Here is a 142,922-nt window from a genome sequence, read left to right as displayed (position 1 = left end):
CTACTTCTTGTGTTGATCATAACATCAGCATATATTGTGTTGTCAGGTAGATCTGCTGTGTTTCATAAGAACAAAATGTCAACCAATCAGACACATTTTATACAGGATATCAACAAACATACCCAGGAATTAATGAGGGGTCTCACTCTTTTTCTAATTTCTAGCAAATCCCCCCAAAAATCTGATCAGCTGAAGAATAATTTTAGAACCACCTGAAATGTCACTTTAAGTATAGCTGAGGGCCCTAAGCTGTACATACCTATGTTACTTCGTCCCCTGCAATACCACACCGCCACAGCTACAGTGAGGATCAGCACCACAGTGCCTCCTACTGATATTCCGATGTAGATGGTATACCATGTCAGTCCTGTCACATATTGTACAACACACATGATTAGACAATACAATATGATAAAGACTAAATGGCTCTATATCATATACATCCAATGTAATCACATGCATTACATATTATATTTGACAACATCAGCGTATAAGCACACTGAAAAGTGTATGGAAGGGAAGGGATTATTATGATATCTAGGTACCTGGGGTGGTTGTGTCATTACTACACTTTGCCATCTCAAAAGCAGTTTTCCAACTGACTAGGTTGGAGGCGTTGCACTTTACACTGATGTCTCTCTCTGCTGGTGAGAGAGAGAAGTGAATCTGCTGGGCGTCCCCGTAGATCTCATTGTCTCTCTCCCAGGTGTAGGTAATGTTGGGGTAGGAGGACACGTTGCACACCAGCCGTACCGTACAGGAGTGGTTGGCCAATAGCTTGATGTCTGTGTGGATCACCACCTTGGATATAGACTCTGACCAACCAGGAGAGAGATAGAGACTCATAATCAGTCTTCTAAATGAACCCTACCATAGCCATACCACCAGGAGATAGACGACAGGATAAAACTTTAAAATGTGATGGATTTTTAACAAAGCACGGTGAGTAAGGTCAGTATAAAACCACAAAATCTGTGTTATAGTTAAAAGATCATAAATAAGAATTATATCAAAATTGGATGCAATAATGGTATTAAAAGCCTACCGTGGACCTTCAGAGTGATGGTCTTACTGCCAATCTGACCTTTGTCCTCTTCACCTGTAAGTAGAAAATCACCTGAGTCTTGTAGTGTCAGTTCTCTGACTGTTAAACTGTAGTTTTCGGCGTTCATCTTTAGTCTCCCCTCAAACTGGGATGCAGGTGAATATACAACCTCTGAATTGAATTCTGCAATATCCTTTCCCATAAACTTCCACACCAAGGATTTTATATGTTCTGTCTCTAAGCCTGCCAGCAGCTCCACGGAGTCCCCCACTCTCTTGTTGATGATCAGAGGAACACCCACAACTGAAACACACAAATACACACGTTATTCTGACATCAATCAATGGTTGCACACTATATTACAATGATCTTATTACTGTGTAATTATTCATGTAGTACAATGTAGCAAGTGTTGTAATTACTCATTGTTACACTCTAATACTTGTTACAGTGTGCCTACATGAATAATTACACAATAATATCCTGCAATGCAACGTCCTACCGAATCAATAATAGATAATAATGGATTAGATTTATATAGGCCATTTCCAGGTTTCATTTATACTGTACATGATACTTTGCATATTTTCACTTGATATATTTACGTATCTGAGTGCTTGGGTCCTATTTTACTTCATTAAAGTGAACTCCTCCCCCAAATTCAGTAGAACAGGATGAAATTACAGGAAAAGAGAAGTGGGGGGTGGATCTGATAACCCCTCCTCAGCACACAAGTACAACTCCCACTGTGTTAAATGTTTAATAATTCACCTGAAATGTGTCCTATACAACGCTGGAGGCATTATAAATACATGTCAGTCTGAAGTTATGAAATATAAACCCTTACACGAAAAAACATCTGTCATGAATTAAGGCAAAATAAAGTTACAACTCAATGAGGTGGGATATTTAGGGCATAACTTATAACTTAACTTTAGGGCATAAGCAGTTATCCTAGTCTGGCAATGTCTCATATTATGTAATAGAAACAATCATTTGATACAGTCCCATATCGCTTTAATTTTAATGAATGGCAGCCATTAGGTACAGGGTCTTAAGATCTGTTGCGATCTAGAAGCACTTGTTAGGTTCTTAGACACGGGAGAAGCTTAAACAAGTTGAATTCTTCCCAAAGGGTCAACACAGCTGTAGTCAGACAAAGACATGTTCCCACCATCACAAGTACATATGCTCCATCACAAGTATATATACTCCATCACAAGTATATATACTCCATCACAAGTATATATACTCCATCACAAGTATATATACTCCATCACAAGTATATATACTCCATCACAAGTATATATACTCCATCACAAGTATATATACTCCATCACAAGTATATATACTCCACAAGTATATATATAGTCCTCCTTCTCTCCAATCCTTACATCTTATGGTTCGACAGGAAAAGGGTAATAGGATAATAAACCATTATTTCTCCCTTCAGGGGATCTGACCTGACCTCAACCCCTCCTTCACCTAATGCACAGATGTCCATCCCCTTCCCCTATAGCAATCATGTGACCTCCTCCTGTCCACCCAACACATTCCAAAGCCATCTGTCCTTCTACAGAGACCCATTACCTTCTGACATAAAACGCAGTCTCTTTCACTACTCTATACACTATGCGTGTCTTTCGTATCTCAATTTTCAAAGTTTACCCCGAAACCAACACAATGCAACCACACCATTGGCACTCATTCAAAACTGCAGAATCACTTGTCAGGAAAATAACCTCACACTCAATGTCAACAAAACTAAGGAGATGATTGTGGACTTCAGGAAACAGCAGAGGGAGCACCCCCCCTATCCACATCGATGGGACAGTAGTGGAGAGGGTAGTAAATTTTAAGTTCCTCGGCGTACACATCACAGACAAACTGAATTGGTCCACCCACACAGACAGCGTTGTGAAGAAGGCGCAGCAGTGCCTCTTCAACCTCAGGAGGCTGAAGAAATTCGGCTTGTCACCAAAAGCACTCACAAACTTCTACAGATGCACAATCGAGAGCATCCTGTCGGGCTGTATCACCGCCTGGTATGGCAACTGCTCCGCCCACAACCGTAAGGCTCTCCAGGGGGTAGTGAGGTCTGCACAACGCATCACTGGGGGCAACCTACCTGCCCTCCAGGACACCTACACCACCCGATGTCACAGGAAGGCCATAAAGATCATCAAGGACAACAACCACCCGAGCCACTGCCTGTTCACTCCGCTATCATCCAGAAGGCGAGGTCAGTACAGGTGCATCAAAGCAGGGACCGAGAGACTGAAAAACTGCTTCTATCTCAAGGCCATCAGACTGTTAAACAGCCACCACTAACATTGAGTGGCTGCTGCCAACACACTGACTCAAATCCAGCCACTTTAATAATGGGAATTGATGGAAACTGATGTAAAATATATCACTAGCCACTTTAAACAATGCTACTTAATATAATGTTTGCATACCCTACATTACTCATCTCATATGTATATATATATGTATATATTGTACTCTATATCATCTACTGCATCTTTATGTAATACATGTATCACTAGCCACTTTAAACTATGCCACTTTGTTTACATACCCTACATTACTCATCTCATATGTATATACTGTACTCGATACCATCTACTGCATCTTGCCTATGCCGTTCGGTACCATCACTCATTCATATACCTTTATGTACATATTCTTTATCCCTTTACACTTGTGTGTATAAGGTAGTAGTTTTGGAATTGTTAGGTTAGATTACTCGTTGGTTATTACTGCATTGTCGGAACTAGAAGCACACGCATTTCGCTACACTCACATTAACATCTGCTGACCATGTGTATGTGACAAATAAATTTGATTTGATTTGATCGTGATATGTTCCTGAATATTGGTATTATGTAGGTGTTATCAAACAGTAATAAAGCAAAATATTCGAAATTAATTCTACAGTCAATACACACCGTTGCAAAGACCAACAAGGTAGTTAGAGAAATCTAATGGTTTTACTAACTTCATAATTCAAGAAAGCACATGAAATAGATATACAAAGCATGAACAGGATAAATCTTTTTTTTTTTACAGAACTTACCATAGTGGAGGTTGGAGAGTAGGAGAAGCAGTATTCCCTGTTTGGAGAAGGAGGAGAAGGGACCACCAGACATCTCTTTAAGGCTTTGACTGTTTCCTCTGGCTGTATGTACTTATCTATCACTGTCACTGGTAGCTAGCGGTTGACTAACCGATACACACAGAGAAGGAATAGTAGTGAAGAGAAAGAGCAGAGACGTCCTTTTGATGACGGCTGCTGTTCTATAAAATGATGATTGTATGTTAGCTGAAAAGGAAGTCACATTCTCTAGTTGCTCTCTGAAAATACCCCTTCACTCAGCTTGAGAGTTAGACGATGAGACGTGGGTGTGTTTGGGGTCTGTCACTGTGTTGATCAGTCTGATGGTGGTGGTTTTGGAGCATGTGTTTCCTAGCTGCTGCTGGTTGTGTGGTTAATGGTCGTGGTCCTGGTGTTTCACAGATACCGGTAACTTGTTACTTTATGAGCAAACCACTCAAAGTTGCAGAGAAAGATAGGGGGCTCGGGGGAAGAGAGAGAGAGTGAGACAGAGACAGAGAGAGAAAGAGAGAAAATGATATAGAAATAGATACAGAGAAAGAGAGAGAGAGAGAGAGAGAGAGAACAAAAGAGAACGAAAGAGAGAGAATGGGGGGGTTAGAGAGAGTGAGTGAGAGAGAGCAAAAATATCAAAGCAGTTTGTGTGCATTTTCATCTAGGCTTCGTATGTCTGCAGACGTGTTTGCATGACTTCTTCTGCATGCTCATAGGTCAGGGTGACTGGGGGACATGAAACACCTGCCAACTTTTTCTGAAGGTACTGGGTCCCAGGTTACTGACAAAGGCCCCCCTTCTATGTTTCAGGCAACATCTTGTGGTGATGTCACTTCCTGTGACTTGTGGTCTCCGTGGCGACCTGTTTTATTTTATCAGGAGCAGTGACAATGACCTGGCTGCCGGCTGTCTGTCTGATCACATACACATAAACACATAGACACAGGAACCCCCTAACTGGAACAGTGATCTTCCAGACCATGCAGGGACACTGGAAATAGCAGTCAGAGTCATACACCACTAATGTCATCATTCTTCGGGACATGTCTGTAGGATGAGGAGGCAATATGGGAGAACAGGTAGTCATTCATACGTAGGTTACTAGCTCCTCAGTACTCCTGCAGAGTAAATGACATCATAAAACTGAGAAGAATTGTTCTCTTCAGACACAATCTTCCCCAAAAAGTAATTCTGAAAATCTCAATGTGTCTTCAGCTGATGGGGTACGGCATTTGAACTTTGCTCATGGGGTATTTATGTTATATTCGTCAGGATTCAATGGGTAGATGTAATTAAGTCCAAAAATCGATGTAGAAATAGCAGATTGTCCCTTTAATTAACTCACACATTGTGGAGCATAAGATCTCTACTAGGCTGAAAGGAGTTTTGACCAAATTAGGTTGTATGGAAAAGTTGATGACGATGACAATATCCATTTACTGTAAGAAAGCACTCATACCATCTGGTGGATAAAAAAATTGCTTATTAAAAAAGCACAACGCAAAGATATTGTAAAAGTACAGGCCATTAGAAGAAAACGTGAATAATACATGTTGGAAATTCATATTCAAATATGTTAGTCTATCATCTGAATTACAGATATAATAAATCAAAGACAGTAGGTTTTAATAAAGTTACACAAAAAAAAACATAACAATGCAATACACAATACATGTAAGGCGTGCGTACTGGTGGCAGAGAAGTCAGGCGAAGGAGAGCAAAAACTGTGTTTACAATGGCACAGTTTCAAAATAAAAACCACCGGAAACAGAACAATATATCAATGGGTACAAAACCCGTCGCACACCAGAATAACGTGCACAAGCACTTACAATAAACAATTCCGGACAAGGACATGGGGGGAACAGAGAGTTAAATACACAACATGTAATGATGGAATTGAAACCAGGTGTGTGGGAAGACAATATAAGACAAATGGAAAATTAAAAGTGGATCGATGATGGCTAGAAGACCGGCGACGCCGACCGCCGAACGTCGCCCGAACTAGGAGAGAAACCAACTTCGGCGGAATTCGTGACAATACAAAGCAGACACAATTACTGTAGCTGCAGATAAGATCCATCTTCATTACACCTTATAATAAAAAAATCTGTTACAGTGAAACACAATTAAACCATGCTTAAGTATAATATACAGTGGGGCAAAAAAGTATTTAGTCAGCCACCAATTGTGCAAGTTCTCCCACTTAAAAAGATGAGAAAGGCCTTTAATTTTTATCATAGGTACACTTCAACTATGACAGACAAAATGATAAAGAAAATCCAGAAAATCACATTGTAGGATTTTTAATGAATTTATTTGCAAATTATGGTAGAAAATAAGTATTTGGTCACCTACAAACAAGCAAGATTTCTGGCTCTCACAGACCTGTAACTTCTTCTTTAAGAGGCTCCTCTGTCCTCCACTCGTTACCTGTATTAATGGCACCTGTTTGAACTTGTTATCAGTATAAAAGACAACTGTCCACAACCTCAAACAGTCACACTCCAAACTCCACTATGGCCAAGACCAAAGAGCTGTCAAACTGTCACATGTCACTGTCATATGTCGAATACATTAATACATTTTAAAAAATGATTTACCTCTAAACATATCTAAGTGGTTTGTTGTAGAGTTTGAGACACTGTGTGACGAAACAAGGTAAACATCTGGGGTTTGTTATCGACCCCTTCAGTTCAGGCCTGTAACTACACCACATTCTTATGGATCACAATATAGAAACTAATATGGTGATTGGTCCATAGCAACAACATAACCTCTCAGTCTACTGGGTTTGCCCTCTTATTCCTTCCTCTCTCTATGTCATCATATTAGTTCAAACATGGACCACTTCTGTATGGGTTCATATCAATAGAAGTCAAATCTGGATGTGGTTTACAGAAGACTGACATCAATATTTTCCAAGCAATACAATGATGATAGATGCAACAGTGTAGCGGCTCAGGTTGGGCTGAAATCTCTGCCCAGCCTCCCTCATACTCAATCCATGGTTGAGCACATGGTCAACCAATGTGGCCCTGATCTCATCTGAGACAACTGTCCTTCCTCGTTTTCTCTCACTATTCTGTCTCTTTCTATTGCAATCCCATAAAAACAGACTTACATGACATGGTTAATTGTAGAGCATTACTTGTCTGGGTGTGTTTTAAGCCATTTATTTTCTGAAGACCTTCACAGGTATATAGACCATTCATTGCAGGACTGATTCTGTACTCAGGCTCTGTTTTGGAGTAGACTGACTTCCCACTGTTATAAAAATAATACTGAATCTCTTCTCCCCCCTGTATGTCACATCTGAGAGTGACAGTCTCTCCACTAAATATCTGGGGCCTGTTGGGTTGGAGGGTCAGAACAGCCACAGGTCTCTCTGCACAAACAAATATTATCACATTAGGTAACCTAGTGGTTAGAGTGTTGGGCCAGAAACTGGGAGGTTTCTGGATCGAATCCCATAGCTGAAAAAGTACAAATATGTCACTCTGAGCATTTAACCCAATGTTCAGAGCTGAGAAATTAATTTGGGGTTCGTCTTGTCCTTATCAACTGACACTGGTACTGACCAGCCTGATCAGAGAGAGAGAGAGAGAGATGGTGGTGGTTTTACTGGTCTGCCTGGAAAGCCATTCTTTATGTATTAACCAGGGGTACGTCCAGTCTGTGTAGTTTGATATGACACACTGCAGCTTGACTGTGTCTCCTGAGTAGTGACTATCTTCACAGAGGCTGTAGGCAGAGCTGTGGAAACAGTTCAATGAAGACAAATGCAGTTAGTGCACCAATCAGTTAAAAGTATGATCTTAGTACCATGCACCATATTTCTTCAATTATTACATGAAATGAGATTGAATTAATGGAGGAATCTGAACAGCAATGGTAGGCAGACCTTGAAATAGCCTTCTTAAAATGGGGCCCAATGTCAAGTTATTATGGGCATGGAGGCATTGATGTGAGTGAGAGATAAGATGATATACCTATCACCGTCAGTCTGACAGCATCACTCCACTAGGATGCTTCTTCTGATCAATATGTTTACCCAGACAACTGTAGTCACCATTGTCTGAAATCTTAATCCCACTGATTTCATATTCATGCTCCCTACTGAGGAAGTCTACATCATCCTTGCTCCATGTGTATTTCCAGTCAGTGACTTCTCCCCTCTGTATGTTACATCTGAGAGTGACAGACTCTCCACTGAATATCTGGGAGGATTTGGGTTGTATGGTCAGAACACCCATTGCCTGTCCTGCACAAAATAAAACCAGCAATTGCTTAATTCGGGATCGGTGGCCCTTCCACGGGACGGTTGAGCTAATGTAGGCTAATGCAATTAGCATGAGGATGTAAGTAACAAGAATATTTCCCAGGACATAGACATACAGTAGGGAGAACAAATATTTGATACACTGCCGATTTTGCAGGTTTTCCTACTTACAAAGCATGTAGAGGTCTGTAATTTTTATCATAGGTACACTTCAACTGTGAGAGACGGAATCTAAAACAAAATCCATAAAATCACATGGTATGATTTTTAAGTCATTAATTTGCATTTTATTGCATGACATAAGTATTTGATCACCTACCAACCAGTAAGAATTCCGTCTCTCACAGACCTGTTAGTTTTTCTTTAAGAGGCCCTCCTCTTCTCCACTCATTACCTGTATAAAAGACACCTGTCCACACACTCAATATAACAGACTCCAACCTCTCCACAATGGCCAAGGCCAGAGAGCTGCGTAAGGACATCAGGGATAAAATTGTAGACCTGCACAAGGCTGGGATGGGCTACAGGACAATAGGAAAGCAGCTTGGTGAGAAGGCAACAACTGTTGGCACAATTATTAGAAAATGGAAGAAGTTCAAGACGACGGTCAATCACCCTCGGTCTGGGGCTCCATGCAAGATCTCACCTCGTGGGGCATCAATGATCATGAGAATTCCATGCTATTTCTTGAGGAGAGTGCACAATTTTGAACATGAAAAGTTATTAATAAACAAATTAGGCACATTTAGGTTGACTTGATACAACATTTTGAACAGAAATGCAATGGTTAATTGGATCAGTCTAAAACTTTGCACATACACTGCTGACATCTAGTGGCCACAATCTAAATTGCACCTGAGCTGTAATAATACATTATGGCCTTTCTCTTGTGTTACAATAATGATAGTACAAAAAAATACAAAGTAACAGTTGTATTTTTCTTTGTATGATCTTTTACCAGATCTATTGTGTTATATTCTCCTACATTCCTTTCACATTTCCCACAAACTTCAAATTGTTTCCTTTCAAATGGTACCAAGGATAATCATATCCTTGCTTCAGGGCCTGAGATACAGGCAGTTAGATTTGGTTATGTCATTTTAGGTGAAATTTTGGGGGAAAGGGGCGGATCCTTAAGAAAAAAAGGGGCGGATCCTTTTGAGTCACTCAAAACACAAAACATGTCTATCCTAAAGCAGCTTTAAAAATGACAAATAAAACATTTGATGAAGCATTAAGAGATGGAGGCTTGATCAAGTGTACAAATATATATAATATCTACCACCATCGTCTTCAGAGTGTCCAGAGTAGATGTGTGTACTCAGCACTACAAAAAAGAAATTCACATTGCACCAATATAAACTTGAAATAAATAACAACATGCCATATTCATGTTACTGTTATTAGTCACATGCGCCAAATACAATTTGTGTAGACCTTACAGTGAAATGCTTACTTACGAGCCACTAACCGACAGTGCAGTTTCAAAAAACATGGATAAGAATAAGATATAAAAGTAACAAGCAGCAGTAAAAAATAACAATCTATACAGGGGGGTGCTGGTACAGAGTCTAGGGTGGGTGGAGTCATCCAACCACTGAGTTAGCCTCAATCTTTAGTTCCTGAGTGATGACCTGGTTTTAAATGCACACCACCACACTAACCAGGTCTGCATGGCATCGACTAAACAAGCTCAGGTTTTCACAGAGATGCAACATCAATGTAGAGTGGTCACATTCTTACTTCATATCTCCACCATATTTGCTGCAATTTCCTTTGAGTGCCATTTACTAAGCTTTTGCACTGTTTTCTCAATACGGGCACACCAAAAACACCAAAAACAAAGCTAAAGCATGAAACTGACTTCATTTCCATTAATGTCTTATTCGTTATTCTCTTAAAGGCTTTTTAAATGAGGTAATTAGTCTTCATACACAAACACATGTTGAAATCATGAATCCATTTTTATCAACAATTTACCTCTAAAAATAACTAGGTGGTTTGTTCTAGAGTGTAGAGTGTGAGACACATGTACAACATGTGTGAAGAAACCAACATGGGGAGAGACAGGTTACAGGGGAAATCAGTTAAAAGCATAACTATTATTGTGTTTACTAAGGAAAACATCAGGGATTTCTTATCACTCGCTTCAGGACTGTATCTACTCCACATTCTTGTGGATCACAATATAGAAACTAATATGGTCACTGGTCACATAGCAACAACATAACACCTCAGTCTACTGGGTCTGCATCTTTGGTCCGACAGACGATTACATCAAACCCAGAATGCATTGTGTGTCAACAAACACGGCTCCACATATAGCTGGAATTAGCTTAGCTCATCATGATCAATACAACTTTCAAAAAAGTAATAATATGCGCCCATTACAATCTATGCAAGAATCGGGATGTATGATTTATCCCCGGGACTTGAAAACATGTTAATAAAATAGTAAATGTATTTTAAAAATTACTACACAAAACACTTCCTGATAGTGATTTATTGATACAAGTAGCACGTGCCGGCAGTCAATCACGTAACCTCTTACTCCCACTCTGGGCCAACCACTGTCGGTTAGGGGCTCGTAAGTAAAGGCCTTTTGGTTTTCAACCAGCAGATTGAGTTGTGAGACTCCGCTCGAGAGCTCATCCCTCCCCGCAACTGGGAGGGGTCAATAGGTCACATAGCAACAACTTAAACCCTCAGTCTACAGGATCTGCCCTCTTATTCCTTCCTCTCTCAATGTTATCATATTAGTACTGACATGGGCCACATCTCTATGGGTTCGTATCAGTCAACTTAGAATGTGGTTTACAGAAGACTGAGAGCACTATGGTGCATAGAGATGTTGTTAGAAAGTGTTGTTTTACACAATAAGAAGTGTTTAGGAATGTTCAAGATGTAAAAGCATTGTTTCAACTCAGCAATACAGACCGTAAAAAGGAATATGTCCTTGAATTAAATTACATTTTTAAGAAATACAATGATGTGGGGATTCATCACTTTCTATTTGACATATGAGAATTAATACAGTATAGAAAGTACAACAGACACCCCATATACAGTACCAGTCAAAGGTTTGGACATGTCACGTTCTGACCTTTATTTCCGTTGTTTTGTATTTATTTAGTATGGTCAGGGCGTGAGTTGAGTGGGCAGTCTATGTTTGTTTTTCTATGTTTTGGGGCATTTCTATGTTTTCGGCCTAGTATGGTTCTCAATCAGAGGCAGGTGTCATTAGTTGTCTCTGATTGAGAATCATACTTAGGTAGCCTGGGTTGCACTGTTTGTTTGTGGGTGATTGTCTATGTTGATGGCTTGTTTCAGCACAGTCCACATGATTAGCTTCACGGTTGTTATTTTGTTTACTGGTTTTGTATAGTGTTCAGTGTTCACTACTTTCTTTATTAAAGATTGACCATGGACACTTACCACGCCGCGTATTGGTCCTCAGATCCATCTCACCTCTCCTCTTCAGATGAAGAGGAGGACGGCCGTGACAGGACACATCTACTCATTCCAGGTTTTTTTGTTTTTTTAAACTATTTTCTACATAGAATAATAGTGAAGACACCTGTACTATGAAAAAACACATATGGAATCATGTAGTAACCAAAAAAGTGTTACAAAAAATCTAAATATATTTTATATTTTAGATGCTTCAAAGTAGCCACTCTTTGCCTTGATGACAGCTTTGCACAATCTTGGCATTCTCTCAACAAGCTTCATAAGGAATGCTTTTCCAACATTCTTGAAGGAGTTCCAACACATGCTGAGCACTTGTTGGCAGCTTTTCCTTCACTCTGCGGTTCAACTCATCCCAAACCATCTCAACTGGGTTGAGGTCGGATGATTGTGGAGGCAAGTACATCTGAAGCAGCACTCCATCACTATCCTTCTTGGTCAAGTAGCCCTTACACGGCCTGGAGGTGTGACTTGGGTTATTGTCCCACTAAGAACAAACCAGATGGGATGGCGTATCGCTGCAGAATGCTGTGGTAGCCGTGCTGGTCAAGTGTGCCTTGAAATCTAAATAAATCACTGACAGCGTCACCAGCAAATCAACCCCACACCATCACACCTCCTCCTCCATGCTTCACGGTGGGGACCACATATGCAGAGATCATCCATTCACCTACTTTGTGTCTCATAAAAGACACGGCTGTTGGACCAAAAATCTGAAGTTTGGACTCATCGGACTAAAGGACAGATTTCCACTGGTCTAATGTCCATTGCTCGTGTTTCTTGGCCCAAGCAAGTCTCTTCTTCGTATCGGTGTTCTTTAGTAGAGGTTTCTTTGCAGCAATTTGACCATGAAGGCCTAATTCACTTTGATTCTTCTGAACAGTTGATGTTGAGATGTGTTTGTTACTTGAACTCTGTGAAGCATTTATTTGCAGCAGAGGTAACTTCCTTTCCTGTGGCGGTCCTCACAAGAAGCAGTTTCATCATAGAGCTTGTTGGCTTTTGCGACTGCAATTAAAGAAACTTTTAAAGTTCTTGAAATTTTCTGGATTGACTGACCTTCATGTCTTAACCTCTCTTGAGTAGGGGGCATTATTTTCAAGTCCGGATGAAAAGCGTGCCCAAAGTAAACTGACTGTTACTCAGGCCCAGAATCTAGGATATACATATAATTGGTAGATTCGGATAGAAAACACTGAAGTTTCTAAAACTGTTAAAATAATGTCTGTGAGTATAACAGAACTGATATGGCAGGCGAAACCCTGTGGACAAACCATCCCCCAAAAAATAGATTCAGCCTACCACTATTTTCAATGGCTGTCACTTTTATTATAATGTGAAGTCCTCCCAGATTGCAGTTCCTAGGGCTTCCACTAGATGTCAACAGTCTTTAGAAAGAGTTTCAGGCTTGTTTTTGGAAAAATGAGCCAGAAATGGTAGTTTTTCTAGGTGGCCCATTTTGGCTGTAGTGTTTCCAAGCGCTTGAATGAGAGCGCGTTCTGTGGTATTTTTCTCCGGTAAAGACAATAACAATTCTCCGTCTTAAATTGTATTGTTTATTTACATATTAGGGTATCTAAGGTTTGATTATAAACGCTGTTTGACTTGTTTGGAAAAGTTTATTAGTAACGTTTGGGATTCATTGTGTATGCATTTTGATGGAGGGAAACTGGGTGGATTATTGACTGAAGTGCGCAAGATAAACTGAGTTTTTATGGATATAAAGAATGACATTATAAAACAAAAGGACCATTTGCGATGTAACTGGGACATTTTGGAGTGCCAACAGAAGAAGATCATCAACGGTAAGGCATGTATTATAGCGCTATTTCTGACTTTCGTGTCGCACCTGCCTGGTTGAAATATGTTTTTCATGGTTTTGAATGTGGGGCGCTGTCCTCAGATAATCGCATGGTGTGCTTTTGCCGTAAAGCCTTTTAAAAATATGACACAGCGGCTGGATTAACAAGAAGTTAAGCTTTAATTTGATGTATTACACTTGTGATTTTATGAAAGTAAAACATTTATAATTCTGTAGTGAATTTCACGCTCTGCAATTTCACCGGATGTTGGCCAGGTGGGACGCTACCGTCCCACCTGCCCATAAGAAGTTAAAGTATTGATGAACTGTCTTTTCTCTTTGCTTATTTGAGTTGTTCTTCCCATAATATGGACTTGGTCTTTTACCAAATAGGGCTATTTTCTGTATACCACCCCTACCTTGTCACAACACAACAGATTGGCTCAAACACATTAAGAAGGAAAGTAATTCTACAAGGACTTTTAACAATGCTCACCTGTTACTTGAAATGCATTCCAAGTGACTACTTCATGAAGCTGGTTGAGAGAATGCCAAGAGTGTGCAATGCTTTCATCTCAAATATAAAATATATTTAGATTTGTTTAACACATTTTGGGTTACTACATGATTCCATATGTGTTTTTTCATAGTTTTGAAGGCTTAACTGTTATTCAACATTGTAGAAAATAGCAAAAGTAAAGAACCCTTGAATGAGTAGGTGTGTCCTAACTTTTGACTGGTGCTGCATATAAAACATAGCAAAATCAGGTTTTTACCGTACAAGAGTGGTTGGCCAATAGTTTGATATCTGTCTGGATCGCCACCGTGGATATAGGCTCTGACCAACCAGGAGAGAGACTGATTATGAGTCTCTGTCTTCTAAATGAACCCTACCGTAGCCATACCACCAGGAGAAAGACGACATGAAAATGGGATGGATATTTAACAACGCTTGGTGAGTAATGTCAGTATGAAACCACAAAACCTGTGTTATAGTTTAAAGATCATCAGCCATGGTTATGGATATAAATAAGAATTATATCAAAATAGGATGCAAAAATGGGGATAACAGCCTACCGTGGACCTTCAGAGTGATGGTCTTACTGCCAATCTGACCTTTGTCCCCTTCACCTGTCATAGTTTAGATCCCCTGAATTGTGTCAGTTCTCTGACTGTTAAACTGAAGTGTGGTGTTCATATTTAGTCTCCCCTCAAACTGGGATCCAGGTGAATATACAACTTCTGAGTTGAATTCTGCAATATCATTTCACACATTATAATTTTTTAATAATTCTGACATCAATCGATGGTTGCACACTATATTACAATGATCTTATTACTGTATAATTATTCATGTAGTACAATGTAGCAAGTGTTGTAATTACTTATTGTTACACTCTAATACTTGTTACAGTGTGCCTACATGAAAAATTACACAATAATAAACTGTAATGCAAAGTCCTATCTATTCAATAATAGATTATAATACATTGGATTTATATAGCGCATTTCCAGGTTTCATTTATGCTGTTTGTGGCACTTTGCATATTTTCACTTTATATATTTATGTATCTGAGTGTGTGGGTCCTTTTTAACTTCATTAAAGTCCACTCCTCCCCCACATTCAGTAGAACAGGATGAGATGACAGGAAAAGAGAAGTGGGGGTGGATCGATAACCCCTCCTCAGCTCACAAGTACAAATACCAATGTGTTTAATGTGTAATTATTCACCAGAAATGCATCATATACTGCATGGGCAACATTATAATTACATATCAGTCTGAAGTAATGTTTTATAAACCCTTACAACAACAAAAAAGTCAATGTATTAAGAAAGAAATACTGTTAGAGTTCATTGAAGTATTAAAGACATAACTGCAGTTATCCTAGTCTGGCAATGTATCATATTATGTAATAGAAACAATAATTTTAATGAATGACAGCCATTAGGCACAGGGTTTTAAGATCTGTTGCCTTCTAGAAGCACTGCAACAGCTGCTGACACAACCACACCATCGACACTCATTCATAACTGCAGAATACACACATAATGATATGTTCCTGAATAAAGGTATTATGTAGTTGTTCAAACAGTAGTAAAGCAAATGTTTTGAGTTATCCAACCAATCACTGATGACTAGGCATCCTACAGTCAACACACACCATGCAAATGCCAACAATGAAGTTAGAGAAAGCTCCTTACTTTCCTTACTTCATCATGCAAGTAAGCTCATGCAGTAGATCCTGTTTGGGGATGATTCTACCCTCTTGGTTTCACATTAGAATAAGGAGACAGTTGAAAAGACCCTAAGCAGCCAACTGACTAAAGTCAGTAAGTGGTTATCCATTTAGGCAAGACAGAATGTATTCTGTTTGGTTCCAAACACAAAGTGAACAACTCTTCCAACTTCTCGGTCAAGTTTAATGGTGTAGTGGTGAATTAAACATGCTCTGTTACATACAGTGCCTTGCGAAAGTATTCGGCCCCCTTGAACTTTGCGACCTTTTGCCACATTTCAGGCTTCAAACATAAAGATATAAAACTGTATTTTTTTGTGAAGAATCAACAACAAGTGGGACACAATCCTGAAGTGGAACGACATTTATTGGATATTTCAAACTTTTTTAACAAATCAAAAACTGCAAAATTATTCAGCCCCTTTACTTTCAGTGCAGCAAACTCTCTCCAGAAGTTCAGTGAGGATCTCTGAATGATCCAATGTTGACCTAAATGACTAATGATGATGATAAATACAATCCACCTGTGTGTAATCAAGTCTCCGTATAAATGCACCTGCACTGTGATAGTCTCAGAGGTCCGTTTAAAAGCGCAGAGAGCATCATGAAGAACAAGGAACACACCAGGCAGGTCCGAGATACTGTTGTGAAGAAGTTTAAAGCTGGATTTGGATACAAAAAGATTTCCCAAGCTTTAAACATCCCAAGGAGCACTGTGCAAGCGATAATATTGAAATGGAAGGAGTATCAGACCACTGCAAATCTACCAAGACCTGGCCGTCCCTCTAAACTTTCAGCTCATACAAGGAGAAGACTGATCAGAGATGCAGCCAAGAGGCCCATGATCACTCTGGATGAACTGCAGAGATCTACAGCTGAGGTGGGAGACTCTGTCCATAGGACAACAATCAGTCGTATATTGCACAAATCTGGCCTTTATGGAAGAGTGGCAAGAAGAAAGACATTTCTTAAAGATATCCATAAAAAGTGTTGTTTAAAGTTTGCCACAAGCCACCTGGGAGACACACCAAACATGTGGAAGAAGGTGCTCTGGTCAGATGAAACAGAAATTGAACTTTTTGGCAACAATGCAAAACGTTATGTTTGGCGTAAAAGCAACACAGCTGAACACACCATCCCCACTGTCAAACATGGTGGTGGCAGCATCATGGTTTGGGCCTGCTTTTCTTCAGCAGGGACAGGGAAGATGGTTAAAATTGATGGGAAGATGGATGGAGCCAAATACAGGACCATTCTGGAAGAGAACCTGATGGAGTCTGCAAAAGACCTGAGACTGGGACGGAGATTTGTCTTCCAACAAGACAATGATCCAAAACATAAAGCAAAATCTACAATGGAATGGTTCAAAAATAAACATATCCAGGTGTTAGAATGGCCAAGTCAAAGTCCAGACCTGAATCCAATCGAGAATCTGTGGAAAGAACTGAAAACTGCTGTTCACAAATGCTCTCCATCCAACCTCACTGAGCTCGAGCTGTTTTGCAAGGAGGAATGGGAAAAAATGTCAGTCTCTCGATGTGCAAAACTGATAGAGACATACCCCAAGCGATTTACAGCTGTAATCGCAGCAAAAGGTGGCGCTACAAAGTATTAACTTAAGGGGGCTGAATAATTTTGCACGCCCAATTTTTCAGTTTTTGATTTGTTAAAAAAGTTTGAAATCTCCAATAAATGTCGTTCCACTTCATGATTGTGTCCCACTTGTTGTTGATTCTTCACAAAAAAATACAGTTTTATATCTTTATGTTTGAAGCCTGAAATGTGGCAAAAGGTCGCAAAGTTCAAGGGGGCCGAATACTTTCGCAAGGCACTGTACATTGGGGTGTGAACTGGACCAAGACATGACATGCAAACTTTAGGCTCTGAAGGCCATTGGGAATGTTCACTCCAGGACCAAGATCCTGGCAAGGGTAGCCAAGTTCCTGGATAGAGACTGAGGACCCAGGCAACATCTCTGATACAGGTCCACTATGACTATGCTTGTATCTCATGGTTCAGTGGCATAACAACAAATCTGAAGGACAAACTTCAAACGACCCAAAACAAACTAATGAGAATTATGCTAAAACTAAGCCATATTTTCAACTACCTGATGGTACTACCTGACTACCTGAGTCTGATGGTGATTTGTTGTTCTCTCTCCAGGCCTAACTCCTGGACCCTCTACATCATTCCTAGTAGGAGTGGTTGTGGGCCTGGTTGTTGATGGTGTTCTACTGGCCTTTCTCCTGGTACTGCTGTGTCTGTACTGATATAAAAAAGCCGAAGGTGAGACTTTTATCAATTCTCATTTCACTTTTTGGTTCATGTTTAGGAGAATAATGTCTAATTACAAATGTTTAAAACAGTAACGACTTGATACAGTATAATAGTATGCATTTCTCATTACAGATTCATGTTGCAACATAATGTTCTCGTGAGTAAACCTGCCTTTCAACTACGTTCCTTTTCATACAGTAAAATATAATCTGTGTGTTTCATGACTCTCTCTCTCCCTGTAGGCCCCACCAGCTCCAGAGCACCAACCTGGAAACCCAACAGGACCAAGGATCTACCCAGGGCCAGGCTCCTGTTGCTGGGTATACACGTCTGCAGCATGGTCAGTCTCTCATCCCAGACCACTGTCACTCTCCTCTCTGTAACTTCACATACTGACTTTTCACCATTCACTTTATGTTACCGTACTCTATGTCCCTAGGCAAGCTGAGGGAAAACAAACCTATTAATCTTTCTCTTTTATTTGGCCAACAGGTGGCGCTAACATCTATGATACAATCACACCCTCAGACAGTAATGACAATGGTACTGGGAAAGGGGGATACCTAGTGCACAACTGAATGCCTTCAAATGAAATATGTCTTCCGCATTTAACCCAACCCCTCTGAATCAGAGAGATGCAGTTGGCTGCCTTAATCAACATCCACGTCTTCGGAGCCTGGGGAACAGTTGGCTAACTGCCTTGCTCAGGGGCAGAATGACAGATTTTTACCTTGTCAACTCAGGGATTCGATCCAGCAAACTTGCGGTTACTAAGCACTAGACTACCTGTATGTTAAATTTGGCATGAATACAGTATAGAGTTGTTGTTGCTGTTCTTCATATGTTTAATATTACTGACATGCTAACAGTAAGTAGAGATATTAGTGTATTACCTGTATATTTCAGATGCTGGTGCTGCTACTGCTGGACCAAGTGATGTGATGTACAGATTCAACACAGAAAGTTGGACAAGAAAAATAAAAGTAATTCTCAACTGTTACATAAATTAATACAAAATGTAGCAGTGTTTTTTACTCATCAAATGTGATAAAAACAAACAAATTCTCTCCCCCTCCTTCTTTTGGACAGCTGATCCAAAAGAAAATCCAGTCTATTCTGAGGTCAAGACAGGGAAGACCACAGGTATAAGACCCATTCTACAGGTTGGCAGTCAGTGAAATCTAAATGTGTGATTTCGGAGTTTCGAAAAAGATGTAGAATATTCAATAAGCTAATTCCTTAATTTGTTGACTGGAAATGTCCATTTTCAGCAGCAACTGGACCTGTTGATATGGCCAATGCTGAGGTTGACCTTAAACAGAAGGCCAAAGCCAGGAAGAAGAAAGGTAAGACTGGACATCCCTCCTTCCATATTCCCCCTATCATAACCTCACACCTCTGACCCCATATTGACTAGCTGCATAATATTCTGTATATAACTGTTATATTATTCTGATGTTTTATCCTCACCCCTGACAGAAACAGCAACCCCACCCGAGGCAGATTCAGTCTATTCTCAATTGAAGCCAGGTACAGCCTCAGGTAAGACTAATAGCCATGTGCTATTGATACTTAATATGATACTAATATGGAACTAATGCTCTGATATCAAAGTATAATGTAGCTATTTAAAGTATGTCTCTTTGTTTAATTCTTAAGAGTTTGTTTGACTGCATGTCCTAAACAACTTTGTGTGGTGAAATGTTGCAGGTACTTGAGGGGGCAGGGATGGAGGGATTGAGCAATGGAGGGATGAAAGGATGGAGGGATGGAAGAACACACCAGAGGAGGAACCTGTAATATGGCTTTTGTACGCTCAACACACACATACACAAACACACACGCAATAACACCTTGTACATTAAGGAGTTCTTACCTATTTTATTTACTTATTTTGTTGTATTTAAGCATGGTTTAATTGTGTTTTATTGTAACAGCTTTTTATTATAAGGTGTAATGATGTTGGATCTTATCTGCAGCTACAGTAATTGTATCTGCTTTGTATTGTGTATTGAATTGTGATGTTGATTTATATCTGTCATTCAGATGATAGAATAAAATATCTGTACATGAATTTCCAAAAAGTATTATTCACGTTTTTTTCTAATGGCCTGTACTTTTACAATATCTTTGCGTTGAGCTTTTTTAATAAACTATTTTTTCATCCACCAGATGGCATGAGTGCTTTCTTACAGTAAATGGATATTGTCGCTCTCTCTAATCCCCCCTCTCACACTCTCTCTCCCCCCTCACATCATCAACTTTTCCATAAAACCTCATTTGATCATACCTCCTTTCAGCCTAGTATACATCTCAGACTCCACAATGTGTGAGTTAAAGGGACAATCTGAAAATTTCTGCATCCATTTTTGGACTTAATTACATCTACCCATTGAATCTTGAAGAATACAACATAAATGCCCCAAGAGCAAAGGTCAAATGCTGCACCCTATCAACTGAAGACCCATTGAGATTTTCAGAATTACTTTTTGGGGAAGAGTGTGCCTGAAAAGAATAGTTCCTCTCTGTTGTATTATGTCATATAATAGGGGTTCTGAGAATCTAGTAACCTACGTATGAATGACTACCATTTCTCCCATATTGCCTCCTCATCCTACAGACAGGTCATGACGATTAATGACATTAGTGGTGTATGACTCTGACTGCTATTTTCAGTGTCCCTGCATGGTCTGGAAGGTCACTGTTCCAGTTAGAGGGTTTCTGTGTCTATGTGTTTATGTTTGTGGTCAGACAGACAGCCAGCAGCCAGGTCATTGTCACTGCTCCTGAGAAACATTCACAGGAAGTGGCATCACCACAAGATGTTACCTGAAACGTAGAAGGGGGGCCTTTATCAGTAACCTGAGACCTACTGCCTTCCGATAAAGTTGGTAGGTGTTTTATGTCCCTCGGCCACACTGACCAATGAGCATGCAGAAGAAGTCATGCAAACACTTCTGCAGGCATATGACGCCAAGAGGAAACTGCACCGACACTTATGACATTTTTGCTCTCTCTCGCTCTCTCTAATCCCTCCTCTCACACTCTCTCTCCCCCTCGCTCTTAGTCTTTCTTTCTCTATCTCGCTCTCTCTCTTCGCCTGAGCCCTCTATCTACCTACTTGCTCTTTCTCTGCAACATTGAGTGGTCTGCTCATAAAGTAACAAAGCTACCGGTATCTGTGAAACACCATGACCGTTAACCACACAACCAGCAGCAGTAGGAAACACATGCTCCAAAACCACCCCCATCATACTGATCAACACAGTGACAGACCCCAAACACACCCACGCTTCATCTTCTAACTCTCAAGCTGAGTGAAGGGGTATTTTCAGAGAGCAACTATTGAATGTGACTTCTTTTTCAGCTAACATACAGGAATTATTTTATAGAACAGCAGCCTTCATCAAAATGAAGTCTCTGCTCTTTCTCTACTCTTTCTTCTCTGTGTGTTTTGGATAGTCAACTGCTAGCTATCAGTGAAAGTGATAGATAATGACATAAAGCAAGAGGAAACTGTCATACAACACCTTAAAGAGATGTCTGGTGGTCCCTTCTCCTGCTTCTCCAACCTGGGAATACTACTTCTCCTACTCAATAACCTCTAACTATGTTAAGTTTTGTATCTATTTTTTATTTTATTTAACATTTTAAACACAATAAAACCACAATACAACCATCAATGAGGATGACACAAACAAGTTTAAATACATCCCCATTGTGGTCCTCTTGAAAACACAAATATACACAAGATAACATGTGCCGTGTGTTTGATATAATCAAAGTTGAAGACTGATATTTTATCAAATCAATTCTCTGTAATTATTATTACGTCATTACAGTAATCATGTCAATTTAATTAACTAAGAAGTCGGGGCACCACGGAAAATCTTCCTTTTGGGAAGGAAGGCTAAGGAACGTTGGTCTTTAACGGACCTGGGAAGCTATTCTCACATAAATACATACTGTATGCCACAAACAATCGCTCAATCGGAAAACTAATGCACTCTATTTACTTGAAGCTGGTGGTGTGATGCTCTGGTTTTCCCTGTCCTTTGTGGTATCTTCCAGGTCGTCTTATGGTCACGTGGTCTGAGAGGTTCATCTCACTCTGGAGAGTCGTCCACTTCGGTCAGTGTTCTTATACTAGATTTGCATATATGTTCAGCTGCAGTCTGATATATGCTAGTTTAGTATGAGTTCATACCATTTCATGTGTGGCGCAAGCTCTCATGTTTCTTGGCCTGTAGGGTTGAAATTAGAATTAGCCCTTTTTAAACTTGAGGACAAGTCCTCCCATTATTTGGAACTTACAGTGGGCCAAAAAAGTATTTAGTCAGCCACCAATTGTGCAAGTTCTCCCACTTAAAATGATGAGAGAGGCCTGTAATTTTCATCATAGGTACACTTCAACTATGACAGACAAAATTAGAAAAAAAATCCAGAAAATCACATTGTAGGATTTTTTATGAATTTATTTGCAAATTATGGTGGAAAATAAGTATTTGGTCAATAACAAAAATGTATCTCAATACTTTGTTATATACCCTTTGTTGGCAATGACAGAGGTCAAACGTTTTCTGTAAGTCTTCACAAGGTTTTCACACACTGTTGCTGGTATTTTGGCCCATTCCTCCATGCAGGTCTCCTCTAGAGCAGTGATGTTTTGGTGCTGTTGCTGGGCAACACAGACTTTCAACTCCCTCCAAAGATTTTCTATGGGGTTGAGATATGGAGACTGGCTAGGCAACTCCAGGACCTTGAAATGCTTCTTATGAAGCCACTCCTTCGTTGCCCGGGCGGTGTGTTTGGGATCATTGTCATGCTGAAAGACCCAGCCACGTTTCATCTTCAATGCCCTTGCTGATGGAAGGAGGTGTTCACTCAAAATCTCACGGTACATGGCCCCATTCATTCTTTCCTTTACACAGATCAGTCGTCCTGGTCCCTTTGCAGACAAACAACCCCAAAGCATGATGTTTCCACCCCCATGCTTCACAGTAGGTATGGCGTTCTTTGGATGCAACTCAGCATTCTTTGTTCTCCAAACACGATGAGTTTAGTTTTTACCAAAAAGTTATATTTTGGTTTCATCTGACCATATGACATTCTCCTTCTGGATCATCCAAATGCTCTCTAGCAAACTTCAGACGGGGCTGGACATGTACTGGCATAAGTAGGGGGACACGTCTGGCACTGCAGGATGTCACTGATGGTAGGCTTTGTTACTTTGGTCCCAGCTCTCTGCAGGTCATTCACTAGGTCCCCCCGTGTTGTTCTGGGATTTATGCTCACCGTTCTTGTGATCATTTTTGACCCCACGGGGTGAGATCTTGCGTGGAGCACCAGATCGAGGGAGATTATCAGTGGTCTTGTATGTCTTCCATTTCCCAATAATTGCTCCCACTGTTGATTTCTTCAAACCAAGCTGCTTACCTATTGCAGATTCAGTCTTCACAGCCTGGTGCAGGTCTACAATTTTGTTTCTGGTGTCCTTTGACAGCTCTTTTGTCTTGGCCATAGTGGAGTTTGGAGTGTGACTGTTTGAGGTTGTGGACAGGTGTCTTTTATACTGATAGTTCAAGTTCAAACAGGTGCCATTAATACAGGTAACGAGTGGAAGACAGAGGAGCCTCTTAAAGAAGAAGTTACAGGTCTGTGAGAGCCAGAAATCTTGCTTGTTTGTAAGTGACCAAATACGTATTTTCCACCATAATTTGCAAATAAATTAATTAAAAATCCTACAATGTGATTTTCTGGATTTTTTTTCCTCATTTTGTCTGTCATAGTTGAAGTGTACATTTGATGAAAATTACAGGCCTCTCTCACCTTTTTAAGTGGGAGAACTTGCACAATTGGTGGGTGACTAAATACTTTTTTGCCCCACTGTAGGTGACGGGGGCTTTTATAGAAATGTAAGAAATGGGTTAGGTGGCTCCACTCCCTGTTCGGGCGGCGCTCAGCTGTCGTCGCAGGCATACTAGCTGCCACCGATCCTTTCTCCTGGTTATGTCTGTTTTGTGTTTCACCTGGTTTCATTTTGGTTAATTAGGGGGGTATTTAATTCAACATTTCCTTTGGGGCTAATTGTCTGACCTTAGTTCCTTTTTTATGTCTTTAATTTAGTTGGTCAGGGCGTGAGTTGGGGTGGGCATTCTATGTTGCTTTTCTATGTTTTGTTCTGTTATATTTCTATGTGTTTGGCCTAGTATGGTTCTCAATCAGAGGCAGGTGTCAGTCGTTGTCTATGATTGGGAGCCATATTTAGGTAGCTTGTTTTCTATTGTGTTTTGTGGGTGGTTGTATAATGTGTTAGTGTTTTCACCATACGGGACTGTTTCAGATGTTTGTTTGTACTTTTTGTTATTTTGTTCAGTGTTCTGTTGATTTTATTAAATATGTCATTATGGACACTTACAGTGCCTTGCGAAAGTATTCGGCCCCCTTGAACTTTGCGACCTTTTGCCACATTTCAGGCTTCAAACATAAAGATATAAAACTGTATTTTCTTGTGAAGAATCAACAACAAGTGGGACACAATCATGAAGTGGAACGACATTTATTGGATATTTCAAACTTTTTTAACAAATCAAAAACTGAAAAATTGGGAGTGCAAAATTATTCAGCCCCTTTACTTTCAGTGCAGCAAACTCTCTCCAGAAGTTCAGTGAGGATCTCTGAATGATCCAATGTTGACCTAAATGACTAATGATGATAAATACAATCCACCTGTGTGTAATCAAGTCTCTGTATAAATGCACCTGCACTGTGATAGTCTCAGAGGTCCGTTAAAAGCGCAGAGAGCATCATGAAGAACAAGGAACACACCAGGCAGGTCCGAGATACTGTTGTGAAGAAGTTTAAAGCCGGATTAGGATACAAAAAGATTTCCCAAGCTTTAAACATCCCAAGGAGCAATGTGCAAGCGATAATATTGAAATGGAAAGAGTATCAGACCACTGCAAATCTACCAAGACCTGGCCGTCCCTCTAAACTTTCAGCTCATACAAGGAGAAGACTGATCAGAGATGCAGCCAAGAGGCCCATGATCACTCTGGATGAACTGCAGAGATCTACAGCTGAGGTGGGAGACTCTGTCCATAGGACAACAATCAGTCGTATATTGCACAAATCTGGCCTTTATGGAAGAGTGGCAAGAAGAAAGCCATTTCTTAAAGATATCCATAAAAAGTGTCGTTTAAAGTTTGCCACAAGCCACCTGGGAGACACACCAAACATGTGGAAGAAGGTGCTCTGGTCAGATGAAACCAAAATTGAACTTTTTGGCAACAATGCAAAACATTATGTTTGGCGTAAAAGCAACACAGCTGAACACACCATCCCCACTGTCAAACATGGTGGTGGCAGCATCATGGTTTGGGCCTGCTTTTCTTCAGCAGGGACAGGGAAGATGGTTAAAATTGATGGGAAGATGGATGGAGCCAAATACAGGACCATTCTGGAAGAAAACCTGGTGGAGTCTGCAAAAGACCTGAGACTGGGACGGAGATTTGTCTTCCAACAAGACAATGATCCAAAACATAAAGCAAAATCTACAATGGAATGGTTAAAAAATAAACATATCCAGGTGTTAGAATGGCCAAGTCAAAGTCCAGACCTGAATCCAATCGAGAATCTGTGGAAAGAACTGAAAACTGCTGTTCACAAATGCTCTCCATCCAACCTCACTGAGCTCGAGCTGTTTTGCAAGGAGGAATGGGGAAAAAATGTCAGTCTCTCGATGTGCAAAACTGATAGAGACATACCCCAAGCGACTTACAGCTGTAATCGCAGCAAAAGGTGGTGCTACAAAGTATTAACTTAAGGGGGCTGAATAATTTTGCACGCCCAATTTTTCAGTTTTTGATTTGTTAAAAAAGTTTGAAATATCCAATAAATGTCGTTCCACTTCATGATTGTGTCCCACTTGTTGTTGATTCTTCACAAAAAAATACAGTTTTATATCTTTATGTTTGAAGCCTGAAATGTGGCAAAAGGTTGCAAAGTTCAAGGGGGCCGAATACTTTCGCAAGGCACTGTACTCTTATAATATCCACCTGGCACAGCCAGAGGAGGACTGGCCACCTCTCAGAGCCTGGTTCCTCTATCTATTTTTACATTTCTCTATACAATTGACCATGTTAGGTAAGTCTGTTTTTGTGGGATTGCAAGAAAAAGCAGACAGTGAGATCAATAATAAAACAAAACTATAGTTTGATTTTGGGATAAGGTACAATAACAAAATGGGTAAACATTTTAAAGACTAAACATTTGATTTGTGTAATTTCCTTCATAACAGATAAACCCCAAGCTGTCCTAAGTGTCTCTCCTCAGTGGCTGAACCCTGGAGACTCAGTTACTCTGAGCTGTGGGGTTAAAGAGTCATCTACAGGCTGGAGGTTCTTATTGTACCAAGCTGTTGACTACACAGCTTGGTTTCTCTCCCTTTTGGACAGGTCCTATTCTGTAGATCCTCTATCTGGCAGTGGGACTACTGAAGACTCCTACACTCTGATCCCTGCTGGTCCTAGTCACACAGGAGGATATGTGTGTAGAGCTGGGAGAGGAGCTGGGAGAGGAGACCCAGTCTATGACACACTCTACAGTGAACTTCAGTTTTTCTGGTCAGGAGGTAGCTAACTGCATTGAAACTGCATTTAGTCATATTTAAGTCACCCTCGTGTGTATATATAACCACTGTAAACGTTTGACTTGTTTCAGATCCGCAACCTTCAGTATCTCTCAAAATAAGACCTAACAGAACTCAACACTTTACCTCAAAGTCTCTCTCACTAAGCTGTGGGGAGAAGGGGAACTCTACTGAATGGAGACTGAAGAGATACAGAGTGAAAGCAGTGGAGTCAGAGTGTGGCTCTAACTGGGGATCAATAGCAGAGTCCACATGTACCATCAGATTCACACGTAAAAAGGACAGTGGAGTTTACTGGTGTGAGTCTGGATCAGCAGAGTACAGTAATGCTGTCAACATCACAGTGGATGGTACATCTGTTGTACAACAGTGACTAACCTTTTTTACTTTTCAATGTATGATAATGATGTTCAATTCTGAAACTGAATGAATGTATCTTATATAAAATGCAAGCTCATAAGAGGTTAATGTATTGTGAGTGATTACTCAAGATTTACAGTTTAATTTATATATTATTTTACACAGTTGGCCCTCTGATTCTGGAGAGCCCTGCCTATCCCATGACTGAGGGAGACTCTGAGCTGTACAAATAGATATCAGGAAACAAACCCGAACCCCAAGGTTAATTTCTACAAAGATGGAGTACTCATCAGGAATGAGACCAATGGAGAGAGAACCATCCCTGCAGTGTCCAAGTCAGATGAAGGCTTCTATAAGTGTAAATCTAATGAAGGAGAATCACCAGAGAGCTGGGTGACAGTGAGAGGTGAGAAAATGGTCATGATCACATTACCTTTTCATAATATCTGTGGTCATCAGTCATTTGTTGTGTTAAAAAGCATACTGTAGGTATGGAGTTACAAGCTCAGACTGGTCATCTGATCTCAAATCAGTTGTCAAATATATATTCCCTTTGTCCACTACTATTTATTTTCTACAACTACCTCAGAACCTGATGGTGATTTGCTGTTCCCTCTCCAGGTGTAACTCCTGGACCCTCTACATCAGTCCTAGTAGGAGTGGTTGTTGGCCTGGTTGTTGCTGGTGTTCTACTGGCCTTTATCCTGGTACTGCTGTGTCGACATAAAAACGTCAAAACTGTAAAGACCTGATATAATCGTATACAATTCTCATTGCAGGTTCTTGTTGTAACAGGACATTCTCGTGAGTACACCTGTTTCAACTATGTTCATTTTCATACAGTAAAATATAAGCTGTGTGTTTCATGACTATCTCTCTCCATGTAGGAACCCTCAGCTCCAGAGGACCAACCTGGACCCCAAACAGGACCAAGGATTTACCCAGGGCCAGGCTCCTGATGCTGGGTATACATGTCTGCAGCATGGTCAGTCTCTCATCCCAGACCACTGTCACTCTCCTCTCTGTAACTTCACATTCGGACTTTTCACCATCCACTTTGTATACAACATGTTACCATACTCTATGTCCCTAGGCAAGCTGAGGGAAAACCAACCAACTCATCTTTCTCTCTCTTCTTTGACCAACAGGTGGCGCTAACATCTACGATACAATCACTCCCTGAGACAGTAATGACAGTGGAACTGTACACTGTATGTTATGTTTAGCATGAATACAGTATAGAGTTGTTGTTACAGTTGTTCTTCATATGTTTAATATTACTAGCATACTAACAGTAAGTGTATATATTAGTGTATTACCTGTATATTGCAGATGCTGGTGCTGCTACTGCTGGACCAAGTGATGTGACGTACGCCCAGATTCAACTCAAAAAGTTGGACGAGAAAAAGAGAAGTAATTCTCAACTGTTACATAAATTAATACTAAATGTAGCAGTGTTAATTTCTCATCAAATTTGATAAAAAGTTACAAATTCTCTCTTCCTCTTCCTCCTCATCCTCCTCCTCCTCCTCCTCCTCAGAAATGCCAGCTGCTCCAAAAGAAAAGCCAGTCTATTCTGAGGTCAAGACAGGGAAGGCCACAGGTGAGACCCATTCTATAAGTTGGCAATCAGTGAAATCTAAATGTGCGATCTTTTAGTTTCAAAGAAGATGTAGAATATGCAATAGGCTAATTCCTTCATTTGTTGACTGGAAATGTCCATTTTCAGCAGCAACTGGACCTGTTGATGTGACCTATGCTGAGGTTGACCTTAAACAGAAGGCCAAAGCCAAGAAGAAGAAAGGTAAGACTGGACATCCCTCCTTCCATATTCCCTCTATCGTAACCTCACACCTCTTTGACCCCATATTGACTAGCTGTATAATATTCACCCTTATTCAGCCTGATAATATACACACCCTGATCTGTTTCACCTGTCTTTGTGATTGAATCCACCCCCCTCCAGATGTCACCCATCTTTCCCATTATCACTTGTGTATTTATACCTGTGTTCTCTGTTTGTCTGTTGCCAGTTCGTTTTGTTTCTACAAGACTACCAGCGGTTTTCCCTCTGCTCCTGTCTCTCGATTGTTCCTGTTTCCTTGTTTTCCCAGTGTTGACCATTTTGCCTGCCCTGACCCTGAGCCTGCCTGCCGTCCTGTACCTTTGCCCCACCTATCTGGATTACTGACCCCTGCCTGCTCTTGACCTGTCATTTGCCTGCCCCTGTTGGATTAATAAACTGTTGTTACTTCGACGTTGTCTGCATCTGGGTCTTACCTGAAACGTTACACTATGAACTGGCCAAGACTGACGCAGCAGACCCGGGGTCAGCTGCGCAACGCCATCTTCTCCCAAGGAGCCACCATCAGCACACAAGGATTTGCTTCATGGCCCAATGAAGGGGGTCCAAACGTTGGCTGAACCCCATGATCGTGTATTGGACATTTTGCTGTAGCAATTCCGCAATTCCGCTGGGAAACAGCCTACCATGGTGGAAACCTCACAGCCCCTCAGTAACTCAGCTGTTAACCTCTCTGGCGCAGGCGTTCCGCTAGCAACCCACCTCGACAACACTGGGTGAAATTGCAGAGCGCCAAATTCAAAATACAGAAATACTCATAATAAACATTCATAAAAGATACAAGTGTTATACATCGGCTTAAAGATTAACTTCTTGTTAATCCAGCCGCTGTGTCAGATTTCAAAAAGGCTTTACGGTGAAAGCATACAATGCGATTATCTGAGGACAGCGCCCCACTTACAAAAGCATACAAACATTTTCAAGCCAAGTAGAGGAGTCACGAAAGTCAGAAATAGTGATAAAATGAATCACTTACCTTTGATGATCTTTATCTAGTTGCAGTCACAAGAGTCTCTGTTACACAATAAATGTTTGTGTTGTTCGATAAAGTTCCTCTTTATGTCCCAAAAACTCAGTTTTGTTGTTCAATAATCCACTGGCTCAATGGTGGTCACATGCAGGCGAATACATCCTAATAGTACCGGTAAAGTTTGTCGAAACGTGTCAAACGATGTTTAGAATTAATCCTCAGGTTGTCTATTGTCTAAATAATCGATAATATTTCAACCGGACAATAGCGTATTCAATGGAAAGGAAAAAGAACGTAGGGCGCGCAATCGGTCACGCGCGCAAACCAACTCTGCTTCACTCTACAGTCCACTTACAAAATGTCTCATTCTTCCTCATTTTTCAGAAAACAAGACTGAAACAATGTCTAAAGACTGTTGTCATCTAGCGGAAGCCATAGGAACTGCAATCTGGGTCTTAACCGATTACATACTGTGTAGGAATTCAATTGAAAACAACACACATCAAAAATTTCCCACTTCCTGGTTGGATTTTCCTCAGGTTTTCACCTGCCATATCAGTTATGTTAAACTCACAGACATTATTGTAACAGTTTTGGAAACTTTAGAGTGTTTTCTATCTAAATCTACCAATTATATGCATATCCTAGCTTCTGGGACAAAGTAACAGGCAGTTTACTTTGGGTGCGCTTCTCATCCAGATGTCGAAATACTGTCCCCAAACCATAACAAGTTTTTAAAGTGTCATCTCATTGGTCACTCCACCTTCTCGGGAGCCCCGCTTACCTCCCCCGTAAGCTTCAATGGAGAGCCGAGCACTTGTCGGGTGTTTCTAACTTAGCGTGCCCTCATCTTCGAGCTTCAGCCCTCCTCCTTCCCCTCGGATTGCTCCAAGATTGCCTACCTCATTACGCTGATGTCCGTGAGTGCTCTCACCTGGGCTACCGCTGTATGGGAACAACAGCCGGCCATAGTTAGTCGGCGTTAGTCTGGAGGGGTTTGTGGGAGAGGTGAATAGGTGGGTTTTGATGCCCGTTCTCCGGGAGAGAAGCTGCTCGGAAGAAAATCCAGCTTCGGCAGGACTCCCTTCAGTGTGGCAGACTATATGGTGGATTTACGCATGTTGGCAGCGGAGAGCGCTTCGAACCAGAAGCGCTGTTCTATATGTTCCTGCACGGTGTCTCGGAGGAGGTCAAGGACGAGCTTGCTGCTCGGGAGTTACCTACGGATCTCAATTATCTCATCGCTTTGACCATCCGAATCAACAGGCAATTACAGGAACGACGGAGGGAGAGGAAATTCGATTTCACTCACACGTCCAGGGATTCCACCTTGCCTCCGAGTCATCCCGGAAGTCCCCGACGGTCCCGTTGCTGATAGAACCCGAGGCTTCCCGACCTCCCCGGAGAGTCACCGAAGACGGCTGAGTCACCGCTTTCCGAGCCTATGCAACTAGGCAGAGCTGGGCTGTCGCCAGCAGAATGGCAATACAGGATCAACACTAAGAGTTGTCTGTATTGCGGGACACTTGGTCATTTTGTGTCTTCTTGTCCTTTAAAAAGACTAGGTTTACCGGTAGGGGCAAGTACTCCGGTGGAGCATATGGAGAACTTTTCTGCTTTCCTTGCTCGTAAGCCTTTTCATGACATTCTGCTGTGGGGAAATCAGTCTAAATCTCTCCGGGTCCTCATTGACTGGGGTCGCTGAGAGCTTTTTGGACGCTACCCTGGCTTCCGAGCTGAACATCCCCACTCAGCCCCTCTCCATTCCCATGGATGTTAGAGCACTGGACGTGCGCTCCATTGGCCGGGTCACTTATAATACCACTCCTTGTGTCAGGGATCACAGTGAGACTATTACATCTCTGCTCACCCAGTCTCCTCAGATTCTTGTGGTTTTGGGATTCTCCTGGCTCTGGTAAATGATGTTCTCTGCGACATGTTGAACCAGATCGTCTTCATTTACATTGATAACATCCTCGTCTTCTGCCACTCCCCCGAAGAACACGTGCTCCACATCCGACAGGTTCTTCAACGCCTGCTGGAGAATCAGCTGTTAGCTGTTCTGGCAGAGAAGTGTGAGTTGCATCGCGCCACCATCCCCTTTCTGGGGTACATCATCTCCGCTGGGAGTGTCAAGATGGATCCCGGGAAGGTGAGAGAGGTAATGGATTGGCCCCAGCCTGGGGTTCGCCAACTTTTATCGTCACTACATCCGGGGTTACAGCACCCTGGCTTCCCCCCCTGTCAGCACTCATCTCCCCCAAGTTTCCATTCACGTGGTCCCCTGCTGCATTCTGGGACCTCAAACATCGCTTCACCACTGCTCCCCACCCATTCAACCACCGCCTAAACGCCACGGAGAAAAATTACGATGTGTGGAATCGTGAGCTTCTCGAAGTAAAGATGGCTTTGGAGGAATTTTTCCAAGTACAAGCTGTTATTTACAAAAAACACCCCCCACCCCCCCACCCCTTGTCTTACCAGGTAGCATCTCTGTTCTGCCGGTGCATGGAAAATCCCGCCAGCTCTATATTGTCTGTTTCTTCATTCAGCCACGTCTCGGGGAAACATAAGATGTTATAGTTTTTCATGTCCCATTGGTAGGATAATCTTCATAGTTGGTCATCAATTTTATTGCACGTTAGCAAGAAGAACGGAAGGCATTGGGAGTTTATTTGCTCGCCTACGGATTCTCAGAAGGATCCTCGATCTGCGTCCCTTTTCCGACGTCTTTTCTTCACCCAAAAAGCATGGATCTGGGCCTGTCCAGTGAAAGCAGGATATCCTTCTCATCAGACTCGTTAACCTCTAGCGTCGAGCAAACCCATATCCGGGAGCATAATCATAGCCTCAAGCTCATTACCATAACGCAACGTTAACTATTCATGAAAATCGCAAATGAAATGAAAGAAATATATTCACTCACAAGCTTAGCCTTTTGTTAACAACACTGTCATCTCAGATTTTCAAAATATGCTTTTCAAACAAAGCTACACAAGCATTTGTGTAAGATTATTGATAGCCTAGCATAGCATTAAGCCTAGCATTGAGCAGGCAACATTTTCACAAAATCAAGAAAAGCATTCAAATAAAATTGTTTACCTTTGAAGAACTTCGGATGTTTTCAATGAGGAGACTCTGTTAGATAGCAAATGTTCATTTTTTCAAAAAATATTATTTGTGTAGAAGAAATCGCTCCGTTTTGTTCATCACGTTTGGCAAAAAAAAAAATCTGAAAATGCAGTCTCTACAACGCCAAACTTTTTACCAAATTACCTCCATAATATCAACAGAAACATGGCAAACGTTGTTTAGAATCAATCCTCAAGGTGTTTTTCACATATCTATTCGATGATAAATCATTCGTGGCAGTTGGGTTTCTCCTCGGAAGCAAGCGGAAAAATACACGCAGCTGGAGATTACGCAATAATTGCGACGGAGCACACCAAGCGAGCACCTGGTAGATGTAGTGTAAAATGGTCAATCTTCCAATGATATGCCTACAAATACGTCACAATGCTGTCGACATTATGGGGAAACGACAGAAAGTCTAAGCTCATTCGTGACCCATTCACAGCCATATAAGGACTCATTGGAACACAGCGCCTTCAAAATCTGGGGCACTTCCTGTTTGAAATGTGATCTTGGTTTCGCCTGTAGCATCAGTTCTGTGGCACTCACAGACAATATCTTTGCAGTTTTGGAAACGTCAGAGTGTTTTCTTTCCAAAGCTGTCAATTATATGCATAGTCGAGCATCTTTTCGTGACAAAATATTGCGCTTAAAACGGGAGCGTTTTTTTATCCAATAATGAAATACAGAGTTCCAAGAAGTTAAAACCTCTTGAGTGTAGGGGGCAGTATTTTGATGTTTGGATGAAAAACGTACCCATATTAAACTGCCTATTTCTCAGGCCCAGAATGTAGAATATACATATAATTGTCAGATTAGGATAGAAAACTGTCAAAATATTGTCTAACAGAACTGATATTGCAGGCGAAAACATGAGGAAATCAAACCAGGAAGTGGCTTCTATTTTGAAAGCTCCATGTTCCATAGCCTGCCTTCGCTCCTTTTAAAGGGATATCAACCAGATTCCTTTTCCTACGGTTTCCCCATGGTGTGAACAGTCTTTAGGCATAGTTTCAGGCTTTTATTTAGAAAAATGAGCGAGAAAGATCACATCACGTCATTGTATGGCTGGGTGCCAGCAGCATTTTGTATGCGCAACAGCATGGAGCATCCATTTTCTCTCTCTCTCTCTGAAGAAGCTACATTCCCAGTTGATATATTATCGATTATATATTGCAAAGACAACCTGAGGATTGATTATAAAAAACGTTTGACATCCTCGATCATTACGGATACTATTTGGAATTTTCATCTGAAATGTCGTGACCGCTCGAGCCTGTTGATTTCTGAACATATCGCGCCAAACAAATGGAGGTATTTTGGATATAAAAATAATCTTTATGGAACAAAAGCAACATTTATTGTGTAACTGGGAGTCTCGTGAGTGCAAACATCTGAAGATCATCAAAGGTAAGCAATTTAATTTATTGCTTTTCTGACTTTCGTGACCAATCTACTTGGCTGCTAGCTGTTTGTAATATTTTGCCTACCGAGAGAGATGTGCTTACATAAACGCTTGGTATGCTTTCGCCGAAAAGCTTCATTGAAATCTGACACGCCAGGTGGATGAACAACAAGCTAAGCTGTGTTTTGCTATATTGCACTTGTGATTTCATGAAAATTAAATATTTTTAGTAATTTAATTTGAATTTGGCGCTCTGCAATTCAGCGGTGGTTGACGAAAATGATCCCGCTAACGGGATGGGTGCATCAAGAAGTTAAAGGAAAAAGATTCTTCCAGTCCGTGGTGAGTAATCACTTTTCTGATGTCCAGAAGTTATTTTCGGTCATAAGAGGCGGAAACAGAAACATTATGTACACAATAAGATAAAAAAGAAATTGCAAAAAAATTTCACAAAATTCCACAATTGGTTGGGAGATTGTAAAACGTCAGCCATGTTCTTCGGCGCCATCATTAATTGCCTTTTAAACAGAGTATCTCCTCACCACGAAACGCCTCAACTCCAGGCAAGCTAGATGGGCCCTGCTGTTCACACGGTTCAACTTCTCCATCTCATATCGGCCGGGATCCAAGAATGTCAGGCCGGATGTGCTGTCTCACCGCTATAGCCCCATGGCTATTACCCAGGAGCCCGAGACCATCCTTCCCAACTCGTGCCTGGTGAAGGCACTCAGCTGGAAGCAGGTCAGGGAGGCGCAGTGATCCCAGCCAAGGGGGAGGGGTCAAGATAACTGAATGTTTGTGCCTGAATCATCCAGACTGGCCTGCCACCTGGGCTCCCGTTGAACCCTGGCTTTTGTGCGACAACGCTTCTAGTGGCCTACCATGGTCCCTGACGTCTCCGCATTCGTCGCCGCTTGCGCGGCTTATGCACAAAACAAGCCTCTTCGACAAGCTCCGGCTGGTCTCCACCAACATCTTCCTGTCCCTCACCGTCCCTGGTCTCACATCTCCCTGGACTTGGTCACGGGTCTTCCCCCATCTGATGGCACACCGCCATCCTGACTGTGGTGGATCGGTTTTCTAAAGCCGCCCACTTCATTCCTCTCCCCAAATTTCCCTCTGCCAAAGAGACGGCCCAGCTTATGGTGCAGCACGTCTTCCGGATTCATGGACTACCAGTCGGCATGGTCTCTGACTGGGGCCCTCAGTTCTCGTCCCGGTTCTGGAAGGCGTTCTGCACCCTCATTGGGTCGTCGGTCAGTCTGTCCTCCGGGTGGAATCCCGCAAACTCTTCCCCCCCGGTTAATCGGCCCGTTTCCCATTTCCAAAATCATTAGCCACTCTGCTGTTCGTCTTCTGTTGCCCTGGACCCTTCGTATGCATCCTAACTTTCATGTGTCCAGAGTTAAACCCATGTCTCACAGCCCTTTGTCTCCTGCCTACCCTGACCCTGAGCCTGCCTGCCATCTTGTACCTTTACCGTACCTTTCTGGAATACTTACCCCTGCCTGCCCTTGACCTGTCTTTTGCCTGCCCCTGTTAGATTAATAAACTGTTGTTACTTCGACGTTGTCTGCATCTGGATTTTACCTGAAACGTGATAATTCTGTAAATAACTGGTAATATTATTCTGATATTTTATCTTCACCCCTTATAGAAACAACAACCCCACCTGAGGCAGATTCAGTCTCTTCTGAAGTGAAGCCAGGCACACCTGAGTGAAGGGGTAGAATGTGACCTATTTTTCAGCTAACATAAAATTATTATTTCATAGAACAGCAGGCCTCATCAAAAGGAAGTTTCTGCTCTTTATTCTCTGTGTTTTGGTTAGTCTCTGCACCAGTGTTAAGGAAAGAGCTTTTTCCAGCCATGCTCCTATAGAGCAGCAGTCTCATATTGGCAACACTGGCTCTGGTGTGATGGCTATGAGAGTCTCTAATGGAATTAAAATAAAGAGACAGGTAATTGGGGGAAAGGTCATGTATCACTTTAAAAACCATCAACAGTTTAATCTGCACCACCACCAGATCGCCTGGAAACTGGCACTTTAGTTTGTTTTGGGCCATTGGAAGTTTGTCCTTCAGATTTTTTGTTATGCCACTGAACCATGAGATACAAGCATAGTCATAGTGGCACTGTATCAGAGATGTTGCCAGGGTCCTCTTGCCGGGAAATGTGTTCTGGAGTGAACATTCCCAATGGCCTTCAGAGCCACAAGTTCACATGTCATGTGTTGGTCCAGTTCACATCCCAATGAATGCAACAGAGCATTTTTCCTTCACCGCTACACTATTAAACTTGACCAAGAAGTTGGAAGAGTTGTTCACTTTGTGTTTGAAACCAAACAGAATACATTCTGTCTTGCCTAAATGGATAACCACTTACTGACTTTAGTCAGTTGTCTGCTTAGGGTCTTTTCAATGGTCTCCTTATTCTAATGTGAAACCAAGAGGGTAGAATCATCCCCAAACAGGATCTATTGCATGTGCTTGCTTGCATGATGAAGTAAGAAAAAACCGTCAGCTTTCTCTAACTTCGTTGCTGGTCTTTACATGGTGTGTGTTGCCTGTAAGCATGCCCAATCATCAGTGATTGGTTGGATAACTCAAAACATTTGCTTTACTACTGTTTGAACAACTACATAATACCTTTATTCAGGAACATATCATAATGTGTGTATTCTGCAGTTATGAATGAGTGCCGATGGTGTGGTTGGGTCAGCAGCTGTTGCAGTGCTTCTAGAACGCAACAGATCTTATGACCCTGTGCCTAATGGCTGTCATTCACTACATTTAAGGGGATATGGGACTGTATCAAATTATTGTTTCTATTAAATAATATGATACATTGTCTGACTGGGATAGCTGCAGTTATGTCTTAAATTCTTAAATGAACTGTAACTGTGTTTTTTTCTTAATTCAAGACAGAGGATTTTTCGTGTAAGGGTTTATAATTCTTTACTTCAGACTGATATGTAATTATAACGTTGCTCATGCAGTATATGATGCATTTCTGGTGAACAAATACACAGTAAACACAGAGGTATTTGTACTTGTGAACTGAGGAGGGGTTATCAGATCCACCCCCACTTCTCTTTTCCTGTCATCTCATCCTGTTCTACTGAATGTGGGGGAGGAGTGGACTTTAATGAAGTTAAAAAGGACACACACTCAGATACGTAAAGATATAAAGTGAAAATATACAAAGTGCCACGTAAAGCATAAATGAAACCTGGAAATGCGATATATAAATCCAATCCATTATTATCTATTATTGATTATGTAGGACTTTGCATTGTAGTGTATTATTGTGTAATTATTCGTGTAGGCACATTTTAACAAGTATTACAGTCACTCTGTAACAAGTATTGCAGTGTAACAATGAGTAATTACATCACATGCTACATCGTACTTACATGAATAATTATACAGTAATAAGATCATTGTAATATAGTGTGCAACCATTGACTGATGTCAGAAAAAGAAAAAAAATCACCTTTATAACGTATGTATTTGTGTGTTTCAGGTGTGGGTGTTCCTCTGATCATCAACAAGAGAGTGGGGGACTCCGTGGAGCTGCTGGCAGGCTTAGAGACGGGACATTTAAAATCATTGGAGTGGAAGTATAGAGGAAAGGATATTGCAGAATTCAACACCGAAGTTGTATATTCACCTGGATCCCAGTTTGAGGGGAGACTAAAGATGAACACCAAAAACTTCAGGGGATTTTCTACTTACAGTAAGACCATCACTCTGAAGGTCCACGGTAGGCTGTTATCACCATTTTTTTAATCCTATTTTGATATAACTCTTATTTATATCCATAACCATGGCTGATGATCTTTAAACTATAACACAGGTTTTGTGGTTTTATACTGACCTAACTCACGTGCTTTGTTAAATATCCATCCCATTTTCAAGTCGTCTTTCTCCTGGTGGTATGGCTATGGTAGGGTTCATTTAGAAGACTGATTACGAGTCTTTATCTCTCTCCTGGTTGGTCAGAGCCTATATCCAAGGTGGCGATCCAGACAGACATCAAGCTATTGGCCAACCACTCCTGTACGGTACGGCTGGTGTGCAACGTGTCCTCCTACCCCAACATTACCTACACCTGGGAGAGAGACAATGAGATCTACGGGGACGCCCAGCAGATTCACTTCTCTCTCTCACCAGCAGAGAGAGACATCAGTGTAAAGTGCAACGCCTCCAACCTAGTCAGTTGGAAAACTGCTTTTGAGATGGCAAAGTGTAGTAATGACACAACCACCCCAGGTACCTAGATATCATAATAATCCCTTCCATACACTTTTTAGTGTGCTTATACGATAATGTTGAACGCAATGTGATTACATTGGATGTACTGTACATGATATAGAGACATTCAGTCTTTATCATATTGTATAGTCTAATCGTGTGTGTTGTACAATATGTGACAGGACTGGCGTGGTATACCATCTACATCGGAATATCAGTGGGAGGCGCTGTGGTGCTGATCCTCACTGTAGCTGTGGCAGTCTGCTACTGCAGGGGCCAAAGTAACACAGGTATGTACAGCTTAGGGGCCTCAGCTATACTTAAGGTGACATTTCAGGTGGTTCTAGAAGTATTCTTCAGCTGCTATGATTTTGGGGGGGATTTGCTAGAAATGAGAAAAACCCCTAATTAATTCATGGGTATGTTTGTTGATATCCCGTATAAAATGTTTCTGATTGGTTGATATTTTGTTCTTATAAAACACAGAAGATCTAATTGACAACACAATATATGCTGATGTTATGGACAACATAATAATTAGAGATGTAAGTATACATTGCCTTATTATGTATCTGAATGTGTTAAAGCTGTATGTACTGTATTGTAATGGGCTGTATTTTGATTCCAGACAAGATCAAACAGTCATCTAAACCCAGTATCCATCTATGAAACTGTCAATGATCTGGTTATCCCAAGATTGAACAAGGTAAGATATAAATGGTCATAATGGTAAAATGTCTGTGGTTGAATGGAAGACTATGTAGTCTACTTTGAGAATAGTCACTACCTTTCTTGATGCTGAAACAGTTTCTTCTAGATTATCTGTCACATGTAGCTGCAGACTCTGTATGACAAGATCACATTTGGACGCCCAGAAGGCCCCCCTTCTCCCTACCAGGAAGTACTGTGAGCTGAACAGGATGTGGTCATAAGCTGGGCCTTCCATAGATGTGGAACCCTCTCCATCTTACAAGTGTATATTCTGTAGATAGGCCTAGATGTTGCTGTTTAATTTCATCACAAACTACACTATTTGCTTTCTTTTTCACCATTGTAATCTTCTCCCTTTATTATTTCTCATATCTACAGAATATCATAAGGCCTTATGCCTTTCTTTGAAGGTCTAGTTACAATTAGGAGATTCTGAAATGTCACTACATCTCTGAGCATGAGGACTTCCACTGACCGGCGCCGACAGAGATGGCCGCCTCGCTTCGCGTTCCTAGGAAACTATGCAGTATTTTGTTTTTTTACATTGGTACCCCAGGTCATCTTAGGTTTCATTACATACAGTCGGGAGGAACTACTGAATATAAGGGAAACGTCAACTCACCATCAGTACGACCAGGAATATGATTTTCCCGAAGGGGATCCTGTGTTCTGCCTTCCACCCAGGACAATGGATTGGATCACAGCCGACGACCCAAACAACGACGTCGTAAAAGAGACAAAAGAAGCGGTCTTCTGGTCAGGCTCCGGAAACGGGCACATCGCGCACCACTCCCTAGCATACTACTCGCCAATGTCCATCTCTTGACAATAAGGTTGATGAAATCCGAGCAAGGGTAGCCTTCCAGAGAGACATCAGAGACTGTAACGTTCTTTGCTTCACGGGAACATGGCTCACTCGAGAGAGAGAGACGCTAACGGAGTCGGTACAGCCAGCTGGTTTCTTCACGCATCGCGCCGACAGAAACAACCATCTTTCTGGTAAGAAGAGGGGCGGGGGGGTATGCCTTATGATTAACGAGACGTGTTGTGATCATAACAACATACAGGAACTCAAGTCCTTCTGTTCACCTGACTTAGAATTCCTCACAATCAAATGTTGACTCCATTATCTACCAAGGGAATTCTCTTCAATTATAATCACAGACGTATATATTCCCCCCCAAGCAGACACATCGATGGCCATGAACAAACTTTATTTGACTCTATGCAAACTGGAAACCATAGTTGCATTCATTGTAGCTGGGGATTTTAACAAGGCTAATCTGAAAACAAGACTCCCTAAACTGTATCAGCATATCGATTGTGCTACCAGGGCTGGTAAAAGCCTGGATCATTGCTATTCTAACTTCCGCGACGCATACAAGGCCTCCCCCGCCCTCCTTTCAGAAAAGCTGACCACGACTCCATTTTGTTGCTTCCAGCCTACAAACAGAAACTAAAACAAGAAACTCCCGTGCTCAGGTCTGTTCAACGCTGGTCCGACCAATCTGATTCCACGCTTCAAGACTGCTTCGATCACGTGGATTGGGATATATTCCGCATTGCGTCAAACAACAACATTGATGAATACGCTGATTCAGTGAGCGAGTTCATTAGACAGTGCATTGATGATGTCGTACCCATAGCAACGATTAAAATATTCCCAAACCAGACACCGCGGATTGATGGCAGCATTCTCGTGAAACTGAAAGCGCGAACCACTGCTTTTAACCAGGGCAAGGTGACAGAAAACATGACCGAATACAAACAGTGTAGCTATTCCCTCCGCAAGGCAATCAAACAAGCTAAGCGTCAGTATAGAGACAAAGTAGAGTTGCAATTCAACGGCTCAGACACAAGAGGTATGTGGCAGGGTCTACAGTCAATCACGGATTACAAAAAGAAAACCAGCCCCGTCGTGGACCAGGATGTCTTGCTCCCAGACAGACTAAATAACTTTTTTGCCCGCTTTGAGGACAATACAGTGCCACTGACACGGCCCGCTACCAAAACCTGCGGACTCTCCTTCACTGCAGCCGACGTGAGTAAAACATTTAAGCGTGTTAACCCTCGCAAGGCTGCAGGCCCAGATGGCATCCCCAGCCGCATCCTCAGAGCATGCACAGACCAGCTGGCTGGTGTGTTTACGGACATATTCAATCAATCCTTATCCCAGTCTGTTGTTCCCACATGCTTCAAGAGGGCCACCATTGTCCCTGTTCCAAAGAAAGCTAAGGTAACTGAGCTAAAGGACTACCGCCCCGTAGCACTCACTTCCGTCATCATGAAGTGCTTTGAGAGACTAGTCAAGGACCATATCACCTCCACCCTACCTGACACCCTAGACCCCCTCCAATTTGCTTACCGCCCAAATAGATCCACAGACGACGCGATCGCAACCACACTGCACACTGCCCTAACCCATCTGGACAAGAGGAATACCTATGTGAGAATGCTGTTCATCGACTAAAGCTCAGCATTTAACATCATAGTACCCTCCAAACTCGTCATCAAGCTCGAGACCCTGGGTCTCGACCCCGCCCTGTGCAACAGGGTACTGGACTTCCTGACGGGCCGCCCCCAGGTGGTGAGGGTAGGTAACAACATCTCCACCCCGCTGATCCTCAACACTGGGGCCCCACAAGGGTGCGTTCGGAGCCCTCTCCTGTACTCCCTGTTCACCCACGACTGCGTGGCCATGCACGCCTCCAACTCAATCATCAAGTTTGCGGACGACACTACAGTGGTAGGCTTGATTACCAACAACGACGAGTCGGACTACAGGGAGGAGGTGAGAGCCCTGGAGTGTGGTGTCAGGAAAATAACCTCACACTCAACATCAACAAAACAAAGGAGATGATTGTGGACTTCAGGAAACAGCAGAGGGAGCACCCCCGTATCCACATCGACGGAACAGTAGTGGAGAGGGTAGTAAGTTTTAAGTTCCTCGGCGTATACATCACGGACAAATTGAATTGGTCCACCCACACAGACAGCGTCGTGAAGAAGGCGCAGCAGCGCCTCTTCAACCTCAGGAGGCTGAAGAAATTTGTCTTGTCACCAAAAGCACTCACAAACTTTTATATATGCACAATCGAGAGCATCCTGTCGGGCTGTATCACTGCCTGGTACGGCAACTGCTCCGCCCACAACCGTAAGGCTCTCCAGAGGGTAGTGAGGTCTGCACAACGCATCGCCGGGGGCAAACTACCTGCCCTCCAGGACACCTACACCACCCGATGTCACAGGAAGGCCATAAAGATCATTAAGGACAACAACCACCCGAGCCACTGCCTGTTCATCCCGCTATCATACAGAAGGCGAGGTCAGTACAGGTGCATCAAAGCAGGGACCGAGAGACTGAAAAACTGCTTCTATTTCAAGGCCATCAGACTGTTAAACAGCCACCACTAACATTGAGTGGCTGCTGTCAACACACTGACTCAACTCCAGCCATTTTAATAATGGAAATTTGATGGAAATTGATGTAAAAATATATGACTAGCCACTTTAAACAATGCTACTTAATATAATGTTTACATACCCTACATTACTCATCTCATATGTATATACTGTACTCGATACCATCTACTGCATCTTGCCTATGCCGTTCTGTACCATCACTAATTCATATATATTTATGTACATATTCTTTATCTCTTTACACTTGCTTTGGAATTGTTAGGTTAGATTACTCGTTGGTTATTACTGCATTGTCGGAACTAGAAGCACAAGCATTTCGCTACACTCGCATTAACATCTGCTAACCATGTGTTTGTGACCAATACATTTTGATTTGATTTGATTTAGTAGGCGTGGTGATCAGACAAGCTTCTATGTATCTTTCTTGATTAAAGAAAAGAGTTGTAGATAATAGTGTGACATTGATTAGTGAGGTTGATTTATGCATGTGAATAGAAAGTGTACTCTTTTGCATCAGGATTATGTGCTGGTTAGGCATTGTTGAGGTTATAATCAGAGAGTATATGATGGAGAGCCTTTGTTACATGCGGATTGTAGTTGTTCTTATTTGATTTGTCCGCATGTCCAAAATGGCATTCATGCCGGTCCCAATAACCAGATGGAATTCAATTACTTCCAAAAAATATGCCGTTCACAGAATAAACAAGTTTCTAATTTTTTGCGTACATTGAGTGCCTTGCATTTAGAGTGAATTGTAATTAACACTCATGACTGTATTTGTTTGCTACAGAGACATTATTGTTGTATTGAATGGTTTTAAGTACTCTAGCCTTCACCAAGTGAGTGCCTAAGTGAATATGTTGTCTTTAAAATTAAACTCATTATGACACACATTACATATACAGGTATCATAAAGCCTTGGAGGGCCTAGTTACACACTAACACACTGGTCTGAAACTCCTTGTTTACTGGCCATATCAAGCCTGCAAGTCACATTATGTTGGCTTGCAAAGTGAAGTGAAGTGACTACTATTGGATTAGTTTAATTGGTTGATTAATCTTATGCTACACAAACATAGATAACATACATTTTTTCTAAAGTACATGCAAATACACAGGTATTGAAACAAACCATTCTGAAAATCAACCTGCAAGAGATCGTGCTGAAATAATGATAATGATAATGATTGGTGTGGTTTTGAGTTATTTTGAGCAAACATGAATTTGTAATTTTACTCAACAAGTTTGTTCAAATACAACTGACTTCAAGCAGAGTTTCTTGACTAAAGACACGAACACATTGGCTCAAATTCTTGTCCTTTTTAAGTCCACTCAACTTGCATAATAACACTAAATAAGTAATTGGTTAAGTTTGACGTTTTTTGTATGAAATTAAAAGTCTGAGGAACTTCACATTAGGTCACCTGTTTGTCATAGTTGAGGGGTCATGGTTTGCTCTCTTCCTCTTTAGCAGTGTGGGTTTGTGAAGGAAGGCGCTGTGTGATGCTGATCAGAGAGAGTCAAATAGAGAAATGGTTGTAGTCATATGCAAAAACCTGCAAAAACCTAGTTGTTGGGCTGATGAGTACACATGAAAAGTTGTGCATGGATTTATGTCCTTGTTACGGATACAGGTATCCTGTGTCTGTGTGTATCCTGTGTCTGTGTGTATCCTGTGTGTGTTTCTTTTCTCTCCTTCTCCCCTCACACGTGAAAATCATCACTCCCCAATCAGTCAACAATCAACCCATCAATCAGAAGACACACCTCCTCCTGTTTCCTACCCTATCACAGTTCCTTCCCCATGGTTTAAAAACCCCATCATTTGTTTGTTCAGGAGCTCAATCTTTGTAATGGCATGTTGGTAGATAGCTGTTCTATATAGATTTCAGTAGCTCAATCTTTGTAATGCCATGTTGGTAGATAGCTGTTCTTTATAGATTTCAGGAGAGCTCAATCTTTGTAAATGACATGTTGGTAGATCTCTGCTCTTGATAGATTTCAGTAGCACAATCTCTTTGTAAATGCCATGTATGTAGATCTCGCTCTTTGTGTATTAATTAACCTCTTCTTTTGTTTGAGCACCTCCAAATCACTTTGTCATCTCCTGTGAGTATTGTTTTTGCTAATGGTGTTTGCTGGTGGGAAAAGGGGAAACCAAGACAAGTCGCCCATGGGCATACACTACCCGTAGGTAAACTTTGTTAAAACACACTAGTTAGAACTGGGCGGACCACCCACTGTATTTTTGGTTAGTTAGCTGTTGTTGAAATAGGCTAGTCTAGCTTAGGGGTGTTTTTGCATATTTGTTTCTTTCCTTGGGTCCAGCTCAGCCCCTTTTTCCTGCTCCCCCCCCCATTACCGTGTGTTTATAATAAACCCTGAGTTTGACGGTATTATTTCGGTTGTCGTGGTTATTTCGTTCACTTTTACTTTGTCACTATTATAATTTACATGAGTTATGTTACGGGTCTCACTACCATCCCCCCTAGACTGTCGGGCCAAAAGAGATACGTAACATAAGTGGGGGCTCATCTGGGATCTGTCTTTACTGACACCCATGCCGCTCATGTAGATTGTTGTAGTGGTATGGTTCAGTGTTGAGCGTCATAGCTGAAGTAGCATTAGTGTTTGCTATTTTCGTTGGCTCTTGTGAAGTAGTGTAAGATGGCTACTTTTGATTTGAAGTCCTTTTTGGATAATCCTTCGTGGGAGGTTTTTGATAAATGTCGTAGAGTTGATTTAATGACCTTGGCTGACCATTACTCAATATCGATTCCGCAGAGTGTAGTTAAGGCGGAGGTTAAACAGCTAGTGTTAAATGTATTGTTGGAAGATCAGGTGCTTGTGTTACCGCTGCCTGAGTCTACTAACCCTGTAGGGGATGTAACTGCTCCTATAAGCCCATTGGTATCTGATAATGAGGGTGAGGCTAAAACACCAGCCACATTGTCCCATTTTGATCCACTCTCCCCACTATCAAACGGTGATGCCAGAAGGGATGTCCGTTTAGCACAGTTCCAACTAGAGGTGGAAGAGAGAGCCCAAATTAGGCGAGAGACTCTCCAGTTGGAGATGTGTAAAATTGAGGCAGAAAGAGAACAGCGGCATTTAGATTTGGAGATGGGTAAAATTGAGGCAGAAAAAGAACAGCGGCATTTAGATTTGGAGATGGGTAAAATTGAGGCAGAAAAAGAACAGCGGCATTTAGATTTGGAGATGGGTAAAATTGAGGCAGAAAAAGAACGAGAACAACGGCAGATGATGTGTAAAATTGAGGCAGAAAGAGAACAGCGGCAGATGACGTTTAAAATGCGCCAGATGGAACTGGAGGCAGAGACAGCGAGGCTAGCCTTCGTTCCTACTGTGCCTGTTTGTGAGCCGTCCTCACCTGCTGTGTCCTCAAACACGTTTGACATTAGTAGGCAGATTGCCTTAGTACCTTTGTTCAGAGAGTTGACTCCTATTTTTGTGTATTTGAGCGTGTAGCATTGAAGTGGCCTGAAGAGGTATGGTGCCTATTACTTCAGTGTAAATTAACTGGTAAAGCCCAAGAGGTTTTGTCAGCGCTACCTCTGGAGGACAGTTTGAATTATGAAGTGGTCAAAGCTACTGTTCTTCGTGCCTATGAGCTTGTGCCTGAGGCATACCGACAGAGATTTAGGTCTCATAGAAAGTCTTCTAGTAAGACTTATGTGGAATTTGCTAGAGACAAGGGAAATCTGTTTGATAAATGGCATGCTGCTAGTAAGGTAACTGATTTCAACTCTCTCCGGGAGTTAATCTTGTTGGAAGAGTTTAAAAATTGCTTACCCGAACGCATTGTAGTTTACCTTAACGAACAGAAAGTATCCTCCCTGGCAGAAGCGTCTGTGTTGGCAGACGAGTTTGTGTTGACGCACAAGAGTGTGTTTTCGGCTCAAACTGAGAGTAGAACCACTGAGTTTCCTACCTTTAGCCCTAGTCGGCCCGCAGTAGTATATCAAGCACGCCAGAAGAATGAGCGTTCCTGTTTCTATTGTCATAAAGTGGGACATATGATTAATGATTGCTTCCTGCTTAAACGCAAACAAGGGATGCCTCTTCGTGCCAAGCCGCCAACAGGTGTTGGTCTAATTCGTACGGTTGTGAGGTCTGCAACAAAACAGGTGCCTCAGGGTAACTGTAGTTTGAAAGACCCAGTCCCCGACCGCAGTTATGAACCATTCATTTTCGAGGGGTTTGTGTCCCTAGAGAATGACGAAGCGTCTCAGCGTCCGGTTAAAATCCTTAGAGATACTGGTGCGGCGCAGTCGTTTATATTGTCTGATGTGTTGCCCTTATCTGACGATACATACTGTGGTTCCAGTGTGTTAGTGCAGGGTATTGAAATGGGTTTTGTCCCAGTGCCGTTGCACTTTGTGAAAGTACACTCTGAGTTAATCAGTGGAATATTCAGAGTGGGGGTACGTCCTAAGTTGCCAGTGAAAGGTGTGACCTTTATAATGGGTAACGATATTGCCGGAGGAAAGGTAGTACCCGTATTGGAAGTATTGGATAAAAGTGACCACTCTCTCTCGAATGAGTTGGCACAGAGTTATCCACATGTGTTCCCCGCTTGTGCTGTCACTCGTGCTCAGGCACTACAAGAGGGTGACGTGATAGATTTGTCGAACACTGTTCTGTTCAAAGAGGATGATCAAGAGGATGGATTGTGTGATACCTCTGAGAAGCTGATCACCTCTGACAAACAGCCCAGGAAAGAATCAAAGTACGTTGAAGTTATTGCTGATGCAATACAATTACCAGTCACTCGTGAGCAGCTGATTGCTAACCAAAAGGTTGACAACAAGCTTGCTAAATGTTTTTCTAGTGTTGTCTCGTTAGAAGAGGTGAAGAAGAAGAATGTGGCTTACTTCATTGATGGTAATCTCCTCATGCGTAAATGGAAATCCCATGTTGACGCGGGTGGAGATTGGAATGCTGTTTACCAAATAGTGATTCCTACAGCCTTTCGACAAAATGTGTTATCCCTTGCTCATGATCACCAGTGGTCTGGTCATTTAGGAATTACAAAGACGTATGATCGGATCCTTCGACATTTCTTTTGGCCAGGTTTAAAACAAGATGTGGCTCAGTTCTGTCGGACATGCCACACCTGTCAGATAACAGGAAAACCAAATCAGGTTATTCCTCCTGCTCCTCTTTGTCCTATACCTGTCATAGGTGAACCATTTGAGCATGTGGTGGTTGATTGTGTCGGACCGTTACCGAAGACAAAATCGGGTAACCAGTTTTTGTTAACGATAATGTGTATGGCTACAAGATACCCCGAGGCTATTCCTCTGAGAAGGATTACAGCTCCGATAGTGAGTAAAGCCTTAATAAAATTCTTCACGACATTCGGGTTACCTAAGGTGGTACAAAGCGATCAAGGTACCAATTTCCTATCCAAGCTCTTCAAGCAGGTGTTGAAATCCTTATCAATTACGCACCGTGTATCAAGCGCCTATCACCCAGAGTCTCAGGGTGCGCTTGAAAGATGGCATCAGACACTGAAGTCTATGCTACGTAAATATTGTTTGGAATCTGAGAAAGATTGGGATGAGGGAGTTCCTCTAGTTTTGTTTGCGGCTCGTGAAACTGTGCAGGAGTCCCTAGGTTTCAGCCCGGCTGAACTAGTGTTTGGTCACACAGTAAGAGGACCAATGAAAGTCCTTAAAGAGCAGTTCTTGTCCCAAGAGTTGTGTACCAGAGATGAGAATGTGTTGGACTATGTTAGTCGCTTTCGTGAGCGCCTACACCAAGCTTGTGCTCTTGCAAAGGAAGCTCTGTCTTCCTCACAGAGGAGCATGAAAAGACACTATGATAAAGAGGCTGTTTCTCGTCCACTACAGCCAGGTGACCAAGTACTGGTGTTATTACCTTTTCCAGGATCTTCACTGTCAGCTCGTTTCTCTGGTCCTTATTTAATTGAAAAGAAAATAAGTGAAACTGACTATGTGCTTCAAACTCCTGATAGAAAACGCCAATCTCGTGTGTGTCACATTAACATGTTGAAAGCATACCACACCCGACCCATCACACAGTTAGATAGTTCAAAAACAGAGGAAGGTACTGCTGTCTCCTCTGCTACTACTGCGATGATAGTGGACTGTCATATTGATGATGTTGATGGCTTGGAGTTGCGCAATACTCAACAGCAGTGTGTTAGATTGCCCAACTCAGAAATGCTGCTGTCTATCCAGTCAGGTCTGGTTCATTTAACGGATGGACAGGCTAATGATATTGTGAGGCTACTACACAGTTTTCCATGTCTCTTTAATGACGTTCCTACTCGCACAAATGTGTTGGAACATGACATTAATGTTGGAAATGCTACACCTATCAAGCAACACCCATATCGTATCAACGCTTCCAAGAGGAAGATAATGAGGGATGAGGTGAGATATTTGTTGGAGAATGACCTGGCTAAGCCAAGTTCAAGCCCTTGGAGTTCTCCTTGCATTCTGGTTCCTAAACCTGATGGTACGTCCAGGTTATGTACGGATTATCGAAAGGTAAATTCTGTCACAATGCCAGATTCGTTCCCGTTACCCAGACTGGACGACTGTATCGACACTATTGGTGCTGCTAAGTATGTGACCAAGTTGGACCTCTTAAAAGGTTACTGGCAGGTTCCGTTAACTTCACGTGCTTCTGAGATTTCTGCCTTTGTGACCCCAGACAACTTCCTTCAGTACTCAGTCATGGCTTTTGGGATGCGAAATGCACCAGCCACTTTCCAACGACTGGTTAACTCTGTATTAGCTGGCGTTCCTAATTGTAGTGCATACCTTGATGACCTAGTGATTTATTCGTCTACGTGGTCAGATCATGTTGACTTGCTAAGGGTAGTATGTGAACGGTTGGCAGCTGCTTCTCTAACCCTGAACTTGGCAAAGTGCGAGTTTGGGAAGGCTACTGTTACCTATCTCGGTAAAGAGGTTGGCCATGGACAGGTGCGCCCTGTTGATGCCAAGGTCTTGGCTATAACTGCATTCCCTGCACCTACCACTAGACGAGAGCTACGCCGCTTTTTAGGGATGGTTGGCTATTACCGTAGCTTCTGTAAAAATTTCTCTGCGGTAGTTGCTCCATTGACTGATTTGCTCAGTCCGGCAAGACCATTTGTGTTGTCCCCTGATTGTAAGAGAGCTTTTGAATCAGCGAAAGCACTATTATGTAGTACCCCTGTACTTGCTGCTCCGGATTTTGAACAACCGTTCAAGCTTGAGGTAGATGCTAGTGCCAGAGGTGCTGGTGCTGTTCTACTGCAGCAGGACAAGAGTGGAGTAGATCATCCCGTTTGTTATTTTTCACGTAAATTTAATAAATGTCAAACAAACTATGCGACAATAGAACAAGAAGCTCTTGCTTTGTTGTTGGCTCTGCAATACTTCGAAGTATACATTGGTTCCAGTGCCCTACCAGTGATTGTGTATACTGACCATAACCCCTTAGTTTTTCTCCACCGAATGTACAACCAGAACCAGCGCCTTATGCGTTGGGCGCTGATTGTACAAAATTATAATTTGGAGATCCGCCACAAAAAGGGTTCAGATAATGTGTTGGCAGATGCTTTGTCTCGTGTGTGAAGATGATTTCAGTATGTTTTGCAAGGTTGTTGATTTGTTGTGAGTGTTCATTTAAATACTGTAGTCGCAATCCCCCCTAGGGTTGCTCTTTTAAGGGTGGGAGTGTTACGGATACAGGTATCCTGTGTCTGTGTGTATCCTGTGTCTGTGTGTATCCTGTGTGTGTTTCTTTTCTCTCCTTCTCCCCTCACAGGTGAAAATCATCACTCCCCAATCAGTCAACAATCAACCCATCAATCAGAAGACACACCTCCTCCTGTTTCCTACCCTATCACAGTTCCTTCCCCATGGTTTAAAAACCCCATCATTTGTTTGTTCAGGAGCTCAATCTTTGTAATGGCATGTTGGTAGATAGCTGTTCTATATAGATTTCAGTAGCTCAATCTTTGTAATGCCATGTTGGTAGATAGCTGTTCTTTATAGATTTCAGGAGAGCTCAATCTTTGTAAATGACATGTTGGTAGATCTCTGCTCTTGATAGATTTCAGTAGCACAATCTCTTTGTAAATGCCATGTATGTAGATCTCGCTCTTTGTGTATTAATTAACCTCTTCTTTTGTTTGAGCACCTCCAAATCACTTTGTCATCTCCTGTGAGTATTGTTTTTGCTAATGGTGTTTGCTGGTGGGAAAAGGGGAAACCAAGACAAGTCGCCCATGGGCATACACTACCCGTAGGTAAACTTTGTTAAAACACACTAGTTAGAACTGGGCGGACCACCCACTGTATTTTTGGTTAGTTAGCTGTTGTTGAAATAGGCTAGTCTAGCTTAGGGGTGTTTTTGCATATTTGTTTCTTTCCTTGGGTCCAGCTCAGCCCCTTTTTCCTGCTCCCCCCCCCATTACCGTGTGTTTATAATAAACCCTGAGTTTGACGGTATTATTTCGGTTGTCGTGGTTATTTCGTTCACTTTTACTTTGTCACTATTATAATTTACATGAGTTATGTTACGGGTCTCACTACCATCCCCCCTAGACTGTCGGGCCAAAAGAGATACGTAACAGTCCTTTTCAGAGAGAAGAATGACAATGTTCTGGCAGCATCCATTATCTGTAGTTCACTTATTAATTTATCTTTTACATTCAATCTATCACTGTGATCACTACTTTCCTGGGTTAATACTTTGAACAGTTGACAGACTGTAACTCAAGAACATCCACATGCAGTTGACCTCCAAATAGCTACAACATAAACCAAATGATAAACATGCCATGACCTCAAACCTTTGACACCTCTCTTAGTGACATTAAAGATTGTACTGAAAATGTAAACATGACCAGGTATGGTCAATATTGACTTCACTTTTTACACAAATAGGTTATTATTCACATACTATAGTTTTCTCTTCCTCCCATAGAAAGACCAAAGTGTTGATGTGTTCATTCCTTTCACAGTAAGAGGAAGTTGTGTAGAAATTAAAATGACAATAGATGCTATTTTAAGCATCTGTACCTTTCTAATTTTGTCAAAGCCCCATTCGTGTCACAGACCGCAGGAACTGTAAGGGTCCGGAGGACACGCTGGTGTCGACAGTCACTTACCAGCGGCTCAGAATGGAGCACACTTCACTTTATGTGCTACTCTGTGAGTATGATTAATGTATTTATCTGTATTTTAAATATTGCTAGCTAACTATTTCCTTCATTGGAAGAGAAAATGTTTCAACCGTAGAATATGAAGTATGTCACATATGCGGCAACAGATGACAATGTTGTTTGGTCACACTATGTTTACCGACTACAGAGATATGGAGATGTTGGTCAATGCAGCTTTTACTTCTTCTATAGTATGAGCCTGAGAGACAGGAATCCATTTTTTATTTACCTTTTATTTAACTAGGCAAGTCAGTTGCAAACAAATTCTCATTTAGAATGACGGCCTACCCGGACCAAACCATAACCCGGACGACGCTGGGCCAATTGTGTCGCCCTATGGGACTCCCAATAACGGCCTGTTGTGATACAGACTGGAATTGAACCAGGGTCTGTAGTGACGCCTCTAACACTGAGATGCAGTGCCTTATACCACTGAGTCTATATAGTGTCATTTTATACTATATACAGACAGGTTAAAAATTATTGGCATCCTTGATTAAAGTACCATTAATAAATTGACAAAATAAAAATATTGTCTGTGAGTATAACAGAACTGATATTGCATGCGAAAGCCTGAGAAAAATCCAATCAGGAAGGGACTCTTATTTAGAAAGCTCTGGGTTCCTATGCGTCCCTATTAAGCAGTGAATGAGATATCAACCAGATTCCTTTTTCTATGGCTTCCCTAATGTGTCTAGTGTCACAATACATAGTTTCAGGCTTTTATTTTGAAAAATTAGCCTGAACGTCAACATTGCGTCAGTGGTCAGCTGGAGTCTCTCAGAGTGTTTTGTGCGTAAGAGACAAATGCGGCCATTGTTTCTCTCTTTCCTACTAAGAAGCCACCTGTCCCGGTTGATATATTATCGAATAGATATTTGAAAAACACCTTGAGGATTGAATATAAACAACGTTTGCTATGTTTCTGTCGATATTATGGAGCAAATTTTGAATATTTTTCGGCGTTGTCATGACCGCAATTTCCGGTCGAATTCTCAGCCAAACGTGAAGAACTAACGGAGTTATTTCGGCTACAAAAATAATATTTGTGGAAAAAAAAAAAAAAAAAATCTAACTGGGAGTCTTGTGAGTGAAAACATCCGAAGCTCATCAAAGGTAAACGATTTAATTTGATTGCTTTTCTGATTTTCGTGACCAGGTTGCCTGCTGCTAGCTAGGCATAATGCTATGCTAGGCTATCGATAAACTTACACAAATGCTTGTCTTGCTTTGGCTGTAAAGCATATTTTCAAAATCTGACATGACAGGGTGATTAACAAAAGGCTAAGCTGTGTTTCAATATATTTCACTTGTGATTTCATGAATATGAATATTTTCTAGTTATATTTTTGTCCGTTGCGTTATGCTAATTAGTGTCAGTTGATGACAACGCTCCCGGATCCGGGATGGGTAGTTACAAGAGGTCTGATGGCCTTTTTTCAGTCTCTCGGTCCCAGCTTTGATGCACCTGTACTGACCTCGCCATCTGGATGGTATCGGGGTGAACAGGCAGTGGCTCGGGCAGTTGTTGTCCTTGATAATCTTTTTGGCCTTCCTGTGACATCGGGTGCTGTAGGTGTCCTGGAGGGCAGGAACTTTGCCCCCGGTGATCTGTTGTGCAGACCGCACCACCGTCTCGAGAGCCCTGCGGTTGTGGGCGGTGCAGTTACCGTACCAGGCGGTGATACAGCCCGACAGGATGTTCTTAATTGTGCATCTGTAAAAGTTTGTTAGGGTTTCAGGTGACAAGCAAAATTTCTTCCACCTCCTGAGGTTGAAGAGGCGCTGTTGGGCCTTCTTCACCACATTGCCTGTGTGGGTGGACCATTTCAGTTTGTCAGTGATGTGTACGCCGAGTAACTTAAAACGTTCCACCTTCTCCACTGCTGTCCCGTCAATGTGGATAGAGAGGTGCTCCCTCTGCTGTTTCCTGAAGTCCACGATCATCTCCTTTGTTTTGTTGACGTTGAGAGGTTGTTTTCCTGACACCACACTCCGAGTGCCTTCACCTCCTCCGAGTGCCCTCACCTCCTCCCAAACTGCAGACAGTGAGATCAATGATGAATCAAAACTATAGTTTCATTTTGGGGTAAGGTACAATACCATACAGTGTTTCAGAGGCACGACTCTCAACCTTCGCCTCTCCCGAGTCCGTACGGGAGTGATGGGACCAAACTGTAACTAGGGTGGAGGGATGGAAGGGTGGAGGGATGGAGAGGTGGAGGAATGGAGAGATGGAGGAATGGAGAGATTTAGGGATGGAAGAATGGAGGGATGGAGGGACACATCTTCAGAGGAGGAGCAGAAGGAACCCGGGAACATGGATTATGCACGCTCAACGCGCACGCACAAACACACCAACACACTCACGCACAAACACACACACACACACAAAACACACACACAAGCACAAACACACACACACACAATAGCACCTTGTACATGAAGGATTTTTTTTCATATTTTATTTACCAACAGATATATTATACTTTAGCATGGTTTAATTGTGTTTCACTGTAACAGATTTTTTAATTATAAGGTGTAATGATGATGGATCTTATCTGCAGCTACAGTAATTGTGTCTGCTTTGTATTGTGTATTGAGTTTTGTTGTAAATTCATTCAAATGTATTATCTTTGATTTATGATGTCTGTCATTCAGATGATAGAATTACATATGTGTACATGAATTTCCAAAATATTACAAGTATTATTCACGTTTTCTTCTAATGGCCTATACGTTTACATTATCTTTGCATTGTGCTTTTTAAAAAAAGCTATATTTTATCCACCAGATGGCAAGAGTGCTTTCATACAGTACATGGATATTGTCATCGTCAACTTTTCCAGAAAACCTAATTTGGTCAAACCTCCTTTCAGCCTAGTAGAGATCTTATGCTCCACAATGTGTGATTTAAAGGGGCAATCTGCTATTTCTACATCAAATTTTGGACTTAATTACATCTACCCATTGAATCTTGAAGAATATAACATAAATGCCCCATTAGCAAAGTTAAAATGCCATACCCCATCAGCTGAAGACCCGTTGATATTTTCAGAATGATTTTTTGGGGAAGGGTGTGCCTGAAAATAAAAGTTATTCTCAATTTTATGATGTTATATACTCTGCAGGAGTTCCTTTTTAAAATTGAAATGTGGACATGCACATCTATGATGGCAAAGCGGTCTTCCAAGTAAGCAAAGGTTAGACTCATGAGCCAAGGTGTGGTATTTACACAGAAACAATATTGAATATTTCCATTACTGTGTTGAATTCCAAGTAGAAGAGGGGCCTTTGTCAGTAACCAGGGAACCACTACTTTCCGAGAAAGTTAGCAGGTGTTTCATTTCCCTCAGCCACACTGACCTATGAGCATGCAGAAGAAGTCATGCAAACACTTCTGCAGGTATATGAAGCCAAGCTGAAAACACACACACACTGTTATGATATTTTTGCTCTCTCTCACTCGCTCTCTCTAAACCCCCCTCTCGTCCTCTTTCTGTATCCCTCCTTTTGACTTTCTGCAACTTTGATTGGTCAGCTCCTAAAATAACACAGCTACCGGTATGTATCGGAGTAATACCATGACCATTAACCACACAACCAGCAGCAGCTAGGAAACACATGCTGCAAAACCACCACCATCAGACTGATCAACACAGTGCCAAACCCCAAATAGTGCCAAAGCCCACGCCTCATACGGGAATTATTTTTTTTAAACAGCAGCCCTCCTCAAAAGGAGGTCTCTAGTCTTTCTTCTCTGTGTGTTTTGGTTAGTCAACTGCTAGCTACCAGTGACAGTGATAGATAAGTACATACAGCCAGAGGAAGCAGTCAAGCCTTAAAGAGATGTTTGGTTGTCCCTTCTCCTCCTTCTCAAAACAGGGAATACTACTTATCCTACTCTCTAACCTCCACTATGGTAAGTTTTGTAAAAAAAATTTTTTTTTTGTCTTGTTCATGCTTTGTATCTATTGCATGGGCTTTCTTGTATTATAAAGTTAGTAAAACCGTTCTCTAACTTCCTTGTTGGTCTTTGCAACGGTGTGTGTTGACTGTAGATTGCCTAGTAATCAGTGATTGGTTGGGTATTTAGGATCTTTTGCTTTATTACTGTGTGATAACACCTACATAATACCTATATTTAGCAACATATCATGATGAAGTGATTCAGCAGTTTAGAATGAGTGCCGATGGTGTGGCTGGGTCGGCAGCTGTTGCAGTGCTTCTAGAACGCAACAAATCTTACGATGTGAAACGCATGTCATTCATTAAATGTAAGGCAATACGGGACTGTATCAAATGATTGTTTTTATTACATAATAAGATACACCGCAGGACTAGGATAACTGCAGGTATGCCCTAAATATCCCCCCTCTTGGAGTTGTTACTTTATTTTGTCTTAATTCATGACAGATGATTTTTTGTGTAAGGGTTTATAATTTGTTACTTCAGACCGACATGTATTTATAATGTTGCCCATGCAGTACATGACACATTTCTGGTGAATAATTAAACATTAAACACAGTGTGGTTTGTACTTGTGAGCTGAGGAGGGGTTATCAGATTCACCCTCACTTCTCTTTTCCTGTCATCTCATCCTGTTCTACTGAATGTGTGGGAGGAGTGGACTTTAATGAAGTTAAAAAGGACCCACACACTCAGATACGTAAATATATAAAGTGAAAATATGCAAAGTACCACGTAAAGCATAAATGAAACCTGGAAATGCGATATATAAATCCAATCCATTATAATCTATTATTGATTCGGTAGAACTTTGCATTGCAATTCATGTAGGCACACTGTAATAAGTATTACAGTGTAACAATGAGTAATTACAACACTTGCTATACAGTACGTACATGAATAATTATACAGTAGTAAGTGCACTGTAATATAAAGAGTAACTTTTGATTGGTGTCAGAATGCTAATGTACATGTTTGTGTTTAAGGTGTGGGTGTTTCTTCATACTCGTCGTTCCACAAGACAGTAGGGGACTCCGTGGAGATCCCTGCAGGCTTAGAGGGGCAAAATGTCACCACAATGCAGTGGAAGTACAGAGGAAAGGATATTGTAGAATTCAACTCAGAAGTTGTATATTCATGAGGATCCCAGTTTGATGGGAGACTAGAGTTGAATGTCATTAACTTCAGTTTAACAATTAGGAAACTGACACTGCAAGACTCAGGGGAATTTCTTGTTACTGCTGAAACAGACAATCAGATTCCCACTAAGGCTGTCACTCTTCAGGTTCACGGTAGGCAGCTATCAGCATTTTTACATAGTTTGTTTCCTTTTCTATGACTATAGTGTTAATGAAATCTTCCATCCATTGTCTTGCACTCTGGTATCATCTCGTTGACGTCTCTCTCTCAGAGCCTATATCGAAGATGGTGATCCAGACAGACATCAAGCTATTGGGCAACCACTCCTGTACGGTACGGCTGGTGTGCAACGTGTCCTGCTACCCCAACATTATCTACACGTGGGAGAGAGACAATGAGATCTACGGTGACGCCCAGCAGATTCACTTCTCTCTCTCACCAGCAGAGGGAGACATCAATGTAAAGTGCAACGCCTCCAACCTAGTCAGTTGGAAAACTGCCTCTACGACAGTAAAGTGTAGTAATGACACAACCACCCCAGGTACCTAGATATCATAATAATCCCTTCTATACACTTTTCAGTGTTCTTATAGGCTTATGTTGTCAAGTAGAATATGTCATACTTTTGATTACATTTACATCATTTAGCAGACACATTTATCCGGCTCGGGGGTTCAAATGGTGTGTGAAAAACGCTGACTCAGATACCACTCCAGAATCCCCCATAAGTGTTCAATTGGGATGAGACCTGGTGACTGAGACACACACACACACACCCTTTAAACCCCCTATAATCCATTGAGACCCCTCTTTCAAAGTCATTGACATCTCTTCTTCTAGTCATGGTAGACAAAATAATGGACAACTGGGCTTTTTTTTAAACCCCTTTTCCTCCCCAATTTCGTGGTATCCAATTGGTAGTTTCAGTCTTGTCCCATCGCTGCAACTCCCGTACAGACTCAGGAGAGCCAAAGGTCGAGAGCCGTGCGTCCTCCGAAACACAACCCAGGCAAGCTGCACTGCTTCTTGACACAATGCCCGCTTAACACGGAAGCTAGCCACACTAATGTGTCGGAGGAAACACCGTACAGTTGGCGACGGTGTCAGTGTGCATTGCGCCCGGCCCACCACAGGAGTCGCTAGAGTGCAATGGGACAAGAACATCCCTGCCGGCCAAACCCTCCCCTAACCAGGACGATGCTGGGCCAATTGTGCGCCGTCCAATGGGTCTCCCGGTCGCGGCCTGCTTCGACAAAGCCTGGACCCGAATCAGGATCTCTGGTGGCACAGCTAGCACTGCAATGCAGTGCCTTAGACCACTGCGCCACTCGGGAGGCCCGCAACTGGGCATTTTTATTCATGACCCCAAGCATGACGGGATGTTAATTGCTTAATTAACTCAGGAACCACAACTGTGTGGAAGCACCTGGTTTCATTTTACTTTGTATCTGTCATTTACTCAAGGGTTTCCTTTATTTTGGCAGTAACCTGTATAAGACATAGAGCCCTGTAGTCGTTATCATACTGTATAGTCTAATCATGTGTGGTGTACAATATGTGACAGGACAGGCATGGTATTCCATCTACCACGGAGTATCAGTAGGAGGCGCTGTGGTGCTGATCCTCACTGTAGCTGTGGCAGTGTGCTACTGCAGGAAACACCGTAACAAAGGTATGTACAGCTTAGGGCCCTCAGCTGTACTTAAAGTGACATTTCAGGTGGTTCTAGAATCATTCTTCAGCTGATATGATTTTGTTTTCAATTTGGGGATTTACAAAAAATTGGTAAAAGAGTGAAACCCGTTATGAGTGTTGTTTATTTATTCCTGGGTATGTTTGTTGATATCCTGTTTGAAATGTTTCTGATTGGTTGATATTTTGTTCATATTAAACACAGCAGATCTAACTGACAACACAATATATGCTGATGTTATGGACAACACAAGAAGTAGAGATGTAAGTATACAATGCCTTATTATGTATCTGAATGTGTTAAAGTTGTATGTACTGTATTGTAATGGGCTGTATTTTGATTCCAGACAAGATCAAACAGTCATCTAAACCCAGTATCCATCTATGAAACTGTCAATGATCTGGTTATCCCAAGATTGAACAAGGTAAGATATAAATGGTCATAATGGTAAAATGTATGTGGTTGAATGGAAGACTATGTAGTCTACTTTGAGAATAGTCACTACCTTTCTTGATGTTGAAACAGTTTCTTCTTGATTATCTGTCACATGCAGCCGCAGACTCTGTATGACAAGATCACGTTTGGACGCCGGGAAGCCCACCCTTCTCCTTTCCAGGAAGTATTGTGAGCTGAACAGGATGTGGTCACAGGCTGCGCCTTCCATAGATATAGAACCCTCTGCATCCTCTGCATCTTACACATGTACATTCTGAAGATAGGCCTAGATGTTACTGTTTAATTTCACGCTCTACACTATTTGTTTACTTTTTCATGATTGTAATCTTCCCCCTTTGTTGATCTCATATATACATTGTATATATTTACAAGTATGTGGACACCTATTCAAATTTGTGGATTCAGCTATTTCAGCCAATCTCCACAGACAAACATTGGCAGTAGAATGGCAGCACTGAAGAGCTCAGTGACTTTAATCATGGCACCGTCATGTTTTGTGGCTGTTTTTCATGGTTCCCGCTAGGCCCCTAAGTTTCAGTGAAGGGAAATCTTAACACTACAGAATACAATGACATGCTAGACGATTCTATACTTTCAACTTTGTGGCAACAGTTTGGGGAAGGCCCTTTCCTGTTTGATGATTAACAATGCCCCCATGCACAAAGTGAGGTCCATACAGAAATGGTTTGTCGAGATCAGTATGGAAGAACTTGACTGGCCTACACAGAGCCCTGACCTCAACCCCATCGGACACCTTTGTGAAGAATTGGAACGCAGACTTCGAGCCAGGCCTAATTGCCCAACATCAGTGCCCAACCTCCCTAATGCTCTTGTGGCTGAATGGAAGCATGTCACTGCAGCAATGTTCCAACATCTATTGGAAAGCCTTCCCAGAAAAGTGGAGGTTGTTATAGCAGCAAAGGGGGGACCAACTCCATGTTAATGCCCAGAATTTTGGAATGAGTTGTTCGATGAGCAGGTGTCCACATACTTCTGGTCATGATGTATTGATTCTGAAGATTTGAATGATTGGCAATGGTGTGGTTGGGTCAGCAGCTGTTGCAGTGTTTCTAGAATGCAAAAGATCTTACGACCATGAGCTAAACTCAACAAAAACAGAAATGTCCTCTCACTGTCAACTGCGTTTATTTTCAGCAAACTTAACATGTGTAGATATTTGTATGAACATAACAAGATTCAACAACTGAGGCATAAACTGAACAAGTTCCACAGATATGTGACTAACAGAAACTGAATAATGTGTCCCTGAACAAAGGGGGGTCAAAATCAAAAGTAACAGTCAGTATCTGGTGTGGCCACCAGCTGCATTAAGTACTGCAGTGCATCTCCTCCTCATGGACTGCACCAGATTTGTCAGTTCTTGCTGTGAGATGTTACCCCACTCTTCCACCAAGGCACCTGCAAGTTCCCAGACAGTTCTGGGGGGAATGGTCCTAACCCTCACCCTCCGATCCAACAGGTCCCAGACGTGCTCGGGATTGAGATCAGGGCTCTTCGCTGGCCATGGCAGAACACTGACACTCCTGTCTTGCAGGAAATCACGCACAGAACAAGCAGTATGGCTGGTGGCATTGTAATGCTGGAGGGTCATGTCAGGATGAGCCTACAGGAAGGGTACCACATGAGGGAGGAGGATGCCTTCCCTGTAACGCACAGCGTTGAGATGGCCTGCGATGACAACAAAAACAGTCCGATGATGCTGTGACACACCGCCCCAGGCCATGACAGCCCCTCCACCTCCAAATCGATCCCGCTCCAGAGTACAGGCCTCGGTGTAAAGCTCACGATAAACACGAATCCGACCATCACCCCTGGTGAGACAAAACCGTGACTCGTCAGTGAAGAGCACTTTCTGCCAGTCCTGTCTGGTCCGCCGACGGTGGGTTTGTGCCCATAGGCGACGTTGTTGCCAGTGATGTCTGGTGAGGACCTGCCTTACAACAGGCCTACAAGCCCTCAGTCCAGCCTCTCTCAGCCTATTGCGGACAGTCTGAGCACTGATGTTGGGATTGTGCATTCCTGGTGTAACTCGAGCAGTTGTTGCCATCCTGTACCTGTCCCGGAGGTGTGATGTTTGGATGTACAGATCCTGTTCAGGTGTTGTTACACATGGTCTGCCACTGCGAGGATGATCAGCTGTCCGTCCTCTCTCCCTGTAGCTCTGTCTTAGGCGTCTCACAGTAAGAACATTGCAATTTATTGCCCTGGCCACAACTGCAGTCCTCATGCCTCCTTGCAGCATGCCTAAGGCACGTTCACGCAGATGAGCAGGGACCATGGGCATCTTTCTTTTGGTGTTTTTCAGAGTCAGTAGAAAGGCATCTTTAGTGTCCTAAGTTTTCAAAACTGCCCTTAATTGCCTATCGTCTGTAAGCTGTTAGGGTCTTAACGACCGTTCCACAGGTGCATGTTCATTAATTGTTTATTGAACAAGCATGGGAAACAGTGTTTAAACCATTTACAATGAAGATCTGTGAAGTTATTTGGATTTTTACGAATTATCTTTTGAAGACAGGCTCCTGAAAAGGGGACGATACTTTTTTTGCTGATGCATGTCATTCATTAAATTTAAGGTGATATGGGAATGTATAAAATGATTGTTTCTATTACATAATAAGATACAGTACACTGTAGGATAACTGCAGTTAAGCCCTTGTTACAGTCATCGTTGCATGAAGACGTGGACCAAAGCACAGCGTGGTAAGTGTTCATGATTTATTAATAGAACTGAACACTGAATAACAAAAACGAGAACGAAACAGTTCTGTCTGGTGCAGACACAAAAACAGAAAACTACCCACAAAACACAGGTGGGAAAAGGCTACCTAAGTATGGTTCTCAATCAGCGACAACGATAGACAGCTGGCTCTGATTGAGAACCACACCCGGCCAAACACACAGAAATAGGAAACATAGAACACACAACATAGAATGCCCACCCCAACTCACGCCCTGACCAAACCAAAATAGAGGCATAAAAAGGATCTCTAAGGTCAGGGCGTGACAGCCCTAAATACCACACTTTAAATACCACAATTTAAATACCACACTTTAAATAGCACACTTTAAATACCACACTTCACTGAACTGTAACTGTATTTTGTTTTAATTTATGACAGTTGTTTTGGTTTAAGGGTTTATAATAGATTACTTCTGACTGACATGTAAAGAAGTAAAATCGGACCCACCTGCTTAGATACGTAAAAAGTGCAAATATGTGAAGTGCCACGTACAGTATAAATCAAACTCTGAAATGTGCTATATAAATCCAATCAATTATTATCTATTATTGATTAGGTAAGACTTTGCATTGCAGTGTATTATTGTGAAATTATTTATGTAAGACACACTGCAACAAGTATTACAGTGTAACAATGAGTAATTACAACACTTGCCACACCGTACTTACATGAATAATAACACAGTAGTAAGTGCACTGTAATATAAAGTGTCAACATTGATTGGTGTCAGAATGCCGATGTACATTTTTATGTTTCCGTTGTGGCTGTTTCTTCATACCGGTCATTCCACAAGACAGTAGGGGACTCTGTGGAGATCCCTGCAGGCTTAGAGGGGCAAAATGTCACCATAAAGCAGTGGAAGTATAGAGGAAAGGATATTTCAAGTTGTATATTCACCTGTATCCCAGTTTGAGGGGAGACAAGAGATGAATGCCAATGAATGCTTCAGTTTAAAAATGAGGAAACTGACTTTGCAAGACAATAACTACAAAATACCATTTCTAAAACACCACTACGGTAGTCTAGTTTGGAAATGGGCCACCTTTCATGATGCTGAAATGGTTTATTTTTGGTTGTCTGACACATTTTGCTGCAGACTGTGTATGATAAGATCACATTTGGACACTCCTCTTCTCCCTACCAGGAAGTACTGTAAGTTGAACAGGAAGTTCTCTAGGCTGAACAGGATGTGGTCATAGGCTGGGCTTCCATAGATATACTGTAGAACCGTCTGCAGGTTTTTGGTTTTCCCTTTCAATTAAGACCTAAACAACCAGGTGAGGGGAGTTCCTTAATGTACATTTTGTATATTGGCGTAGAAGAGAAGTCTAGCGGTTAAAAGTGTTGAGCCAGTAACCTTTGGCCTGAATGCCAAGTGTCACATCTGGAGGAAACCTTGCACCTCCCTATGGTGAAGCATGGTGGTAGCAGCATCATGCTGTGGGGATGTTTTTCAGCGGCAGGACTGGGAGACTAGTCAGGATCAAGGGAAAGATGAACAGACCAAAGTACCGAAAGATCCTTTATGAAAACCTGCCCCAGAGCGCTCAGGACCTCAGACTGGGGCGAAGGTTCACCTTCCAACAGGACAATGACCGGAAGCACACAGACAAGACAACGCAGGAGTGGCTTTGGGACAAGTCTCTGAATGTCCTTGAGTGGCCCAGCCAGAGCCCGGACTTGAACCCGATCAAACATCTCTGGAGAGACATGAAAATAGCTGTACAGCGATGCTCCCCATCCAACCTGACAGAGCTTGAGAGGATCTACAGAGAAAAATGGGAGAAACTCCCCAAATACAGGTGTGCCAAACTCCCCAAATACAGGTGGGCCAAGCTTGTAGCGTCATACGCAAGAGGATTCAAGGCTGTAATCGTGGCCAAATGTGCTTCAACAAAGTATTGAGTAAAAGGTCTGTGTTTCGATTGATGAGGATTTTAGAATAAGGCTGTAACGTAACAAGATGTGGAAAAAGTTAAGGGGTCTGAATACTTCCTGAATGCACTGTACATGTGACAACGAGCCAGTAGGATCTCGCTAGCTCGTGCTTTGCTCACCTTCTTGCTTTTCTGCCCACTATGCTTAATTTGCTCCCACTGTAAATGGCACAGATTAACTATATTGGGTTAGTTATAAATATATTTAGTCTGGTGTAAGCAAGACTATATTGGAATGGCAGCAATCCTAATACCTTTAATTGTTGATTACCAAAAAATATAAATAATAATTCAGCTTTATTTGAACAGGGAGTCATGCTAAGACCAAGGTCTATTTTAAAGATGAACCCTGTATACACATCAATATACAGTTCATAAGCACATCAATATACAAAAAGCTAAACAGTCATAGAAAACAAATACATTCTTCAGTATAAAGGTCCTCAATTAGCCTTTTGAATTGCCCTAGAGGCCCCAATTCACCCAACTTTAGAAAGCCTTGGAGATCTTTCCACAAGTAAAGTTCAAGATAACTCAAATCAGATTTACCTAACTCATTGGAGATCGAAAGGATCTCCAGAGTTAGCCATCCCTGAGACCGGGTTTGGTATCTCACCACCTTTGTGGAGAGGGAGAACACGGGCCGCCTTCCAAACCCTGGGGATAACATCCAAGATAATTGTCAGTTAAAAAACCTGTGTCAATTACTCCGCAGAAAGCTGCAGCAAGAAAGGACCAAGCAAATCAGCTGCAGCAAGAAAGGACCAAGCAAATCAGCTGCAGCAAGAAAGGACCAAGCAAATCAGCTGCAGCAAGAAAGGACCAAGCAAATCAGCTGCAGCAAGAAAGGACCAAGCAAATCAGCTGCAGCAAGAAAGGACCAAGCAAATCAGCTGCAGCAAGAAAGGACCAAGCAAATCAGCTGCAGCAAGAAAGGACCAAGCAAATCAGCTGCAGCAAGAAAGGACCAAGCAAATCAGCTGCAGCAAGAAAGGACCAAGCAAATCAGCTGCAGCAAGAAAGGACCAAGCAAATCAGCTGCTGCGGATTTCATTTTTTACATCAATTTTAAGCAAGGCATCATGTACATGAAAACAAAGTTTACAAAGTTGGTACGGGGAATATTTTTAACTCAACTCTAAAACAAATATATGTTAAAACACATCCAAACACAATTCCTAAGAGCAACATTAGAAAAACTATTCCAGGGAAGCGGGTCTCTCCCACCATGTCGGGCTCTGAGGAGACAGGGAGAGAATAGAAATACAGTCAGGTCCAAAAATATTTGGAAAGTGACAATTTTGTTGTTGTAAAGTAGTCAAAAGATTAGTATTTGGACCCATATTCCTAGCATGCAATGACTACATCAAGCTTTTTCAGTGTAAACTTACACGACTTAAACCGGATATGAAGTCGGTAGAAAAGATAACGGGGCAAAATGTTTTTAAATAACATCATCTTTGAGAACTATCACCAAAATAAGAAAAATCTGAAAATCTGAAATTCCAAAAATGTCATGGCATGGGGCACCCATTGATTTTGTTTTAATGTTTAAGTCACTCAGATAGCATTAGGACACGGCGTAAGCCATGGAAAAATGTGTATAATTGCAGGAAATTAGCTATAAAATGGAAAACATTTGTATATGCGGCCATGAGGAGAGCCTCTAAAACTGTGCCATTGACCACACCCACTACTTTTTTCTTTTTTTTTTTACAATAAAAGTGACTCCAAAATGATACAATACATTATTTACCATTCATTTCTATTGGGCACAAAATAATCTGAAACAACCAAAATGTGTCATTGTCCAAATACCTCACTGTAAGACAAATACTGTTCTCAAACACAACAGCAAGCTTGACCAGCGTAAGAACTCCCTGCCCATAGAATGATGAAATCACCACTGTTTTTCTGGTCAGATCATGTGTTCCCGGGAAAGAATCCTGGCCCTAGAAGTGACCGTACCTTGGCATCTCTCCGTCACAACCCTGGAGACTTTAGAGAGCCCATTGCTGGCAGTACAGGTGAAGGTGGCATTTCTGTTGGGGCTGTAAGACGTCCAGACGACAGAGACGTTGGTGTTGGGATTCCCCTTCCAGAAGGCATCCTCAAACGCAGCCTCTGGTTCCCAGGAGAGGTGGGTGTCCTTCACTGAAGAGGAGCACTGAAGAGCCATCACACAATGGCTGTGCTTCAACATGCTGAAGACCTTACGGACGCTGGGCTTGATGAGACGCTCTGGACATTTGAACGGAAATACAGGAAGCTCTCGTGAATAGAAAACACATTTTCCAGAAACAAAACTGGGAATACAATATGAAAACCATAGAGCTGTTCCACCAAATGAGTACATTTTGCATCCCTTTGATATTTTAATTAGAAATTGAGCTTAAATATTCAGTTTTAAAAGCCTGTTATAAGAATAAGACCTCATAGAAAATACAATAAATCTGTGAGAAAGTCCCTCTTGTCCGCACCTACTGTGATTTCTAGATAGATCTCAACATAATTAACCCCAACCCCAAAAGTGTTCACCATCATTGTAAAGCCCTAGTTATTTTGTTGCTTTAACAAATTAATTTCTGAAGATTATTATTTATTTCATATGATTAGTGATTCATCTTATCACATGAAACACCTGTCCCTCATGTTAAGGTCAACCCTGTTACGTGAACTGGACTCTTGTTTTAATATTGTGAAACTATTCATATTTTTTTCAAAAGAAACATTGAACATCTAATATTGAAATCATAATGTAAAAGCAGGCGAGCTGGTTCTACTCTTTATTGGCCTTTTTCTGGTGTTTTGTGGTGGAAAACTGAGTGAGTCGAGCATAACACGTATACCCTGTTACCCATAGATAGACAGACTAGAAATGTTTAACAATACATTTTTGGGGGGCTGAAGCTTGCATTCAATTGCCATTTTGGGACCCTTGGGTTCTGGGCTCACTTGATATTTTAATTAGAAATTGAGCTTAAATATTCAGTTTTAAAAGCCTGTTATAAGAATAAGACCTCATAGAAAATACAATAAATCTGTGAGAAAGTCCCTCTTGTCCGCACCTACTGTGATTTCTAGATAGATCTCAACATAATTAACCCCAACCCCAAAAGTGTTCACCATCATTGTAAAGCCCTAGTTATTTTGTTGCTTTAACAAATTAATTTCTGAAGATTATTATTTATTTCATATGATTAGTGATTCATCTTATCACATGAAACACCTGTCCCTCATGTTAAGGTCAACCCTGTTACGTGAACTGGACTCTTGTTTTAATATTGTGAAACTATTCATATTTTTTTCAAAAGAAACATTGAACATCTAATATTGAAATCATAATGTAAAAGCAGGCGAGCTGGTTCTACTCTTTATTGGCCTTTTTCTGGTGTTTTGTGGTGGAAAACTGAGTGAGTCGAGCATAACACGTATACCCTGTTACCCATAGATAGACAGACTAGAAATGTTTAACAATACATTTTTGGGGGGCTGAAGCTTGCATTCAATTGCCATTTTGGGACCCTTGGGTTCTGGGCTCACTTGCCCTGGCAAATCTGATGGAAATCCTAGAGTGCACCTTTAATATAGGTACACTGTTGTGATTGAGAGCCTTACCTCTCACAGTGAGCTGGACAGATACGCTATGCTGCTCTCCCTTATAGTCTTTAAGGAGAACAGAGTAAACCAGGGCATCCCCTATCCTCACATCTCTTATCTCTAAGTCCCCGGACGAGATGTTGAGTCTTAGACGACCCTGAAACTGCAAGAAACGGTCTGTTTTGAGAATGTGTGGTTCTTTCCTGTACGTTGCAATCCAGGTGTTGTTGCTGAATATATACCACTCTATCTTGCTCAAGATCCAGGATGAGTTGGCTCCAGAAGACAAGGTGACCGAATCTCCCAGGTAACCAGTGGTATCTCCCATCACCACTGAAACATAATGGAATGGAATGATTGTCCTGATGGTGATGGTATCATGTATAGTAATATACACATAATTAGATAGAACAGAATTCAAATATGTATCCTTATGGTAATAACAGAGATCATCATCATTATCATCATCAATTGCTTCAATATTCTGAGAGTATAAACATAAATTATTATTCAGTTTAAATAAATAACTGGTTTTGTGATAACTGTCATTTTAACGAGATAGTATATAATTTAGGACAATTTAGAATTTGCTTTCTGTTTTCTATTTCGGTCATGGGTCAAGACGTAGGCAATACGTATCAATGGAGGTTTGAAATCTTAACCTTAAACAAATTGTATCAAAAGTGGTCAAATTAGCCTAAACTACTTCATACGAGATGTGATATGGACTGATGAAAGGTTACATATACCTTGATCTTCGGTACACCATTAGAGTTCAAAAAGCTCATCGATAAAGGTGACATCATAGCAAGTGCCTTTATCAGGGTTTGGGGTCAGTCCCATTTTATTCAGATGATTTAATTCAAGAATGGAAAATGTACATACAGTTGAAGTCAGATGTTTACATACACCTTAGCCAAATATATTTAAACTCAGTTTTTCACAATTTCTGACATTTAATCCTAGTAAAAGTTCCCTGTTTTAGGTCAGTTAGGATCACCACTTTATTTTAAGAACGTGAAATGTCAGAATAATATTAGAGAGACTAATTTATTTCAGCTTTTATTTCTTTCATCACATTCCCAGTGGGTCAGAAGTTTACATACACTCAATTCGTTTTTGGTAGCATTGCCTTTAAATTGTTTAACTTGGGTCAAACGTTTCAGGTAGCCTTCCACAAGATTCCCACAATAAGTGGGGTGAATTTTGGCCCATTCATCCTGACAGAGCTGGTGTAACTGAGTCAGGTTTGTAGGCCTCTTTCCTCGCACACACTTTTTCAGTTCTGCCTACAAACGTTCAATAGGATTGAGGTCAGGGCTTTGTGATGGCCACTCCAATACCTTGACTTTGTTGTCCTTAGGCCATTATGCCACATCTTTGGAAATATGGTTGGGGTCATTGTCCATTTGGAAGACCCATTTGCGACCAAGCTTTAACTTCCTGACTGATGTCTTGAGATGTTGCTTCAATATATCCACATAATTTTACTCCCTCATGATGCCATCTATTTTGTGAAGTGCACCAGTCCCTCCTGCAGCAAAGCACCCCCACCACATGATGCTGCCACCCCTGTGCTTCAGTTGGGATGTTGTTCTTCGGCTTGCAAGCCTCCCCCTTTTTCTTCCAAACATAACAATGGTCATGATGGCCAAACAGTTCTATTTTTGTTTCATCAGACTAGAGGACATTTCTCCAAAAAGTATGATCTTTGTCCCCATGTGCAGTTGCAAACCATCGTCTGGCTTTTTGATGGCGGTTTTGGAGCAGTGGCTTCTTTCATGCTGAGCGGCCTTTCAGGTTATGTCGATATAGGACTCGTTTTACTATGGATACAGACACTTTTGTACCTGTTTCCTGCAGCATCTTCACAAGGTCCTTTGCTGTTGTTCTGGGATTGATTTGCACTTTTTGCACCAAAGTACGTTCATACCTAGGAGAGAGAACGCATCTCCTTCCTGAGCGGTAAGACGGCTGCGTGGTCACATGGTGTTTATACTTGCATACTATTGTTTGTATAGATGAACGTTTGGAAATTGCTCTCAAGGATGAACCATACTTGTGGTCTACAATTTTTTTCTGAGGTCTTGGCGGATTTCTTCTGATTTTCCCATGATGTCAAGCAAAGAAGCACTGACTGAAATGATGTCAATTAGCCTATCAGAAGCTTCTAAAACCATGACATCATTTTCTGGAATTTTCCAAGCTGTTTAAAAGGCACAATCAACTTAGTGTAAGTAAACTTCTGACCCACTGAAACTGTGATAAAGTGAATTATAAGTTAAATAATCTGTCTGTAAACAATTGTTGGAAAAAGGACTTGTGTCATGCACAAAGTAGATGTGCTAACCGACTTGCCAACATTATAGTTTGATAACAAGACATTTTTGGAGAAGTTGAAAAACAAGTTTTTTTTTAACTTCCGACTTCAACTGTGCATTTTCAATGAGGATTTCCTTTAAAGTCTTGTAATGTAATTTCAATTGACTTACTTGATTGAAACAGAATTGACCTCAACCCTGCCTCTCTCATCACTCATTACTTCAAAGTATTAACAATGACAGAGTTTTAGAGAGACCCTCAATGAAATCAAGAACATTTTAAAAGTAAGCAGCCTACCTGGTAAGATTGTAAGAAGAGCGAGAACAACACATGCCATATTGAAATGTGACCTTCAAAATGGATACTGTTCCACCTTCTAGTGACAAGTTGATGCAGAGGCTACATCCTGTCATTTGTGGTTAGGCTTCCGTTTTGTTAACAAACGTGTCAAAAAACAGTTTGTCAAAGTCACAAGTATAAAAGGTTATTCCACACTATTCCTTTGAATTGTACATTCAGCATGAATTTTCTGACAAATCTATTAATCTACAGTATAAATTGTCGTTCCAATACTACTATAAATTTAAATATGAGAGAGAGAGACAGGGGTGGGAGGGGCATCATATCATGAGAGATAATTTATTTAAAAGGTCGTAACAATTTAGTCCTAAAATTATGAAATATGAAAAACATTCACATCATAACTGCAATCTACAAATGTATTTACAACATGAAGTGATACTAAAAAATATCAAATAAAATGCATTTCTTATGTAGAAAAAAAGGGAAAAAAAGCTACCATTGTCTCAAACATATGGTACACATATAAAAAGATAAAAACCATTTATATACAACAATAGGAGACAGACGACAGCAGCTCTAAGCTGCCAAAGAGCCCAAGAACCGTTGTTTGTGCTGGACCCATAAGGACTGTTGCTGATGTTCACCTCAGAGCCTTGAATCGAACAAATCATATCTTAAACTGCACGCAAGTACAGGTTAATAAAAACAAATGTGTTAGTTTGTGTGTTTAGGCATGGTCAAATGTTCAGAACAGTACAGTGGTCATGTTGTACACATGACTATGGATGTGTCTCTCTTTCTTACAAAAAAATGACTTCTTCACTGACTTGATGACTGGTATAAGTAATATGGTGGAAACTCCCACTAGCCCTGGCCTCCACCAAGGCAATGCTTTTGATGGGAAGTAGTAAATGAGTCCACAATTCAGGAGAAATTAGATACTATTGGGACTCAGCCCTATATCTGATATGGACTTTTATTTGGCACCAAAAACAAAAATAACCTCTCATATCATGACGACAATAGGTTCAGTCTGTTTTTTGTATCTGTTCCGTCTTCTTCATTATAAAACCAACACTGGAATACACATCAAAAGTCCCCAACATAACATCCATTAATAAACGTCACAAAAAATATCCTAAACGTGTAATTTCTTATGAAAATCAGCTGGTCAGTGTTTCAACTAAACATTCATCAGCTGTCCCTAGAACAACCCACTTCCTTTGGACCAGGGTCAGATTTTGTCCAATGAAAATGGTTCCACTGTCAGGAAGCAGTCAGTTTATTTGTCGATTCAGTAATTCCAATCACCTGATTGGTTGACGTCGTAGCTAATTTGCAACTTTTGCAAGCACATAACTTTTCTAGTTCTTTTTTTTATTTTTTAAATCAAGTCTTCCTATTCACATTTATCTTTAATATTTTATCAGTTCATTGGTTAGTAATGTAGTAATGTCAACTTCAAATAATGCGGTCCAGTTACTGTCAAGGAATGAGAAACATACAAGTCCCAATGACTAACACAGTAACACACACAAAGACATTCACACACAGTTAATAAAACGGGATAGCCACAGAGGTCTCTCCTCCAGCCCTTGGTAGCAGACGCCACATTTCCACTGCTTTGTGCAAAAAAAGAGACAGATAGCCGTCTTCTCAACCTTTTTCACACGGAGGTCAACACAGAGAGATGGGCTTTGAGGAAAGATGAATCATAGGTTCCCTCTTCCTCTCTCGCACCCCCCCCCCCCTCTTTATCCACTACTTTCTCTCCCTCTCTACACAGAGGTTTCCGACTGCAGTCTCATGACAAACTTGTGGCTCTTGGGGTCGATAAACTCCTCCCCCAGGTGGAGGAAGGGGAGGGGCGTCACCGTGACAACCAGGGAGAAGTCGAGACGTCGCAGGGAGAAGACGAGACCCCGACTCAGGGCTGATGTCACCGGCTCCTCGCTCACTAGGGTCCACTGGCGACCCATACTGTTCTCCCGCTGGTACTGCAGCGTGGGGCCTGGAGAAAGGTAGCGCTCCAGGAAGGCCTGAGAGAAACACACAGAGAAGAAGCAGATAGACAGCCAGCCAAGGTGGGACGTCATATCGATAGTGGGGCAACCGCTAGGAGTTAAGTGTTTGTAGTGTGCAATTTCTCTCCGTGGAATGTAAAGTAGGCTAGATATTATTCCTCAGGGGAAACATGCTTATATCAATCCCTTTACGATCAAGAATAGTGTCTTATGTGGGCTGTTATTTGGGGTATATGTTATATGTAAAGGGTATAGGTGTCACATCAAGAGTGTACATCTTACTGTCTGATGGGCATCTTAGGGGTCATGTTGTGAGGGTGTAGGGGTCATGTTGTGAGGGTGTAGGGGTCAATTTGTGAGGGCATAGTGATCATGTTGTGAGGGCGTAGTGATCATGTTAAGGGAATGGTGGCTCACCTTGGGGGTCATGTTGTGCGTGATACAGAACTGCAGATGGTTGATAATGCTCTCCATGCTGTGATAGGGTTGCTGGCGCGTGGTCCTCAGGTACTTCTGCATGGCCCGGGCCATGGGGGCGAAGATGGCCTGAGCTGCCTCCCGGGGGTCCATAACCTCACGGGGGTGTTTGGGGGACGACGCGGCTGGCTCGTCGTCCTGGAGACGCTTGATGTGGGTGAAGGCTTCCTCTACCGCCACCACCAGCCTGGGAGGAGAAATAGGCACGCGTAATGAGTACGCAGGTGTCGTTTCAGGCTAGCATTTGTATTGCAAGCGCTAAACCGAGAGGAGCTAAAATAACGTCCGCCTTATTGAAATAGCACGGGCGACGGAGAAAAACTAATTGGTACCATTTAAGGCCAAGTGGCAAACAATAATGCAGGAACTAGGGATGGGGATATGAGCAGGCAGGTCTAGGCGGATGAGATGTAGCCATTGTTTGGATGCGTCTGTAAGTTGGTGTTCGTATGTATACGTTTGTTTTTGTATTGAATGTAAAAAAAAGAAAGAATAGGAAAAATTCTAAAATATATATGTTTAAATCTACTATTTGTTTTTATAATGGCAGCCTTTCTATACCTGGGGTTTGAAAAAATCTGTGATGTTCCCTTGATTAGTCTTGAACTGTTTAACTCACCAAATGACACAAAAAAAATGCACTTTTCACAAAAGCAGTTTTTCTACAACAAATGGATTGAAATGTTCTTTCTTTGACGATCTACCCAGCCCAGCGTGTCTCCCCTCCTCACCTGGCCTTGCGCTTGCGGACCCTGCGCTCCATCTCTGCCTCCTCGTAGTAATACTCGTTGTGGGAGTTGTCTCTCCTGCGGGCGGCCGCAGCGATCATCGCTCTGGACTGACCCGTAGAGTTGTTAGTGTTGTTCTCTGGAAGAAAAATCACAATAAAGAAAAAGGATCAACAAACATCTAATGTTACAATTTCTTTGCAAAAAAAAAAAAGAACACATAGAAGACAGAGGCGAAGAGGTGAGAAAATGACTGAGGGAAAAGAGGGGCGAGACGATGAGAGACGGAAAGGATAGCATTCGAGACTTACCTTCACCCAGAGTGTAGACTTTGAAGCCAGAACTCTTCTTAGAGAGGATGGACTTGGGCAGGTTGAGGAGGGCAGGGTTGTAGACTGGGAAATCACTGTAGTACCGGTCCAGCACCCACACTGCTGCCCTCTGAATACTGGAGAACAACAAGGGAGGTACGAACCCTTATTAATCTATGTCATTACTATGGAATATGTCCTAATCATCATCAGTAGCAGCATCATCATTATCCCTTTGGCAGCATCTTAACTCTGGCGATGTGCCCTTGAGCAAGGCACTTAACCCGAGGTGGTCCTGCAGCTATTTTAGATGATCAGCTGGGTGGGGTATAGTTGCACCCCAGGCCTTGCTGCTTCAAACACACTAAGGTGGGAACCAGATGACTAGCGGAGCAGACACAACCGCTCCCATTTGATCATACGCATGACTGCTAACCAAATAGCCAGGTGCAACCAAAACATTTTGAGGGGGAATAAACATACAGACACACACATTATTTTTTTCTCTTATTATTATTATTATGTTTTGCTGTATATCTTTGTATTTTACATTTGGGTGAGTGTCCTTGTCTATCAGTGTACCAGTGTTGTGTTACTTGTCATGTTTTGTGTCTTGTGTGGATCCCAGGAAGAGTAGCAGCTGCCTCTGCAAAAGCTAATGGGGATTCAAACAAAGAAATGAAGAGATTTGTATGCAAATAGCCCAAACAAACTGACTGATGAGGTAATGCGGGTTTCGGTTAATCTCCCCGACTGACAGATTTGCAGGCCAACCACAATGATATCATAAGTCTCTGAAATCAGAGTACTAGGTTACTAAAAATGCAAACAAACCAAACAACCTTTACACAGAACCCCACACAATAGAAACCCACTCCCCAATCTCTATACAAAACAGCATGTAAACTACAAACACAAAACACCTCAAAACACAACCACAACGTCTCCAAGACCCACCTGAGATGTCCCACGTTGTAGAAGCGACTTTCCCCGTCAGTTGTGCGCACCACCTTGAGGCAGAAGGCAGGCTGCAGGTGTCTGACCTCCAGCAGCACCAGGGCCAGGTACTGGATGAAGAGCAGGGCGTCCACCAGCGACGCCGCGTACCCCACGATGCCCCTGTAGTCCCTCTCCCGGGGCTCCAGCACGCGCACGCCGTAGAACAGCCAGTAGGACGCCACGAACAGGAAGACGAGCGCCAGCAGCAGGCAGCGGAAGACGTAGAAGCGAGGCAAGGTAGCGCGCGGCGGGCGCAGGAACAGAGCCCAGGTGGAGATGAGGAGGACCAGGAGTTTAAAGGCCAGGGAGACGTAAAGACCCTCGCAGGGCGTGCCGCAGGGCTCCAGGGCCTCGCGCCACAGCAGCTGCGGCAGAGCCAGGAAAGCCAGGGGGGTGACCAGGGCGAAGAGGCCAAGGACGGCGCCCAATCCTGGGCCCAAGAAACGCCGGCATTCCAGCGGGGAGGACTCCTCGAGCTCCTTGGAGACGCGCGTCAGGTCCTCATTGGAGACGCTGTGTTCTGACGTGCCAGTCTGCACGGTGGTTGTCTCACCCCAGTTATCATCCTGGAGTAGGGAGAGGGGGGGGGGGGAGATTTCTTTGAGCATATGTTGGGAGGTGTGATAGGGAAGGGGCAATATTACTTGAACAAATGGGAGAAGACAAGAGGATGAGTGATAAGAGACAGAGTAGACAGAGAGAAACTAAAGCCAGGTATTGACCCTCAATCAAAGATCAGGGTGTGGAAGTGAGGGGAGATGTACTGTAGGAAAGAAGTGTACTCTGACCCGATCGTCTCCGCGGGTGGACTCGGTGTCCAGTAGAGGCTCTCCAGGGGCATGGATGGTGACCGACTTGTCTCCACGACTACTGCCGTCCCTGCTCTTGGAGCGGTGCCTGTCCCGCCTATCCCTGAACATCACACACAGAGACAGCAACAAAAAGGGTTAACCGTAACTGTCATGGTTTTCTATTTCTGGGGGAGGTTAACCAAACCAAGTCAACAAAGTTATACACAGCTTCCCTGATATGCATGTTCACGCAAGTGAGAGTGTAGAAACAAGAGAGTGAGTGTGAGTACATGTACAGTATAAGTATCTATGTCGTACACGTGTTACCCACCTGTGCTTCCTAGAGTTGCGGGAGTGTGAGGACTTGTAGGAGTAGCCCGAGTACTGCGACTCGTTGTCCATGTCAGAGGCCGGTGGGCGGGGTTTGCCCCTGTGGGCACCTCCTCCCCCCGTGCCGTGCTGCCCGGCTCCGCCCAGCTGACTCTTGCGGTGGCTGATGGACTTGGATGAGAGGGCCAGAGGCAGGCGGAGGAGCTCAACCTTACTCCTGAAGGAATCTATCTTGGAGGCCGGAGAAGAAGGGGTGGGATGGACAGACCTGACGGAGGGGGGAGAGGGGTGGTGGGCAAATGAGGAGATATTAATAAACAGTTTTCTGTGTTATTAACATGTCCGTCAGGACTAATTACATGGTAATAGTGTATCGGACAGACAAGCAGTCACAACAGGACTAAAGGGCAGGTTGTGGAAAAAATAAGAGCTCAAAGGGATAGCTTTTATATACGACTCTAAACAGCAATGTGGGAAAAAAAACTATATTTTAATTTGCTTGCATTACCTCGTCACTCTGTCTGGGATATGAAGGAACTCAGTGAGTTGGCAGTTTGCTTTCATTTGATAAAATTAGGATTATTTCGCAGCCCATTTTAGGTTGCTCTCACAAGACACAAACACATTCAAACGGAAGGATTTTCCATATTTGGGAGATGGGTTATAGCAGCTGAAGAAGCCTCACAATGAAGTTGTGGTGTAACTTCAGAGGTTATTAACCTCGTTTATACTCTCCTGGGGTACAAGCCCAATTTCACTCCTCATATGTAAGTTCAGATGGAAAATACACACCATTTAAAAGCAACAAAATGCGTTTCACCAAGTTGACAGGAGATTGCCACTGCCTTTTCATATTCCCGATTGTGCGCACGCAAAAACTGCATTCCCTGCCATCCCCTGTGGTCTCCAGGGCAACAGAGCTTGGCTATTGCTATGGGGATGAATAAGAGGCGATGGGTGAGAGGGGATTGGGGGGTGTTACCATGGTGGCCTGACCAACTCCCCACCTTCTCTCCCACTTGTGTCTAGAAAGACATTTGGGTTCTGAACTACTCCATCCTGATTTTGCCAGTATGTGTTTACATCAGGAATGTTGCAAAGAACCCAATGCAATTTCAGCTGGACTAGCACTGCTATCTCCAATGAGAGAGGCATTGATTCTTAATGTGATAATGTGTGGTGAATGAATAACTATTTCTGTCGCTCTCCCTCGTCTCTCGCTCCAATTCACTCCTCAACCCTTTTTGGGCCCTCACAATAGGTTTCATGTGAGAATAAGACAGGAGCTTCTTGGTTAAGACACACACACACACACTCTCTATTCATACAAATGCCAATGACATTAGCTAGAATTCTATACATGGCTTCTAGAGGCCGAGAAGGCTAAATCATTTAAAGAACGATGACAACAAAATGAGGAGGTTTGCAGAAACACCAACTGTTTGCCCAGGTGCCTTAACAATGAATGAAATAGCTGAATAAGAACGAAACGTCTAGAAATCGACAGAAAAAAATATATATGGCCATTTAACATTTAATGGGGAATAGGCCTCTTTTGAGAGAACCTGAGTAGCTCACGGAAGTAACGGTCTCACCAAATTCATCAGGACAGCTATATAGAAAACAGGAGGTAATGATGTCAAGAAGTTAACTACTTTTTGGTTATCAACTGTGTTAGAGAGAGTAAGCTAATAGCAATGTCGGCTATCCTCCTTTAAACTCAAGTTAAAACAGTCTTTGCTAGCCGCAATCCTTGGGACGTCCCTACGCCATTGAAGTTGGGACGTCCCTACCCCATTTAAATTGGTTAAGGTAAGAATTATGGTTAGGGTTAAGGATGTCCCAAGTATCCTATATAGCACTGACCAAGTTAAAACTATTGGCAAAGATCATCATTGCTGATGAAAACCTAAGGCATTTTTAACTCAAATACTTCTAATAAGTTGAACTCAAAGTCAATGAAAAGTAATTATTACTTAAAATGTTTGTGGTACTGACTCAACTAAATGATAATTCACATCAACTCTATTTTTTTAAAGTTACTATAAGAAATCATTTTTACCCCCAGGATGCTCTACTGCAGGTAGATTTTTTGGAACGGTTTATAATACGTGTTTTTGAATGTACATTGGGTGATTAATTGATTAATTGTATGCTACATAACAGATAAATAAATGTTTATAAAACGAATCCAATCATTTAGTTTGATTTTTAGCACCACTTACTGAAATGGTCATTCCAGTTTAAAATGGCTTAGGTATTCTCCTCACACTGTTCCTAACGCTGGCAGACATTATGAATGCAGGTTGCGGGTGAATAAAAATGTAAATTGTTGGAAATCTTAACTCTGGCTGGATTCCAATAGGAATTACACATCACTTGGCAAGTCCACATACTGCAACTTGCAAATAAGGTTGCAAAATTTGGGTACATTTTCAAAGGTTTTCCACAAATCTGGGAATTCTGGTTAAATTACAGGAATTTTGCAACCCTACTTGCAGGGCTGATGTGGCCTGTAAACCATGAGTTTCAGGCCACTGTATTAGGGTTAAGCTAGGCTTCAAAATAAGGCCGTACAAGATATGTAATGTATTGTCATAAAGAGTTACATTATAAAGATAACATTCCCCTAGGACCTCACTTTGTGAAGGGCACAGAACTGAAAATAAATACATCCAACAACCATGTCTCTATCACTAACAAATCAGTTTGAGTAATGATTACTAAAAAAAAAATTAAGTAGCTGTGCTCAGATATATGAAGTGCAACGGGTTTCCTCAAAAGTTTTGAGTAATGTTATCACATTGGGGTTTACAGTGTGGGTTCAATCGGAGTTCACCCTCTGTACTGGACCATAGATGTGGTAAGAAGTCATGTTAAGATGCCGTCCACTGTCAGCTCGGACTATCGTCTCTTGCCTCTGCACCGCTCTCCCGCCATCCTCTCCCAAAAGCCAAACTGTCTTCTTTCTTGACTTTATTTTCTATGTGAATCACTGCTAAAAGTAGTTTGACTCCCTTCAGCTTGGTTTATTCAATGACTCATCCAACTCAGATTTGCAAAAGGCAAATAAGCCCTTTTCAAATCTGTCCTCTCTCTCACACACACAGTAATTACAGTAGCTGGCATTGTTTCACAAGCAGCAGGGCACTATTGTGGTTGATGTGTGGAGGTGTGGTCATGAGTGTGTTGTATAGCTTAGTGGGGATATTACATTACCTATTATTCTCCATTTCTTCTCTACCAGTTAACCCGAGACAACCCCCCCCCACACTTAGAACTTAATGTTTCAGACACTGAGATATTTCATTTATATTTACATTCCACTGTTAGTATTAAGAAAATGCACACAAATTTGCTTAACAAGTCACACAATAAGTTCAATGGACTCACTGTGTGTAATAATTGTGTTTAACATTCTTTTTAAAATGACTCCCTCATCTTTGTACCCCACACACACAAGTAAGGTCCCGGAGTCGAGGAGTACATTTCAAACACAGATTCAACCACAAAGACCAGGGATGTTTTCCAATACCACACAAAAAAGGGCACCTATTGGTAGATGAATATCCCATTAAGCATGGTGAAGTTATTAATTACCCTTTTGATGATTTAGCAATACAAAAGTCAGTACAAAAATACAGGCATCCTTCCTAACTCAGTTGTCGCAGAGGAAGGAAACCGCTCAGGGATTTCACCATGAGGTCAATGATGACTTTAAAAACAGAGAATTTAATGGCCGTAATAGGAGAAAAGTGAGGGTGGATCAACAATATTGTAGATACTCCACAATACTAACCTAAATTACAGAGTGAAAAGAAGGAAGCCTGTAGAGCAGGGCTCTCCAACCCTGTTACTGGAGAGCAACAGTCCTGTAGATTCTCTCTCCAACCCTAATCTAGCACACCTGATTCTAATAATTAGCTGGTTGATAAACTGAACCAGGCAGTGGTGTAAAGTACTTAAGTAAAAATACTTTACCTAAGTAGTACTTTAGTTTTTTGGGATATCTGTACTTTACCATTTATATTTTTGACAACTTTTACTTTACTACATTCCTAAAGAAAATGTACTTTTTACTCCATACATTTTTTGTCCTCACAACAAAGTAGGGCAGGGCGGCAGGGTAGCCTAGTGGTTAGAGCGTTGGACTAGTAGCCGGAAGGTTGCAAGTTCAAACCCCCGAGCTGACAAGGTACAAATCTGTCGTTCTGCCCCTGAACAGGCAGTTAACCCACTGTTCCTACGCCGTCATTGAAAATAAGAATTTGTTCTTAACTGACTTGCCTGGTTAAATAAATGTAATTATGTTTGTGCAAATCCAACACATCAATGAGTACCACTCTTCATATTTTCAAGCATGGTGAAGGCTGCATCATGTTATGTTTGTCATCTGCAAGAACCTGGTAGTTTTTTCAGGATAAAAAGAAATGGAATAGACCTTAGCAAAATCCTAGAGGAAAACCTGGATCAGTCTGCTTTCCAACAGACTTTCGGAGACAAATTCCCCTTTCAGCAGGACAATAACCTAAAACACATGGCCAAATATCCATTGGAGTTGCTTACCTAGCCAACATTGAATGTTCCCGAGTGGCCTGTTTATAGTTTTGACTTAAATTGGCTTGAAAATGTATGGCAAGACTTTAAAATGGCTGTTTGGCAATGATCAACAACCAATTTGACAGAGCTTGAATAATTTTTTCAGACTGTACAAATGTTGCAAAATCCAGGTGTGGAAAGCTCTTGGAGACTTACCCCAAAATTCTCACCACTGTAAATGCTGACAAATGTGATTCTAACGTGTATTGACTCAGGGGTTTGAATGCTTATGTAATTTACATATTTAATTTGCAATAAATTTGCCAAAAAAATCTACAAAAATGTTTTCACTTAGTCATTGTGTTTAGATGGGTAAAAAAAAAAGATGTAATCAATTGTTGAATTCAGGCTGCATCACAACAAAATGTAGAGTAAGTCAAGGGGAGTGAATACTGGGGAAGGCACTGTAAACCCCTAGTTTGTGGGACTAGTGTGTGGTAGAATAAATGTGTGTTCCTTTAATTCCATTGCAGTCCACTGCAACCATTTAACTGTAGGACTCTAATTTAGGCAACACACAAATGTTCTGGGTATTCCATCTGGAACCTCAAAAGGCACCTGTGACTTCATAATAGGCTGTAAAAGTTATAGTCCCTAGTGGCACTGCTGTCGAAATGCCGGGGGCTCTCCTCCCTTCCACAGGCCTCGATGAAAGCCTCGGAGGCGCAGCAAGGCGCCAGAGCTTGGCGGAGCCTCAGCCCAGTGTAACTAAACTAATCGAGCCACAGGCTTCATGGGGCCTATCCATTACGAACCGGTCTCATTCCAACAATGAGACGCATGCAACCCAAACGCGCAGATATGTTTAAAATTGGGTCAGAATAGCCCTTTTCCCGCAAAATATTTGCTACGTTTGTCGGTGAAGGTGTGTTTGGCGAGCCGACTTGAAACAATGTAAAACGTCTCACGCCCATGCAGCAGCACGGATATGTGGGTTGCCGATACTGATTTTTAGGGGATTTGTTTATAGTCTGGACGAAAAACCGTCAGCATGCTCACATTCATCAACATAAACTGTTATTAACCAGTTTTATACCTGTGCTATATTTGGCACACATGCGTAAAAGTGCAATTTGGGTGACAAGTGAGATACTTCATCATGTTGTTGCCTAGAGACATGCAAACTCAAACTCGTCAATGGAATCAAATCGGAGTTTAATTTATCGGACTAAACTGCAAGTGGCTATCATCAAGCCATAATGGTTTACAGATACTGCGCCAATGTCAACGGATAATGTTCTAATTACATTTTCTAATAAATTGACCAAATATCCTAACCATCAATGCCCCCTATTCATTAATGATAAACAATCGGCCAGCAATCGAAGGAAATGAACGGGTCCCAGAGTGCTTTGAATAGAGAGGCTGTGAATGACAAACCTGCCACCGAGAAAGGAAAACTATTTTAGAATAAATAAATAAAAAGACTCCAAGCTGTTCAGAAAGCTTACCTTTCTTTTCAAAATGTGATACCCAAATGGGTGAACGTGAATCGTAGCCTAAAAATCTCGACACAAAGAAAACCCTAAACAGTGACTCAAATCAGGCGGCGGAGATGTATCCTAATTCAGTTTCTTTTCCAAATACATCATTCAGGAAGGAAAGGTTTGTAACTTGATTCCTCTTCATATACAATATAATTTATTCAACTGAAAATCATCCAGGCTATACAAAAGCCATGAGCCGCATCCATTCTCGGTTTATGCATCTGTTCTTTGCTGGAAGCCCCGCTGCGCGTGTGAATACAGTCATTCATCACCGAGAGGGGTGCGCGAGGCAACGCTCCACAGAGACGCAATGCTTGTGTATCCCGTTAAATCACAGAATACAATCCATAAAGATAATCCAAGTGTAGGCTTTATCGGGCAACTGATATAAATTCAAAATGTTCAGTTCTTAGGAGCTCAATTTTCTTGCGCTCTTGTTCTGTGGTCCCTTGTAAACGACAGAACACGTCGCCGGGTTTGGGACAGTTGCTCGCCCCCTTTCCAAAAGGGCTAAACTGCGTTACACGGTCCCTCGCGGTTTGGAATATTCAGCCACAGTTTCCCGATTGGTTTCTGTTTCCGCGTATGGAAACGGTTACACAGTCAGTCTTTCTGGATAACTAAGATCCAGATTCGTCTTTCCTCCATTCAAAAGTACTCTTTGCTTTCCAACGCTAAAAATCAATGGCCTCCCTCCACTCGCCAAAGTCCCCAACAGTGCTCCGCCTCCACTCCACCCGCTCCCCTCCCCCAGTTCATTCTGTTCCCAGACACTCACCTCTACTTTCTCTCGTCGACGAGGGCAGGACCATGGTGTAATCCTGCCCCGTTCACGTCTTTACGAAGGACGATCACAGAACAGCAGTTTGTCCCAGAACAGATCTACTACAAATGCGTAATCCTCCCTAAACCGTCTGTTTCATACAAAGCTAACTCTGACCCGTAGATGCTCCCCGAATTTAACAAACCTAACAGATGCAGGCCTATTTCATGTAGGCTGTGCCCCAAAAGCAGGTCTAAGACCCAAATACTAGCTACAATTCTGAATTAATTCAACTTCCAGGCACTTCAATGTAACGGATTTGGGATATTTGGCCAGACGGTGACGGGCTTGTTAACTGCCCCAGTGAACGTGGCCCTGAGCATGCGTAATGTGTGGAATGCAATTTCTCGTACCTCAGTTATAACACAAGACTTGACACATTACCAAACACAACATAAAACATACTTAACTCTGATATACATTGACTGCTCAACTGGAAAGTGCATTAGGCTTAACATAAACCTACCAACTGTGCACAAATCCCCATAAAAGGGTTGAATATATCCTATACCAATTTACAGGTGAATCTCAATTGTTTCCTTGTGTACTCTTCTCACCTCCTTCTCAAAGCACATTGGAGGACAAAGTCAAAGGTTCCTTCCATTGGGTCATCTCCTCCAATGCATTTTTAGAAGGAAGCAAGGAGAAAGGACACAAGAGTCAAGGAAATACAATTGAGATGCACCAATCATGTCATGGCCCTTGGAGACAGATCAGTTAGGATTTCTCCTATTGAATAGATTATTTCCTAGCCCCAAAGTTTAATACTTGGCTTACTTGATTCCTATAAAAAGGAGTGTAGGCCGCTAAACGAATGTCCTCCGCCTCACTCGGTTCGGGGGCAGGTTTTTCCAGGTCACACCAGTTAGTTACTAGGGCTGCCGCTCACTGTGATCTCTACCTGGACGATTCTCCTCAAAGTGGTCGACTTCAATACGGGCATTGAGCTCGAGCGAAATAGGCCCGATATTTCTGTAGACTCAATATTGGATATAAAATGTATGAATAAATATGCTTTGGGGTAGCTGCATTTGGTCTGGATCTATATATGTTCAAGGCAGAATAAGTTTCGTTTTCACATCAGCCAGGAAGAGTTAGGACTCAAGTTCCGGTCCAGGACTTTCAAAACAGTTATTTTTAATGTCACAAAACACATGTTCATTTTCCTTCTGTGCAGCTAACAATCTCACCTTTTTCTAAAAAACAGGGGAGAGAAAATAACTTACATCTTGTTTTGATCGAATCTACAAAAAATCAAATCAAAAGAAAGGACTAAGGCTTTACAGAAAAAAAAAGATTCACATATAAAACAAGGTTGTGATTTCTATATTACATGAGTGAACAAGATTTAAACAAGAGAAAGGATCGTTAAAGACCTCTGTATGCATACAGTAGTTTGCACTGTGCAGCAGTTTGCTGTGCAACGTTTGACAAAGGGAAGAAACATCCGTTCTAACCTCTGTATGAGCGAGGTGCGTACACAAACTCAGACTTCTGACAGACGAACCCCAGTATGAAAAACCTTAAAAGACGCTAAAAAGAAGGAGGTAGAAAGTACAAAGATGGAGACTGAAAAAAATGCTTCTCAAGAGGGTAAGTGAATGGAGAGATGGACGAATAGAAAAGTTAGAAAGTAAGAAAATGTATGAGAAAATAGTCTGGAATTGTCCACCATGCCAAGTTAAACTGAAAACACTGCATCCCCTCAGATATCCCATTACACACTGTGGTGTCACACACACACACACATTGTATGCTGCTGATTACACACTTGAACAAGGGATTACATAGGGTTAACAGACTTCCTCTCCCAATAAATACATGTCTGTGCCGAGGGTCTCTCAGTTCAAACGTATGCTACTTGGTATAAACAACCATCCCTTCATGTTTTGGTGTGACAATACGGTAAATACTACTCACGGTATAGTAGGGAAGAGGGGAATTCACAGTATTGTACACACCCAATACAGTAGAGCATTCTTTAGGGGAAAAAAAATTACGACATGTTAGACATCTGGGTATTCATTGAACAGGTTTCCTTTTTCGTAGTAGTGATCCCTGTATGTCTAGGAGTAGTGGTGCAGAAGACGACAGCCATTCAGTAGAGAACAGTGCAGTACTAGTGTTGTAACCCTTAATATGTCGCCGCTACAGACAACCCATCCTGTAGCATAGCAGCTGTACAAAGACACAGGACTGACTGACCCGACCGGCCACCATCTTGGTTTTCCCAAAACAAAAACACACCTCTTTCTTCATGTGTGATTACGAAACGTACGTTTCTCATAACATGAAGAATATTATGGATGAATGATGCTTGTGTATGTTGATATCTTTACTCTTTATGACCCATTCCTTCCTCTGGGCCCAGGGCAATAAACCTGAACATATATAAACAAAAATATAAAACGCAACATGTAAAGTGTTGGTCCCATGTTTCATGAGTTGAAATAAAAAATCCCAGAAATGTTCCAAAAGCACAAAAAGCTTATTTCTCTCTAATTTGGGGCACAAAATGTGTTTACATCCATGTTAGTGAGCATTTCTCCTTTGCCAAGATAATCCATCCACCTGACAGGAGTCACAGATCAAGAAGCTGATTAAACAGCATGATCATTACACAGGTGCACCTTGTGCTGGAGACAATAAAAGGCCACTCTAAAATGTTCAGTTTTGACAACACAATGCCACAAATGTCTCAAGTTGAAGGAGCGCGCAATTGGCAAGCTCACTGTAGGAATGTCCTCCAGAAATGCTGCCAGATAATTTAATGTTAATTTCTCTACCATAAGCCGCCTCAAACGTCATTTTAGAGAATTTGGCAGTACATCCAACCGAAGATCATCATGTGTAATCACCGTCTCTGGGAAGCTCATCTGCATGCTCGTGGTCCTCAACAGGGTCTTGACCTGACTGCAGTTGGGCGTCGTAACTGACTTCAGCGGGCAAATGCTCACCTTCGATGGCCACTGGCAAGCTGAAGAAGTATGCTCTCCCCGGATGAATCCCAGTTTCAACTGTACCGGGCAGATGGCAGACATGTGGGCGAGCGGTTTGCTGATGCCAACATTGTGAACAGAGTGCCCCATGGTGGCGGTGGGGTTTTTGGTATGGGCAGGCATATGCTACGGACAACGAACACAATTGCATTTTAATCGATGGCAATTTGAATGCACAGAGATACCGTGACGAGATCCTGAGGCCCATTGTCATGCCATTCATCATCTGCCATCACCTCATGTTTCAGCATAATAATGCATGGCCCCATGACGCAAGGATCTGTATACAATTCCTGGAAGCTGAAAATGTCTCTGTTCTTCCATGGCCTGCATACTCACCAGACATATCACCCAATGAGCATGTTGGGGATGGTCTGGATCAGCGTGTATGACAACTTGTTCCAGTTCACGCCAATATCCAGCAACTTCGCACAGCCATTGTAGAGGAGTTGGACAACATTCCACAGGCCACAACCAACAGCCTGATCAACTCAATGCGAAGGAGATGTGTTGAGCTGCATGAGGCAAATGGTGGTCACACCAGATACTGATTGTTTTTTTTGACCAACAGATGCATATCTGTATTCCCAGTCATGTGAAATCCATAGATTAGTGCCTAATGAATTCATTTCAATTGACTGATATAATATGAACTGTAAATCACTAAAATCTTTGAAATTGTTGCATGTTGCGTTTATATTTTGGTTCAGTGTGTGTGTGCACGCATACTCACACACCGTTCTTCGATTGGCCTCCACGGTAGGCATACTGTAAAGCAACCAGTAGTAATGAACTACCATCTTGGCTCAAACAAGGTGCAGCTTTGACTCACAATGGAGCCGGTGATCTGTCCAGTTTCCAGTCCCTCACTAATCCAATCCGTTGTGGAGTATGGATACGCGACAGATTATGTATTGTGGGTAAAGTGCTAGGGTCCTTACGTTGTCCTGTTCACCTGTCACTTCTCAACTCTCTCCCTTGAACCATCACTACTTCGTTCAAAGTATACTAACTTCTCCTTCAAATGTAACCAACCTTACTTCCATCCAACATCTCATCCATGGCATTATTCCTTGCCAATTTAGATTCTGCCCACTCTCCACTTTCATTATGATCTATTTGCTTCTTCACACATTTCCATCACTTGTTCTCTACTTTTCAGTCTCTTCCTTTTTTTTGTCCTTCATCTGTCCATCCTCTCGTCCCTGGACTCCCTCTGGCTCCACAGAGGTCAGAGTTCACCCTGAACCCGTGTTGGGGGCAGATCCTTCGGTGTCAGGGGGCCATCAGTCCTGCATCACTTCCTGGTCTCCCAGGGCAACACCAAAGACATCACAGTACTTCCTGGATCCTGCTCCTACGAGCAGTGTATGCTAGGATTGGGCTGAGGGTTAGGGGTGTGAGATGGGGTAAAGGCTGGGGTCCCAGTCCATCAGTGTGTATGTGCGTATGTCTACGGCAGAGCAGGGGTGAATGAGTCTTAAGAATTCCTCATTGAGATAACATCTTTAGAATCCAGTGGAGAGGATCTCAGGCTTAGCTGGTTCTGCTGGACGGACAAATAGAAACAGAGAGAGTGAGAGGCTTATCAATAACAGAACTCAGAGAATTGATTTAAACCCAAACAAAAACAACAAGAACTGCCCCCATTGAATTTCAAGGTTTGAGAAATGCCTTTGTGAAAAGGTTGTATCCAGACCATATCTTTCAACACATGGTGGGAATGACCCTTGACCGCTGAACTCACCATCCCCTGGGTCCCGGTCCAGAGACGGCGTCCTGACGACGGTTTCCTGGTTGCGAGGGAGATCACCTGACTCCTGATTGACAGGCGGCTCTCTTAGTGTTTTCAGCAGCTGGTGATGAGCTGTCTCGATGTCCTGTTGGGGTTATGGGGGGAGAAAATAACAAGTAATAGTTAGCATGGAAATAATGTCAAAATGTGTATTCAACTCTGGGTTCTAAATTGTGAGTGGGTGAGTGAGTGGATTCTCCTGTTTCTCATGTAATAGCATGTCACATCTGTGTGTGTGTGTGTGTGTGTTTAAACGCCTTACCCTCAGCTGGTGCAGCTTGCTCATCAGCTCCTCGATTGTGTGGAAAATCTCATCCACGTGTTTGATCACATAGCTCTGGAGGACCTTTTGTGATTGGCCAAGCCCTCCCTCCCGCCTCAGATTTCCTGGCTCCAATTGGTTGCCAGCAGACAGGATGGAAGAGACCTGCCCTTCTTCCTCATGATGCTTAATGTTTGATGACATCACTTCCTGGTCCAGATCAGGAAGTTCGGTGGAGGTCAGGGTGGGGGGATCAATGACCTCATCTGTGTGACTCTCATCCAGCAGTCCGTCTCCCTGCTCTGTAGGCATCACCAGGTAGAACACGTTTCCTACAGCACAGTGGAATTAAAGGCGATCGTCAATCTTCATGGTGAATTGACAGTAGAGCTGTGAAATCTTATAGTATGTGGCCGGTGTGCTTGATCAGTAGGTATGAATTGGAAAACGCTTCAAAGTGGGAAAACTAAAAACGAGTGGATACATTTAGGTAGAACCAAACAATCTGTGTTTCTAAAATGTTCTCTGGACGCGAGCCTGGTGTAGTAATCACAAACATTCTCAGGAGAGCCAGGGACCTAAATGGGAGATAGGTTTAAAAAGGTTTGAAAAGAACAACTGGACTGTCTACTGGAGCATTACCCCGTACACTGGCCCCGCCTCTCGGCTCAGGTGATTGGTCGGAGTGGAGGTTGACACCAGTGATGTCATCAGGGATAGAAGGAGAGCCCGCAACCACAGCTGTGCATAAGAGGACAGATGGCGTGAAAGAGTGTGTGTGTGTGCACGCGTGTGTCAGACAGTATACATTTATGTGTAGGGGAGCATGGTAGTGTCATGGGGGTGAGAGTTTGAGTGCAAGTGAGGGAGATGTGATATTGTACGAGGGCGTGAGAAGGAGGCGAAAAGCAAAACAGAGTTGTGGAAAGAGGCAGAAAGAAAGATCAGAAGTGCACCCGACCAATTGAAATCACACAGAGCTTCGGGAACATGCCAAGAGAAAGGAGTGTGTATTATCAAACAATTAGAGGCATTCAGTGGTCATTCAGTGGAGTCTACGGCTGACCCCATTTAGTTCGATTATTTGGTCGACAGATTTTTTTCTGTCGAGCAGTCTAAAATATTTATGTTTTCTGGCACGAGACACCCGTCTGATTCACGCCTGTCTCAGTGGACTAATCCATTGGAGGCCGCGGGGATAGAGAACCAGTATCACCAGTAGTACATTTACTGTTAATTACCATCAATGTTTGTTTGGTTATGGTAATTTCTGTTCATAAATTGAATACATTATTATTACAGTCTTTTACCGTTTTCATTGTCGGAGTGGACACGTTGCTGGACATGTTGTTTGCGGACCGCACTACCTAGGCTATACTTGTGAGTTTTGGTTTATTTCGTTCCATTTTGGACACGCACCTGATTATACACAGAAGAAGGCATAGGCTACCTGGCCTGCGCACAAATGTAGGTCTATAATTGTGCCCTATTGGGGATCTGATAGTATTTCTGATTGTCTTAACTGACCACCACTGTAGAACTTCTCAAAGTATTTTTTTCTTTACCTCAAAACAGCAAGTAAACAAAGTCTGTTTTTACAACCATTGAGAATGACAATAGCTCCTCGATGTAGCCTATTTGAAAAACCTTTCCAGCTCTTCCTCCCTTTCGATAACCACTCAGCATGAAAAGGGGGGGGGGGGGAAATGTAATGCTCTGATTCGGTGGAAACGTCATAAAAATAGGCCTACCTGATAACTTTTCATCCCTTGCGCAAATAGCCGACAACTATGTCTTTCTGAAGTTCACTGGGGCGGGAAACACTGAGGGCCCAGAATATTTAATAGAATGTTGCAAGTTTGCTTGCACAAGCAGGACCTAAGTTAATAGTTTCAAGCTCCTAGCTGACAGGCAATGTGTAGCCAATGTGAGTTATAGGATTTTAAAAAATTTAAAAAAAAATATATATATATTTTTTTTAAATTTATTTTTAAATCAGGATATTTTCTACCTGCAGGCTGCAATGTTTTTATTTGTTGGCTTTATGCAGGCATTTTTTTTTTACATAGTTGTCAATAGAAGTTACTTTTATAAGCACATGATGATTTAGAGATACAAAGAGTTTATTATAAAGGAACTGAAACCGTTCCACAAAAAGGTGCAAAAATCAGAACTGCCATGCACATCAGTAGAAATGGTAAGATAAATTGCAACTCCAAATGGAAAAGCTGGCCGGCAGAATCTGTGAAGGCCAGCAGCAGTGGGGGGGGGCGGGGACTGTTTTTTGTCTTCTTCTGGTTAGGCTAAATTTATCTCTGGCTCCCTCCAGTCATTTGTGTGTCTTAATTATTTAAATCAAAGTGTCCTTAAAGCATCCGACAAGCTCAGTACATATAGTTGATTTGATAAAAAAAAACACAGGTTGTGTCTATATGTAAAAATACACGTTTTAAAATTTCAACCAATTAATTGGTCGAAAGAACATACAACTAGGTTGACCAAGATTTTTTGGGGGTCGGGGACAGCCGTAGTGGAGTCAGACTTGATTTGACCACAGTAGGCACCAACTAACAAGCAGTCATTTAACCAAAACAGCCAAAGTTATTAGGTTGTTGTCTACACCTTCTGTCCCCATTACCTTTCCTCACAACATGTACACTGGGGGACCCCACCTCCGAGGGCGGGGCTTCGGAATGCTCAGCCTTCAATTGGCTGGGACTGGCACTGAGAAGAGTCTCAGAGGATGCCAGTCTCTGTCCGTCATTGAGCGGGCTCCTCTCATTGGCTGTCTCGTTTGTGGGCGTTCCGTCCGAGTCGTGACTCCACCCAACTTCCTCAAAGTTGTGGAAAATCAGCCGCTTTAGTATCTCCACTGAGACAGAAAGAGGAATTTAAGTCGACAGTTGATTATCAAACAAACATATTCTAGTGACGCAAAAGTATATGTTCAAGTCAAAAGGTCTCTCTTTCAGTCTCACCGTCTTCAAGAGCTGCCTCAGCCACTCCAATCTGCTTCTTGACGTAGTCCCGTCCCTCACTGTGGAGGAAAGCCCCTGATTGCGCTGTTGGTGTGGTGGGCGTGAGCTCATTGTCCTCATTGTTAGGAGAGTTTGTCCCCATTGAAACTGCCTGCTCCGTCATCGAGTCGTCTAGGGAGATTAAAGATACTCAATATGGTGAACGACAGAGAATGATACAGAATATTACTGTATAGAAATGTACTCAATCTAAATACAATCTACTCCAAAACATATGTATGTTCCCTGTCTGACACAATCTCTCTTACCTGATTGGTAGACATGGCTGCCAGTTGAGACAGGGGAAGCATTACCAAGACTCGGGGAGCTGAGTGAGTGAGAGAGTGAGAGAGAATTTAGTCTGGGCCGTTTTGATTAGGACCAATGCCATCTTTTCAATGGTAATTGATAGAAACAGATCAGCTTACAAAATAGGTGTGGATCTGTTATTGGTCGAAGGTGAGGAGCCAGCAGCCAATGAGATGGTCTTTTCAAGTTGGTCCTTCCAGCTGTGAAAATAAATAAATAAGACTTAAGAACCAAAGCTTTTCCATGTGATAAGCAAAATGCATTAGTTAAAATGCTAATGATGACAACTCTTGTGTATAAAACTGGTGGACTATAATAGTCCTAGTATAGATATAGCTGGTCTAGATGTGCTCACATGTTTTTCTCTGAGGACGTCCCTGCTACCAGCTCGTATATCTGTTGCTCTGTTGTGCTAATGACGTACAGGGCCTTGTTATCTGAGGAAGGAATGGCACATGATGAGTGACAGCTGTCAATCATTCAAAAAGCAATCACTGTTTTTTTGGGCATCTCATTATGGCCTGCATTATCAAAGAGGCATCACTCAACCATGAATACTATGTAATGATCATTATTTCAACATTAAACAAAAGTATTGAGATCGTACGTTCTGCTATTACAGATGTCTATTACAGTGTTGTTACACCATTAACGGAAAACTGGTGGTTACATCTAAGCCCAACCACTGACTACTCCACACGGCCTCCCATAACCCCTGACCTCTTACCTGTGGCCACAGAGCGCACCAGCAGTGAGTCTAGCTGGACCACGGGGCTGAAGGAGGCCTTGGTATCCCCGCTACCCCCACCCCCCCCCCCCAGAAAGCGGGACGGGCAGCGCAGCAGCAGCCGGTCGTCTGGACCTCTCTGGAGCAACACCAGAAGGTCTGACAACAGCAGCGCCTGGATCTCTGGGAGCGGCAGGGAGAAACAGAACCACGTGGTTAGAACCTTCCGGGAACAATGCTAACAAAAACCTGATGGGAAATGGATGCAAGGTTTGTAGAACGTTTGCAACCCAAAAGAGACCAGTGGGGCTTATTAGAGTGATTAAAAAAAAAACATTTTTAAAGGTGTCGACTACAATGACAAGGGGGTTTGACTAGAGACTGTATGAGGTTTGACTCATTGTGGGGTGTGGTGGGCTTTTCTTACCCAAGGTTTTGTCTTTACTGACTTTCCAGGTGAGAGGACCCTCATGGATCATTCTCTTACTGGTCAGGTCCAGACTCTGAGAGGAGAGACAGAAGACAAAATGGTAGACATCAGCATCACCATAACAATATCGTTGGGTATGTCCAAAAAAAAAAAAAAAAAAAACATTCCTTAACCCAGGTTAAATTACGCAACGAAATATTTCAGATCTTCGCGGAAGTCTTTATTCTCTCTCTATGCGGAAATCTTTATTCTATTTATCTTTATCCTCCTGGAGGGTCGTTGAATTGTCCTGGGGTAAGGGATGTTTTGGGGATTTTCAAGTCCCTCAGTCGAGCACCTGATTCCCTTTTTTGTTTAAGCTGGACTGAAGCACGTTTGGGTCCACCTTATCATTGGGTATGTGTTAGAGGAAAAATCTAAACTTTGAGAGGAATGTAGGATAAGGAAAAATTAACAAGATCAAATTGGGCAGTACCTTGAACTGTGGCGTGGGGTCCAACCTGCGCTGGTATTGGTTGAGCCGCTGCCGGTGTTCCGTCTCCCTGACAACCTCGTTGACGGCCTGCAATATCCCCCGGCAACAGGCTTGAGCCTGTTGGAGAGGAGGGAGGTCTGTGGAACCGGCTAGGGGAAGAGAAGGACGTTATTCCAAGTGACATCAAATAAGCTAAAATACCATAGCCAAAGTTTGAGTCAATAGCTAGTAGCTACCTGTCTGCTTCTAGTTAGCTATTACGTGAGTGAGCAGTTACTGAAAGCATTTCATCAAAACAAACAAGGTTACCAAATCACCATACATTCTCCACTGGCATGTCTGTCTGTGTGGTAGAAACCTATCCTACTTACCCTCTGTGTGTTTGAGGATGTTGTCCAGTAGCAGAGGGTACTTGGTGAGTCTCTGCGTCTCAGACACCAGCAGGTCCTTCAGCTGCAGCCTCCTACAGTGAGGACTGGCCTCACACTCCTGTTAACACATCAATCAACCAATACATCAATCAAATCAATCCATGAGCCGAGAAGCCATTGCAACTGTGTGCGCGCGCGTTACCTGGATGATGTGTGCGAAGCGGGGATCTTTGCGCTGTTTGTTCTTGATGAGCTCCAGGGCCTGAGACTGCTGACTGCACAGGTGGGACGCCTGCTCCTGAAACTCCTCCCCCGCCACGCCCTCAAACTACCAGAAAGGTACACACCGACGCCCCATTCAAAATACACCACAATTATCCCTAGACATTTTCTCTTTCTTTCTCTGATTTAAATCTATTTGGCAGGTATTAGCAATAGCAAAGTCTTCAAATCTAGGAATGGGCATTTGAAGTTATCAGCCATTTTCTCTCCCTCAGATATCCATACAGTAAATACATTTAGAAAAACAAAAAGCTCTACTTTATTGACCAATCAGAATGATGCTAGGTGCCACAACCGCAGACAGCGCGCCATTTCAGGGTGCTAATTCCGACAGTATTTGGCTTAACAGTAGCCTAGGCTAAAAGCAACAGTGAAAGAGAAGTCTGATGTTCGTCATCATAGAACTGATTAGGTTAAAAATATATATAAATAAATAAAATTACAGTCGAGTTTTGCATTGATCTATGGCAGGTTTTATGGACCCTCCATTGGTGCGCGCCTGTAGGCTAATCGCTGTTTGAAGTGGGGGGAAATAGCATACCATTGTCAGGGCTGACGGGAGGGCTAAATGCGATATGATAGTAAAAACGCCTTTCCATTTAAAACCCGACCCCATAATTAGGGTTGCAAAGCTACCGGTAATTTACCAAAGTTACCGGCATCTTCTGTGATTTTGCTAATGAATAGAAATGTTGTGTCAAACTATGGTAATTTAAATAATAAATAAATTAAAACACATTCATATATAGTATTCATTTCTTATATCTGTGTCCATATTGTCCATGAGTTTCTAGTAGATGGACCATATGGTTCAAGAGGGGGGAAAAAGACTAATGAAAAAAAGCATCTTATCAAAATGGCATTATCTTCAAACTCCTCCAACTACCGACTTTCTCCACAACTGCCACCAGTTTGTCGCAAAAAAAACATTGACAACAAATACATATTCACATAGTAAAATAAAAAAGGATATTTCATGGTGAAACCCTCATATTAAACACCAACGGTATCCACTAAGTTGGTTTATATTTAGGATAACGATCTACAGCTTTGCCATTCATTTGATTCTATTTTACATGTAATAAGACCACACAGAGGGCCAGAGTTAGACACCGGTGATAATATGAGGTACCCAAAAGGGCCACTAGGGGTCTTGTGTTAAATTACATTTAAAAAACGAAGATACCAAAATGCTTTGTAGTTGACTGGTAAAAGTTGAATGTTTCCAGCAATCCTACCCATAACCTATGAGAAGAATCACTTTGTGTAAGAACTGGATATTCGATTAACACACTCCATCTCACTGACGAAGATTGGGGGGGGGGGGGGGGGGTGTATATATATATATATATATATATAAAAGAGAGCGAGATGGGATGACATGGTTAGTTAAACTCACCCTGGCCAGCATGATGTCGCCGATGCCCTGAACGATGGGAGATTCTCGTCTCTTCTTCATGGCTTCGCACAGACTCGCTGTAACACAACAACAACATTGGAGCAAGGTTGATAAAACACAACATTGGAGCAACATTGACCAAAAAACAATAACTACATTGAATCAACATTGAGCATAAGCATCAATGAGACGGAATGCCACTCAAAGGCAATGCTGCAACATTGCTTCAACATTGCACCAACTAAAACCATTTAAACATATGACATTTACACAGCAAAGCCACTCAAAGGGAGGACCCCTTTTATGCGACGTGACCTTATCAGAACTTCAAATCCACATTGCTTGGATACATATCGGCAGGATGGAGAAACACGCACAGACACACACAGTGACTGACCGTGGAGCTCGTAGACCTGAGGCAGGTTGGGGAAGATGCAGGCCAGCTCTTCAGAGCTCAGAACACACCTCATCTTCTGGAAGAACACCTGATCCAACACCCTGAGTGTACGCAGGTGAGACGCCTCCGTCGTCAGCAACTCTGATAAAGGAAGGGGGGGGGGTAGAAAGACGAGACTAAAAAAGGGGTGTAAATATAACCCTCTCCTCTAATTTCCTTCTGAAATAACAGTCCCATAGAGGCGGGTGTCTGATAGAATCTCTTTGGGCTTTTCGCAGCCATCTTTAGAGAGGACAAGGCTTACGTGTTGTGTATATATATGGGGTGATTTCATGTGTTAACTAATCTGATAGACAGTGGTCTTTAGAGGTTACAGGCTCAGTTATAGATGTATAGCAATGTCACGTGTTACTCTCAGCCTTGCACATTCCTCTGTTTCTAGACAAAGCCTGGTCAATCAGTGTTTAAAAAAAAATATATATGTTTTACCGTAGATGACAGCCTGTCTGTCCACCTCTCGGGGACAGAGAGTAGCCAGGACCTGCGGGGCCACCGTCTCCTGCCAGTTGTGACTGTCCACCACGTCCTCCTCTAGGGCTGGGGCGTCAGGGAGCAAGGCCACTGGGAACTCCACACTCCTACACACAAATACGCACACAGATATTCAATACACTTGCAAGTCCCTCAACAAAGCTTAACACATTATAGTAGTAAGGTTGACTTACTTTCTTCTGGAAGACCGAGGGGTGTACGGAGGGGTGGGGTTCTCGCAGGATCTGAGGAGAACAACACACAGATTTGCCATATATTCAATGCTGCTGCTCAACCAGTCTATAGGAGTGTGGGATTCATAGTTCCAAAGGAGTGTGGGATTCATAGTTCCAAAGGAGTGTGGGATTCATAGTTCCAAAGGAGTGTGGGATTCATAGTTCCAAAGGAGTGTGGGATTCATAGTTCCAAAGGAGTGTGGGATTCATAGTTCCAAAGGAGTGTGGGATTCATAGTTCCAAAGGAGTGTGGGATTCATAGTTCTAAGGGTGTGTGTGTTTGAGCAGTGTGCATGCTCCAGATCTTGGATTGTGTGTGTGTTGTAGTCTCACCGTGCTGAGCTACTGGAGGCAGAGGAGGTGCTGTGGTTTAAGGGTCTCAGGCCCGGCCCTTCACTCTCCTCTCCACAGTCCTCCATGTCCACGTCGCTACGGGACCGAGGGACTGTCTCCGCCCCCGAGGACCCGCCCCGCCGACGCCCCTCCCCCTGCGCCTTCAGAGACTCACTACGAGCCAGACGCATCGACACCGTGGGGCTGAGAGAGGGAGAGACACGAATCAAACACATGCACGGGTTTGAACACACTAAGAATTTTGCACAAGGGTCGAGACACACACACACTCTCTCCCTCCCTCCCTCTGTTACCTGTCCATGCTGTCCTCTCCCAGGCTGCTGGAGGACAGTCTCGGAGGGTCTCCCTCAGCCCCCTCTTCCCCGGGGATCTCTGTGTGGTTCTCAAACTGCTGGATGATGTTCCTCACACTGCCCGGGCGCACTGAGGAGAGGAGACAGGAGACGCACAGAGAACAGGCACATAGAACATCAAAGTATAAAAACGACATACACCGAGTGTACAAAACATTAAGAACACCTTCCTAACAGCCTTAATTGGTCAGTGCATGGACTCTACAAGGTGTCGAAAGCATTCCAAAGGGATGCTGGCCCACGGTGACCCCATTGCCTCCCACAGTTGTGTGAAGTTGGCTGGATGTCCTTTGGGTGGTGGACCTTTCTTGATACACACGGGAAACCCAGCAATGTTATTCACACAAACCGGTGCACCTATTACCATACCCCGTTCAAAGGGGCACTTAAATATTTTGTTTGGCCCAGTCACCCTGCGAATAGGACACACACACACACACAAACACAATCCATCTCTCAATTGTCTTGAGTCTTAAAAATCCTTCTTTAACCCGTCTCCTCTCCTTCATCGACACTGATCAAGGTGGATTTAACAAGCGACATCAATAAGGAATCATTGCTTTTATCTGGGAGGTCTATGTTAGGGAAAGAGCAGGTGTTAATGTTTTGTACACTCGGTGTAACTCGGCAGTTGTCAAAAAGTGCTTTACAGATACCCAGCTTAGACTACAGAGAGCAAGCGATAACAGAAAATGATGTATGAACGCATGACTAAGTCGCTTTGGATAAAAGCGTCTGCTAAATGGCATTTGTTATTATGCAGTGCCTTCAGAAAATATTAAGTATATTATTGAATCGGCTTGAAAATCTGTCAAGACCTGAAAATGGTTGTCTAGCAATGATCAACAAGCAATTTGACAGAGCTTGAAGAAATTTGAAATGAATTTTTAAAAAAAAGGCAAATGTTAACTTACCCAGAAAGACTCACAGCTGTAATCGCTGCCAAAGGTGAGTCTGACACATATTGACTGAGGAGGGGTTGAACACTTATGTAATCAAGATAATTATTATTATTATTATTATTATTTTGTTTTGTTTACAAACGCTATAATTTTTCTTCCACTTTGACAGAGTATTTTTTTGTAGAATGTTGACCCCCCCAAAAATGGCATTGAATCCCATTTTGTAAGCACAACACTTGGAAAAAAGTAAAGGATTGTGAATACTTTGTGAATACTTTCTGGAGGCACTTTATATTAACGCTTTCAAAATGAGCTTAGAAAACACTGAAGAAAAAAATGCAATAAAAAGGAAAGACCTAAAATGATAAATAAAAATACATAAATGATATACCTTCAGTGGGAGACAAGGGGACATGGAAGGCTGGAAAATCAAAGTGAACCAAAACAAAAATAATGAAATCAGAACAATGGAAAAGTATTCGATCAATCATTTTAAATCCTCTACAACAAATCAATAAGACTGAAAACAAAGGATGAGGTCAATGGAATTCAATTATACTGTTAGATGAGAACAAGAAGTGTGTGTGTGTGTATATATATTTACTGGACTGAGAGGTGCTCCTGGGCTTGCCGATATACTTCAGGATGGGGTTTCTCTTCCTGTCCTCTCCATCCTTCTCTTTCTTTGAACTGCTCAGCTGTAGTAAACATAAACAAAAGAACACCAGTGGAAAATTGGATAAACTGGCGTCGAAGCAAAACTCCAACACAACGTTTCATACCCTATAACGATGAACGGTAAGACAGAGGAATTAGACCGAACATGTGAGACCTCTCGGTTGATCATTACCTCAAGGTTTGTAGCTTATGGACTACATGCTCTGCCAATTCAAAATAGCCCGAAAAGCTTTGATGTTTCAATAAATACGACTGATAAGAGAATTACAAATCCATGCGTCGGTGGTAGGACAAGAGTCCTGCCTCCTCCCCTCCTTACCTTCTTGGTCTTGGGAAAGAAGGAGAGCCACTTCTCCTTCTCAGTGCTGAGGCCTGGGAACACCCTGGAGTCCCTCAGCTTTATGCCTGAGTGACGGAGGTACAGCAGCACCGCAGAGGCTAGACGAGAACTGAAGAGGGGAGGGAGAGGGAAGGAAAAAGAGGGGGAGAAGGTAGAAGGGGGAAAGAGAGGAGAGAAGAAAAGGTAGAAGGGGGTAGAGAGAAAAGGAAAGAGATAAAAAGGTAGGGGGAGAAAAAAGGTAGAAGGGTAGTAGGGGGGAGAAAGGGGGAGAAGAAAGATACAAAGAAAGGGGAGGGGAGTAGAGAGAGAGCAAAAGAGAGAGAGAGAGAGAGGGATGGGAAGAGAAGGGAGAGCGAAAAAAAGTGAGAACGACAGAATTGAGTAGAGGCATCTCCATGCCGAACAGAGTAGTATTGAGAGTCAGTCATGCTCCAGCAAACACACGCGCGCCGGCTTTAATTACCTGCTCTCCTCTTCGTGTTTCGAGCTGCAACACACAGGAAAAACAACCATTAGCTTATTCTAAATCGCTTGTCCTTTTGGCCTTCCACACAAAATAAAAATACAAAAAATAGATTTTTAGGAGATCTGGGGATTATTTCCAAAGAGTCTCGGCCCAGTAAAACAAGGTGATCCCACAAAAGAATCCTCCCTGAGAAAAATCAAGGCGACCCGTTGAGCGTCTACCTGCTAGCAGTGAGTCATGTGATAGGAGTGGGCGGGTGTGTTTTAAAGCATCATGTGGCTAGGCAGCCATGGCTAGTCTGCTGAAGCTCCCAGTGATCACACACTGCCCTTTGGTACGGTGCAGTGAGAGGTTGAGCTGGCGGACTCACGGTCATGCGCTCCAATACTGTTTTATTGGCCACCGGGCGGCTACAACTGCTGACTCGTTGCTTGGCAACCGCCGGGTTCAGTGCTCTGATGGTTACAAACAGTGTGTCCCACTGTAGTTGCTGTTGTGCTTTGCTGACATTGAATAATCAAGAAAAAAGGTAAGCGCAACACGCATCATCCTTCGTATTGTTTGAAGTTATCATAGTAGTGACGCAAGAGCACAAAAAAAAAAAAGAGCTTTGAGGACACCTCACCCTGGGTGAACTTGATGGAAGATTTGGGTTTAGATGATGCATAGACACAGCCACCAGAAGCACTGCAACTAAAAATAGCACTGCCACCTCACGACACAGCCACCCGAAGCACTGAAACTAGTAGCACTGCCACCCCACGACACAGCCACCCGAAGCACTGAAACTAGTAGCACTGCCACCGCACAATGGAAAGGCATGATAGATCTACTCGACTTATCACTGACAGGCAGCGTGTGATAGTTCAACCTATCCTCATCATCATCATCATCATCATCATCATCCCAAAAGGTAATATCTGACTTTCATACTCTAGAACAATTGTAACTTTTGATTTCTGGATTTTGTAAAGAGACGAACAGAGACAACCACCCCGTACACTCCTTAATAAATCCACCCCGTAACTGGAGTCGATACACAGCATCAGTGGTGTTACCAAGGGTCTTGATCTCGACACAGCCTTTTAACAAGATTCAGCGAATCATAGTACAAACTTCTAGTAGGAGGAACAGATACTGAGTGATTGGATAAAAGCTATAGAGATATTGTGAGTTGAAGAACATACTCTTTGGGAACCAACCAGGTCAGCCTACGCTAAGGTAATTCACCGCTTGTTGTAATACATGTATGAGGCATTAAGAGTTCAAGTGTTTTGATGATTGTTCATGTTATAGATTAAGGACCAAAAAAGAAACTGTAATAATGTGCACAACTGTGTGAATTGCAAAACATTGAATAAAAAGTATAAACTAGCCCCAAAACCCTAGGGGAGAGAACACCTCTGACACTCCCAATCTAGGGAAACAAGACTAGTTTCTACACTAAAGACAATAACGGTTAGGACAGAATAATCATTTTATTGTAACAGATATCCTCTATATTAATATTCAAGTAGTATTAGGTGACGGACATAAGACTGTAAATCGTAACCAAGGTATAGCTTGCGTGAGTCTAGCTATAAGAGCATACAAAGGGAAAGAGAAAGTGAAACTAGAGGTACTCTGAGTCTGATTGATATTATCTAAGATCCCGAAACAAGCCTGACGGCATCACACAAGGCCAATCTCAGAATCAAAGGGCAGGATACATAACCAGGTCAGTCCGGCGGACCTGTGAGTCACCTGTTAGCCGGGTGGCATGAGAACTTGAGTGAGATGACTTGTATCACTCTCAACGGGGGTACCGTTAACGGTCCTATAGCAAAATCCCCTACCGTGACAGTAGTCATAGTAGTCATATTGCTATTTAAAAAGTGGCCCTGAAAAGCTTGTGGCCCTGAAAAGCTTGTGGCCCTGACATATACTTAATATACAGTGGGGTCTAAAATGATTGACATCCCTGTTTTCAATACCTCCCCGTACAAGGACACTTTTTAGAAAATGTTTCATGAGCTGGAGAACACAATGCGAGGGATCTTCCACCATTCCTTCATACAGAAACCTTCCAGATCTTTGATATCCTTCGTCTGCGCTTATGGACAGCCCTCTTCAATTCAAACCACAGGTCAAACCAAGATCCACCACCATTTTTTTTACAGTAGACTTTAGGTTATTTTCTGCTCGCGCGTTCTCATTTCGACGCCGAACCCATTGCTGGTGTGCGTGGCCAAAGAGCTTCATTTTTATGTCATCTAACCAAAGCACTGGTTCCAATCCAAGTCCACTTACAAGTGTCGGATGACATGAAAATAGAGCTGTTTGGCCACTCACATCAGCGGTGGGTTTGGCTTCGAAATGAGAACGTGTGAGCAGAAAATAACCTCCTTTTGAGCAGACAATAGTAGCAGACTTCTTTTACACAGTCATTTTTGCTCATCTTTATCAAGGGTGGCAATAATGTCAGACCACACTGTATGTATATACTGAATATCCAGTACTTCAAACTCCAACTCACAGTACCTGGCCCTTATAAGATAGACTTTACGTATCATAGAAAATCGGTAGACGTTCCAACTCACAGTATTTCCCAGAGAGCAGTGACCTGTCTGTCCACCACTAGCCTCTCCTTGGCTGGGTCTCCATCCAGCTGCTGCAGGTCTCCCTCTCCAAACAGAGAACCCAGACCCATCATCTGCTTACTCCTGCACACACACACACAACATAGGTTACACAAACACAACATACACGCAATACAAACACAATTAACACACACAGCCATTTTCTGCATTTTACCACAAGCCTCACCTACGGTTTCATATACACACACCCTTCCAAACAACACGGACACACACACACTACTCAACTAGGCAGTACCTGTAATCCTGTATTTGGTCCTGAATGTCAGGCAGCACCTGCTGTTGGAGCTCAGAAAGAGGTCCCCTGATGTCCTCCTGGGCATGGAGTCGACTCTCTGGGACAGGGCAACAACACCAGACAGTAAGACTAACCAAATAACACAACACAGTGCATTCATAGCACAGATTGCTCAAACAGTGTAACAACTGTTGACCTATGTTGAGAATAACTTACCTATATCAGACAGGTATTCTTCTCGTACTCTGATTTTCAACGGCTGCAAAATAAAAAAAAATAAAAAACACATTTAAGGAACCATTACATAACCGAGTTCAAGATTTCTTTACAATCTCTCAAGATGAATCGATGGGCTGAGTGAGTAGCAGGGCGGAACAAGGATCAGCCCCCCCCCCCCCCGATCCATGGTATTTTATTCATTATGATCCAAAAGTCCAAACGGATCCTAAATTAGCACTCCCACTTTGAGATGCTTGATACCTACAGGCCCTGGTCTAACTGAATGAGATTCATTAATTGAACCAATGAGAGACATACAGCATCAGGGTCCAGGAAGTGGGAGCAGATCTGTGGGGCGAGGGCACGGGCGTCTTTAGGGCTGGAGCCCAGATAGACCTCCACCGATAGGTAGAACAGCTGTTGTAAAGACACACACACACACTAGATTAATTCCCATGTAAAAGATATCAAACTACAGTAAATAACAGTATTCAAAGTCAAAGCACTGACCAGCGGGTTGGGATCCAGTAGCTGGCTGAAGAGGTATCTCATGAACACGGTCATGTGGGCCGGTCGCGACTTGAGAAGTTCTATGTCCTGAAATGGGCCGTCCATCTGGGGGGGGGAGAAGGAGATTAACACAGTTAAACATAGCTACGTGAGACGCAGGGTAGTTAGATGAGGTGAGTGATGTTTTCTGATGAGGACCATCTCACCTCATTGAGTGGATAGCTGTCGTCCTCTTCCTCCTCTTCCTCTGGGCCAATGATCTGAGCCTTCCCAGCCTGACAAGAGACACATCATGATGATACGAGGCAAATAGAACTGGCATGTGTTTTTGTGTGTAGGAGACATTGTTCACCTCACCAAAGGGTAGACTACAGGTATCTGCAAGTGTGTGTGTTCTCACGGAATCGGTGTGTGTGCGCAACGCGTGTTGCTTGGTCTCACCGAGTCGGAGAAGGTGTGTGTGTCAGAGCCCTGTCTCCGGTAGAGGGGGGTCCTGAAGGAGGAGGTGGAGGGGGAGGAGTGGGGGCTCTCACAGGCCTGAGGGAGGAGGAGTGAAAAGGACCATATCTCTCTTCCTCAAACTTTCTCTCTCTGGGATTCTCTCTCGCTAATCAGTCTTAAAGAAAAGGATGAGCGCCTTCATTACTTACCTCAAAGTCTCCTTCACTTGAATCCCCGGACAACCGACCTGCAGAAACATCAAGACAGTACATCAATTTTCCTCACACAAAAAAAACCCCACAAGAATCATGGACAAACAAAATCCCATAGAAACCTTCTCCTGCTACTACATAGCTGGTCACAGATTCCAATCGAGTTCCATCCTTGAGAGACAGAGAAACAACAAAGATGTTAAACTGCGGTAATGCCAACGTAATAGATAGTGCCTATTAGGTACTGGCAGGTTTAGATGACTGGTGTTAAGAGTCTGTTGTCATGCACACAGGTATCTCACCAGATCTTGCTGGATTTTAACCCTGACTTGTTGGGCCCGCCGCTTGGCACTTTCAATTCGCTCCTCCAGGGATGGGGAGGGGTTCAGTAACAGTTCCCCCATCAAGTCCTGCGGGATTGGTCAAAGTGACATTATCAGAGGCACTGATTGGTCAGTGATGAGAACCCCCTCCCCAATGATTATTGGTCTGAATAAAGGGCTACTTTCAAACGCAGTGTCCCCTTTCCATTGCATATTCAGTGGGGCACAACATTTTGAGATAGAAATGCAATATATAGAACGGATATGTCTATATTCCAGATGACCGAAAAGTATCCATTCTAAGTGTGTTTGACTGTTTGGAGTAGCAACATTTCCCCAAAGGATTCCGGATCCTGCTTATTACCTACTGATTCCGGGAATCTTCCAACCAAGATTTCTGGAAAACCCGGAAGTTTGGGTAAAGTTACCGGAATTTCGCAACCCTGTACGTAGCCGTTACCTGAAGCTCAGCCTCTCCCTGTTCCAGCATGTTCCTGAGGATCTGAGTGGCGTGTTTCTGTACGTCTAGGTTCTAACACACAAAATGACAGAGGAGGAAGAGAGAAAATGCGGTGTTATTCAACTCATTGTCGTTTGACCCATGTTACGCAACATAGCTTGATCATACGGTCACAGAAATCGTCAGGTTTAGCCTACCAGCCAGTGTCTAAGTATTATGGTGACGGTTAAGGTATGGTACTCAGCGATTGAGGGAACTCGCCTGCAGTGGTTTGGTGATCCTTTGGGAGGGGTTGCTGGTCAGTCCGGGGGAGAGGGGTGGAGGTGGTGGAGGCGGGGCTTCTCCTCCCAGTGACGTCCGCTGATTGGGTAAGAGGTCAGTGGGGAGGGGATGTAGGGGGAGGGCAGCTGCTGAAGGGGGCGGCCCTTGAAGAGTCAGAGCAACATATGTCCCAGCTGGAAGGAAAGAGTAGGCGAGAGCGATAGAGCGTGAAAGAGCAACAGAGAGGACAGGAAGTGACAAGACATATTACTACTCCTGAACACATTTCACAAATGAAGGCATCCTAAGCAGAGGCGTCGCCACCAACGTTATAGTGACCAGTGACACTCACACTTGATGAGCTTCACCACTTCCTGATGAGACATGGACGACACCAGCGAGCCATTGACCTGAGAGAGAGAGATGGAGAGAGGATAAGAAAGAGAGAGGAGCACTCAATCCGCTGAGTGTAGTCTCTGATCACGAAGACATAGATATTGGGTTAGCGGTAAAAGTTTGAAACGAGGAGTAACCTTTATGATTCTGTCTCCCTCGTGGACCCCTGCCTTGACCGCTGCGCCACCTGCATGGAGAGATATGAGTGACATATGACAGACTGTCCAGGAAGCATTAGAGAAGACGTGTAGAAATGTACGTGTTGGTTCTAGACGGTTCTGACCTGGTCGAACATTCTGCACCAGCTTGATCCTCTCGCCACACACAGTGAAGCCGAACCCTAGCTGGTCCTTCTGTACAACCACACATCTCTGAACCAGACCTTGACCTGAGAGAGGGAGAGAGAGGTGGGAGGGGGGAGGTGAGATGGAGTGAAGGAGGGAGGGGAAGATCTATCTGTGCTATAAAACCCATGTACCTGTGCTCTCAGTGGGGAAGTCAGCCAGAGGCTCCCTCTGCTGGCTGCTGGAGGTCTTGCGCTCCGAGTCTCCTATCGTCAGGCTGCTGAGCCTGGAGGGAAAGGCAGGACAAGAGAAACGTGAGACACAAATAGGGTGCTACACGATGGAAGGATTAATCAATCAGGATCACACTTGGATGGCTGGGGAGAAGGAGAGGGAGGGAGGAATTCTGGCAGGTGGTGAAGAAGGAACGAGGAGAGAGTAAAGAGGAGTGTATGGGACACAGCAGCTGCATCTCAAGTCGCCTTTCCCTGGATCCCATCTCCTTGACTCCTTCTCAAGCGTTTTGGAGAAGGTCCAAAATCCTGTGTCGCTCAGACCTTCTTCTCCAACGCATTTTGAAAAGGAGGCGAAGAGAGAGGATGTGAGGTATTGAGGAAAGATGTACTGTAAAAGAGCCAGAGATATAGGCAGAGGAGACCAGGGGTAGTTAGATGGAGAGAGTGCCAGAGGTAGGAGAGATCATGTGGGGGGGGGGGGGGGGGGGGCTGTGGAAAGTGGGCAAGCTGGAATCTGTGCTTAGTTTGCCTTTCAGCATTTCTTACAGCTCAAGTATAAACTGAGCAGAAAACTCACCAAGCAGCAAAAGGGCTGAAAGCGAGAAGCCAGAGAAGAAGAAGGGACCAAGAGAGAAAAGGAAAGGTGGTTAAGAATAAAAGTAGGAGAGTAAAAAGTAGACGAGCACTGACAGAAAAAGTTAAAGAGTACGTAAAGTTTGATGACACCAAGAAAGGAAGCCTGCTGTAGCAGCTTTCTGAACCTCCTCCCCAGGCTGGTAAAACTGTGCTTCAAAGTGGAACTTGAAAGTGGTGTGGGTAAAAAAGACAAATCGGAATCCAAAATTAAAATCATTTGGCGCTGATTTGCTGTTTTTTAAAATCTTTTTATTAACAGTCTATTAGGTCCAAAAATTGTAAAATAGTTAGGTTTTTTTTTTGCTCAGAAAACGTATGGGCCAAATAGAAATCCCCCGCGGGCCAAATTCGGCACACGGGTCACTTGTTGGGGGAACCCTGATCTAAGGGTTATGCTAGATGTTGGACTGAGAGCTCAGCCATAGGCTTTCATTCAAGTTCCATTCTGAGGCGCTGTGAAACCAGACGGTTAGACAGCGAGAGAGCCGGCAGGTGGACGAGATTAGCAGCTTTCCAACTGCAGATCTACATTAACCACCAACAGGGGCTCTTATTAGACAGCCAGCCTACCTGGGCAGATGAGAGTGTTTCTTAATGGCTGCCCCACTGTCACATGACACAGGAAGTGGACACAGAGATAGCAAAAGTGAAAGGAGGAAAAGGGAAAAAAAGAGAGGTACACATGGACAGACAGACATGCATGCAAACACATACAGTATTCAAATACAATAGGAGAGTGAGTCATAAAGGATACACCACATCAAATGTAACCAGTGAATCAAATGTGATACAACTCCTCCATAGTTGAGAATAGCCCTGTACGGAAATGTACGCTCAGGGGATCACAACTTAGTACAACATCCAACATGCGGTAATGCGGGCTGGTAGAAGCAATAGGCTAAAGCTAGTAGATCTTTGAACATAATAGTCACTGACTGCATGTCTAGCAAGAAGACATCAGGAGAATCAATTGTACAGTGGCAAGAATAAGTATGTGAACCAATTGGTCATAAAATTTGATCTGATCTTCATCTAGGTCACAACAATAGACAAACAGTCTGCTTAAACTAATAATACATTTTCATGTCTTGATTGAACACACCGTGTAAACATTCACAGTGGAAGGTGGGAAAAGTATGTGCACCCTTGGATTTAAAAACTGGTTGACCCTCCTTTGGCAGCAATAATTGCAGATCAGACCCGCACAACGGTCAGGAGGATTTTTGGACCATTCGTCTTTACAAAAGTGTTTCAGTTATGCAATATTCTTGGGAAGTCTGATGTGAACTTGTCTTGAGGTCATACCATAGCATCTCAAATCGGGTTGAAGCCATTCTGTTGTTGATTTACTTCTGCGTTTTTTTTTTTTTCAATTTAAAGTTATTACGTTTTCTTGTTTTTCAATCAACCAACAAAACACATTCCACATTCACAGATGTGACAGGCTTGAAAAAAATAAAAAATAAAAAAATAATAATACTTTTGAAAAATAAAAATACAATTAAAATGAATGATAAAGTCAAATAAAAGCATTTATTTTTCTTAATCTATATATTTTCCTTGGTACATATATATATGTACATACATACGCACATATACATACACACACACGTACTCAAAAACGAAATTAAAATAAAAACACACAAAAAAAAATAATAACATATAACACTTGCAGCAGCACTATCAAGGTTCTTATCAGCTATTTCAAGCATTCGCTGAGACGACGGGCCAATAATTCGTTTTTAGGTTTTACAGTACCTTACACAACATGTATCTGCGCATTTCCCTAGTCACCCCGTTCACTCTGTCCAGTTTGAAATATAGTTGAATAGTGGAGACCAGAGTCTATCAAACTTGGGCTGTCTCTTGTGGAGGTCATAAGTGAGCTTTTCAAGAGGAAGAAAGTCAACAATCTGGTCAATCCACATTTTAAATGTAGGAGGGGTATTAGAGGCCCACAATAGAAGAATACATTTCTTAGCAAAGTATGTAATAGTCATAAGCAAATTTTCTCTGTCAGGATCAAGAACAAAGTCCTGCTGGGCATTAAGAAGATAGATACACGGGGTCATATCAAACTCCCTACAGCTCCAAAATACATGCATATAGGTTCCGCTTTCAGAGGTACATCTTTTACAGTTAGGAGACATATCTGTTTTCATTCTATGGAGTCTCAAAGGAGTATAATAAAATGTGTACAAAAATTTGTAATTAGATTCTTTCATTTTTACACTGGTAGAGGAGCAGTATACCCTGTCGCAAACCTCCGCCCATAACTCATCACTGATAGTCAGACCAAGGTCCTTTTCCCAGATAATTTTCAAAGGAGTAAAGGAGGAGCTTCCTTTCTCAGAAAGGAGTCTATAGATGTAAGATATTTTGCCTTTAATGGATTGTGCTGTGACAAGAAGGGTTTCAACTTCATTCAACTGAGTTCTAAACCTCCTCTTGGAGGTAAATGAGGAAATTACATGTCTAATTTGAAGATATTTAAAAAAATGGGATCTTGGCACATCGAATTCACTGCAGAGCTCTTGAAAGGATTTCAGTGTAGTGGTTTTCTGATGAAATAGGTCTGAAAAGGTCCTGATTCCTAGAGTATGCCAAAGATTAAAGTTGGCATCCCTCAGGGCTTTTGGCAAGTCTGGGTTGCCTACTATAGGTGAGTGAGAACATATTTGGGAGGAAATGCCCAGGTATTTCTTACAGTCCCTCCACGCTAGTAGGGTGCTGTAAATCGCAAAGGTTTTGGCTATGTTGCCCACTTCACTAAAGTTATTAATGAATATAATTGAGCTTAGGGGCAATGAACCACAGGATTGGGCTTCTATCTGAATCCACGTTGACTCTTGTCTGTTTGTGATCCATGTTAGCATGTTGCGGATTTGGGCAGACCAGTAGTACAGTTGAAGGGAGGGAAGGGCAAGACCACCTTTAGATTCCGGTTTTGATAAAGTGGAAAACTTGATCCTAGGTTTTTTATTGCCCCATATAAATTTGGTGATGCTTTGGTTAGTTGTTTTGAAGAAGGAAACTGGGAGAAAGCATGGGAGCATCTGAAATAAGTAGTTTAGTCTAGGGAGGACGTTCATACGGATTACATTAATTCTTCCTACTAAGCTAATTGGGAGGGAGATCCAGGTTTGGAGATCGTTCTTGATTCGATCCAGGAGTGGAAGATAATTTTCCTTAAAAAGGCTATTCAGATCTGGTGTTATGAAGATCCCGAGGTATTAAAACCCGTGTGTTTTCCATTGGAAAGGACAAAGTGTCTTCATAGAGCTGGTGAGTGTAATATTGAGAGGGCAGACAGTGGATTTGTTAAAATTGATCTTGTAACCTGAAAACTTGCCATACTGAGCAATTGTGTCTAAAATGAGAGGGAGTGATTTCTCAGGGTTGGATATGTAGAGCAAGACATCATCCGCGTAAAGCGAAATCTTGTGCTGCAGGCCACCTGCAGAAACACCCATAATACTTGGATTGCTCCTTATCAGCTCTGCCAGAGGCTCCGCCCCCAACAAGTAGAGCAGGGGGGACAGCGAGCACCCTTGTCTTGTGCCCCGTTCCAGAGGGAATCTGTCCGAGTTCAGTCCATTAGTAGTCACCATGGCATTTGGATGAGAGTATAGTGATTTGATCCATTTAATAAAATTTGGGCCCATATTGAACTTTTCTAAGACTGAAAACAGAAAGCTCCACTCCATCCTGTCAAACGCCTTCTCAGCATCCAGTGAAGCCAGCAGGACAGGGGTCTTTTGTGCGTTTACTTGATCAATAATATCAAAAAGACGGCGAATGTTATCAGAAGAGTATCTGTCTCTAATAAATCCAGTTTGGTCCGCTTTTATTATTTTGGGAAGAAGAGTGTTTAGTCTCTTGGCGAGCAATTTGGTAATTATTTTATAGTCGAAATCCAACAAGCTTATGGGCCGGAAGGACGAGCAGGATAGGGGGTCCTTGTCCTTTTTTAGCAACACTGTAATGCGAGCTGTGTGCATTGAGTCTGGGAGAACTCCGTTTTTGCAAAAATCCTCCAGCATTGGCATGAAGATAGGGCTGAGCTGGGGCCAAAAAGCTTTGTAGAACTCTCTGGGGAATCCATCTGGGCCTGGGGACTTATTAGGTGGCATGGAGGTAATTGCCTCCAGGATCTCCTCAGGAGTGAAGGGGGAGTTGAGATCTTCCTGGTCGGTCTCTGATAGTTTAGGTAGCGAGATTCCCTCTAGGAAAGAGTGGAGTTCTGCCTCTGTGTGTTTTCTCTCAGAGGTATATAGTTTGCAGTAAAAATCATGAAAAGTTAAATTGATCTTTTTTGGGTCATATGTGACCTCGTCCTCTGCTGTTCGGATAGCCATGATTGTACGCTCTGACTGCTCCTTTTTTAATTGGTAAGCAAGCAATCTACTGGGCCTATTGCTATACTCATGGTATTTCTGTTTAGTAAAGAAAACTTCTTTTTTTTTATCTCCCGAGTGTAGTCCAAATTCAGTTTGGCTTTGGCTGCTTTAAGATGACTCCAGGAGGTGCTGTCTAGGGATTGTTTATGTATTTTTTCACAGCATTCCAGCTCCCTCTCAAGATCTAGCCTGTGTGCTTCCATTGCTTTTTTCTTAGAGGAAGCATATGCAATTAGATTACCTCTTAGTGTGGCTTTAGCAGCGTCCCACATTGTGGCCGGAGAAACAGGAGAGTCTTTATTGTCTTGTGTGTAGATGTCTATCCATGTAGTTACCAATGTATGGAACTCGTCATTTAATAGCATGGAGGTGTTGAATTTCCAGCTCTTTGTCCTCGGGATGTTTTTGCAGAGGTCAAAGCGGAGGTGGACAAAGGCGTGATCTGAAAGTGCTATGGGTCCGATTGTACATGTGGCTGAATTTATGAAACGCTTTGGGATAAAAATGTAATCTATACGGGAGTAGGTGTTATGGACATTAGAGTAGTATGTATAGTCCATAGATGAGCTATTATTCTCTCTCCAGATATCTATCAGTCCCATCTCTTTAGTAAGAGAGTTCAACATCTTTGCAGATCTAGGATTTGTGGTGGGGACTTGAGATGATTTGTCTAGGGTTGGGTTAAGGGTACAATTAAAATCTCCGGCCACCACGCCAAAGGAGACACAATGCTCATTGAACAGGGTTATAATTTTTGACATGAAGGCAGGAGTATCTGTGTTAGGGGCGTATATGTTTAATATAGTAATTGGTTGACCATATAGTGACCCAGTTATCAAAATAAATCTCCCCTCCGGATCAGATATGTTTTTGTCAATTATGAATGGAACATTTTTATGGATAAGTATGGCTGTGCCTCTACTGTTTGATTTTAAAGATGAGAAATACACCTGTCCCACCCAAGCTTTGCGGAGTTTGGCATGTTCAGCATCACAGAGGTGTGTCTCTTGTAATAGCGCAATGTCTGCTTTTTCCTTTTTTAGAGCACATAGTATCTTTTTTCGTTTTATTGCATGCCCTAGACCATGGCAGTTCCATGTCAATAGATTTAAGGTACTAGTCATCGTCATCGAGCAGTAATCGAACTTTAGTGCAAGTCATCGCTGGGTAAAAGTGGATAGTAATTACAGCTGCGTTCACATAAAAGGAAAATAAATGGTGTACATAAAATAATAATCTCTGAACACCCCAGCCGAGTTCCCAAACAACTCGACTACTTCTGTGTTTTGAGTCGTTGTCTGTTGCATCACCCAGCTTCTGTTGAGCATCAATTGGCAGACAGATAGGCTAACATTCTCCTGCAAATGTCTTGATAAACTTCAGAGTTCATTTTTCCGTCGATGATAGCAGGCTGTCCAGGCCCTCCATGACGCTCCCTTCACCATACTTTACAGTTGGGATGAGGTTGATGTTGGTGTGCTGTGCCTTTTTTTCTCTGCACATAGTTTGTGTGTTCCTTCCAAAACAACTCATCTGTAGTTCCATCTGTCCACAGAATAATTTGCCAGTAGCGCTGTGGAACATCCAGGTGCTCTTTTGCAAACTTCAGACATGCAGCAGTGACTGGAGAGCAGTGACTTCTACTGTAGTGTCCTCCCACGAACATCATTGTTGTTTAGTGTTTTACGTATCGTAGACTTGTCAGAGATGGTAGCATGTTCCAGAGATTTCTGTAAGTCTTTAGTGTCAGCTGACACTCCAGGATTCTTCTTAACCTCATTGACCATTCTGCGCTGTGCTCTTGCAGTCATCTTTGCAGGACGGCCACTCCTAAAGAGAGTAGCAACACTGCTGAACTTTCTCCATTTGTTGGCAATTTGTCTTACCGTGGACTGATGCACATCAAGGCTTTTAGAGATACTTTTGTAACCCTTTCCAGCTTCATGCAAGTCAACAAATCTTAATCTTAGGTCTACTGAGATCACTTTTGTTCGAGGCATGGTTCACATCAGGCAATGCTTCTTGTGAATAGCCAACTCTCATTTTGTGAGTGTTTACAGGGCAAGGCAGCTCTAACCAACATCTCCAATCTCGTCGCATTGATTGGACTCCAGGTTAGCTGACTCCTGACTCCAATTAACTTTTGGAGAAGTCATTAGCCTAAGGGTTCACATACTTTTTACAACCTACACTGTGAATGTTTAAATTATGTATTCAATATAGACAAGAAAAATAAACTAATAACACACAAATTATTGTAAGCGCACTGTTTGTCTATTGTTGTGACTTCAATGAAGATCAGATCAAATTTGATGACCAATTTATGCAAGGGTTCACATACTTTTCTTGACACTGTACTTCCTTGATTACTTACATCCTCCCCACTCGTCTCCTTCTCAAAGCGCATTGGAGCTCCCTCCCCTCTGATCTTCTCATCCAATTGCGTTTTGAGAAAGAGACAAGGAGAGAGGGCCAGAGAAAACAAGGAAATAAAACAGATTGACCCATCTGTCAGTAGCACCATCATCAGCAGTCAGTCCTACCTGTCCAGTGTTGAGGTGGGGGGGCGGAGACTCATGGCTGCAGACGGCTCGAGCGTGTCCGTGTCCTCTCCTCCAGTCCAATGATGTCACAGCAGGGTGACCATCTCCTTTTTTCTTCAAGTTTCTTTGTAGAGTTCCACAGTGCTGCTGCTGTCTGCCAGCTATGTCCAAAAGTTACAACTCCTCACGTCAGCTAGTGGGGAGCTTATTCTTTTCAGAGAGCGCTCGGTGCATATTCCTCATTTTGTCATAGGCAATCTTCAAGTATCTTACAGTAGACCGTTGAAACAGCCCTTCCGGCGAATTGAAACAGTGTTAGAACAATCTAGCGTGACAGGAAAAGTCAAGAAATAGTTGGTGGGGGACTTTAAATTGTGTGCTATCTCAAAGCAAAATACATGAAATTCAGGCACCACTGACTGTGCAATATCTACAGTGTTATTTTCATTTAGTCTTAAGACAAAGTGTAACTACGTAGCAATACCAACAACAAGCAAATCAATACAAAAGTAAAGAGTATCTTTTTTTAAAGGCCTGTTGTGTTTCCAGTCCTACCAGGAAGTGATAGCTTGCACAATAACGTTGTCATCAAATGTCTTAGTGACAGAGTAATAATGCCTGTTTGTCAACAGCTCCTGTCCTATTGTATTTGTTTTCTGAGATAATAGCTAGTAAACATTCGAATTAATTACAATGCATATGCATTTCCACTAGTATCCCAACATTAGCTTAAACTCATTAAAATCTAAGTAATATGAGTATATATAAAGATTTCCTCCAGCTTATTATGTTGATACTTCCAATCCAAGTAAAGTCAGCTAGACAACTGTACTGGCATTATCCTCAGTAAATTGGTTTCCATCCCTTGCGAGCTAAATTTAGTTACAGAGTCCTTGAGGCTAGTTTACTGGTGTGGCTCTTGGAAGAACAGTACATGATCTCCGTGCACGTGATGATGTTCGACTAGACGTCCCTTTATCTGTGTTAAAACTTGGCCAATGTTCGATGTGGTGCTGTGAACTGTTCTAAAATGCGAGTTCGTGCAACATTTAAAATGCACAAAAAGTATCTTCGAATGGCATGCATTGGTGCAGCATGATTACCTAAGTGTTCCCAAATTGACTAAGAGGTGGATATCCGCTGTAAACAGGATGCCTTCTGACCTGACTGGACTTTCCACTGCAACACTAACTCGTAGCTGTACACTGGAGCCTGTTTAACGCTACAATATCTAGTAATGCAAAGCGAACTACGATGTAAGGGCTAGCTCCCTAACAAGCTAGCTAACGTTGACTGGTCAGTGAACGTTGCAAGTAAATGCCCCCGATAAACTTTCCCAAAATTGAAAGAACAATTATATCCACGACAAGCGACTAGTTGGCTGATGTTATTGATATCCAGCATTACATAACGTTAAGAACCGCGCTATGTTAGCTGGGTAGATAGCTTGCCCTTTACATCAAGTTGGCTAGCTTGCTAACTAGTTAACGTTAGCCATAACGATGGCTATTATTGCTATATAGCTAACTAAATATTGTTTTGATGCAAATTAAACACTTGCTTTTGCCAACAAATGGGGTCTCTTTCTGCAACACTCACTGTTGTAGAGAATATTTTGTTGTGATAAGCAAATAATGGCTGACAGGCTACTAACAAGCTAATTCCGATAGAGGCCAAAAGCCATCCGCGACATCACGTGAAAACTGTGATTGGACACAAGAGCGTTCTCATCGGCTATGACGCCGACGCGACAGGGAGCAATGGCGAGCAGCAATGGAGAACTAGCTAAACTAGTCTGCCACTCGAATGCATTGGCTAGATAGCATCTGAAATGCAGACAGAGGCCAGTTACCCCTCTGGAATGTAAAGATATATCCAGTATCCTATTACTTGTACAATCAACTTGGATGTCTTGCTCTCAAAATACAGTCCATTCGATTCGGCTTAGCTTTATAGGTAGATGCAGGCGACGTCTCTCCTTCCCAAACAACTCGCTTTCATGTGATCAAACTGCTGAATTCCATAGGGTGAGATTCCATTGTCCCATACTCCCTCGCATTCCTCGATTAATCCACATTTCTGATTGCATGAATATGTTCATGTATTTAGCTGTAGCCTTCAGGCCGATGATCCATATTATGTTGTTTTCCACCCACCTAAATCCAGTAGCAAGTCCTTCTCTCCCATAAAGTGGTGGTTGTGTATGGAAATCACACCATTTCCAAAGAGCAAGACAAACAAAAGAGACGCCACCAACTGGTCGGATTCCAGTATTGCAGCAGTCCATACACAAATCCCCAGAATTACCAATTGTGTGTGATTGTGGCTAGCAATTAGGGGCGTTCCTGCATGTAGGTATTCCAGCATCTGCATGAATAGAATATGTATAATTAGTTCAGTGGCGAACCTTCATGTTTTTGTGTATATTACTTTGGCATTAATACGTGTCACATATTAGTTTTTAAAAGAAGTTGAGTAAATTAAGCCGGATACAAATATGGTCACTTTTTTGCTTTCTTGAGTAAAGCAGGTGTTTCAGCCTAGCTCAGTGCTTTCTGGGGTGCTGGGGCAGCCAGCGGAAAAACAGAGCGTAGGGGTTGGTAATATAATCTAGTTGTACCGTGATTGGCTCAGTGTTCTATCAGTCATTGGGACACTACATCACCGCAAAATTTACAGGGAGAGCTCAAAAAATCAAGTGCTGCTATCAGCAGTGGTGGAAAAAGTACCCAATACATACTTCAGCAAAAGTAAAGATATCTTAATGTGCCACCAGAGACTCTGGGTTCGCGCCCAGGCTCTGTCGCAACCGGCCGCGATCGGGAGGTCCGTGGGGCGACGCACAATTGGCCTAGCGTCGTCTGGGTTTGGCCGGTAGGGATATCCTTGTCTCATCTCGCACCAGCGACTCCTGTGGCGGGCCGGGAGCCAGGTGCTTGGTGTTTCCTCCGACACATTGGTGCGGCTGGCTTCTGGGTTGGATGCGCTGTGTTAAGAAGCAGTGACTTTCGCATGACTTTCAACCTTCATCTCCCATCTCTCCCAAGCCCGCTTCCCATCCAACCTGACAGAGCTTGAGAGGATCTGCAGAGAAGAATGGGAGAAACTCCCCAAATACATGTGTGCCAAGCTTGTAGCTCATACACAAGAAGACTCAAGTCTGTAATCGCTGCCAAAGGTGCTTCAACAAAGTACTGAGTAAAGAGTCTGAATACTTTTGTAAATGTGACATTGCCATTTAAAAAAATATATAAATTAGCAAAAATTCTTAACCTGTTTTTGCTTTGTCATTATAGGGTATTGTGTGTAGATTGATGAGGGGGAAAAAAACTATTTAGAATAAGGCTGTGACCTAAGAATATTTGGAAAAAGTCAAGTGGTCTGAATACTTTTCGAAGGCACTTGAATCTACGTAACTTTGAGTGGACTGATCATGTCAACGTCATACTTTCAAAATCTTAGGTAGCAAGCTAGACAAGCAGTCATCATCATGAATAAAGTCAACAATCTACTGACAAATCCATTTCAATCCTTGTCATATGAAGAGAAAGTATAGATAAAACATATCAGTGCTCATCTGCCATTGGACATAAACATTAGACAACAAATTGTAAAACGCCAATTCAACAATGAAGGATTTGGAAGGAATCAGTGGCTAACTGCAAGCGTTCAGTGGAGAGAGTGTGTGATCTAAGTCTGGGTTTAAGGGTCTCTTTTCCAAGCTTAAAAGGATAAACATTCACATGCAACACCAAGAGCCAGAAAAGGTTGAATACATTGGCCATGCTGTCAATCCAGCATGACTTCTGCCGCATTCAAAACTGGAAACTCAGAACTGGGAAATCTCAGACTTCAGTGAGTTCAAGACAACTGGAAACTGAAAAATATTAGCACCGACCGGGAAAATACGTTTTGAACGGTCATCCAACTCGGAATTCCAAGTTGGGACCTCGGGCCTCTTTCTAGAGCACCGACCTGAACATCACTGACGTCATGATTTGACTTCTTTTTTTTTTCTGTTTTTTTCAGAGTTCCCACTTGTTTTGACAGCACCATAAATCCAGTAAAAGATGACAAAGTTTGACAAAATGCGCCCACAAGAAGGACCACCGCGCCACCTTCCTGTTCAAGTGAGCTCAGCACAACAAGGTGAGTCCAAAAATGTATTGTATGCTGCTGCATACATTATTTAATACACCAGGGAGATATGTATACTGTAGCTAAGAAAGTAATACTAAGTGTATGTTGTGTAGTAAGCTGTTCGTAGCCCATGTGCCTCACCCTAATAATTTGGTCCCTTCCCCCTTCATAACTTAGCCTATTGTTCCGACTTGGTGGTGTACATGAAGCCTATAGCTTGTTTTAGAGAAATTTCATTGTCTGCTTATCTGATCCCTTTATTTATCCTACGGTTCTGACTTGGTGTACGAGTAGAATACTGTAAGAATGGCCCATGTTCTGAATTTTGTCACTGTACATTTCAAAAGTGCTGAGTAAATAGTTACAGTGACTACGTCTGTCTTTGCTCGCTCATTGTCTTAATCAAAATTACGGATCGCCTCTTATTCGCTCATCGTTCCCTTCTGCCACAGTTTGTCCATCTCAATTGTCAGTAGAAACCAGATTTGTTTAAGGAAGTCAACCATTTTTAAAAAGGCAGGAAATGAGGCTGAATGATCTGTTTCGCTGCCAGACAAGGCTCCGCTGATAGCCAGGTGTAGTGGTGGTAAGGATTCACTCCATGGTGCTGAAAAGAAAGCTCTGCTGTTAGGGCCTACATAAAGTTGTCCCAACAGTTTGTGGGCACCGCTTGTCACCGTTATAGTGAAATTAATGTATTGTTTAGTGTTGTGGCTTTGCTGGCATGCATCAACATTTTTGGGGGGGGATATTGGGTCAAGACTGTATTTTCCTTATTATCATCATCATTAAATAGCCTACCTAAGATGTCATGAGACTTGTAAACTACATAGAATTGCATGAAATTAGCTTCAAAACAACATTTTCCTAAATCCTTCAAATTAAACAAAATCATGCTGGTGTTGTATTTAATATAGGTTATCTTAATAAACAATAATAATGAAGAAATGGGGCGGGGGTGAGGAAAGGAGGGAAATAAATGGAGCTAGGCAAGGAGGAAAGGCAAGGAAAGGAATATAGGAAAGAAAAGGAGTTCACATGTCGGTGGTAGGGACTAACCACTGCCAGTAGATGGCGATAGTATTGGCTTTAGTGTAGACTAATTTTAGCAACTATTGTTAAAACTATTGCTGAAACTCTGGACCTGATGGAAACTGTTTCAGCAGACGATGCCTCCCCATACCTTCAAACAGCTTCCACCACTTATCCACACACATCTGGGCCAAGATCATTAGCCAAACGTTGTCGAACATTGCAGATAGGAAATGCCATCAGTAGAGCCAACATGATTCCTTGTTCTCCATGTCCAAGACACACGTTTGTTATACATAGCCTAACATTATTTATAACTGTTCCAAAATATTGTCCTGCTGAACGTGCCCCTGGTTAAGCCCCCAATTCCAGTTCCAGGCATGACCTACTATAAATGAGACATATGACCAAATTTGGCGTGGAGTTTGTGAGAAAGTGAGGGGATTCGATTAATCTGTCCCGGGCGCCTGGATAGGCGTGTTTTGCACACAGTGAATGTTGATTGCCTTCGTTTAGGAACCGGGCTGCCACCCGGGCGTGTGCCAGGTGCCCCGTTTTTAAGCCCAAGATGAAGTCAGCTCAAAACAAAAGTGACATAATTAAGCACGTGGAGAATGAGTATGATTTTCTGTGTTTTCACATGCAAAAGTGATTGTGTTTGATAAAAACGCATGATTTGCCTTCCCAATAAAAACTATTTTGAAAATTCAAATATATACGTGTGTGTGTGTATATACTTATTATATATATATTATGGGAAAGAGATGTATCTTCGTGGACGATGCACCATGCTGACTGTTCGATTTGAGAAGGGCGCCAGCCATAGACCGTTGCCCCGCGGTTCAGCATAATCGAACTTGCCCAGTTCTTCTCTGAGCTACTGGTAACTGCCAAAATAAAGGAAACATCCACATACAGTGTCACAATGAGGCATTGGGCCACCAGGAGCCAGAACAGCTTCAATGCACCTTGGCATATATTCTACAAGTGTCTGGAACTCTATTGAAAGGATGTGACACCATTCTTCCACGTGAAATTCTATAATTTGGTGTTTTGTTGATGGTGGTAGAAAATGGTGTCTCAATCACCACTCCAGAATCTCCCATAAGTGTTCAATTGGGTTGAGATCTGGTGACGGACACAGCCATGTCATATGGTTTACATCATTTTCCTGCATATCAAACCATTCAGTGACAACTCGTGTCCTGTGGATGGAGGCATTATCTTCCCATGGGGGCATACCCATGGTAGTCCAAATAATGTCCTGCCCAGCATTCTATACATGACCCTAAGCATAATGGGATATACAATTCTTATTTAAATGAGGAACCACACACTTGTGTGGAAGCACTTGCGTTCAATATGCATTGTATCCAGTGGTGTAAAGTACTTCAGTAAAAATACTTTAAAGTAGTTTTTGGGGTATCTGTACCCGACTTTACTATTTATATTTTTGATGACTTTTACTTTTACCTCACTACATTCCTGAAAAGAAGAATGTACTTTTTACTCCATACATTTTCCCTGACACCCAAAAGTACTCATTACATTTTGAATGCTTGGCAGGACAGGAAAATTGTATAATTCACACGTCCCTGGTCATCCCTACTGCATCTGATCTGGCGGACTCATTAAACACATGTGTTGTTTGTAAATTATGCTGGAGTGTGCCTCTGGCTATCCGTAAAAAAAAATTAAACAAGAAAATGGTACCGTCTGGTTTGCTTAATATAAGGAATTTGAAATTATTTATAGTTTTACTTTTGATACTTAAGTATATTTTAGCAATTACATTTACTTTTGGTACTTAAGTATATTTAAAACCAAATGCTTTTTTACTTTTACTCCAGTAGGAGTTTACTGGGTGACTTTACTCGAGTCATTTTCTATTAAGGTATCTTTACTTTTACTCAAGTGTTTCCATTATTTTGGCAGTTACCTGTAGACGAAGTGGTCGCGAGCGTAAAAGTGCGCGCCCCGGCTCCAAAACGGTAACAGGAAGGAAGAAGACCATGCGAGATCAGAGGTAAGAATAACCGTTCTTCTTTAAAATGCTATTTCTATTCCAGTGAAGATTAGAAAGAAGGTACAGAAAATACCGTTACTTTCTATTTTTAGTCCAATGAGAATGCCTCAGATACCATAGCATTAATCTACTTATAGGTGCAGCGCGTCGCGTCGGCCACAGCCCTTACGCTTGTGCACTCACTCACTCATCATTGATGATCCGTATGTGTTGGAAATACCATCAACAAGTCTGGTCATGCTTTGAGGAACATTTCTCCCCATGTGTTTCAGTTTGAACATCCTGCCAATATTAGAATCATTTAAATTCTAAATAAAATATTCATAGGGAATTTCTCACTGGCATGAAAATAAACAATAAAACCAGCACTCTCCTGCTAAGAATATTGCAATACTTCCTTTTCAAGAGAGAGAGAGAGGGAGACTTGGGCACATACCATAACTGCACCCATCACATCCTCCTAACCCCCATTTCACCTCAGTTTAGTTTTGTTCCCCAGCCTCCAGATGTGAGTAACTCGGACCCCATCTAAAAGAGAAATGGAATATGGTATTGACAATGTGGGCCAGCTTCCCAGACACAGATTCATCCTAGTTCTGGACTCGTCTAGGAGTAGCTTTGGTCTAATCTGGGTCCAGTAAACAAGCCCAAGGTTTGTGTAACCCAGTTTTATATCACAAACTTGTCATTTCCATGTGGACTAGGTCTACGGTACAGTAGGCTAGTAGTATCTGGGCCCCTGTAGATGTGAGATGGAGTCATTAGTTCAGCTTCCTGTTTTTCTTCCGCGGCCAGAGAGGAAGGGAGGCTCTTTTAAAGCTCTCCTCTGGCTAATAGACTCAGTAAAGAAGTACTTAAAGCAACAAAGCCTTAAAGAAGCCAGGTTTAGAGCTTGACACACTGAAGAGGAAGTCAATGTGTTACTGACAAGCATATGATGAGGATGACTGAAGTATCAGTGTACCTTGCATTCAGGTCATGAGTATATTAAATATGAGTCAAAGGCCACGTCCATAGGGCTCTGGTCAAAAGTAGTGCACTGTGTAGGGTATAGGGTACCATTTGGGATGCAGACGTGTCTCGAAGTCTTAGGATCTTAGCTTTGGCCCAACGAAAAGGGATGATGATGCTGTGTGACTGACAGTGAACACCAATGCCAATAGAGAGCGATGACGTCAAGGAGGAAATGCCTTCTCAATTCAGTCTGAATTCACAGTTTTTTTATTTCCTCATTACTGTGTGCATACTCCCTAGCCTAGTACAAGTCACAGCTAGAATATATGTTTTCTCTCTGACTGCTATATCTTTCTTAGTGTGAGGAGAAGTGGGTCACATTTTATTTGGATAGTCCGGGTAATCCATCTGTAGATGCTTTACAGATGGTCATACTGTACTATCAACAATATCGTGTTGATAAGGGTTGGTGTTGAGGTTAGGGTTAGTAGATAGTTAGTTGAAATCTTTCTGATAGACTATATATAGTCTGTAGAGGATCTACAGATGGACTATCCAAATAAAGTGTTACCGATAAGTGTAACCTACTGGAGGATTATAACATGTGACCAGGAGGGGGGGGATGTGGTAATCAATTAGTAGGCCTAACAACCCTAAAGAGCTGGGTTGAACAAAATTCATTTGTGCACACCGTAGCGAAAACATTTTACACCATAGCGAAAAGGTTTTGCACTGGTTAGGGGTGTATTCATTCCGCCGATTCTGATGCGAAATGTTTCTTAAACGGAAACTAAACAGGGAGGGACTTACCTGAATTTGTCTAATAGAAACTCTAGTTTTTGTTCAAATGTATTAAATATTAAAACATACAATCTACCTGCAGTGAAGCCGCTCAACATTTACGTTACATTCAGTCATCTAGCAGACACTCCCATCCAGAGCAACCCACAGGAGCAATCAGGGTCAAAGCACCCCGCCAAAGGGCACGTCGACAGATCTCCCACCAAGTTAAATCGGGAACCCGAACCAGCAACCTATCGGCCCAAGCCCCCAACATGCCAGGCTCTGCAATGCTTGTTTCAACAAGAGATACTTTCAACAAGGTTTAATTTTCAAATAATCGAAAATGAGACGTGGCAATCTGCACAAAATTCAATTTTTAAACAAGTTTTTCTTAGTAATCTACTTGAGAACCATTTTGGATTCAAGTAAAATATTTGTATAAGTGAAGCTTTTAGAGGTTTAGAGCTTTTATATTTAATCTCAACCCACCCAGTTTATATTCATTATATAGATGGGCACGCTTTATCTTGTCTGGTTTAGCATCCCAGATAAAAGAAAACATTTTTTTTTGCTCATATGATTTGAAATACAAATCATCAGGGGTAGGCAAGGCCATACGTAAGTGAAGTAAGCTAAGATATGACTAAGGAGTTCATCAGTGTCATTTTTTTTCCTGTAAATAGACAGGTATTTACTTTTCCATGGTTGCCGGAGCTTGACTATTTTTATTAGTTTTCTATTGAAATTCATTGTGGAGAGCTCATTTATATATTTTGTTTACTTCACCATCAGACATTGTATAGGTAAACTGCAGGGTCATGAAAAAGCTGTATTTTAAAGATCCAATACTTAGTATGGATCTTTAAATTATACTGAATAAAAATATAATCACTACATGTAAAGTGTTGGTTCCATGTTTCATGACCTGAAATAAAAAGTCCCTGAAATTTCCCATACGTACAAAAAAACGTATTTCTTTCAATTTGTTAGCACGTATTGTCGTAGTGAATACAATTCTCTCAAGCATTTAAACTTAGAACTGCGAGTCAAGCCATGTTGATGTAATGTGTGTACTTAAACTAGGAGAGCATGTAATCAGGCATCTCTCTGGGGAGGGAGGGACATGCAGGGAAGAAGTGACTGGGAACCGTTTTCAAGAACTGCTCTCGTGTATGTAGAACTGAGAGTCGTGTTAACGGTTTCAGTTTCACAATCTCACAATGGTTTCATTTTTATTTACAGTGTATCACAAAAGTGAGTACACCCCTCACATTTTTGTAAATATTTGAGTATGTCTTTTCATGTGACAACACTGAAGAAATGACACTTTGCTACAATGTAAAGTAGTGAGTGTACAGCTTGTATAACAGTGTACATTTGCCGTCCCCTCAAAATAACTCAACACACAGCCATTAATGTCTAAACTGCTGGCAACAAAAGTGAGTACACCCCTAAGTGAAAATGTCCAAATTGTGCCCAAAGTGTCAATATTTTGTGTGGCCACCATCATTTTCCAGCACTGCCTTAACCCTCTTGGGCATGGAGTTCACCAGAGCTTCACAGGTTGCCACTGGAGTCCTCTTCCACTCCTCCATGACGACATCACGGAGTTGGTGGATGTTAGAGACCTTGCACCCCTCCACCTTCCGTTTGAGGATGCCCCACAGATGCTCAATAGGGTTTAGGTCTGGAGACAAGCTTGGCCAGTCCATCACCTTTACCCTCAGCTTCTTTAGCAAGGCAGTGGTCGTCTTGGAGGTGTGTTTGGGGTCGTTATCATGTTGGAATTACTGCCCTGCGGCCCAGTCTCCGAAGGGAGGTGATCATGCTCTGTTCCAGTAATCCATGTCCTTAGTCTGCTTGTCTTCAGCAAACTGTTTGCGGGCTTTCTTGTGCATCATCTTTAGAAGAGGCTTCCTTCTGGGACGACAGCCATGCAGACAAATTTGATGCAGTGTACGACGTATGGTCTGAGCACTGACAGGCTGACCTCCCACCCCTTCAACCTCTGCAGCAATGCTGGCAGCACTCATACATCTATTTCCCAAAGACAACCTCTGGGTATGACGCTGAGCACGTGCACTCAACTTCTTTGGTCGACCATGGCGAGGCCTGTTCTGAGTGGAACCTGTCCAGTTAAACCGCTGTATGGTCTTGGCCACCGTGCTGCAGCTCAGTTTCAGGGTCTTGGCAATCTTCTTATTGCCCAGGCCATCTTTATGTAGAACAACAATTATTTTTTTCAGATCCTCAGAGAGTTCTTTGCCATGAGGTGTCATGTTGAACTTCGAATGACCAGTCAGTATGAGGGAGTGTGAGAGCGATGACACCAAATTTAACACACCTGCTCCCCATTCACACCTGAGACCTTGTAACACTAACAAGTCACATGTACCCGGGGAGGGAAAATGGCTATTTCGGCCCAATTTGGACATTTTCACTTAGGGGTGTACTCACTTTTGTTGCCAGCGGTTTAGGCATTAATGGCTGTGTGTTGAGTTATTTTGAGGGGACAGCAAATGTACACTGTTATACAAGCTGTATACTCACGACTTTACATTGTAGCAAAGTGTCATTTCTTCAGTGTTGTCACATGAAAAGATATACTCAAATATTTACAAAAATGTGAGGGGTGTACTCACTTTTGTGTTATACTGTATTTCTAAATTGGGATGTTCTGTGATTTGCCTGGCCCCTAAATCTTGCTTTGTTTCTTTATCTCCTTGCAGAACCCTGGATGAGAACAGGACAAGTTCAGAGTCTTTTAATTGTATCTGAGGAAGGGCCAGAACAAGAACTATTACGGTGTTCAGCTATATTACAGTACATATTCCCCACTCCCCTGTATAACTTGACAGTATAACACCTCCCACCATGCCATTGATTGTGCTGCCCACCTCCCAGCTGCTGTGGGTGCGTGTGGCTGCACAGTTGTTCTCCTGCGTGGCCTTCAGTGTGGTGGCCCGTGAGGCCTCTCTCTCCCACGGGTTAGCAGACTGGTGTGTGTTCTGTTGGGCTTTCAGCTTCTCCATGACCCTGCTGGTACTGCTGGTGGAGCACTTTGGCCTCCAGGCCCGAGCCCCTGTCTCCTGGAAAAACTTTCCCATCACCATGGCCTGCTACGCCACCCTGCTCTGCTTCTCCGCCTCTGTCATCTTCCCTGTCTACTTCCTCAAGGGCCAGCAGAACCACGGGGAGGCCCGGGACAGACGCATCGCCTCCACCGTCTTCTCCTGCCTGGCCACCGTGGCCTACCTGTGGGAGGTGACCCTGACGCGGGCGCAGCCAGGCGAGGTGGTGGGCTACATGGCCACGTCTCCAGGCCTGCTCAAGGTGTGCCAGACCTTCGTGGCCTGCATCATCTTCATGCTGGTCAGCGACCCGGTGTCGTACGATCATCACGCAGCGCTCAAGTGGTGCATGGCGGTCTACTGTGTCTGTTTCATCCTGTCGGCAGCCGTGGTGGTGCTGTGTGTCGGGGAGTGTACCGGCTTTCTCCCGTTCCCCTTCACACGCTTCCTGTCAGCCTATGGCCTGCTGGCTGTTGTCATGTACCTGACCGCCACCATCATCTGGCCCGTGTTCCAGTTTGACAAGAGTTACAGCCACATCCAAACCCGGCAGCAGCCAACACTGTTGATGGTTGCAGTTCTCACCGCTCTCAACTTCCTGCTCTACCTGGCAGATCTGGCTTACTCTGCACGCCTGGTTTTTGTCAGTGTGTGAGGGAGGAGGGGGAGAGATTGGAAGGGAAGGAGAGAGTGGGACAAAAGCTACTGTGTACAATTCATTCAGTTGTGAAAGTATTTCTGCGTTGCCTTTATCTTCAACAAGCATCTCTTCAAAGGGTGTGACACTCTAGACCCAAACTGTTATAGACCTATATCCATCCTGCCCTGCCTTTCTAAAGTCTTCGAAAGCCAAGTTAATAAACAGATCACTGACCATTTCGAATCCCACCATACCTTCTCCGCTGTGCAATCTGGTTTCCAAGCTGGTCACAGGTGCACCATAGCCACGCTCAAGGTACTAAGCGATATCATAACCGCCATTGATAAAAGACAGTACTGTGCAGCCGTCTTCATAGATCTGGCCAAGGATTTTTACTCTGTCAATCACAATCACCACATTCTTATCGGCAGACTCAACATCCTTGGTTTCTCAAATGACTGCCTCGCCTGGTTCACCAACTACTTCTCAGACCAAGTTCAGTGTGTCAAATCGGAGAGCCTGTTGTCCGGACCTCTGGCAGTCTCTATGGGGGTACCACAGGGTTCAATTCTCGGGCCGACTCTTCCGTAGCCTCCAACTGCTCTTAGACGCTAGTAAAACCAAATGCATGCTTTTCAACCGTTCGCTGCCGCACCCGCCCACCCGACTAGCATCACTACTCTGGACGGTTCTGACTTAGAATATGTGGACAACTACAAACTACAGTCTGGCTAGACTGTAAACTCTCCTTCCAGACTCATATTAAACATCTCCAATCCAATATTGAATATAGAATCGGCTTCATATTCGCAACAAAGCCTCGTTCACTCATGCCGCCTCGACTTCGGCGATGTCCTTTACAAAATTGCTTCCAACACTCTACTCAGACTGCATCCAGTTTGCTATCATAGTGCCATCCGTTTTGTCACCAAAGCCCCTTATACCACCCACCACTGCGACCTGTATGCTCTAGTCGGCTGGCCCTCGCTACATATTTGTTGCCAGACCCACTGGCTCCAGGTCATCTATACGCCTATGCTAGGTAAAGCTCCCGCTTATCTCAGCTCACTGGTCACGATAACAACACCCACCTGTAGCACGCGCTCCAGCAGGTATATCTCACTGGTCACCCCAAAGCCTACACCTCCTTTGGCCTCCTTTCCTTCCAGTTCTCTGCTGCCAATGACTGGAACGAATTGCAAAAATCGCTGAAGGGAGACTTATATTTCCCTCACTAACTTTAAACATCAGCTATCTGAGCAGCTAACCGATCGCTGCAGCTGTACATAGCCCATCTGTAAATAGCCCAACCAACTACCTACCTCATCCCCGTATTGGTTTTATTTACCTTTCTGCTCTTTTGCACACCAGTATTTCTACTTGCACATCATCATCTGCTCATCTATCACTCCAGTGTTTATTTGCTAAATTGTATTTACTACGCTACTATGGCCTATTTATTGCTTTACCTCCTCACGCCATTTGCACACACTGTATATAGACTTTTCTTTTCTATTGTGTTATTGACTATACGCTTGTTTATCCCATGTGTTTGTGTCGCTTTGCTTTATCTTGGCCAGGTCGCAGTTGTAAATGAGAACTTGTTCTCAGCTAGCTTTACTGGTTAAATAAAATAAAAAAAGCAAATGAAAAGACCATTCTTTGTCTTTATTGTATCACATGGGCTTCAGTTGTGCTGATACAAAACAGGTACAAACCCCCAAAAAATGATACAATGTGGCTAGAACTGCACCACCAGGGGCATATTTCACACATGTCACAGATGTATTTCATTACATGGGTTATTGTTAGATGATTGATTGCAAACAAACTTGATGCTTGGCATCACCCTGCAGAAGATTTTGTCACAGTAGCAATGGAATGTTGCAACAGCACAGGCATTTTGAAAATAAATGTTTGAACCAACGTATCTGTGACCTGTCGGAGAGCCAGAGTGTCTGGTTGAAGTGCTATGCTAATGTGCACTTTAACTGTATTTCTTCTATAAATAAACTCTGTTTTATATCATTTTATTCCTTGAGTGTTTATGCTAAATGACAAACTTCAGTGAGCTCCAAAAGTATTGGGACAGTGACCATTTGTGTTGTTGCTTTGGCTCTACTCCAGCATTTGTGATTTGAAATGATACAATGGACTGACGTGCAGACTTAACTTTAATTTGAGGGTATTTTCATCCATATCGGGTGAACTGTTTAGAAAGTACAGTACTTTTTGTACATTGTCCCCCCATTTTAGGGGACCAAATGTACTGGGACAAATTCACTTATGTATTTAAAGTAGTCAAAAGTTTAGTATTTGCTCCCGCAATGATTAAATCAAGCTTGTGAGTCTACAAACTTGCTGGATGCATTTGTCACTGTTATTGTAAATGAGTATAGAATATGTTTCTAAACACTGCATTAATGTGGATGCTACCATGATTACGGATCATCCTGAATGAATTATGATGAGTGAGAAAGTTATAGGCATCAATATCACACCCCACAAAAAAAGCTAACCTCCCCTGTTATTGTAAGGTTAGCATGTCTTGGGGGAATGGTATTAGTGCGCCTGTAACTCTCATTCATTGTTATTCACGATTCATTCAAGGCTATCCGTGGTCATGGTAGCATTGCATCATTTCAAATCCAAAGTGCTGGAGCGCAGAGCCAAAAAATGTATAAAAATGGGCCACTGCCCCAATACTTATAGAGCTCAGTAGTCTTGTCATCATGTAGGGTGGGTATCTTGTTAGTACTGTGAGTAATCGCTGTTGTCATTATTTATTGCTTGCTGTTTTTTTTAGTAATTGGTCATGTAGTTAAGTTCACTTGTGTAGTTTTTGTTAATCAACTTAAGCACTTCTTGTTTGGCCACGACTGCGTGCCCAAACACGACTCCCAAACCATCATTATGTTTTCTGACGACACAACTGTGGTAGACTTGATCACCAACAACGATGAGACAGCCTATAGGGAGGAGATCAGAGAACTGGCAGTGTGGTGCCAGAACAACAACCTCTCCCTCGATGGGAGCAAGACCAAGGAGCTGATCATGAACTACAGACAAAGGCGGGCTGAACAGGACCCCATTCACATTGACAGGGCTGTAGTGGAGTGGGTTGAGAGTTTCAAGTTCCTTGGTGTCCACATCACCAACAAACTATCATGGTCCAAACACACTAAGACAGTTGTGAAGAGGGCACGACAAAACCATTTCCTCCTCAGGAGACTGAAAAGATTTGGCATCGGTCCCCAGAACCTCAAAAGGTTCTACAGCTGCACCATCGAGAGCATTCTGACCGGTTACATCACCGCCTAGTATGGCAACTGCTCGGCATCTGAAAGTATGGTGTTACAGAGGGTAGTGCGTACATCACTTGGACCAACCTTCCTGCCACCCAGGACCTATATAATAGGCGGTGTCAGAGGAAAGCCCATAAAATTGTCAGAGACTCCAGTCATCCAAGTCATAGACTGTCTTCTCTGCTCCCGCATGTAGAGTGGTACCGGAGCGCAAAGTCTAGGACCAAAGGGCTCCTTAACAGCTTCTACCCCGAAGCCATAATAGTGCTGAACAACTTGGCCTGCTGAGGGTCAATACCACGAAAAGCCTCTCTAGCGCAATCAGTTAGCACCTGTATTCATATTAATCTGGCTAGTATGACAACGTAAATAATGTCAATCTGGCATGAAAAGCCTTAGCATTTATATTTATCTCACTTGAAGGACAATGTTGGTCCAGTGTGTTTGTGTGTATATGTATGCCTATACGCCATGAAAGTGACTCGCCACTACATCATTCTTCCGGAGTCAGTCCCCTAATTATTTTGAATGGGCTTGGCGATTATATATTACATTTGTGAAAATGCAGTTGTTTAAAATATATATTTATCAGAATATATTTGTGATTGTGGCTGAATTTACTCCTGCCAGATGCCTTTTAATATAATGTTGCGCTGGCGAATATTGCGCTACATTTTTGCCCTTTTAAGGCCATTCAAAAAGCTAACAAACATTAGAAAACTACAGGGCTACTTCCTTGAAAATGTTGCTGCACTTTCGATGCACGTTAACACAACCATTGGAACAAAGTGTTGTTGTTTCGTAAACTCCATGTTCAGTTGGATGAGAGCACGGATGGCCAGCGATCAAGCGTCAGGGTCAAACTCATCACAAGTCTCTGTGGTGCAATTGGTTAGCGTCTTAGACTGTTAATCTAAAGATTGGTGGTTCGAGCCCACCCAGGGATGAGAGTTTTCAGTTTGTTGTGCTCCATGATGTGGATGTGACATCCTGGACCTGTCATGAGATTCCCTGTAACTTTGGCCTGTTGAGGGTCAATGCCAACACAAGCCTCTCAAGTGCAATCATTTAGTGTGTTTGACTGTCAATCTGAAGGTTGACAGTCATCCACCCAGGGATGACATTTTTCCGATTGTCGAGATGTGAACTGACCCTTCCTAACTTGAAGTGAGCTTCCATGAGACTTTGGCCTTCTGAGGGTCAGTATAACCACAAGTCTCTGTGGTGCAATTGGATGGCGCGTTAGACTGTTAATTTAAAAGTTGGTGATTTGAGCCCACCCAGGGATGCTGTCTTTCCGTTTTTAGTGATGTGGAAGACCTTCCTGGCCAGAAGGTAAGCTTGCTTTTGACCTGCTGTGTTTCCTGTTGTCACATGTTATTGGTGTGTTGTTGAACATGAAAGATGACAAGTTACTATACCTACTGGTAAAATGGCTGTCAATGGTCTCTGATCTTCTGTTACTCAATAGCTTGATCATTCTGTGTTCTCCAAGGAACATATCATTTATTCTTATTAATCCGGCTAGTATGACAACGTAAGACGTATTAACATATTAAGAACAAAATACAATTATAGTTCATTGAAGAATTTAAGACAACTGCAACTGGCAATGTATCTTATTATGTAATAGAAACAATAATTCGATTTTTGGGGATTTGAACTGGAGCAGCACATGACATGCGAGCTTGTGGCTCTGAAGGCCAAGTTCCTGGATATAGAGACGATGAAGACCCTGGCAACATCTCTGATACAGTGCCAGTATGACTAATCTTGTATCTCATGGTTCAGTGGCATAACAAAAAATCTGAATGACAAACTTCAAATGGCCAAAACAAACTGATTAGAATTATACTCAAGCTCAGCCATAGGGACGCATGTTGGTCCTAATCATTTCAGGGAACTGAACTGGCTTCCAGTTGACCTGATGGTGGTGCAGATTCAACTGTTGATGGTTTTTAAAGTGAAACATGACATTTCCCCCAATTACCTGTCTCTTTATTTTAATTTCATTATAGACTCTCATAGCCATCACACCAGAGCCAGTGTTGCCAATATGAGACTAATGTTCTATAGGTGTCATGCCTGCTCCCGCTCCCCCTCTCTGTCGCTTGAAGGTGCCAGGCTCCCCAGCATTACGCACTCCCGCCACCATCATTACACAACCTGCCTTTCCCCCATCACGCGCATCAGCAATTATTGGACTCAGCTGGACTCAATCACCTCCGTCATTACCTCCCCTGTATCTGTCTGGTTCCCCGCTCTATTCCCTGCTGCTGCATTGATTGTCATGTCCTTGTTTCCCCGTGTGCTGACACTGTGCCTGTCTTGTTTCATGTCTGTTCATTAAATGTTGAACTGCCCGTACCTCGACTCGTGCGCCTGTAGGAGCATGGCTGGAAAAAGCTCTTTCCTTAAAGTGGCTGGAGTTGAGTTGAGTATGTTGGCAGCAGCCACTCAATGTTAGTGGTAGCTGTTTAACAGTCTGATTGCCTTGAGATAGAAGCTGTTTTTCAGTGTCTCTGTCCCGGCTTTGATGCACCTGTACTGAACTCGCCTTCTGGATGATAGCGGGGTGAACAGGCAGTGGCTTGGGTGGTTGTGGTCCTTGATGATCTTTATGACCTTCCTGTGACATCGGGTGGTGTAGGTGTCCTGGAGGGCAGGTAGTTTGCCCCCGGTGATGCGTTGTGTAGACCTCACTACCCTCTGGAGAGGCTTACGGTTGTGGGCGGAGCAGTTGCCATACCAGGCGGTGATACAGCCCGACAGGATGCTCTCGATCGTACATCTGTAGAAGTTTGTGAGTGCTTTTGGTGACAAGCCGAATTTCTTCAACCTCCTAAGGCTGCTGCACCTTCTTCACAACGCTGTCTGTGTGGGTGGACCAATTCAGTTTGTCCGTGATGTGTACGCCGAGGCACTTAAAACTTACTACCCTCTCCACTACTGTCCCGTCGATGTGGATAGGGTGGTGCTCCCTCTGCTGTTTCCTGAAGTCCACTATCATCTCCTTTGTTTTGTTGACGTTGAGTGTGAGGTTATTTTCCTGACGCCACACTCCAAGGGCCCTGACCTGCTCCCTGGAGGCCGCATCGTCGTTGTTGGTAATCAAGCCTGTGGTGTCATCCGCAAACTTGATGATTGAGTTGGAGGCGTGCATGTCCACGCAGTCGTGGGTGAACAGGGAGTACAGGAGAGGGCTCAGAACGCACCCTTTTGGGGATAAGCGGGGTGGAGATGTTGTTACCTACCCTCACCACCTGGGGGCGGCCCGTCAGGAAGTCCAGTACCCAGTTGCACAGGGCGGGGTCGAGACCCAGGGTCTCGAGCTTGATGACGAGTTTGGAGGGTACTATGGTGTTAAATGCTAAGCTGTAGTCGATGAACAGCATTCTCACATAGGTATTCCTCTTGTCCAGACGGGATAGGGCAGTGTGCAGTGTGATTGCGTCGTCTGTGGACCTATTGGGGCGGTAAGCAAATTGGAGTGGGTCTAGGGTGTCAGGTAGGGTGGAGGTGATATGGTCCTTGACTAGTCTCTCAAAGCACTTCATGATGACAGAAGTGAGTGCTACGGAGCGGTAGTCGTTTAGCTCCGTTACCTTTGCTTTCTTGGCAACAGGAACAATGGTGGCCCTCTTGAAGCATGTGGGAACAGCAGACTTGGATAAGGATTGATTGAATATGTCCGTAAACACACCAGCCAGCTGGTCTGCGCATGCTCTGAGGATGCGGCTGGGGATGCCGTCTGGGCCTGCAGCCTTGCGAGGGTTAACACTTTTAAATGTTTTACTCACGTCTGCTGCAGTGAAGGAGAGTCTGCAGGTTTTGGTAGCGGGCCGTGTCAGTGGCACTGTGTTGTCCTCAAAGCGGGCAAAAACATGATTTAGTCTGTTTGGGAGCAAGACATCCTGGTCCGCGACGGGGCTGGTTTTCTTTTTGAAATCCGGGATTGACTGTAGACCCTGCCACACACCTCTTGTGTCTGAGCCGTTGAATTGCGACTCTACTTTGTCTCTATACTGACGGCTTAGCTTGTTTGATTGCCTTGCGGAGGGAATAGCTACACTGTTTGTATTCGGTTATGTTTCCGGTCACCTTGCCCTGGTTAAAAGCAGTGGTTTGCGCTTTCAGTTTCGCGCGAATGCTGCCATCAATCCACGGTTTCTGGTTTGGGAATGTTTTAATCATTGCTGTGGGTATAGCATCGTCAATGCACTTTATAATTAACTCGCTCACCGAATCAGCGTATTCGTCAATGTTGTTATTGGATGCAATGCAGAACATATCCCAGTCCACGTGATCGAAGCAGTCTTGAAGCGTGGAATCAGATTGGTCGGACCAGCGTTGAACAGACCTGAGCGTGGGAGCTTCTTGTTTTAGTCTCTGTCTGTAGGCTGGAAGCAACAAAATGGAGTCGCGGTCAGCTTTTCCGAAAGGAGGGCGGGGGAGGGCCTTATATGCGTCGCAGAAGTTAGAATAACAATGATCCAGGGTTTTACCAGCCCTGGTTGCGCAATCGATATGCTGATAGAATTTTGGGAGTCTTGTTTTCAGATTAGCCTTGTTACAATGAATGCAGCCTCAGGATATGTGATTTCTAGTTTGCATAGAGTCAAATATAGTTCGTTCAGGGCCATCAATGTGTCTGCTTGGGGGGAATATATACGGCTGTGATTATAATCGAAGAGATTTCCCTTGGTAGATAATGGGGTCGACATTTGATTGTGAGGAATTCTAAGTCAGGTGAACAGAAGGACTTGAGTTCCTGTATGTTGTTATGATCACACCACGTCTCGTTAATCATAAGGCATACCCCACCGCCCCTCTTCTTACCAGAAAGATGCTTGTTTCTGTCGGCGCGATGAATGAAGAAACCAGCTGGCTGCACCGACTCCGTTAGCGTCTCTCGAGTCAGCCATGTTTCCGTGAAGCAAAGAACATTACAGTCTCTGATGTCTCTCTGGAATGCTACCCTTGCTCGGATTTCATCAACCTTGTTGTCAAGAGACTGGACATTGGCGAGTAGTATGCTAGGGAGTGGTGCGCGATGTGGCCGTCTCCGGAGCCTGACCAGAAGACCTCCTCGTTTGCCCCTTTTATGGCATCGTTGTTTAGGGTCGCCGGCTGGGATCCTATCCATTGTCCTGGGTGGAAGGCAAAACACAGGATGTGCTTTGGGAGAGTCATATTCCTGGTCGTAATGATGGTGAGTTGACGTTGCTCTTATATTCAGTAGTTCCTCCCGACTGTATGTAATGAAACCTAAGATTACAAGGGGTACAAATGTAAGAAATAACACGGAAAAAAACTAAATACTGCATAGTTTCCTTGGAACGCGAAACGAGGTGGCCATCTGTCGGCGCCGGAAGTGGGTCATTCTAAGGCAGAGATTGTCGAGTGTAGGTCTTTCACCTCATATAAATATCTTGTAATTTTAATTGATGATGGCCTCTCTTTTAAATTGCATATACAACAACTTACACAAATTGAAATTGGGATTAAATTTTAGGAATAAGGTCTGTTTTTCATTTGAAGCCAGAATGAGGCTAGTATCAGCTACATTTATGCCTTTACTAGACTATGGGGATATTACTTGTAGTTTTTCATGTTGTTTGTCTGGAATTTTTGTAATGACTTGGTGGTGCCTATCTTGGCCAGGACGCTCTTGAAAAATAGATTTTCAATCTCAATGAGCCCTTCCTGGTTAAATAAAGGTTAAATAAAATAAAGATATTCCTGCAGAAGTGTTTGCATGACTTCTTCTGCATGCTCATAGGTCAGTGAGGGACATGAAACACCTGCCAACTTTTTCGGAAGATAGTAGGTCCCAGGTTACTGATAGAAGCCCCCGTTCTACGTTTCAGGTAACATCTTGCGGTGATGCCACTTTCTGTGACTGTTTCTCAAGAACAGTGACAATGAACTGGCTGCCGCTGTCTGTCTCACCACATAGACATTAACACATAGACACAGAAACCCTCTAACTGGAACGGTGACCTTCCAGGCCATGCAGGGACACTGGAAATAGTAGTAAGAGTCACACACCACGAATGTCATTAATCGTCATGACCAGTCTGTAGGATGAAGAGGCAATATGGGAGAACAGGTAGTCATTTATACATAGGTTACTAGATTCTCAGAACTCCTGCAGAGTATATGACATAATAAAACCGAGAAGAACTGTTATTTTCAGGCACACTCTTCCCAAAAAAGTCATTCTGAAAAATCTCAATGTGTCTTCAGCTGATGGGGTGCAGCTTTTGAACTTTGCTCTTGGGGCATTTATGTTATATTCTTCAAGATTCAATGGGTAGATATAATTAAGTCCAAAAATTGATGCAGAAATAGCAGATTGACCTTTAACTCACACATTGTGGATCCTGAGATCTATACTACGCTGAAAGGAGGTTTGACCAAATTATGTTTTATGAAAAAGTTGAAGATGACAATATCCATTTACTGTAAGAAAGCACTCATACCATCTGGTGGATAAAATATAGTTTATTAAAAAAGCACAATGCAAAGATATTGTAAAAGTACAGGTGTCACGACTTCTGCTGAAGTCGGCTCCTCTCCTTGTTCGGGCGACATTTGGCGGTCGACGTCACCGGCCTTCTAGCCATCGCCGCTCCACTTGTCATTCTTCCATTTGTTTTGTCTTGTTTCCGTGCACACCTTGTTTACATTCCCTAATCACACTACATATATATTCCCTCTGTTTCCCCCATGTCTTTGTGTGGAATTGTTTCGTTACTTATTATGGTGTGTGTGTGTGTCCTTCCATCCTTCCATCCGTCCATCCATCCCTCCAACCCGCCATCCTTTCATCCTCTCCATCCCTCCATCCCTGACCCCCTCAAGTACCTGCAGCACAAGTTGTTTAGGACATGCAGTCAAACAAAATCTTTAGAATCAAACAAAGAGACATGCTTTAAATAGCTACATTATACGTTGATATCAGAGCATTAGTTCCATATTAGTATCATATGTAGTATCAATAGCATATGGCTATTAGTCTTACCTGAGGCTGTACCTGGCTTCACTTGAGAATAGACAGAATCTTCCTCAGGTGGGGTTGATGTTTCTGTCAGGGGTGAGGATAAAACTTTAGAATAATATAACAGTTATATACAGAATATTATGCAGCTAGTCAATATGGGGTCAGAGGTGTGAGGTTACGATAGAGGGAATATGGAAGGAGGGATGTCCAGTCTTACCTTTCTTCTTCCTGGCTTTGGCCTTCTGTTTAAGGTCAACCTCAGCATAGGTCACATCAACAGGTCCAGTTGCTGCTGAAAATGGACATTTCCAGTGAACAAATTAAGGAATTAGCTTATTGAAAACTCTGCATCTTTTTCAAATCTCCAAAATAACACATTTAGATTTCACTGACTGCCAACCTATAGAATGGATCTCACCTGTGGTCTTCCATGCCTTGATCTCAGAATAGAATGGATTTTCTTTTGGATCAGCTGGCATTTCTGAGGAGGAGGAGGTGAGAATTTGTACGTTTTTATCAAATTCGATGAGTAAAAAACACTGCTACATTTTGTATTAATTTATGTAACAGTTGAGAATTACTTTTATTTTTCTTGTCCAACTCTTTGAGTTGAATCTGGGCATACATGACCTCACTTGATTCAGCAGTAGCAGCACCAGCATCTGAAACATACAGGTAATACGCTAATATCTCTACTTAGTGTTAGTATGCTAGTCATATTAAACGTATGAAGAACAGCAACAACAACTCTATACTGTATTCATGCTAAATTTAACATACAGGTAGCCTAGTGGTTAATAACCAAAAGGTTGCTGGATCGAATCCCTGAATTGACAAGGTAAATGTCTGTCGTTCTGCCCCTGAGCAACCCACTCTTAACCAGGCGCTGAAGATGTGGATGTCGATTAAGGCAGCCCCCTGCACCTCTCCCCTGCACCTCTCTGATTCAGAGTTAAATGCGGAAGACACATTTCATTTGAAGGCATTCAGTTATGTACAACTGACTAGGTATCCCCCTTTCCCAGTACCATTGTCATTACTGTCTGAGGGTGTGATTGTATCATAGATGTTAGCGCCACCTGTTGACCAAATAAAAGAGAAAGATTAATAGGTTTGTTTTCCCTCAGCTTGCCTAGGGACATAGAGTACGGTAACATGTATATAAAGTTAATAGTGAAAAGTCAGTATGTGAAGTTACAGAGAGGAGAGTGACAGTGGTCTGGGATGAGAGACTGACCATGCTGCAGACATGTATACCCAGCATCAGGAGCCTGGCCCTGGGTAGATCCTTGGTCCTGTTTGGGGTCCAGGTTGGTCCTCTGGAGCTGGTGGGGCCTACAGGGAGAGATATAGTCATGAAACACACAGATTATATTTTACAGTATGAAAAGGAACATAGTTGAAAGACAGGTGTACTCACGAGAATGTCCTGTTGCAACAGGAATCTGTAAATAGAAATGCATAATATTATTGTAGAAAAGGCCCATGGAGTTGGTGGAATACTCCTTTAACTCATTGCCATTTACTCAGCTGGGCCAGGGGCGCTTTAATTAGGTCAGGTGGAAATGTCCGACAGATCTCAACTCCATAAAAGGAGGAAATTGCCATCGCCTGATCTCGCTGCTTTCTCTTCCTTAACTCCATCTGATCCAGAAGTTCTGTGCGTCCATGAATCCACGAATTCCTGCCTCAGTCTCATCCATTCCTCTGTCACCTGACACGTGACCACCTGTTCACCTTCACTGTCAGTCATCCTACCTGTCCAGCTACCCACACAGATTCCACTAATCTTTCAATTATGCTTAATCAAGTCATTACTGTTTTAAACTTTTGTGATTGGACATTTTTCTTCAAAACATGAACCAAAAAGATAAATGAGAATTAATAAAAAATTCTCACCTTTGGCTTTTTCATATGGACACAGCAGTACCAGGAGAATGGCCAGTAGAACACCAGCAACAACCAGGCCCACAACCACTCCTACTAGGACTGATGTAGAGGGTCCAGGAGTTACGCCTGGAGAGAGAACGGCAAATCACTTTCAGGTACTGAGGTAGTTGTAGAAAATAAATAAAATAATGGACCCAGTGAAACATTACTACACATTTCAGGAAGAGATAAGAAAACAGAGAGCAGAATATCAAAACATCTGGATCATTTATAATAATTTAGCTTGTTGCAGTGATGTTTTGTTTAAAGTATATTTTAAATAGGGGTATGTTGACTGCATTCAGTTAGAATTTACAGTTTATACAGTATATTTAGATGTACCCTCATTTGCTCATATTTCAGAATGTCCAAACAGTGATTGAAGATTAATAGTGAGCTCACTAGTGACGCTAATGTTGAGAGATGAGCTGAAATATGAATTTTGGGGCCGTCTTGTCCTTGTACCCTGACACTGGTATTGACCACCCTGATCAGAGAGAGAGATGGTGGCGGTTTTACTGGTCTGACTGTAAAGCCGTTGTTTATTTATTAACCAGTGGTACGTCCAGTCTGTGTAGTTTGATATGACACACTGCAGCTTGACTGTGTCTCCAGAATACAGTGTCTCCTGGGTAGTGACCATCTTCACTGAGGCTGTAGGCAGAGCTGTGAAACAGTTCGTCTTCAATCAGTTAAAAGTATGATCTTAGTTCCATACACCATATTTCTTCAATTATTACATGAAAGGAGAATTAATTAAAGTAAGAATCTTAACTGCAATAGTAGACAGAACTTTTTAAAACGACAAAATAGCATCCTTAAATTGGGCCCCAATGTCAAGTGGTTATTGACAAGGAGGGACTGATGTGAATGAGAGATCAGATGTCTTACCTGTCACTGTCAGTCTGACTGCATCACTCCACCTAGAATACGTCCCATTACCAATATGTGTACCCTGACACCTGTAGTCAACACTGTTCGAAATATTATCCCCACTGATCTCATATTTATGCTTACGACTGGGTAAGTCTACACCATCCTTGCTCCATGTGTATTCCCAGTCAGTGACTTTTCCCCTCTGTATGGTACATCTGAGAGTGACAGACTCTCCACTGAATATCTGGGAGGATTTGGGGCGTTTGGTCAGAACAGCCATTGCAGGTCCTGCAATAAATAAAACCAGAATGAAAAAAAATTCTTTACACATGTTATTTTGAGACACTCAAAACACAAAATATTTCTATCTAAAAGCAGCTTTAAAAATGACAAATAAAACGTTTGATGAAGCATTAAGAGATGGAGGCTTGATCAAGTGTACAAATATCTACCGTCATCATCTTCAGAGTGTCTAGAGTAGATGTGTGTACTCAGCACTGCAACAAAGAATGTCACATTGCTCCAATATTTGGTTGAAATAAATAACAACATGCCATATTCATGTTACTTATTACCAAATCCACCTTTAATTTATTTTAAAGGTGCAATCTATGATTTCTACACACCTTTTTATCATTAAATTAATCATGGGCATTTATTCTTGAGTATAACTTTTAATTCCCTCAACTGTCTTATCCCATCATAAACCCCCAAAAATGTTATTTTATGACAATTATTGTAAACAATGTAGATGAATGCATTTCCTTAGCCCCATCCCTCAGCCATATACCACAAAAAGTGTCAGGGTGGCCATTCTGTTGTAGTTTGATTTACGGACTGCAGCTTTAAATGGCCGCTGACTTCCCGTGTTCTGCACACAGAGAGACCACAAACACCAAAACACCACTCATTAATCTCTTAACACAGTTTACTATAACTGTAGCGTAGGAACCCTCAACCATTTACTATAATCACTTCTTGATACTACAACACATCCAACAAATATTGCATTTTATATTCATTGTCATTGACAGCACATTTGGCAACCACTGAGTTGGCACCACTCTTTAGGTCCTGAGTGAAGACCTGGTTAAATGTACAGCACCACACTAACCAGGTCTGCATGGCATCGGCTATACAATCTCAGGTTCTCACAGAGATGCAACATAAATGTAGAATGGTCACTTTCTACACAATATTTGCTGCAATTTCCTTTGAGTGACATTTCCTAATGTTTTCTCAATAAGGGCTGAAACACCAAAAACAAAGCTTAAGCATGAAACTGTCTTCAGTTTGATTAATGTCTTATTCTCTTTTCCCTTAAATTCTTATTAAATGAGGTAATTAGTGTTCATAAACAAACACACTAACTCAGTACTTACATAGTAGCAAACAGAACAAGGTGTGCTCCATTCTGTCCCCACAGACAAGTGACTTTCTCTACAACTACAGTCCATCTAACAAACCCCTCTACTTCCTATATGATGACAGTCTGCTTAGATCACACCACTTCATGCTTAGATCACACCACTTCACCGTACACAGAAAAGCAGAGTAATATTCTAGAGATTATTCTCACTAACACACAAACGCACACACACACACCACACACACACACACACACACACAACCTCACATGGTTCTGTTATGAGTAATACTTTTATCTACTGTCTACATATATATGTTTGTTATTGTGTTGTTTATGGATGTATTTAAATGTGTCTGTAAATGTGATGTGTATCAGGGCTATTGTTCATGTACTATATTTTGTGTGTGTGTGTGTGTGTGTGTGTATATTGTTTGTTTTGTCTATTGTTTATTATTTTCATAATATTTTTACTTTTTTTCACTTGCTTTTCTTTTTGTAATTGATTTTTTTACTTATTTACTTTTTTATTTTTATATACATGATTTTTTACTCTTTGGGGGGTATTTTCTAAAAACTGCATTGTTGGTTAAGCGCTTGTAAGTAAAGTGTAGAGTGTAGATTGTGGGACACATGTACAACATGTGTGAAGAAACCAACATGGGGAGAGAAAGGTTACAGGGGAAAGCAGTTATAGACTTCACCTTTACTTAGTATACTATGATAAACATCTGGGGTTTCTTATCGCCCCCATTCAGGGACAGGCCTGTAACTACTCCACATTCTTATTGTGGATCACAATATCGAAATAATCAATCAAATGTATTTATAAAGCCCTTTATACATCAGCAGATGTCACAAAGTGCTATACAGAAACCCAGCCTAAAACACCAAACAGCAAGAAATGCAGATGTAGAAGCACAGTGGCTAGGAAAAACTCTAGAGAGGAACAAGGCTCTGAGGGGTGGCTAGTCCTCTTCTGGCTGTGCCAGGTGGAGATTATAAGAGTACATGGCCATTAAGACCAGATTGTTCTTCAAGATGTTCAAACGTTCATAGATGACCAGCAGGATCAAATAATAATGACAGAAGTTGTAGAGGGTGCAACATGTCAGAATCTCTGGAGTAAATGTCAGTTGGCTTTTCATAGCCGAGCACTCAGAGGTCGAGACAGCAGGCGCGGTAGAGAGAGAGTCAAAAACAGCAGGTCCGGGACAAAGTAGTGAACAGGTCAGGGTTCCATAGCCGCAGGCGGAACAGGTGGACTGGGGCAGCAGCATGACCAGGTGGACTGGGGACAGGCAAGGTAGTCCTGAGGCATGATCCTAGAGCTCAGTTCCTTCCGGGTGGGAGAGAATTAGGGGTAAGTGCAATGCAGTCGGGGATACTTCATATAAAATGTGATTCATACAAAAAATGTAAAATATATTATATATATTATTTTCTTCACATTTTCAAACAGTCCATTTATATTTTCCAATGGAGCTATACATTTGGGTGAGTTTTTTTTTCTTCACCTGAGTAGCCTCGTTTCACTGCCAAAAATAAAATGTAACCATCTAGTGTCCAGAAAAATAACAAAACAATGTCAAATACAGGTAGCCTAGACAAATAATTAACATCCAATCACATTAACTGTTACTCTCTCGCAGGAATTCCACTAACAGTTCATATGTAGCCAAACGTAGCTGCTGCTCATTCTGTTTGCTCGAAAATTGATAAACGGTTAAAAAAAGTAAGGCGGGGATCACGTGACCCTTGAACGAGATGGCCGCATGAACTAAGAGCTCCGCACAAGTAGTTTCCAATTCCTAATCTTACCTCCACTCCAAGTTCACACTCATTTAGCTTTAGTAAGAAAAAGTCATGGCGGCTACAAAAGGCGACACTACAGGTGACATTTTTACCCGGACTCGAGTATTAGCGATGGAAAAAGCCTCCAAGAAGAAGCTAGCTTCAGAAAAAACTAGCGCCATTAGCCAGGAGCAAGAGAACCCGCTCCCCCACGAGGCACAACGAATGCCAACCTCGCACTCTGTCGAAGACATCCTTTCTGAGTTGAGATCCCAACGTACATAACTAAACACCAAATTAGATGCCATTAACTCTCAGCTCAGTGCGATAGGGGGCAAGGTGACAATCCTGGAAAACGCTTTGCCTGACATCAACAACAAGATAACCATAAACGCGGGGCGCCTGGACGAGGCAGAGGGGCGAATCCTATCCATGGAAAACTTATTGACAGATGCCATGGAAACAATAGCATATGCTAAAAAGAAAATCGAGCATCTGGAAGAGAAAACAGAGGACCTGGAAAACAGGGGGCGAAGGAATAATTGTGTTCTATTCAATCTTGGCGAAAAAGAAGAGGGAAACATGCCACTGATCCGCTACCTGCAAGACAAACTTCCCGAGTGGCTCCACCTGCCCACTGACAGGCCCATAGAACTCGAGAGAGCTCACCGAGCACTGAGGCCCCCACCAGCAGCCAGACAACCAGCGCGCCCAATCACCATACGTTTCCTGAGATTCACCGACAAGGAACAAGTCCTACAGGCGGCGAAAAACAACACCATCACAGTGGGAAACGCCAAACTCGCTTTACACCAGGACCTGTCAGCTGGAATACGCCGAAAGCGCCGAGAATTTGACGAAGTGAAGAAATACTCCATTGACCGAGGCATCTTCAGGGGATTCAAATACCCAAACGAGCTCA

The 142,922-nt window shown here is 42.6% G+C and overlaps 8 protein-coding genes and 1 non-coding gene across 12 annotated transcripts in view; 4 read left to right on the top strand and 5 right to left on the bottom strand.

Moving 5' to 3' along the window:
- Window positions 1-4,335, bottom strand: part of LOC139379396 (SLAM family member 8-like) — a 4,937-nt gene extending 602 nt beyond the window's left edge. Inside the window, exons 1-5 of the mRNA XM_071122203.1 lie at window positions 4,125-4,335; window positions 1,046-1,348; window positions 546-815; window positions 260-367; window positions 1-55 (exon numbers count right to left, since the gene is read on the bottom strand). The exon at window positions 1-55 is cut by the window's left edge and continues 4 nt beyond it. Of these exons, the coding sequence (XP_070978304.1) occupies window positions 1-55; window positions 260-367; window positions 546-815; window positions 1,046-1,348; window positions 4,125-4,197 (809 nt within the window). The 5' untranslated portion in view covers window positions 4,198-4,335. The remainder of the gene's footprint in view (window positions 56-259; window positions 368-545; window positions 816-1,045; window positions 1,349-4,124) is intronic.
- A 27,672-nt stretch (window positions 4,336-32,007) lies between these two features.
- Window positions 32,008-39,774, top strand: LOC139379186 (uncharacterized). Its single transcript, XM_071122008.1, has 9 exons — window positions 32,008-32,223; window positions 32,337-32,468; window positions 32,851-32,882; window positions 38,129-38,373; window positions 38,613-38,882; window positions 39,035-39,154; window positions 39,351-39,409; window positions 39,493-39,570; window positions 39,700-39,774. Exons 1-9 carry the CDS (start codon window positions 32,008-32,010, stop codon window positions 39,772-39,774), a joined length of 1,227 nt encoding a protein of 408 aa, XP_070978109.1.
- A 12,388-nt stretch (window positions 39,775-52,162) lies between these two features.
- LOC139378901 (signaling lymphocytic activation molecule-like) lies at window positions 52,163-62,985 on the top strand. Of its 2 annotated transcripts, none has more exons than XM_071121493.1 (7): window positions 52,163-52,198; window positions 57,165-57,470; window positions 57,590-57,859; window positions 58,883-58,990; window positions 59,216-59,274; window positions 59,358-59,435; window positions 59,565-62,508. In XM_071121493.1, exons 3-7 carry the CDS (start codon window positions 57,604-57,606, stop codon window positions 59,637-59,639), a joined length of 576 nt encoding a protein of 191 aa, XP_070977594.1. In that variant the 5' UTR covers window positions 52,163-52,198; window positions 57,165-57,470; window positions 57,590-57,603; the 3' UTR covers window positions 59,640-62,508. The 2 variants fall into 2 exon arrangements, with proteins under 2 accessions (XP_070977594.1, XP_070977593.1); XM_071121492.1 differs by lacking the exon at window positions 52,163-52,198 and adding an exon at window positions 55,972-56,131 and having other exon boundaries at window positions 59,565-62,985.
- On the bottom strand, window positions 62,190-70,662 carry LOC139378900 (SLAM family member 5-like). The gene is made up of 4 exons (XM_071121491.1): window positions 70,386-70,662; window positions 67,785-68,099; window positions 66,135-66,407; window positions 62,190-65,404 (listed from the first exon to the last, which is right to left on the bottom strand). The coding sequence occupies exons 1-4, from the start codon at window positions 70,423-70,425 to the stop codon at window positions 65,268-65,270; spliced, it is 765 nt and encodes a 254-aa protein (XP_070977592.1). The 5' UTR covers window positions 70,426-70,662; the 3' UTR covers window positions 62,190-65,267.
- A 37-nt stretch (window positions 70,663-70,699) lies between these two features.
- On the bottom strand, window positions 70,700-82,824 carry LOC139378895 (vang-like protein 2). The gene is made up of 8 exons (XM_071121485.1): window positions 82,102-82,824; window positions 76,053-76,319; window positions 75,719-75,842; window positions 74,889-75,496; window positions 73,932-74,068; window positions 73,624-73,759; window positions 72,833-73,079; window positions 70,700-72,430 (listed from the first exon to the last, which is right to left on the bottom strand). The coding sequence occupies exons 2-8, from the start codon at window positions 76,121-76,123 to the stop codon at window positions 72,170-72,172; spliced, it is 1,584 nt and encodes a 527-aa protein (XP_070977586.1). The 5' UTR covers window positions 76,124-76,319; window positions 82,102-82,824; the 3' UTR covers window positions 70,700-72,169.
- Window positions 82,825-84,077: 1,253 nt separating this feature from the next.
- On the bottom strand, window positions 84,078-115,320 carry LOC139378894 (rho guanine nucleotide exchange factor 11-like). 3 transcript variants are annotated; one of them, XM_071121482.1, is made up of 42 exons: window positions 113,079-115,320; window positions 106,077-106,091; window positions 105,458-105,549; window positions 105,263-105,367; window positions 105,117-105,166; window positions 104,936-104,993; window positions 104,584-104,777; window positions 104,323-104,394; window positions 103,842-103,949; window positions 103,662-103,710; window positions 103,537-103,574; window positions 103,328-103,423; window positions 103,093-103,161; window positions 102,887-102,991; window positions 102,695-102,793; window positions 102,374-102,416; window positions 102,158-102,254; window positions 101,863-101,985; window positions 99,281-99,304; window positions 98,797-98,926; window positions 98,404-98,497; window positions 98,191-98,220; window positions 96,838-96,967; window positions 96,524-96,727; window positions 96,149-96,199; window positions 95,913-96,061; window positions 95,424-95,564; window positions 95,027-95,103; window positions 93,548-93,673; window positions 93,346-93,463; window positions 92,975-93,123; window positions 92,497-92,572; window positions 92,070-92,252; window positions 91,698-91,779; window positions 91,462-91,542; window positions 91,303-91,361; window positions 90,995-91,165; window positions 90,655-90,888; window positions 88,659-88,757; window positions 88,017-88,348; window positions 87,707-87,839; window positions 84,078-87,508 (listed from the first exon to the last, which is right to left on the bottom strand). In XM_071121482.1, exons 1-42 carry the CDS (start codon window positions 113,111-113,113, stop codon window positions 87,468-87,470), a joined length of 4,362 nt encoding a protein of 1,453 aa, XP_070977583.1. In that variant the 5' UTR covers window positions 113,114-115,320; the 3' UTR covers window positions 84,078-87,467. The 3 variants fall into 3 exon arrangements, with proteins under 3 accessions (XP_070977583.1, XP_070977584.1, XP_070977585.1); XM_071121483.1 differs by lacking the exon at window positions 106,077-106,091; XM_071121484.1 differs by lacking the exons at window positions 88,659-88,757; window positions 106,077-106,091.
- Window positions 115,321-120,224: 4,904 nt separating this feature from the next.
- On the top strand, window positions 120,225-127,380 carry LOC139378899 (myeloid-associated differentiation marker homolog). The gene is made up of 2 exons (XM_071121489.1): window positions 120,225-120,276; window positions 124,743-127,380. Exon 2 carries the CDS (start codon window positions 124,888-124,890, stop codon window positions 125,737-125,739), a length of 852 nt encoding a protein of 283 aa, XP_070977590.1. The 5' UTR covers window positions 120,225-120,276; window positions 124,743-124,887; the 3' UTR covers window positions 125,740-127,380.
- Window positions 127,381-129,902: 2,522 nt separating this feature from the next.
- Window positions 129,903-129,976, top strand: trnan-guu (transfer RNA asparagine (anticodon GUU)). The gene has a single exon. It is a non-coding gene; the product is annotated as a tRNA-Asn (tRNA).
- A 5,542-nt stretch (window positions 129,977-135,518) lies between these two features.
- On the bottom strand, window positions 135,519-140,301 carry LOC139378898 (uncharacterized). The gene is made up of 12 exons (XM_071121488.1): window positions 140,223-140,301; window positions 138,856-139,128; window positions 138,367-138,630; window positions 137,935-138,051; window positions 137,456-137,480; window positions 137,273-137,370; window positions 137,064-137,114; window positions 136,617-136,697; window positions 136,454-136,516; window positions 136,253-136,324; window positions 136,057-136,119; window positions 135,519-135,899 (listed from the first exon to the last, which is right to left on the bottom strand). The coding sequence occupies exons 2-12, from the start codon at window positions 139,118-139,120 to the stop codon at window positions 135,892-135,894; spliced, it is 1,107 nt and encodes a 368-aa protein (XP_070977589.1). The 5' UTR covers window positions 139,121-139,128; window positions 140,223-140,301; the 3' UTR covers window positions 135,519-135,891.
- Between the last annotated feature and the right edge of the window lie 2,621 nt (window positions 140,302-142,922).

This window comes from Oncorhynchus clarkii, chromosome 21, assembly GCF_045791955.1.
Source record: "Oncorhynchus clarkii lewisi isolate Uvic-CL-2024 chromosome 21, UVic_Ocla_1.0, whole genome shotgun sequence".
In the NCBI taxonomy this organism is placed as follows: domain Eukaryota; kingdom Metazoa; phylum Chordata; class Actinopteri; order Salmoniformes; family Salmonidae; genus Oncorhynchus; species Oncorhynchus clarkii.
This window is presented reverse-complemented; position numbering and strand designations above follow the sequence as displayed.

Bases quoted from the DNA above. Each gene is read 5' to 3' on its own strand.
- LOC139379186 (XM_071122008.1), top strand. From the start codon at position 32,008: ATGTTGAACCAGATCGTCTTCATTTACATTGATAACATCCTCGTCTTC. The intron at 38,374-38,612 runs GTAGGCTGTTAT...CTGGTTGGTCAG, and splicing joins CATCACTCTGAAGGTCCACG to AGCCTATATCCAAGGTGGCG. The intron at 38,883-39,034 runs GTACCTAGATAT...TGTGTGTTGTAC, and splicing joins TAATGACACAACCACCCCAG to AATATGTGACAGGACTGGCG.
- LOC139378901 (XM_071121492.1), top strand. From the start codon at position 57,604: ATGGTGATCCAGACAGACATCAAGCTATTGGGCAACCACTCCTGTACG. The intron at 58,991-59,215 runs GTATGTACAGCT...TATTAAACACAG, and splicing joins CAGGAAACACCGTAACAAAG to CAGATCTAACTGACAACACA. The intron at 59,436-59,564 runs GTAAGATATAAA...TGTCACATGCAG, and splicing joins TTATCCCAAGATTGAACAAG to CCGCAGACTCTGTATGACAA.
- LOC139378900 (XM_071121491.1), bottom strand. From the start codon at position 70,425: ATGGCATGTGTTGTTCTCGCTCTTCTTACAATCTTACCAG. The intron at 66,408-67,784 runs GTAAGGCTCTCA...TCAAATGTCCAG, and splicing joins TGTCCAGCTCACTGTGAGAG to AGCGTCTCATCAAGCCCAGC. The intron at 65,405-66,134 runs GTACGGTCACTT...CTGTCTCCTCAG, and splicing joins TGTGACGGAGAGATGCCAAG to AGCCCGACATGGTGGGAGAG.
- LOC139378895 (XM_071121485.1), bottom strand. From the start codon at position 76,123: ATGGACAACGAGTCGCAGTACTCGGGCTACTCCTACAAGTCCTCACAC. The intron at 75,497-75,718 runs GTCAGAGTACAC...TCCCTACTCCAG, and splicing joins CCACCCGCGGAGACGATCGG to GATGATAACTGGGGTGAGAC. The intron at 74,069-74,888 runs GTGGGTCTTGGA...GTTGTTCTCCAG, and splicing joins TACAACGTGGGACATCTCAG to TATTCAGAGGGCAGCAGTGT.
- LOC139378894 (XM_071121482.1), bottom strand. From the start codon at position 113,113: ATGAGTCTCCGCCCCCCCACCTCAACACTGGACAG. The intron at 105,167-105,262 runs GTCAGAACCGTC...CTCTCCATGCAG, and splicing joins GGTGCAGAATGTTCGACCAG to GTGGCGCAGCGGTCAAGGCA. The intron at 103,950-104,322 runs GTAACGGCTACG...CCAATCCCGCAG, and splicing joins AGGGAGAGGCTGAGCTTCAG to GACTTGATGGGGGAACTGTT.
- LOC139378899 (XM_071121489.1), top strand. From the start codon at position 124,888: ATGCCATTGATTGTGCTGCCCACCTCCCAGCTGCTGTGGGTGCGTGTG.
- LOC139378898 (XM_071121488.1), bottom strand. From the start codon at position 139,120: ATGGCTGTTCTGACCAAACGCCCCAAATCCTCCCAGATATTCAGTGGA. The intron at 137,115-137,272 runs GTCAGTCTCTCA...TTTGGTCAACAG, and splicing joins GTATACATGTCTGCAGCATG to GTGGCGCTAACATCTATGAT. The intron at 136,120-136,252 runs GTAAGACTGGAC...CACCCCTGACAG, and splicing joins CAAAGCCAGGAAGAAGAAAG to AAACATCAACCCCACCTGAG.